Source organism: Gossypium arboreum, chromosome 13, assembly GCF_025698485.1.
Source record: "Gossypium arboreum isolate Shixiya-1 chromosome 13, ASM2569848v2, whole genome shotgun sequence".
NCBI lineage: Eukaryota > Viridiplantae > Streptophyta > Magnoliopsida > Malvales > Malvaceae > Gossypium > Gossypium arboreum.
In genome coordinates, this window is record NC_069082.1 from 120,889,168 (window position 1) to 121,020,929 (window position 131,762).

The 131,762-nt window shown below is 31.6% G+C and overlaps 8 protein-coding genes across 11 annotated transcripts; 4 read left to right on the plus strand and 4 right to left on the minus strand.

The window, feature by feature from the left end:
* Window positions 1–905: 905 nt before the first annotated feature.
* Window positions 906–4,238, plus strand: LOC108462591 (uncharacterized). Its single transcript, XM_053024604.1, has 4 exons — window positions 906–1,307; window positions 2,036–2,134; window positions 2,330–3,394; window positions 3,983–4,238. Exons 1-4 carry the CDS (start codon window positions 906–908, stop codon window positions 4,055–4,057), a joined length of 1,641 nt encoding a protein of 546 aa, XP_052880564.1. The 3' UTR covers window positions 4,058–4,238.
* Window positions 4,239–36,341: 32,103 nt separating this feature from the next.
* On the plus strand, window positions 36,342–38,483 carry LOC108462589 (uncharacterized). Its single transcript, XM_017762522.1, has 4 exons — window positions 36,342–36,907; window positions 37,361–37,394; window positions 37,499–37,564; window positions 37,743–38,483. Exons 1-4 carry the CDS (start codon window positions 36,342–36,344, stop codon window positions 38,481–38,483), a joined length of 1,407 nt encoding a protein of 468 aa, XP_017618011.1.
* A 91-nt stretch (window positions 38,484–38,574) lies between these two features.
* On the plus strand, window positions 38,575–39,671 carry LOC128286584 (uncharacterized). The gene is made up of 2 exons (XM_053023912.1): window positions 38,575–38,807; window positions 39,398–39,671. The coding sequence occupies exons 1-2, from the start codon at window positions 38,580–38,582 to the stop codon at window positions 39,581–39,583; spliced, it is 414 nt and encodes a 137-aa protein (XP_052879872.1). The 5' UTR covers window positions 38,575–38,579; the 3' UTR covers window positions 39,584–39,671.
* Window positions 39,672–50,420: 10,749 nt separating this feature from the next.
* Window positions 50,421–54,906, minus strand: LOC108464103 (uncharacterized). Its single transcript, XM_017764200.2, has 3 exons — window positions 54,435–54,906; window positions 52,216–54,147; window positions 50,421–51,092 (listed from the first exon to the last, which is right to left on the minus strand). Exons 2-3 carry the CDS (start codon window positions 53,806–53,808, stop codon window positions 50,706–50,708), a joined length of 1,980 nt encoding a protein of 659 aa, XP_017619689.1. The 5' UTR covers window positions 53,809–54,147; window positions 54,435–54,906; the 3' UTR covers window positions 50,421–50,705.
* Window positions 54,907–70,769: 15,863 nt separating this feature from the next.
* LOC108463907 (probable serine/threonine protein phosphatase 2A regulatory subunit B''delta) lies at window positions 70,770–82,328 on the minus strand. Of its 2 annotated transcripts, XM_017763901.2 has the most exons (13): window positions 81,642–82,328; window positions 80,815–81,057; window positions 80,590–80,695; window positions 80,409–80,508; window positions 79,987–80,092; window positions 79,817–79,907; window positions 74,031–74,172; window positions 73,675–73,822; window positions 73,390–73,499; window positions 72,738–72,894; window positions 71,891–72,016; window positions 71,623–71,773; window positions 70,770–71,349 (listed from the first exon to the last, which is right to left on the minus strand). In XM_017763901.2, the coding sequence occupies exons 1-12, from the start codon at window positions 81,789–81,791 to the stop codon at window positions 71,633–71,635; spliced, it is 1,620 nt and encodes a 539-aa protein (XP_017619390.1). In that variant the 5' UTR covers window positions 81,792–82,328; the 3' UTR covers window positions 70,770–71,349; window positions 71,623–71,632. The 2 variants fall into 2 exon arrangements, with proteins under 2 accessions (XP_017619390.1, XP_017619392.1); XM_017763903.2 differs by lacking the exon at window positions 81,642–82,328 and having other exon boundaries at window positions 80,590–80,721; window positions 80,815–80,893.
* Window positions 82,329–83,537: 1,209 nt separating this feature from the next.
* Window positions 83,538–87,005, minus strand: LOC108464580 (pentatricopeptide repeat-containing protein At1g08610-like). Its single transcript, XM_017764943.2, has 2 exons — window positions 86,851–87,005; window positions 83,538–85,732 (listed from the first exon to the last, which is right to left on the minus strand). Exon 2 carries the CDS (start codon window positions 85,571–85,573, stop codon window positions 83,786–83,788), a length of 1,788 nt encoding a protein of 595 aa, XP_017620432.1. The 5' UTR covers window positions 85,574–85,732; window positions 86,851–87,005; the 3' UTR covers window positions 83,538–83,785.
* Window positions 87,006–95,645: 8,640 nt separating this feature from the next.
* LOC108462588 (putative lysine-specific demethylase JMJ16) lies at window positions 95,646–102,380 on the plus strand. Of its 3 annotated transcripts, none has more exons than XM_053023866.1 (11): window positions 95,646–95,915; window positions 97,156–97,478; window positions 97,730–97,873; window positions 98,003–98,527; window positions 98,709–98,933; window positions 99,266–99,427; window positions 99,542–99,910; window positions 99,999–101,175; window positions 101,250–101,353; window positions 101,430–101,627; window positions 101,705–102,380. In XM_053023866.1, exons 2-11 carry the CDS (start codon window positions 97,170–97,172, stop codon window positions 102,026–102,028), a joined length of 3,537 nt encoding a protein of 1,178 aa, XP_052879826.1. In that variant the 5' UTR covers window positions 95,646–95,915; window positions 97,156–97,169; the 3' UTR covers window positions 102,029–102,380. The 3 variants fall into 3 exon arrangements, with proteins under 3 accessions (XP_052879826.1, XP_052879827.1, XP_052879828.1); XM_053023867.1 differs by having other exon boundaries at window positions 97,796–97,873; XM_053023868.1 differs by having other exon boundaries at window positions 95,646–95,879; window positions 97,796–97,873.
* A 13,859-nt stretch (window positions 102,381–116,239) lies between these two features.
* Window positions 116,240–118,009, minus strand: LOC108463067 (protein LIGHT-DEPENDENT SHORT HYPOCOTYLS 1-like). The gene is made up of 2 exons (XM_017763005.2): window positions 116,844–118,009; window positions 116,240–116,435 (listed from the first exon to the last, which is right to left on the minus strand). The coding sequence occupies exons 1-2, from the start codon at window positions 117,442–117,444 to the stop codon at window positions 116,422–116,424; spliced, it is 615 nt and encodes a 204-aa protein (XP_017618494.1). The 5' UTR covers window positions 117,445–118,009; the 3' UTR covers window positions 116,240–116,421.
* Between the last annotated feature and the right edge of the window lie 13,753 nt (window positions 118,010–131,762).

Below are 131,762 nucleotides of genomic sequence, written 5' to 3' on the forward strand. Positions count from 1 at the left end.
GAATAAAACCATTTTAATTTTATACTTGTGTTTGTGGATCCCGCCCATAAAATTATATGTGTACCTCTTAAGCACCAATATTAATCAATTATTGCATAATCAATTTTTGTTTTTAGGCTAAAATATGCTCTAAATTCCTATAATTTTTATAAAATTTAGAAATTAGTCCTATTTTATTTCTAATAATTTAGCACGTTTATTTTTAAATATAAAATACAAGTTTAATTGTTAACATCATTAGAAATCTTACATTAAATTTAAGTACAGTATAATGTCATTATTTTTATTACATGCCTAATAAGTAATTTTTATTTCAAAATGTCAAGCCAATGATTTAATAAAAGAATTTTAATGATGTTAATAATTAGATCTGAATTATTAAATCTAAAAATTAAAGAGACCAAAATCCTTAAAGAAGTAATGAATTAAATTCCAAGTAGTAAAAGTACACACTTTAGGCATATTTTTAAGTTGTTTTTATTGTTAAATTTATGTTCAACATTAAAGGATCTATTTTGTTCAATATAGACAAATATTAAATATAATAGTTGTTGTTTGAGTCTTAGTTCGATTGGTATGAGTATTGTTATTAATACAGTAGGACGTGAATTTAAGTGCGTTGAAACAAATTATTCTCCTATTTATTGGTTGAGGAGAGACTATAAAAAGTTCTAAACATTAAATCAATAATAATTAGATGTCGCTATTTACTTTTGATAAAATGTTTTTCTTCAAAACTAATTACAAAATATTTGCAATGTGATTAGGTTACTTAAACGTATTCATAATAATAGATGCATATATTCTTTTCCTCATTTAAGTGTTGTATACATATTCGGACCTCCTCAATCTATCTCTCTTTCTCTAATCTGTATTTGTCCATCTTTCCTTTTGTATCTGAGAGTATGAACCTTGCACCTTCCCTCCATCAACATCACTTGCTTTATGGGTATTATGAAGAACGAGAGGCACTTTGTGATCAATGCAATAAGCATATTTATGATCGGGCCTTTACTTGTGAAATCTGCAAGTTTTGGCTACATGCTGAGTGTGCTCTGCAACAATTGCCTTTTAAAATTTCACATCCTTCTCATTCTCAACACCCTCTTCGACTGATCTACAAAGATAATCATCCCTGTTGTAATGGATGTTCTGGTCTTAGTCGAAACTGGTTATACCGGTGTCAACCTTGTGATTTCAACCTTGATCTCAGTTGTGCTTCTTCAACTACTATTCCAACTCAGATAGATAAAAAGATTAACCATTTCTGCCATCACCATACATTGACGCAATTCAACTATCGTAAAGTGAGCAAATATCACCCTAGTTGTTTTTGGTGTGTGAAGCTTTTGTCAGGAGTCTGCTATGGTTGTTTACAATGTGACCCATTAAAGCTCTGCATTCATGAAAGCTGTTTGATTAATATGCCCACTGTGATCACAGAACATCCTTTCCATTCATCCCACCCGCTATACATAATCGCTTCTTCCGAATCTGTTAGATGCTTTGCTTGTACTTATTATCACAAGATGATATATTCTTGTAAAAAGTGCAGATTCCACCTTTGTGTTCATTGTACTAATCTCAAACCTAGTCTAAAACATGAGTTGCATCAGCATCATCTTACTCTTTTTCCAATATTAAAATCTCATCGCATCAACGAACCATGTAAGAAGTGCGACAATATCTGGATTTATCTTAACCCACTTGATGAAATTAAGTTTTTCTATCGATGTTTAGAATGTGATTCCAGTTTTCATTTTCGTTGTTTAATACACGAGTCTAGTGCTAAACACGAATATCATCGACATGAACTTATTCTTACTGATTTCTTTGTCGAAGACTTTTCTGACCAATATTATTGTGATATTTGTGAACAAGAAAGAGTACCACAACATCCTGTTTATTGTTGTAAAAAATGTAGATTTGTTGCTTATATTGGATGCGAACTCACCAAGGTAAGTAGTAGATAAAACCTTAACTCTCTTTTTAATTTGTGTGAATAAATTTTGATGTAATATTTCCCATATCCCAGATTAAAGATGATCATGGTTCAACTTCTAGCTTGGTGGGTGGCAAAGGTACTTCAATAGGGAAACTAATGGAGCAAGCTGAGAGAAATGCAGAATCCAAGGTTGGTTTCATTCTATTAATTCATTAATAGAGGTAAAATAAATGAAATTTATTAATAGAGGTTGCTATCAAGCTTCAATTGTTTCCCAGTTCTTAGGGTTTTGGATTACAATAAATGATTAGATTGACTATGATTTATATTATGCCACTTGGTGGGAAAATTTATTCATAACTTGTTTTTACTCTTTCAATGCAGATTGAATATTTTGATCATGAACATCCCCTATGCTTTAAGAAGGTTGTTGAACAAAATGAAAGTGCTATTTGCAAAGCTTGTTTTCTGGAAATCTCAGATGAAGCCTATGCTTGCAAAAGTTGTGAATACTACATACACAAAACATGCACCAATTTGCCCTGGGAGGTGCTACATCCTCTTCACCCCCAGCATTCTCTCAAGCTCTTGTCTGAATTTACAGAAAAGATTTTCTCATGCGACGGATGTAGAGACATTACTGAAGGGTTTGCTTACGCATGCTCTATGTGCGATTTCATGCTTGATGTGAAATGCGCTATTTTACGGGTGCCTAAAATTGAGACTCAAAGGCTAAAAGAGATGGAGGAGAGACGACCCAAGTCATGCCTTTTTAACAAAGCTCATCAATTATCCTTCTTCAATATCAAAGCAATCTTCGACGAATATTATTGCAGTTTTTGCAAAAGATATGTGAAGGGTCCGGCCTATAGTTGCAGCGATTGTGAGTACTTACTTCATGAAAGTTGTCTTGGGTTTCCACGAGAGATGAAACTCCAGTTTCATCCACTACACCCATTTCAGTCGCTTCTGGACAACAGTGTCAAAATTTGTCATGTCTGCAAAAGAGAGATCTGGTATTATATCTGCTATAGTTGTGTGCAATGTGATCTCCACCTTCATGCTTTTTGTGCTAAATCCTTGAAGCGGGTTCTGAAATCCACCTCTCACATTCATAATCTTTATTATTTTGAACCAAATATTGAGGCCGAGCGCCTTCAATACGAGATGCAAAACTGTGGAAAATGCAGAAAATTGTTACGCTCAAATCCTCTCTGTTTCTGTATGGAATGTGATACCAAGTTGCATGTTGAATGTGCTTTGCCACCTTCACTCAAATCCAAATATCACCTCCATCCTTGCACTCTTAACCCTGGTTTTATGGAAGATGATTCAGGACAAAATTACTGTGACATCTGTGAAGAAGAAAGAGATCCAGAAGATCATGTCTATTACTGCACAGAATGTCAAGGACACTTCGTTGCTCACATAAATTGCATGCTTAATTCGGTAAGTCTACCCTCGTCACTTTTTAATTTAAAATTTGCCCCTAAATTATTATTATTATTTATATAACATCTAAATTATTCATAATCTCTTAAATTTAAAATAAGAAGATAAACAAGTTAAACTCAGGTTCTCTTAAACTGACAACAATATCATTATCAAATTGTTATTATTTATTAAATAAACATGTAAATATACACAAAATTTCACACAATCATAATTTCAAATTTTATTGAAAAATAGTATTCTACCCGCTTCGAATTATTTTAATTTAGTAGCATTCTTTCTTTTTTTTTTGGTTACTGTTGACATAAAATTTTCTAGTAATCACTATGACGAATCACAGATAGTTAAATACTTTATTAAAAATATCTATTGAATTGTTTTATTTAAAACATTTTACTCCATAATCTGATTTGTTTTAATTCTTTAAATATACTCTAATTAATGAAAAAAAGGGTCATTAGAAAAGGATAATAATAGAAATCTGGGAAAGAATGAATATATTGAAGACCATTACTTTGAAATTTGCAATTTATGTTCTGTGGAAATAATAAGTTTAATGAAATCTAACACCAAATGCTTTACCAGGAAGAAGAAATTGCAGCTAGTAGAAGGATCCTCAAATATGGGATTGGACTTTCCAAGCACCTCAGGCTGGGCTGAGAGAGAGAAAGTGATCAAAGCAGCAGTGATGAATATTCAGAGGAAGATGATCAAAGCAACAGTGATGATTATTCAGAGGAAGAAAATTAGTTCTGTTATTGCGTTGGCAGATGAATAGAATAATGTCATCAAGGAAACTATTATCACTTGAATGAAATTGCGTACTTTATATTGCAATCAACTCATTTTATCCTTTATGCAGTTACTATTATTATTTATCAAATTGAGTCAGTGCACTAAAAGCAGAGGGAATCCAGCCATTGTTGAAACCTTAATTAATCTTGGTTTGCTTCCACGTTTTGGGTAGAATGCAGAGATTCAAGCACTGATGTGGGGAAGCCATTTCAATCTGACCTATCTATAATAGATTATCTTTTTGGTCTTTCATCATATTAAAATTAAATCATTATACAAATAAAATTTGCTCACCTCTACTCTAATCTTATTACATTTCACCTATCTATAATAGATTATCTTTTCAATTAAAGGGTTTAATTTAATGTTGTTTTCTATTAGACACTATATTGATTTATCAAAATATTCTATACATCTAATTAATTAAATAAGTAATAGAAATTTATTCGGGTATGGTGGCTGGCCCAAGAATAGAAGCTGTGGTTGGTGCAATGGAAATTTCAAAAAAATTAACCCAATCGATATTTTTTTGATTAACTCAAGTTTGAACATCCCTAAATGTAAGGTTGTGCAGAAAAATTAAGATATGAAATATATACTGAATGGAGATATTTAAACGATTAATGAAATACAAGTTAAAATTTATAGCTAATCAAATTAAATGATTCTATTTTTTATTTAATTTATAGTTAATTTGAAATTTATATGATGTTAAAAATAAATATTTTTATTTAAAATAGTGAGAATAATTTAAAATTTTATATAAAAATATTTGTTTTAAAAAATATCATTATTCTTTACAAATATTTATGAAAAGATTTTTAAAAATTATTAAATAACGCCCAAAATTAATAGAAAGAAAATAAAGGGTCATACCAGGGTTTTTTACTATAATAATATTTTAAAAAAAATTCCAAAATAGACTGCCTTCAAAATTATATACCAAAATGGGCTATTTCAAGTGATGGAGGGTGTTGCATAGGCGGCACCACCTCAATTTTCGACATGTACAAGTAAAAAAAAAGTTAAAAAAATAATAAAATAATGGTCGAGGGCATCCCATAGGCGGCACCGGTTGTGGTGTTGCCATAGGCGACACCAGTGGTTGGGCTACCAGGGGCGGCACCCTGCACCGATGGGACGCATCAATGCTCCCATGTTTTGTTTTCTTATGTGTTTGCAGACCTTATAATGGTCCCCAATTTGTTTCTGCTAGTGCCTGAGTGAAGGAGAAGAAGAAGAAGAAGAAGAAGAAGAAGAAGAAGAAGAAGAAGAAGAAGGAGGAGGAGGAGGAGGAGGTGACATTGGTGAGGGAAGAAAAAGAAAAAGAAAAAGAGAAGGAGAAGAAGAAGAAGAGGGAGGAAAGAAGGAAAAAAAGGTAATTTTTTTAAGGAAATAATTTTAGTTGTTAATTTAAGGAAATAAATTATTTATTTTAATTGTTATTATTATTATTATTATTATTATTATTATTATTGTTGTTGTTGTTGTTGATTGATTTTGATTTAATTTTTAAATTTATTTTTTGCAAGGTATAATTTAATTAAAAAGAGATATTAAGGTATGTTTGTATTTATTTTATTTTTTATATATATTCATAATTTATTTTTAATTTTTATTGAAGTAAAAATCCTATCTATATTATGTACAAAAAATATTTTATTATTATTTTATTTAATTTATTTGTTAAGTGTGTTTTAGGTTAATTAGATATATTTTTTATTAAATTTATTTGGCATGTTATATTTTGATTTTATTTTTTTATTTTTTATTTGATGAGGTTTTTACAAAATAGTATAAAAATATTAAAAGAATATCTTAATGAAAAATAAAATACGGGAAAGAAATAAAACACGAAAATAATAACTTTTTTTGAGGAGAGTGGTGTTGGCGGATTTTTACTAAAAAATATAAAAATAAAATGCAAAAATAGTTTATTTTAAAAATAAAATACAAAAATAAAAAAATAAGAACAAAGGGCCAAAACCAGAGTTTTTTACTAAATTAATATAAAAAACACTAAAATAATACATTTGAAACATTATATACTAAAATAATATAAAAAATAAAATACGAAAATAGGATATTTTAAAAATAAAATCTGAAAATAAAATAAATAATAAAAAAGGCCAAAATCAGAGTTTTTACTAAATTAATATAAAAATAATAAAATAATACATTTGAAATATTATGTTCTAAAACAATATAAAAATAAAATACGAAAATAGTATATTTTAAAAATAATATCCAAAAATAAAAATGGCCAAAATCAGAGTTTTTACTAAATTAATATAAAAAACTTAAATAATACATTTGAAACATTGTGTACTAAAATAATATAAAAAATAAAATACGAAAATAATATATTTTAAAAATAAAATCTGAAAATAAAATAAATAAAAAAACAAAGGGCCAAAACTAGAGTTTTTACTAAATTAATATAAAACACTAATATAATACATTTGAAACATTATGTACTAAAATAATATAAAAAATAAAATATGAAAATAGTATATTTTAAAAAATAAAATCCGAAAATAAAATAAATAATAAAAACAAAGGGCCAAAATCAGAGTTTTTACTAAATTATTATAAAAAAACTAAAATAATACATTTGAAATATTATGTACTAAAATAATATAAAAAATAAAATACAAAAATAGTATATTTTAAAAATAAAATCCAAAAAAGGGCCAAAACTAGAGTTTTTACTAAATTAATATAAAAATACTAAATTAATACATTTGAAAAATTATGTACTAAAATAATATAAAAATAAAATACGAAAATAGTATATTTTAAAAATAATATCCAAAAATAAAATAAATAATAAAAACAAAGGGCCAAAACTAAAGTTTTTACTAAATTAATATAAAAAACACTAAAATAATACATTTGAAACATTATGTACTAAAATAATATAAAAATAAAATACGAAAATAATATATTTTAAAAATAATATCTGAAAATAAAATAAATAATAAAACAAGAGCCAAAACTAGAGTTTTTACTAAATTAATATAAAAAACACTAAAATAATATATTTAAAACATTATGTACTAAAATAATATAAAAATAAAATACTAAAATAGTATATTTTAAAAATAATATCCAAAAATAAAATAAATACCAAAATATATTGAACTACATGTCGTATATTATATATATTATAATTTAAACCAAAATATTTTACTTATTATCATTTTAAAATAATAATAAAAATATTTGTATTTGAATTGGATATATTTATTTTTTAATGTAGTATGGCAAAAAATATCTTTGTCGGAAAAACTGTTTGGTATTTTTTGTAATTAAAAGCAATATATAAAATTTAGTTATTTTGATAAATATTTAAAATCCATCAAACATTGAAATTAATAACTGAAATTTATTTTGAAATTACAGGCATCGTAATGGCTTCATTGATTAAGAAAGATCCTCACGTAGCTGACACAGTTAATAATATGGTAATATACTGTTATTTGTTACTCACGGGTTCCATTAAAAAGAGATCTATGTAATTTACGGAAATAAATTATCTTATTATAACTATTTTCTGCAATTTAACATTGTCAGGGCTCGTACCGCGTATTAAGGGGCCGGGTGAATGGTTTAGGATATTCCCCGGATGCATGACTGATGCCCTACTTGGAGCTAGCTAGATTTGGGTCAGCAGCATTGATCCGGACGTTTGATTTTCGGAGCTAGCTGGATTCTTTTTCCTGGCTGTAATTGGTCATCCGGGCCGTAATAAGATCGTGTCTGTAACTCAATGACAGTCTCCGGTACGTACTCCCGTATAACGACTATCCATCTATGTAGCTTGTTATACGATGCATCTAAATCCCCATACAATTGCTCTATTGCTATCTGTTTAGCTATCCACGCCTTTCGATATGATACTCGATACTAAAACCGTGCCTGCATTTCGGCAATCAGTACCGAAACTTTAATGGTCTGCATATCCTTCACCATTGGCATGATAAACCTACAGATAGTTTTGAAATCAAGTTTTCCATGGTCTTCAGTCGTACGTGTTGATGTGCATGTGTGAGGCCCAACAAATTTACGTATCTCCCACATCTGCGATTTTTGAATAAATACAGCTCGTACCCGCCAATTGCAACCTTCCGCCGACTTCCAACACTCTCCAATATATAATGTCAGTTTAGACACTGCAACTTTGTAATCCACTGATATATTTATGCTATACCGCTTAATAGCAAATACACACTCTTCTTTACTTTCGAATCTCTGGCCTACCAATAACTCTTCATGCTCGGAATTTACGGCCAGCTGGTGAGTAGGAAGTATTTCAGGGTACTCAAAGAACTCAGCTACATGCGCCACGTTGGGGTCTATAAGTGACATGTGTGGTCCAGGATTATTATGTATCACAATACGTCACATTTGGTTCCCCACCGAAGACGCGTTAATGTTTCCATCGTCATTCACGTCTTCATCGTCAATATCATCGGGGACATCGTCCACATCGGGATCACTATCACTATCGACCTCTTCATCACAAGGATCACTACTATCATATCCATCATCACCAACCATATCAATATCGAGTGTAACATTAAGATCGATATTGATCCCACGTATAGTCGATTCGCTATCAACGTACGATATTGGAGCCACCACGCACAGTTCTTGAGCTGTATGTTCTTCACCATATGCAGTGAGATCTTCATTCTGCTCTATACTGGCTAACTCAGCAAATAAGTGAATCGGTGCATTTTTGTCACTCCCATTCCCACAGTAAAGAGCTATCATTGTCTCCACGTCTTCGTCGTCTACAAGTTCCATTTCGGTGAATTTGATAGGATCTGTCGAAACTGGAAACTTGTAGAAAAGTTTCAAGATCCTTCTCCCACAACGTATAACAATTTTTGCGTTAATCCTTCCCTTCATATCATCCAACGAGACATTTCTATTAAATCTCATTGCTATTTGTTGCCGACATTCAAATATTCAAATATTTTTACGGTTGTTGTTAAGATGATTCCATCGAAATAAACGCATATGAAAAACTGAATATCCATCTTCAATACTCAATCTGTTAAAAAAATAAACAAAATTTCTCAAAACAATTTCGAACAACAAATAAATTACTTAAATACAAAATTAATTAATCAATATGCAATTTTTTTCATTCATAAGCCCATACTTTTTCAGTTCTCATTTTGTACATGAACAATATTTATCTTTACATTTAACCACTTAAATTCAGTTCTACATTTTCTTCCATCTCCGATCTTGTATCTTCATTTGAGAAATTCTCTACAATCCAATTTAGAAATTCTTGATTCTCTTTATATTCATCTTCTACAATCCAATTTGGAAATTCCTCGGGATCTTCTGGCTCTTCAATCTTTATAACGGGTATTGAATATACAAGCTTTCTTGGTAATTTCCTAACAATTAATTTATCCATCCATGATTTGTCAAACACATTTTGCTTCCCAATTAACTTTTGTGAACCTATACTTTGCCTCGCTATTTTCCTTGTTCCATAAGAGATTATAAACTTTGCGAAGTTTATAACTAGATTCCAATAGGTTCGTGGTACCAATGTCTTCCAAAGTTCGTCTAAAATGATTTGATGCTCCTGTTCTATTAATGTCCCTCTAAGGGTTAAGTATTGCACTTTATTGTTTCTAATCATTTCATGACCCTTCCACAACACTTTTTGCATCTTTCGATTTACGGTAATAAGGTGTTGAACAATGTCTTCTTCTGGTTTCATTCTGTAATCGTGCACTTCTCTCATCATCTTATCAACTTTCTCCTTTTGTGCTAAACTTATTATCTCATCAGGCAATACCAAATATGTTGCCATTTCTAACAATATGTATAACAAAAATATTTTTAGTTGTTATCACTAATTAACAATTACTTTATAATAGTCTTACTAACATAAAAACTTTCAAATATATTTTAAATTTTTAAAACATAACATTCACAATAAACACATAATTAATCTAAACACATAACTTTCTAACATATCACAATAAACAAAATAAATTTTAAAACAAAATATAAAAGTAACACGAAACAAACTATATAATACTAACAAAATAATTTTTTCTTATCACAATTTATTTTATTTAAAAATAACAATAAAAAATTACTTTTTCTTTTATTTCTTCTCTTTTCTTTCTTTCTTCTCTTCTATTCTCCCTATCTTCTTCTATAATTTTTTTTCAATCTGTAAGAGTCGAATGGGGGGAGCGGTGGGAGATATAGTGGAAGGGTCAAGCTTGTCGAAAGGCACCACTGGTGCCGCCTATGGTAGCACCACAACCGGTGCCGCCTATGGGATGCCCTCGACCATTATTTTATTTTATTTTTTGAATTATTTTTTTTTTACCTATACATGTCAGAAAATTCAGGGTGGTGCCGCTTATGCACCACCCTCCATCACTTGAAATAGCTCATTTTGATATATAATTTTAAAGGCAGCCTATTTTAGTTTTTCTTTTTAAATATTATTATAGTAAAAAACCCGTGATACCAAATCGAATTATAATCGGCAGTCTAAAATTCTGAAAACACACCCCTAATTTCAATGGGAAAAGCTGTGCATTCCTAGCATGGTCTAAGTAGTAATAGCCCATAACTGTTAGCCCAACAATGATTTTGTGATGGGCTCCTTGAGAAAACCGTTTCACAATTAAGATATTATTTGAATTTTAAAAATAATGTAGATATTTAGAAATATAATATTTATTGTAATTTCTCAAATTCATATATTTATTAAATGTATATTTAGTAATAAATTTGAAAATTTTAAAATATATTTGGCTTTCACAAATCCATGTTTTATAGACTTTTCTAATATATTAGATTGAAGCATAACCTTTTTCTTTCATAATATATGCATTTTATTTTTACTATTTGCATTATAAATGAAATTAAAATCCATATTCGGAGCATTAATGAATTGGATATTAATTAGTCATTAACTCTGCTTCATTATCTATATATAAATTTCATAATTACTAGATTATGATATGACATTTTCCTGACGTAAGTAAAAGAAATTTATAAAAGAGAATTGATATAAAAATTAAATACGGTCTTATTTGAAATGATAAAGTTGAATTAGTGAACATCTAAATCTTATAATATGTATGTATTTTTTTTCTATATTTTATATTAAAAGGACAAAATAACCTCAAAATAATATTTGTTACTTTATAAAAATAATAAATTTTTGTAATATTACAACTAAATTGAGACATGATTGATGGATGACATAAACTCAATCAAACTAGATTTATGATGCACCCCATGATATGAGTGAAAAAATTATGTAATAAATATATTTATTGAAAATTCTCATGAAAATCAATTAATGTTTTGGTTACAACGGTAAAATCAATTATTTATCATGCATAGTGCTTCGGGTTCAAATTATATTATGATCAAATTTATATTGATTTATTATATAAAAAATAAAAACACACTCATAAAAATATTTTAATAATTTTATAATTAAATTGATGCTTGATTAACTTGTAACACCAACTTAATAAAGCACTTAAAATATATAGATAATATTGTAAATACCTCAAAATCAAAGAAATCTGTTTTTTTTTTTTTGGAAATTGAAACTTAAAATGAGGAATGTATGGATTCATGATGCTTTCAAATGTTGTAAAGTAGTTAACAAGACAAGCAAAGTCAATTATTCTTAGACGACAATCAAAGCTTAAATTATATTAAAGTAATTATCTTTTCTTTATAAGAAATAAAGAAGTCCAAATATAGATCTCCTTTTGAAACTTTTTCTTTATATATACCAATTATTTATTTCTTTACAAACACTCATGCTTTATATGAATGTCACACTTATATATATATATATATATATATATATATATAATTGTAATTACAAAGAAAAGTTGAATATCAAAATCACTGAAAGCTAGAATTTATAAATAAAGAAATGGAAGTGTGAGAAAATAAATTATATTAAAGTAATTATCATTTTTAATGAGTTTACAAGTATAAATTATAAATAATATATGTCGGTCAATTAAAATTAAAATCAACTCAATACAAAGCAACAACAAATTGAAAATTGATATATATCCAAATTAGGATCACACATTTTGAGATTTGAATGCGGAATAACTTAGAGGAAACTTATGCATGACATTTGCATATAGAGGTGTAACACCCATTATCCAATTCAATAATAGATCCGAACAAGAGATGTTACATTTAAGCACATAATGTTCTTTTGAAATCACATTCATACATTTGCTTTATAACATTTTTAATATACAATTATAGTTCATATTTACACTACCAACTCTAAGAACATGACATCTCTAAAGTTCAAAATCATATATCAAAAGAGTCTTGAAACTTTCAGCATTGATATGAACCTTGTGAAGAGGTACTTCTCGTATCTTCAGTGTAACTACCCAAAATCCGTGGGCACTAGAAAAAATATATTATCGGGCCTTTGACGTAGTGAACCAGGTTTAAAAATAATTATTAGAAATATTTATGAATTTAGTGGTGTGTTTAATTAGGTTTTAATTAGGTGAATTTAGCTTAATTTAGAGTAATTAGCAAAAAGGAATAAATTAAATAAGAGGTAAAAGTTTAAATCTAAAGCAATAGAAAGTAAAAAGGGCCAAAATGAGAAATATGCCATTAAGTAATGGTTGAGGCGGCATAATTGTATTAAAAATCTAAGATTTTATTTAGATTATATATATATACTATATAATTGATTATTATAATTATTAATTGTTATGGTTTTATATTATTAGTAGTATTATTATTAAATAAATTAAATAGTAGAGAATTGTATGTCAATAAAAATATTGGTACATTTGTAATTTAAATACTTAAATTACTTATAATGTAAGTACTTATAATTTAAGTATAAAGATATATGTTAATTAAATAATTAAATTATGATAACAAATTGAATAATGACAATTGTGATAAAATCATTGGTACATTTGTAATAAATAGATACATATGCACTTGTTATAAAATAATTTGTTTACTTAATATTAAAGTAATAGATAATTAGATTAAATTATATTATTGATAATTAAATAGTTAAATTATTAGATTTTTGTAAAAATAAAATAAATGATGACAAGTGTATGGTATTGGTGCGTACATTTGTATGTATTTGATTAATAGATATTTAAAATAAATATATTATAATATATGCTAATTAAATAAATAAAGTAAATAAAAGATAAAAGAAAAAGAAACAAACAGAATAGAAACAGAAAGCATTCGAAAACAGGGGATAAAAAGAGAAAGAAAAAGGGGAAGAAAAGAAAAAGAAAAAACTAGAGATTTGAAGTTTGAAGTTTTGATTGGTAAGTCAATTAAGTCCTTTTTAGTTAATTTTGATGTTTTAGAAGCTTTAAAGCAAGGTTTTATTGAAATTAAGTTGATATTTCAAGAGTTTGTAAGTTTTCAAGTAGGGTCTATGTTGGACAAATTATGGAATTAGGGATTAGATTGAATGAATTTTAAGTTAGAATTGAATAAGGGATTAAATTATAAAAGAAGCTATAAGTTTTATGATGCAAGGACTAAATTGAAGAAATTTTGAAATTAGGAAAATATGCTGGAAATTTAATAGTTAAGTTTGAGTTTGGACAAAATTTGAATAGAAATGAAGAGTGAATTAAATTAAGAAAGTAAGTAAGTTTAGTTAGGATTAAATTGGAATTAAAGTAAAAGTTAGATAAAAATTTCAGCAATTAAATTGTGTTGTGTTAATGATTGTGAAATTATTTTAATTGTTCGTAGCTAATATCGAGTCTAAAGCATCGGCCCAAAAAGGAAAAGAAAAGATCGTCGAGGATTAAATCTGAAGAGAATTCTGGTTTGTATCACTATAACTCAAGCTTTATAATTAATATGTGTTTAATTTAATATGTATGTGTGGTAAGTATTTTAAGGTAAGTATTTAATGAACTGATAAAATTTGTGATTGGGTATTAAAATTGAGATTGATACTGAACTGAATTATGAGATACTGACTATTGTTTTTTATACCGAATTGAACTGTGAAATTACTGAATATTGTTACGTACTGCATTGAACTGTAAAATTTCTGATGAAACGAATTACTGTATTTCTGTGAAAATTGATCAAAATAATAAATTATAATTAATATTGAATCGAAATGGAAATTGTACTGAAAAATTATTTGAATACCCTATTAACTAGTCGGACTAGTCGGATATAGTTGGCATGCCATAGGATATGGAAGAGTACGGGTTTTTGCAGGCTTACTGATCAGGCACTTATGTGCTGACTACTGTTGTAGCGACGTAAAAAATTTTAGCTTTCGGTTGGTCGCTAATTGTGGCGATTTATTAAACATTTGAAAACCAACTTTCGATTTTATTAAAAAGGGAGTCGCCACCGATCCTTTTTATAGGTGTGACCGGACACCTAATAAAATTATTTTAAAACAAAAGGAGGCCAAATTTAGGTCTCACGTGAATAGTCCAGAGAAAAATTGGGGTTCGAGTCGATTACTGTGCGAGGAAGGTATTAGCACCTCGCGACGCCCAAAATTGGTATCTCGTAAACATGTGTTGTCTAGATTTTCAAAATACGAGTTCAATGTAACATTTAGTCGAGATCCGATTAAAAGATGAGAAATTTTCAATTCTTTGGATTTTTGAGAAGGACATACCATTTTAACACGAGTCGATTGATGTTCATCCAACATAGCGATGAAATCAACGACTTTGTGTTAAACCGACATGTTGCCTTATGTATTAAAATTAATTAGAAAAAGATTCCAAAAGTAAGAATTTAAAATAAATAAATGATGTGAATAATGACATTATGAATAAAAAATTTTAACATGGGATACTAGAACATTGAATAACAATAACAATGACATTTATGAAAGAAATAAAGACAAATCATGAATAAATACAATGTGTAGTAATGTTAAATATGTATATGTATATACATAGTACAGATGAACGATACGATATGTATTAGAAAAAACATGTATTTATACACTAATAATCGTAATAAAAGATGTGTGTACACCAAATAGTACATAATATTGAAATAATATAATAAGTGGTAATAGTGAAAATAATAAGTATAATAATGAATAATATGATATACTGAAAATAATATTGATATAGAAGTATATATACATACGTATAATAAAATATGTGTACTAATATATAATAAAATATAATATATACATAGTATATAAAAGAAAATATGTATGTGGAAATGTATAAGAAATATATATATAACTAGTAATATTAAAGATATATACATAACATATACAGAACGTATACAACACGACGTTCCTTAGAAATGATAATAAAACTATTTTGTACATTACACAAATACATACACACATACATAAATATATATATAAATAATAGTATTAGAAGCATACCTTATAATATTAGATATATATATATATATATATATATAGATATATATCTATATATAATAGTATAAAAGAAAAATATGACTAATGATATTAAAATATATATAATAATATATATAAAATATAATATTAAGAACTTATATACATCACGTATGTAAAAATGCATATAATATTACAACATTTACATGATATATACATATTAGAAACAAATAACAACTAATAATAATAACCTTAGAAATATAATGAAGTATAAAACGAATATAATATAATAGTAATATTAAAATAGAGTAATTAAAATAGTACTATATATAAATGTACGAATATATACATATATAATATACATATATTATTATTAATAATGATGCTAAAACTAGAAATAATAATCATTAGTAGTAATAATACTTTGAAAATAATTAATATATTAATAAAATACTAATAATAATATTAACAATATGTAAAAAAATGAAAATAAACGAAAAGGACTAAATCACCTAAGAACGAAATTTGGGTGAATTTAAAAGAAATAAAGAAATAAAGGACCAAAACGAACACGCGTGAAAACAATGGGGACCAAAAGTGCAATATTCTCTATTACCCAAAACGCAGCGCAGCACAGAGGGGCTAGATTGATGAACGGGCAAAATTCTGGGGCCAAATTAAACGCAAGAAAAATCTGATTGCAAACACCTGAAAAAGCGGAAGGGCTGATTGCGCAAATAGCCCTTCCGCGTTTAAAAACACGCGGATCCTGGCGGGTTAGGGTCGGGTCGACCCGATCCAAGGCCTAAACGGCGCCGTTTTATTCATTAAAACCGGGGGTCCAAAACGGTGCGTTTTGACCCCCTATAAAAGTCAAAAAAAATTAAAAAATCATTTGAGTTAGGGGAGAAAGAAAAAAAGGAGAGAAAAGGGAGAGAAGGGAGAGGGGAGCCCGGAGCGATTTCCGGCCAAGGGGGAGGGCTCCGGTCCGATCGCCGGACTATTGTTTATCTTGCGTGGCCATGCCACGCATGATGGTATTTTGGAAGGTAAAAATTTTTAATTTTATTATTATTTTGTGTTATTTGTTTATTTTATTAGTTTATTAAATTTTTATGTGTATGGGTGATAAAATTAATTTTAAAACGAAATAGAAATGAAAAAGAAATAACCTTTAGTTTTTAACTTCGATTCTTCGATCTTTGCTATTTTCTTGCTTAGTGCGGTGCTATTCTCAGATATGGATATAGGCGGGATCCAAAGTTCAATATTTCTTTTTCTGTTTTTTTCTTATTGCCGCCTCCAAAAACTTATAACGGTTATTATATGGCTTTATAGCCAAATGTTCTAAAGAAGAGTACAAAAATATTGCTACGCTTCTCTGTTCTTTCTTTGTTGTGTTGTTTTTTTTTGCAGGAACAAGGTCTGTTGTCATGCGTGCGGGGTGTGGGCGTGGCGTACGAGGACTGTGGAGGTATGGGACTGTGGTAGTGGGGTATGGGCGTGGCGGGCGTCGGTGGTGACAAAGGCAAGTGGGCGCCGAATGCTAGGGGGGCTAGGGTTTGGGATTAGGTATTTTTTGTTTCTGATTTTGTGTAATGGGCTGTTAGTTTAGTGGGCTGGTAGTTTAGGTTATTGGGCTTCGGGTATATGGGTTCAGAGATATTGGGTTCTGGTTGTAAATGGGGTTTGAATTTTGGGTTGGCTGATGTATTAGTAAAAGGGCCCAAAATTGGCCTACAACAGCTGCCCCTCTTTGCTCATTGTCGTGTAACGAGAATAGAGCAAAGACACAAAGAAAGGCCAATTTTGCCCAAAGCCGCCAAGTATTGACTTCTTTGGTGCTCTTCTTGTTCAGGTAGTCTCCTTTCAGTCCGTCGCATCTTGTACCTTTGGTTCAATCCACTGTATCTTCCGACATATGCCTTGCAGCTTTGATCTTTTCTAATGTAACTTCACTTGTATGAGATTTTGGGGCTTCGATCTGCTTCACTTGTAGCTTTAGAAGAATAAGATCTACAGCTTCAAACTACTCTTCTACTGCTTCAGTTGAGATGAGATTTGTGGTCTTCTCTTCTGTAACTTTAGAGAGGCAAGATCTGATATCCTCGATTAGTTCCATTGCAACTTCAGGGAGTCAAGACTTGCAACTTGGACCCGCTCCATTGCAACTTCAGGGAGGCCACATTTGGTGTTTTCCATCAGCTTCAATCTTTAGTCTTTGCTTGGCGTGTGATCTTGAGTTCAACTCATTTCTCGCAATATGAATTGGTTCATAAAAACTAGACATTTAAAAACAACAATTGAAAATACCTCAGCAGGTAAACTGAGGCTCAACTCATTTCTCGCCATATGGGTTGATTTTTGAAACATAGAAATTAAAAGAAGAAATTAGAAGGCTCAACTCACCTCTCGCAACATGAGTTAATACTTTGAAAAGTAGATTTTGAAAAACGAAAATTAAAGGCTCAACTCACCTCTCGCAATATGAGTTGATCTTTGAAAAATTAAAAAAACAAAAATTGAAAATAGAAATTAAAAAGACTCAACTCATCTCTCTAATATGAATTGACTTTTGAAAATAGAATTTGAAAATACCTTAGCGTGCCGTAAGGCTCAACTGACCTCTCGCAATATGAGTTGATAAAAAACAGGAATTGAAAATAGAAACTAAAAAGACTCAACTCACCTCTCGCAATATGAGTCGATTTTAGATTTAATAGGAATTGAAATTAACTCAGCGTGCCCCGAGGTTCAACTCACTTCTCGCAAAAGTAGATTTTGAAAATACCTCGACATGTGAACCCAAGGCTCAACTCACATCTCGCAATATGAGTTGATTTTGAAAAAGTAGAAATTAAAAGGTTCAACCCACCTCTCGTAATATGAGTTGATTCTTGAACAACATAAATTGAAAACAGAAATTGAAAATACCTCAACAGTGACTCGAGGCTCAACTCACCTTTCGCAATATGAGCTGATTTTGAAAAAGTAGAAATTAAAAGGTTCAACCCACCTCTCGTAATATGAGTTGATTTTTGAAACATAAATTGAAATTACCTCTACGTGTCTTGAGGCTCAACTCACCTCTCGCAATATGAGTTGATGAACTAAAAAGCAGAAATTGAAAATACCTCTCGGCGTGCCTCGAGGCTCAACTCACTTCTCGCAATATCAGTTGATTTTTGAAACATAAATTGAAATTACCTCAACGTGTCTTGAGGCTCAACTCACCTCTCGCAATATGAATTGATGAACTAAAAAGTAGAAATTGAAAATACCTCAGCGTGCCCTGAGGCTCAACTCACTTCTCGCAATATGAGTTGATTTTTGAAACATAAATTGAAATTACCTCAACGTGTCTTGAGGCTCAACTCACCTCTCGCAATATGGGCTGATTTTCTTGGAAAACATGAATTAAAAAGTAGAAATTGAAAATACCTCAGCGTGCCCTGAGGCTCAACTCACTTCTCGCAATATGAGTTGATTTTTGGAAAAAACAAAATTGGAGGACAGAAATTGAACATCAAAAATATCAAAACTTGTCATTTGGTAGAATTCAAGTGTCTTTTCATTTGATTCAATGTGACTCTCATTCCAGATTTCTTGCTCTGCTGGAGTACCTGTATATGCCATGCATGATGCACATGTTTGTCTTAAATACCTTTATGCCTACATGATTATGCAAAGGCTCTTTAAGTATGTTTGTCGATGTCTTTTTCGTCTCGATTCTTGTGATGGTCGCATTCATTACTTGGCTCTTTGCCATGTACATGTCTTCAAGCTTCACGGTAATCGACGTTTCTCAGGTGTCACTCTTTTGTCCCCAATTGAACTTTGTTCCTACTTTGAGGCTCTTGCGCTTATTAAATTTTCATCCAGGTAATGCTTAACATTTCTTTTGTTTAGAGCATGTCATTTCACCATTTATCACGTAAATAAACACATAATGATATGCATGAAAATGGTCAGGCAGGGACAAAAATGATATCTCATATTCCTTTATTTCAACTGTGGCAAACAAAGAGAGTTAACTGATGAAAGTACAAAAAATGTCAAAAAGAAAGAAAGGGTCGTATTCAATGGATACAAATGCTTTAGATATTCGACACATGAACTCTTCACGTTCCTTAATCAAGAATCTTTTAGAGTATGGCTCCTTGCGTAGAAGATTTGAGCTTTCAGAGATGCTTCAAATCATCGTAGTCTCACTTGTTTGTCGATGCTTTAGAACGCCTTGCCTTGTAAACCGAATATTTGTTCCATTAGAACGCCTCTTGGGTTTTCATTCTAATCTTTTATGTTTAACCAAAGCGCCTTTTCGGTTTTCGCCTCGATCCCTTCCTCCTTTTTTTTTTTTAGATGCCCTTTTCGAGTTTTCATCTTAAGCATAATATTTCTTCACCGCATCCGAGTTCACCGGATTCGACAACTCTTTCCCATCCATCTCGGTAAGGATCAAAGCTCCTCCCGAGAATGCCTTTTTACGACGTCACGGTCCTTCCCGCTTTGGTGCCCATTTCCTCGCAGATCTTTTTGTATTGGGAGAATTTTTCAAAGACGAGTTCTCCTTCGTGGAATTCTCTTGGTCGTACCTTCTTGTCATGGGTGCGATCATTCTCTTTTGGTACATTTGCCCGTGACAAATTGCCTTTAGACGTTTTTCTTCAATGAGGTTCAACTGATCATATCTAGCTCGAATCCATTCGCTTCTTCTAACTCGATTCCATCAATACTGCAGAGAGGGATCTCAACCTCGATGGGTAGCATGACTTCCATTCCATAGACTAGAGAGAAAGGAGTTGCTCCGTAGATGTTCGTGACAGATGTGCGATATGCAAACAAAGCAAATGGAAGTTTCTCGTGCCAATCTTTATATGTCTCATCATTTTCCCAATGATCCTCTTAATGTTCTTGTTAGTCGCTTCAATGACCTGCTCATCTTTGGACGATAGGGCGAGGAATTATGATGCTTTATTTGAACCGCCGCACACTTCTTTCATCATTTTATTGTTCGATTCATGGCATTATCTGAAATGATTCTTTCAGCAAACCATACAAGCAAATGATTTCCTTTTTCAAAAACTTGCAAACTGCAGATCCTCGTCACATTGGCAAATGAAGCAGCTTCTATCCATTTTGTGAAGTAATCGATAACCACAAAAATAAATCGATGTCCATTGGATGCTTTTGGAGAAATTGGCCCTATAACATCCATGCCCCACATAGAAAAAGGCCAAGGAGAAGTCATGACGTGAAGGGCGAAGGGCTACATGAATTTTGTCGCCATAGATTTGACATTTGTGACATTTTCCGCAAAACTAATACGATCGCTTTCCATCGTCAACCAAGAGTAACCGAGTCTCATAATCTTTCGCCATCCGAAGCCGTTGGCATGTGTCCCATGATTCCTTCATGGACATCTTCAAGTATCTTTCCGCTTCGACATCATCCACGCATCTCAAAAGTATTTGATCCTTTCCCTTTATATAGGATATCCCCATCAAGAACGAATCCACGCCATTCTTCCGATTGTTCTTTTGTCGTTCTCATTTGCTTGTTCGGATAGCTTTGATTCTTGATATATTCTAAGATATCGTAGAACCATGGTCGTCCGTCGCCTCTTTCTCAATGCTACAACAAAGGTGCGGGGACCTCATATATGCTCATTTTGAGGGCATTATTTCGCTTCTTTACTTGCTTTGAACATTGAAGCCAAAGTGGCCAAGGCATCCGCCATTGGTTCTCTTCTCGTGGGAAGTAATGAAAAGTTATTTCTTTGAATTCCTTGATTAATCCACCACTAAATTGTCAGTACTTAATCAATTTTGAATCCTCACTTCCCACTCTCCACGAATTTGGTAAATCACTAGGTCGAGTCCCCGACACCTCCAAGATCTCGATGTTTCGCTCGATAGTCGCACGAAGCCCCATGATCTGAGCCTCATATTCGCGATATTATTGGTATGAAGAAGTTCACCTTGCGGTGAACGGATAATGATTCCGTCTGGTGATACCAGATTACTCCAATTCCATGCCCTAAAGCATTTGACGCACCATCAAAGCACATCTTCCATGACTTCTCTTTTGATGACTCGGATTCTATTTCGTGATACACATTAAGTCTTCGTCTGGGAAATCGAATCTTAAAGACTCATATTTCTCTGTTGTTCGAGTTGCTAAGAAGTCACTATTGCGCCCTTTTATCGACTTCGATTTACATAGGCAATGTCATATTCGAAGGAGGATCGCCATCGCGCCATTCTTCCCGATAGTGCCGGCGATTCCATCATGTATTTTATTGGGTCCACTTTGAAATTAGCCATGTCGTGTGATACAACATATATTGTCCGAGTCTCCGAGCTACCCAAACCAGAGCGCAACAATATTTCTCAATGGATTTAATATTTTACCTCATATTCAGTGAACTTTTTGCTGAGGTAGTAGATCGCTTTTTCTTTTTTTCCTGACTCGTCGTGTTGCCCCAGTATGCAACCCATTGAACTTTCGAACACAGTCAAATACAATATCAAAGGTCTTCCAGGGGTTGGCGGTACTAACACCGGAGGACTAGACAAATATTGTTTTATCTTATCAAAGGCCACCGGCATTCTTCGCTCCATTCTCCGGGTTATGTTTTGAAGAAGCCGAAAGATTGGGTCGCATTGGTTGGTAAGTTGAGCGATAAATCGGGTAATGTAGTTTAATCTCCCTAAAAATCCTCTAACTTCCTTTTGCATGCGCGGAGGTGGTAATTCTTGGATGGCTTTTATTTTATCCGGATCAACCTCAATACCTCTTTTCTCGACAATGAAGCCTAGCAACTTTCCCGAGGTAGCCCCGAATGTACATTTGGTGGATTAAGCTTTAGTGAAACTTTCTCACCTCTCGAACAACTTCTTGAGGTTCACCACATGCTCTTCTTCCCTGGATTTAGCAATCATGTCGCCGACGTAGACCTCTATTTCTTTGTGCATCATGTCATGGAATAACGTTACCATAGCCCTCGATATGTTGCCCCAAAGATTCTTTAACCCGAATGGCATCACCTTGTAGCAAAACGTTCCCCACATTGTTATGAAGGTAGTTTCTCCATATCCTCGGGGCCATCTTGATCCGATTATACCCCGAGAACCCGTCCATGAAAGAAAACAATGAATGTTTTTGTGTTGTCCACCAACGTGTCAATATGTGGCAAGGAAAATTATCTTTTGGGCTTGCTCGATTCAGTCATGGTAATCCACGCACATTCGTACTTTTCCATCTTTCTTTGGTACCGGACTATGTTAGCCACCCATTCGGATATTTGGAGGATTGTAGGAAGCCCGTCAAAGCGCTTTTGACTTCCTCTTTATCCTCAACAAGATTTCGGTCTCATCCGTCTTAATTTTTTTTTGGATGGGCTTGCATTCGCTTTAATGGGAGCTTATGGACCACTAAATCTTCATCTAGCCTGGCATGTCCTGGTATGACCATGCGAAAACATCTTTGTATTCATGAGTAAAGTGATCAAACTATGCCCGGTACTCTCAAATAGAGGTCCCAATCTTCACTTCTTGTTTCCTCTCTTCAATGCCCAAATTTACTGTTTCCACAGATTCTTCATGAGGCAGAATCTGTTTATCCTCTTGCTCCACCATTCTTAACAATTCAGGAGACGAGACATAATCTTGAGATTTTCTTGGCTTCACATTCTCCTAAGCAAAAAAGCCTTCTCAAAATCGATTTCAAGATTCAGAAACGGGCTTATTCATGTCGTCAATATCTGAGCACCTGAAAGTTGAAATGGAAAAGGAAGCTATAGGGGGACATCCAAGTATTGGAAACAACAAACAAAATGTTATGTCATGGTAATGAGGCAAATGTAAAGATAGGCTATGAAATGAGAAAATGATCATGAAATTAGTGATAACGCGAAAAATCGTGACAAAATGCATCTTCATCGATATTCATTTAAATGATAAAGAGCGAATGAAAGCTCTTACAAAAGAATTCTATTATATCTAAGGACACAATAGAAGGTTAATGTTTAGCATTACTCTGAAGACTTATAAACTACAAGAAGCTCCTCAGTAGTCCAATTGTTCAACATAAAACCAGGAGGGCAAAGGCGTATCCTCGAGACATCTTTACTTGCACCAGCTTTTTTGTCGATGACGCTTATACTGACATTCTGAAAACCCCTTTCAATTAACCCCAGCATGTTTTGTAGATCATCTTGTCCAGGGTACAACATTCCCGCAGATGTAAATGTTTTTGACAAATGAGGGTACTCTATCGGTTCCCATTCGGTTCTCGCCTAAAGTTCTTGCAATTCTTCTCTCTTGATCCTTCTTCCACTGTCTTCTTCTTTGACGCATGTCATTTGGAACCCCAAACCGTATCGGGCCTTGTGGTACATCGGCTTTAAAGCCCGACTATTCCTTGTAGATGTCTCCCTAAACCTCTTCTCGCACGAGCTCCTCTTCCTACAAATCAACTTGACACCCATTCGGTATTTTTCGACAGTTTTGGCATCGAAATTTTGTTTCCTTCAGCGATGAAAGTGGCATTGACGAATTCGAGGGATCGAAAGGAACATTCCACTGCGTCCTTGCTTACTTCCGGTATGGCGATCGGCAGAGATAGATGCGACAATGTCTTCTTCACCCGATCGTGACCAAACAGACCATCCATGATAAATTTCACCTTTTGATGGAGGGATGATGGGATCGCTCCAAATGAATGGATCCAAGGTCTTCCCAAAAGGCAATTATAAGAGGGTGTAATGTCCATGACTTGGAACTCGACCTCATAGATGTAAGGGCCCACTTCCAAAGGGATTTCGATCTTTCCCATGACTTCGCGCCGTCGTCCGTCGAATGCCCTTACCATGGAATGACAGGCCTTAAGTAGGACAAATCCATCCAGATTCGGAAAGCGTGCCAACGGTATGACGCTTAATGTTGACCCATTATCGATGAGTACGTTCGGTATTATGTAGCCCTTGCAATGAAGTCGTGATATGCGCGCTTTCACCGAGCCTCTACCATTTGGCGGTATCTCATCATCACTAAAGAGATGAAATTGTCCGATTCAGATTGTTTACCCATCTATCAAGCTTTTCGACAGATATGTTGTTGGCCACGTAAGCTTGATTTAACACCTTCAATAAAGCATTCGATGTGGCTCAATTTAACAGAGAGATAGGCGAGATTCGTCTTTGGCCGCTTGCTCAATTGTTCCACCACACTATACTCATTGTGCTTAATAAATTTCAAGAATTCTTGAGCTTCTTCCTCATTCATGTGTTTTTAGTTTCTTGCACGGTGAAATTTCTTGCTCGACCTCGACTTCGTGCATCACCGCTTTCCCTTTTTGTTTCAAGTCGCTACTTTTCTTTATCGGTTCAACTTCTTTAGAATAACACCGCCCATCGGGTAAAATGACCTACTTCCCCAATGTCTTGATTGTGGCTTCAAGCTTTTCACCTTCGTGTAACGATATTGACATCGTACTTCCAGTCTTGCTTTTATTGTCCTTATAAGGGAAAGGAGATGGTACTTCAATTATCATTTTGGTTTCACCGGCTCCTTCTTCGCGTCATAATAGATTATTAACGGTCGGTCGGCGCTTATACGGAAACCCGATGATTGATTGTCGAGGCACATATTTCTCCACCGTCGGCCTCTTTGGCTTTACAAAAGATCCCAATCTCCTTATTGTCCATCATACTTTGCAAGAACTTCAATTCCTTACAGATGAATGTTATGCTCCCTAATACCATGGAGCTTGCAAAAGCGTGACCTTTTGCATCTTCTCCTTTGGATACTCCGTTAAAACGACAGAGCAACCCTTTCTCACTTAGTATCTCCTGATTCTCTGCAAAGGTGTTCGTACTTCAGAAACCCATCTTCTATTTTGTTGTTTATCCTCCTCTCCTACTGCGCTCACATTCCCTCGGTGTGGTTTGGGAATGGATTCCCGGTCGTACTGCCAGTACCATCGAATCGCAAAATGCCCGCATCGATGAGCCCTTGAACTCTCCTTTTGAAAGCAAGACAATTCAAGAGAATGCCTCGGTTCCCGCATGGTATGCACAACTAACATTTGGATCGTACCATTTCGGGTATGGAGGTTTAAGGGGGGCCATGTAATGGGGAGATATCAATTGTTTCTCCAGAAGTTTTGGGTACAATTCCCCATATGATATAGGAATAGGGGTGAATTGCTGTCTCTCGGGATTAAGCTTTGTTGGTCTTGGTTCATTTCTGGGTTGGCTTTGAGTGGGCAGAGTGTTTTATGGAAATGTGGTGACGGGCCTTTGGTTATTCATGGCGTATACAGGGTAGGACGGATGTGATGCTTGGTAGTAAGGTGTTTGAGGTGGGTAATGGAAATTCGGGGGTGGATAATTTCGAGGTCGGGGTTGGTTAGAATACAAATTGGGAACGTAATGACTCCCAGTTCCCACCATGTGGGCTTCTGGCTCTTTCTTCCTTACGGGTGCTGCTTTTCTTAAGCCTTCTGATCCTTCCATTCTACCGCTCTTGACGGCATTCTCTATGAGTTCACCAGATATTACGATATCCGAAAAATCCTTCGTAGCACTTCCCACCAGCTTGTCATAGAACGGTGCTTTCAGAGTATTGATGAAAAGGACTGTTATCTCAGTCTTAGTCAATGGAGGCTCCACTTGGGCCGAGATATCTCTCCATCTTTGTGCATATTGTCTAAAAGATTCTGCTGGTTTCTTCTCCATCATTTGCAAGGTCATACGGTCTGGCACCATCTCCGATACATGCTTGTCTTGATCGCAAAATGTCGACGCCAAGTCCTTCCAGATCGAATCTTTTCTACTAAGTTGATTGTACCACGGAGAGTGACCTCGTTAGACTATCTTGAAAGCAATGTATGAGTAGTTTGTCCTCGTTCACATAACCAGTCATTTTTCGACAAAACATGACTAGATGCGCTTTTGGACATTTTGTCCCATCATACTTCTCAAAATCAGGCACTTTAAACTTTGGGGGCAAAATCAGATCGGGTACCAGACTGAGTTCTTTGGCACCTAGTGCGGAGAAGACTTCAGTGCCTTCTATCGCTTTGAGTCTTTCCTCTAGACTCCTATATTTTGCATCATGGTTATCCGATTTCAACTTGGCTACCTCTGCTGGGTCATCCAGGTCTGGAACTAGTGGATCAGCAGGACTAGCCCCTGGGCTTGACGCGAATATTCCTTGCCCCAAATTAGTGGGTGGAGCAGGTGGCATGGGTCGATGTTCCAAGCCGGTGGGTTCCCCTTGAGTACACCCTCTTTGTGTTGTATATGCGAATGGTGGAGTGAATCCTGGGGGATAGAGTGGATCCTGATCGTGGTGAATTCTTGATCGAGATTCTTCAATGTCAGGGCTCCGCATGGGTCCTTTCCCTTTAACTAGAGCTGACATCATCTCCATCATTTTGGCCATTTGATCTCTTTGCTCGAGTGATTCCTCTCGAGATCTCATCATTAGGTCTCTCGTCTCTTATTGTGATTTGGCCATTGCTCTTGTAATTTTTTTGAGTCCTTTCCATCCTTTTGATTCTCTCATTGAATTCACTTCCATCACTCTAGCTCGTCTTGCGCTTTTTATCGATGACGTGGTTCCATCTTGTGGTATTACAAACTGCTAATTATATATTTTGTCTTCAATGACCGAGTATGGGATATGAAATGTATGGATGAATGCATGAATGAATGTACGAATGTCAAAATGTTAGTATGTTAATTATGCAAGGAATGCAAAAAATTGGTGTTAATTTCAAGGTAGCCCCATATTTAGGCATTTCATTTATCAACATAGCCTATTACACAAAAGTTTCCATTTTTCAACGGTTACACAAATTTCCTAGCCACATTGCCTTGTTTCTTTACTTGCTCTAAAAACTCTGATATGTTCGATCTTTGGCTCGGAGGGAATTGGTAACTGAGAACTTCGGCTTCATCTGATAATTGAACAACTTGCATAGCCGCTTTGCGAATTTCATTGATCAAGAAGTCAAGTTGCATTTCTCTTTCTTTGAGAGATCCTTCATACGCGTGAATGTCCCTATCATACTGCTCACTCTTTTCTTCTAGAGCCTTCAGGAGGCTATCTAATTGTTGTTGATGAGATTGCAGCATATTTTCTAGATCTCGTGTTTTCCTTTTTAATTCTTGATGCTCGACCGACTATTTGCCAATTCTGCAATGCTATTTCATACTCGGCGTTCTTCCTTCTTAACTCTATCAAAGCGCAGCACCTTTTCCTCCTCTTTCTTTGCTTTTCCTTTCCAAAACTCCATTCCTCCCTTGATATTGCTAATTTCTTCCTTCCATTCTCATTGTCGACTTGCCCAACCCGCCATTCTTTATAGTGTTTCTTAATTTCTTATTTTCCAAATGAAGGTCCCTTAAGTCGTTTCTCACAATCTCGGCTTCTCTTTGTACCTTTTCGCTTCGGATCTTTCAACCTGAATTTCAATCTTCGTTGATAGTTTTCTTCTTGAAGGGCACTAAGGTCTCGAGACATCTTGGCCTTTTCTCGTCAATTCTTGTCTTGCTATTTCTAGCTCAGACGGCATTTCCTTCGAGAAAGGATTCGGATGGGGTGGTTTGTTGTCGAGATTTGTCGACTATTTACCCGTTGCTTCCTCCATACGTTGTAATCTTGGGTAAGGGTATCAGCATACAAGGCTAATTCCATGAAATGAATTTCCTTCCAAGACTTTGCGGTGTCTCGGACTCTCTTCATATATCCTTCACCCGCGAAAGCTTAACTTGAATCTGCTAATCCTCCAGCTATGGGAGGAATTGTCGCAAGAAAATTGCCTTTGGACCAATAGCGGAGCATATCCAACTCCTCCCCATAACCCAAGTAAAGGTACCCAATCTTGGCTTCCACATTTGTACAGCAAGTAACGTATGACGGATCCGTGGTGCTCTCCATGTTATATCCTCGGCGAAGATTCGAAAGATCGATACCCAATGATGCTCGGTGGCTTCCTTGACCATTCTTTCTTGAGGAAAGCTTCTAGCGGGAGAATGTTTTAGAAAACATATGGAATGGAGTGCGCTCTACCTTCCGTAAGTGGCTCAAAATCCAAACATTGAGCAATCACAAGATCCGATAAATCGTCCCTCCCCTTTTCTTCGACAACTACTCAGGGACCTGAAGGTCTCGGCTAGGATGGTTGGGACAGGGTTGATTCCTTGTTTTAACCTTTCGAAGAAATCAACTACTGCAACTTCGAGATGTCCGAGAACCTTTGGGAAAATAACCAAGCCATAAATGGCCAAAGCGAATAGATTTACCCTTTTTAGCATATCGGGATGGTTCAGAGTCAAATCTCGTAGGGAGGACCATGGAATGCAAATGGTTTCGTTCTTCTTCTTTATCTGTTTTTCAGCCCATGCATTGGTCATGTCTCATCGGTCTTACTAACTTTTTCTTGAAGGTCATCGGCTTAGGCTCCTTCACATATATTTTGTCGAATTGTACATTGTCGATGCGGAGTAAAGCAAGATACTCTTCTATGGTTGAGTCATGTCTTCTTGATTGAAGGTGAAACACCGATAGTCGGGTCCCGTAACCGAACCATGGCTTGAATCAACTGTTCGTCTACACGGATGGTGATCGGTGAGTTATATCTCCATACCTCTCGGTGAAAACGTCTCTAGTGTCTGAATCCCATCGATTCCAAATTCAACCAAATCCTCAAAGTTATTTTGGCGAACATTTACGTTATATGTTCGGACAAATTGGCGACACACCCTTTCACTAGACTATCCCCTTTCTCTCTCGAGTTTTAGAGACCAGTCCGAACCACGGCATTCTTCTCGGTTATTTGTGTAATTGACTCCTCCATCGAAACCCGCTTTTTGGCAACCAACCTTTAATCAACACCTTCCTAATATGATGCCTATGATGCATGATGAAAATAAAACAAACAAACTTGGTTAGTAAACACAACAAATATAATTTAAAAACAAACTAAACTACCCAATCCAATTATTTTGCATAAACAAGTGTAAATGAAAGGTAAAAGGCATTTTCCCGTGTACTTATTTTGGTGACTATAAGCGGACAGAGGTTCGGCATGGCTCTAATTGGATAGCTCGTATGGTTCATTATATGCGTCTCGGTTCTAGACAGTACTCGAATTGCTCGTACTATCATCCGCTAAGATTAGCACGAAGCCTCGGTCATAACCCATCACAAGCTCACGAGTTCAATTCGAGGATTACATTTACTTATGCCTATGCGGAGGGACAAGTTAACTCACGAAGGCATAAGTCATATGTAACCCAAAGTATTCACTAGCTTTGTGCGGAGGGACGAGTTAACTCACGAAGGCGAAGCGTTTACTTTCACTTAAACGGACGGGGCGGGTAAAGAGCTCATGTTATGCGAAAATGCAAGTGCATGGTGTGTGGGGAAAACTCATGAACCTTTACGTTTTACTTAAACCAAACCAAAATTAAAACCATAAAAATCGAAAACTAAAAAACAACCAAATAAGCAAGTTAGAAGAAACATTTACGACATGATACAAATGCATGAATTTTGAAAACGAGATTTTCGGATCACGACCAAATATTTACTTTGAACAAAGAAATTTGAAAATTTTGACAAAACGTGTTTGATTCGACTCGACTCGCAAGGCTATTTCCCCAGTGGAGTCGGCAACTGTAGCGACGTAAAAAATTTTAGCTTTCGGTTGGTCGCTAATTGTGGCGATTTATTAAACATTTGAAAACCAACTTTCGATTTTATTAAAAAGGGAGTCGCCACCGATCCTTTTTATAGGTGTGACCGGACACCTAATAAAATTATTTTAAAACAAAAAGGAGGCCAAATTTAGGTCTACGTGAATAGTCCAGAGAAAAATTGGGGTTCGGGAGTCAGTTACGCGCGAGGAAGGTATTAGCACCCTCGCGACGCCCAAAATTGGTATCTCGTAAACATGTGTTGTCTAGATTTTCAAAAATACGAGTTCAATGTAACATTTAGTCGAGATCCGATTAAAAAGATGAGAAATTTTCAATTCTTTGGATTTTTGAGAAGGACATACCATTTTAACACGAGTCGATTGATGTTCATCCAACATAGCGATGAAATCAACGACTTTGTGTTAAACCGACATGTTGCCTTATGTATTAAAATTAATTAGAAAAAGATTCCAAAAGTAAGAATTTAAAATAAATAAATGATGTGAATAATGACATTATGAATAAAAAATTTTAACATGGGATACTAGAACATTCGAATAACAATAACAATGACATTTGCGAAAGAAATAAAGACAAATCATGAATAAATACAATGTGTAGTAATGTTAAATATGTATATGTATATACATAGTACAGATGAACGTATACGATATGTATTAGAAAAAAACATGTATTTATACACTAATAATCGTAATAAAAGAGATGTGTACACCAAATAGTACATAATATTGAAATAATATAATAAGTGGTAATAGTGAAAATAATAAGTATAATAATGAATAATATGATATCTGAAAATAATATTGATATAGAAGTATATATACATACGTATAATAAAATATGTGTACTAATATATAATAAAATATAATATATACATAGTATATAAAAGAAAATATGTATGTGGAAATGTATAAGAAATATATATATAACTAGTAATATTAAAGATATATACATAACATATACAGAACGTATACAACACGACGTTCCTTAGAAATGATAATAAAACTATTTTGTACATTACACAAATACATACACACATACATAAATATATATATAAATAATAGTATTATAAGCATACCTTATAATATTAGATATATATATATATATATATATATATATAGATATATATCTATATATAATAGTATAAAAGAAAAATATGACTAATGATATTAAAATATATATAATAATATATATAAAATATAATATTAAGAACTTATATACATCACGTATGTAAAAATGCATATAATATTACAACATTTACATGATATATACATATTAGAAACAAATAACAACTAATAATAATAACCTTAGAAATATAATGAAGTATAAAAACGAATATAATATAATAGTAATATTAAAATAGAGTAATTAAAATAGTACTATATATAAATGTACGAATATATACATATATAATATACATATATTATTATTAATAATGATGCTAAAACTAGAAATAATAATCATTAGTAGTAATAATACTTTGAAAATAATTAATATATTAATAAAATACTAATAATAATATTAACAATATGTAAAAAAATGAAAATAAACGAAAAGGACTAAATCACCTAAGAACGAAATTTGGCTAATTTAAAAAGAAATAAAGAAATAAAGGACCAAAACGAACACGCGTGAAAACAATGGGGACCAAAAGCGCAATATTCTCTATTACCCAAAACGCAGCGCAGCACAGAGGGGCTAGATTGATGAACGGGCAAAATTCTGGGGCCAAATTAAACGCAAGAAAAATCTGATTGCAAACACCCGAAAAAGCGGAAGGGTGATTAAGAATAGCCCTTCTGCGTTTAAAACACGCAGATCCTGGCGGGTTAGGGTCGGGTCGACCCGATCCAAGGCCTAAACGGCGCCGTTTTATTCATTAAAACCGGGGGTCCAAAACGGTGCGTTTTGACCCCCTATAAAAGTCAAAAAAAATTTAAAAAAAATCATTTGAGTTAGGGGAGAAAGAAAAAAAGGAGAGAAAAGGGAGAGAAGGAGAGGGAGCAGGAGCGATTTCCGCCAAGGGAGGGCTCGGTCCGATCACGGACTGCTGTTTGTTGTTGGCTGGCCATGTGACGCTGTGATGGTAGGAAAGGTAAAAATTTTAATTTTTTATTATTTTGTGTTATTTGTTTATTTTATTAGTTTATTAAATTTTTATGTGTATGGGTGATAAAATTAATTTTAAAACGAAATAGAAATGAAAAAGAAATAACCTTTAGTTTTTAACTTCTGATTCTTCGATCTTTGCTATTTTCTTGCTTAGTCTGGTGCTATTCTCGTATATGGATATAGGCAGGATCCAAAGTTCAATATTTCTTTTTCTGTTTTTTTCTTATTGCCCGTCTCCAAAAACTTACAACGGTTATTATATGGCTTTATAGCCAAATGTTCTAAAGAAGAGTACAAAAAATATTGCTACTGCTCTGTTGCTGCTGTTGTGTTGTTTCTTTTTTTTGCAGGAACAAGGTCTGTTGTCATGCGTGCGGGGTGTAGGCGTGGCGTACGAGGACTGTGGAGGTATGGGACTGTGGTAGTGGGGTATGGGGCGTGGCAGACGTCGGTGGTGACAGAGGCAAGTGGGCGCCGAATGCTAGGGGGGCTAGGGTTTGGGATTAGGTATTTTTTGTTTCTGATTTTGTGTAATGGGCTGTTAGTTTAGTGGGCTGGTAGTTTAGGTTATTGGGCTTCGGGTATATGGGTTCAGAGATATTGGGTTCTGGTTGTAAATGGGGTTTGAATTTTGGGTTGGTGATGTATTAGTAAAGGGCCCAAAATTGGCCTACAACAATCATATCGTTATCACATCGATTCGACACTTTGTGTGTCGAATCATTTATCAAGTTATTATATGATTTAACACTTTGTATGTTGAATATTTATCATATCGCTACTGTTATCGACATTCGTTTAGGTACACAATATCGTTAAGGCACAATTTACCGTACTGCTGTGTTGGTTAGAATCTGTGTATCCGTCGAGTCTGAGTCAAGTTAATAGGGATAAATGAAATAAATTTACTGATAAAACTAAATTTGAGTGATATGGCATATGTGAAAGGTGAGAATTGAAATAAAGAAATAATAATGGTATATATATATATATATATATATTCAATGATAACATAAAAAGATTGAATTGTTCATTAAGTGATGATAATTGTAATGTAAAAGTATGTGTGTGATTTAATATATTTAATTATAAATTGAATTATAGTGATACCACTGTGTATATGCATACTCAACGTACGGTTGTTTCTATGCGCAGGTTGTAGAAGTCAAGTACTGAACTAGCATCCAAAGCCAGACCCGACTTCAGCAAACTTTTGGTGATGTATATTTTTTTTTGGTAATGTGCATGTACATAGGATGTGTATAAAGGTTATTATGTTTTGAATATAAATGATTAAAAATGTTAGTATTACAAGTCTAAGAATTATAATGAAAGAAGTTTATCCATTTCAATTTAATTAGTGTATTGATAAATTTAAACTGATATTATATTGATTGAATTTGATTAGAAGGTATTTAGAATAGAAAATGAGTATGTAAATGAATTGGTTGAATTGGTTATGTTTGAAGTGGATACGGTTTTAATTGTAGGAGGTTTTATGTAAAAATAAGCAGAAATGCTGTCGAAATTTATAAAAAAAAAAAAAATTCTGGAGTACTTGAATGAGTCCTGTTTCGCTTTTAATACATGTTTTAGACTTCGAGAGTTCATTATAGGGACTTAGTTATTAAATTATACTGTGAATGTTATTTTATTTGTGAATTATTCATAAGTTGTCTGATATGTCTGGTAATGCCTCGTAACCCTGTTCCAGCGACGGTTCAGAGTTAGGGGGTGTTACATTCAGTCTACTTTCTTTTACCTATATGTTTAAACGAACACGATAAACTACATAAATAGCTTAGTAATTACTTAATTGAATTCAGTAGCTTATAAATTCATTTATTTAAACATATTTTAAACTATTTAAATTAAAACAAGTAGCAACTATTTATTTTTAATATTACATACCAAGACCTCAGTAGCACTTATCATTATCAAAGAAAAAAACAAAAATCCTAACTTAAAATATCACCTTTGTATAATCCTCTTAAAATACAAGTCATTCTTTTGTGTGTGTTTATTAAGTAATTCTTTTCCTTCTTTGCAATCACTCCTAGTTGCATGATGAGATTCCTTTCCCTTGTTAATTTTTATATGGTTGATCCCATATAAAAATGGATTGATTAGACATTTAAGTGATTAAGTGATTAGAATAGGGTTTTAATCCTTATATTTTTATAAAATTCAACACTTATTCCATATATTTTAAAAGTTAAAATTAAATTTTCTTATCTTTTTTAGTTTAAAATCTTAGTCTAATCATTTTCCTCATTGATAATTCCAATTAAAATTTGTTAAAATAATATGTTTATTTTTCGTCAATTATATATCATGTTACACGCGAGCAACCTAATCAGGGCAAAGCCAAAAAAATTTATTAGGGATCGAATTAAATTGTAATTTTACTATAGTAAAATATAATTTTAAAGGATTAAATTTAAATGGAATTTTTTAAAAAATTACCTTTACTAATTTAAATTTTAAAAATTTCAAAATGCCAAAATAGAAAATTTTTCATAGGAGGCCATGACCCTGCTAACCCCCCTAGATTCGCCCCTGAACCTAATCAACATGCCAAATTGACAAATTTTGATAAAAAAATACTTGCCATTTTAATGATTGAATTAAGATTTTTAAATCAAGAACTAAATATGAAATTTTGTCAAGTTACAAAGAGTGATAGTATATATTTACCTATTTACATATGTGTAAAATTAAAGTGGTTTTATATAATTTCGTAACATTTTATACGATTAATATTTTAACAATTCAATTGTTATATTCTATGTTCATTCAGTATAGATCATGCATATCAAGTTTGATGTATATTAAAATTTCTAACAATTTTTTAGGTAAAAAAACTTTCAAATGTTGAACAAGTATTAATATATACACTTTTTATACATGACAAGTATAATTATATCGGTAAATTTAAACAGTTAGATCATTAAAATATTAATCATATAAAATGTTTCAAGAATGTGTAAAACGTTCTAATTTTATACTTGTGTATGTGGATCTCGACCCATAAAATTATATGTTTACCTCTTAAGCACCAATTTTAATCAATTATTGCATAATCAATTTTTCTTTTTGGACTAAAATATGCTCCAAATTCTTATAATTTTTATAAAATTTAGAAATTAGCCTTATTTTTATTTCTAGAAATTTAGTATGTTTATTTTTAGATATAAAATACAAGTTTAATTGTTAACACCAGAGAAATCTTCTGTTGAATTTAAGTATAATATAATGTCATTATTTTTATTACATGCCTAATAAGTAATTTTAAATTTCAAAATATCAAGCCAATGATTTAACAAAAGAATTTTACTGATGTTAATACTTAGATCTGAATTATTAAATTTAAAAATTAAGGAGACCAAAACCCTTAAAAAGTAATGGAATAAATTCCAAATGTAGTAAAAGTACACACTTCGGACATATTTTAAAGTTGTTTTTATTGTCAAATTTATGTTTGACATTAAAGGATTTATTTTGTTGAATATAGACAAATATTAAATATGGTTGTTGTTGGTTGAGTCTTAGTTCAATTGGTATAAGTATTGTTATTAATACAGTAGGATCTGGATTTAAGTGCGTTAAAACAAATTATACTCTTATTTATGAGTTAAGGAGAGACTATAAAAAATTTTAGACATTAAATCACTAATAATTTGATTTCGCTATTTACTTTTGATAAAATGTTTTTCTTCAAAACTAATTACAAAATATTTGCAATGTGATTAGGTTACTTAAACGTATTCATAATAATAGATGCGCATATATTCTTTTCCTCATTTATGTGTTGTATATATATTCGGACCTCCTCAATCTATCTCTATTTCTCTAATCTGTATTTGTCCATCTTTCCTTTTGTATCTGAGAGTATGAACCTTGCACCTTCCCTCCATCAACATCACTTGCTTTATGAGTACTATGAAGAACAAGAGGCACTTTGTGATAAATGCAATAAGCACATTTATGATCGGGCCTTTACTTGTGAAATCTGCAAGTTTTGGCTACATCCTGAGTGTGCTCTGCAACAATTGCCTCTTAAAATTTCACATCCTTCTCATTCTCAACACCCTCTTCAACTGAGCTACGACAATAAGCATTGCTGCTGTAATGGATGTTCCGGTCTTAGTCGAAACTGGTTATACCGGTGTCAACCTTGTCATTTCAACCTTGATCTCAGTTGTGCTTCTTTAACTACTATTCCAACTCAGATAGATAAAGAGATTAACCATTTCTGCCATCATCATACATTGACCCAATTCAACTATCGTAAAGTGAGCAAATATCACCATAGTTGTTTTTGGTGTGTGAAGCTTTTGTCAGGGGTCTGCTATGTTTGTTTACTATGTGATTCATTAAGGCTCTGTATTCATGAAAGCTGTTTGATTAATATGCCCACCGTGATCACAGAACATCCTTTCCATTCATCCCACCCGCTGTACATAATCACTTCTTCCAAATCTGTTAGATGCTTTGCTTGTACTTCTTATCACACGACGATATATTCTTGTAAAAAGTGCAGATTCCACCTTTGTGTTCATTGTACTAATCTTAAACCTAGTCTAAAACATGAGTTGCATCAGCATCATCTTACTCTTTTTCCAATAATAGAATCTCATGATCGCATCAACGATCCATGTGAGAAGTGCGACATCTCGATTTATCTTAACCCACTTGATGAAATTAAGCCTTTCTATCGATGTTTAGAGTGTGATTCCAGTTTTCATTTTCGTTGTTTAATACATGAGTCTAGTACTAAACACGAATATCATCGACATGAACTTATTCTTACTGATTTCTTTGTCGAAGACTTTTCTGACCAATATTATTGTGATATTTGTGAACAAGAAAGAGTACCACAATATCCTGTTTATTGTTGTAAAAAATGTAGATTTGTTGCTCATATTGGATGCGCACTCACCAAGGTAAGTAGTAGATAAAACTTTAACTCTTTTTAATTTGTGTGAATAAATTTTGATGTAATATTTCCCATATCCCAGATTAAAGATGATCATGGTTCAACTTCTAGCTTGGTGGCAAAGGTACTTCAATAGGGAAACTAATGGAGCAAGATGAGAGAAATGTAGAATCCGAGGTTGGTTTCAATCTATTAATTCATTAATAGAGGTATATTAATAGAGGTTGCTATCAAGCTTCAATTGTTTCCCAGTTCTTAGGGTTTTGGATTACAATAAATGATTAAATTGACTATGATTTATGTTATGCCACTTGGTAAAATTTATTCATAACTTATTTTTACTCTTTCAATGTAGATTGAATATTTTGATCATGAACATCCCCTATGCTTTAAGAAGGTTATTGAACAAAATGAAAGTGCTATTTGCAAAGCTTGTTTTCTGGAAATCTTAGATAAAGCCTATGCTTGTAAAAGTTGTAAATACTACATACACAAAACATGCACCAATTTGCCCTGGGAGGTGCTACATCCTCTTCACCCCCAGCATTCTCTCAAGCTCTTGTCTGAAGTTAGAGGAAAGATTTTCCCATGCGAAGGATGTAGAGACTGTACTGAAGGGTTTGCTTACGTATGCTCTATGTGCGATTTCATGCTTGATGTGAAATGTGCTCTTTTACGGGTGCCTAAAATTGAGACTCAAAGGCTAAAAGAGATGGAGGAGAGACGACCCAAGTCATGCCTTTTTAACAAAACTCATCAATTATCCTTCTTCAATATCAAAGCAGTCTTGGACGAATGTTGCAGTTTTTGCCGAAGATATTTGAAGGGTCCGATCTATGCTTGCAGCGATTGTGAGTATTTACTTCATGAAAGTTGTCTTGGGTTTCCACGAGAGATGAAACTCCAGTTTCATCCACTACACCCATTTCACTCGCTTCTCGACGACAGTGGCAAAATTTGTTATGTCTGCAAAAGAGAGACCTGGTATGGTATCTGCTATAGTTGTGTGCAATGTGATCTCCACCTTCATGCTTCTTGTGCTAATTCCTTGAAGCGGGTTCTGAGATCCACGTCTCACATTCATAATCTCTATTAGTTTGGACCAAATATTAAGGCCGAGGGCTATAAATACGAGATGCAAAAATGTGGAAAATGCAGAAGAAGGTTACGTTCCAGTCCTCTCAGTTTCTGTATGGAATGTGATACCAAGTTGCATATTGTTGAATGTGCTTTGCCACCTTCACTCAAATCCAAATATCACCTCCATCCTTGCACTCTTAAGCCTGGTTTTATGGAAGATGATTCAGGACAAAATTACTGTAACATTTGTGAAGAAGAAAGAGATCCAAAAGATCATGTCTATTATTGCACAGAATGTCAAGGACACTTTGTTGCTCACATAAATTGCATGCTTAATTCGGTAAGTCTACCCTTGTCATTTTTTAATTTAAAACTTGCCCTAAATTATTATTATTTTTTATATAATATCTAGAAATATTAATAATCTCTCTTAAATTTTAAATAAAAAAGATAAATGTGTTTTAAAGCACTCGAACTTTAATCCGAGAACAATATCACTATAAAATTGATATTATTTCTGAAATAAACATGTAAATATACACAAAATTTCACACAATTATAATTTCAAAATTTATTGAAAAAATAGTATTCTACCCACTTAGAATTATTTTAATTTAGTAGCATTCTCTTTTTGTTACTTTTGACATGCAAAATCCTAGTAATCACTATGATGGGTCACAGATAGTTAAATACTTTATTAAAAATGTTATTAAATTATTTTATTTAAAACATTTTACTCCATTAAGCTGATTTGTTTTAATTCTTTCAATATACTCTAATTAATGAAAAATAAAAACCGTCATTAGAAAAGGATAATAATAGAAATATGGGAATGAGTGAATATATTGAAGACCATTACTTTAAAATTTGTAATTTATTTTCTGTGAAAGTAATAAGTTTAGTGAAATCTAACACCAAATGCTTTACCAGGAAGAAGAAATTGCAGCAGAAGGATCCTCAAATATGGCATTGGACTTTCCAAGCACCTCAGGCTGGGCTGAGAGGGAGAGAGTGTCCACTGATGAATCGGAGGAAGATGATCAAAGCAACAGTGAGGATTATTCAGAGGAAGATGATCAAAGCAACAGTGATGATTATTCAGAGGAAGAAAATTAGTTCTGTTATTGCGTTGGCAGATGAATAGAATAATGTCATCAAGGAAACTGTTATCACTTGAATGAAATTGCATACTTTATATTGCAAATGTGCTATCAACTCATTTTATCCTTTATGCAGTTACTATTATTATTGATCAAATTGAGTCAGTGCACTAAAAGCAGAGGGAATCCAGCCATTGTTGAAACCTTAATTAATCTTGGTTTGCTTCCACGTTTTGGGTAGAATGCAGAGATTCAAGCACTAATGTGGGGAAGCCATTTCAATCTGACCTATCTATAATAGATTATCTTTTTGGTTTTTCATCTTATTAAAATTAAATCATTATGCAAATAAAATTTGCTCACCTCTACTCTAATCTTATTACATTTCACCTATCTATGATAGATTATCTTTTCAATTAAGGGTTTAATTTAATGTTGTTTTCTATTAGAGACTACATTGATTTATCAAAATATTCTATAGAGATTTTTTGACCATCTAATTAATGAAGTAAGTAATAGAAATTTAATCGGGAATGGTGTCTGGCCCAAGAATACAAGCTGTGGTTGGTGCAATCCAATCGAAATTTTTCGATTAAATCGGTCGATTAATTAAATTAATCGAAATTTATATATTTTATTTTTATTTATTAAAAAAATATAAAACATATATAAAAATATAAATTGATAATATTCATTTGACCGAATTATCCAAATTAAAATTACATATAATTTGTATTATTAATTATTAATAACCAAATTTTTAAAATTATTAATTTATATGCACTTATTTTAAGTGCATATAAATTATAGATAATATTGTAAATACCTCAAAATCAAAGAAATCTCTTATTTTATTTTTAGAAGTTGAAACTTAAAATTGAGCAATGTATGGATTCATGATACTTCCAAATGTTGTAAAGTAGTTAACAAAATGAAAGTGCTATTTGCAAAGCTTGTTTTCTGGGAATCTCAGATGAAGCCTATGCTTGTAAAAGTTGTGAATACTACATACACAAAACATGCACCAATTTGCCCTGGGAGGTGCTACATCCTCTTCACCCCCAGCATTCTCTCAAGCTCTTGTCTGAAGTTAGAGGAAAGATTTTCTTATGCGATGGATGTGCGGTTTCATGCTTGATGTGAAATGTGCTCTTTTACAGGTGCCTAAAATTGAGACTCAAAGGCTAAAAGAGATGGAGGAGAGACGACCCAGTTCATGCCTTTTTAACAAAGCCCATCAATTATCCTTCTTCAATATCAAAGCAGTCTTGGACGAATGTTGCAGTTTTTGCCAAAGAGATGTGAAGGGTCCGACCTATAGTTGCAGCGATTGTGGTTTTGTACTTCATGAAAGTTGTCTTGGGTTTCCATCAGAGATGAAACTCCAGTTTCATCCACTACACCCATTTCACTCGCTTCTCGACAACATTACCAAAATTTGTCATGTCTGCAAAAGAGAGATCTGGTATGGTATCTGCTATAGTTGTGTGCAATGTGATCTCCACCTTCATGCTTCTTGTGCTAAATCCTTGAAGCGGGTTCTAAATTCCACATCTCACATTCATGATCTCTATTATTTTGGACCAAATATTATGGCCGAAGGCTTTAGATTCAAGAAGCAAAAATGTGGAAAATGCAGAAAAATGTTTCCTACCAATCCTCTCCGTTTTTGTATAGAATGTGATACCAAGTTGAATTTTGAATATGCTTTGCCACCTTCACTGAAATCCAAATATCACCTCCATCCTTGCACTCTTAAGCCTGGTTTTATGGAAGATGATAACAAAATTACATTGACATTTGCGAAGAAGAAAGAGATCCAGAAGATCATGTATAATAATTCAACAGAATGTCAAGGACATTTTGTTGCTCACATAAATTGCATGCTTAATTCTGTTGGGGTTTTGACCCACAAAGGAAGAAAACATAAGCAAGTAATCTAGATGAAGTAAAGTTAAACTTCAATACTTGAATAAGCAACATGCCATATACATAAGTAATCCGGATAACATATGTTGGATTTTGAGTAAAACAAAGAAGAAGAAAAGAAAACGGACGCCAAAAATTTGAACAAGATAAAAACTAAATTTGATCTCCAAAAATCTGATTTTTCATTAGCTTGAGATGCATTCATTTTACAAAGAAATATGGTAGTCACCTAATGTTTAACTGCTCCCACTAATACATGACTTAAGCCTAGCTAAAATTAGACACAAAATGTAGTTGACATATCAGCCTTTACATCACATTCAAATCTTCAACAAATCCTACAGCTTTAAAAGTCAAATTACAAAGGAACTAAATCAAGTTATAAATAAACAAAATAAACAAAATGCTGTTGCTCCTCTAGTTCAGCTTGGATGCTGGTCTACATGTTGGTTTCCTGTTGTATTGCAGGCCAAAGTTTAACACTCCTCCTTGGACTGTATGCAACAAACACCAATCCTTCTTCTCAAAGCATCAAATTGTGTGGTACCTAGTGACTTTGTTAGAATATCAACTAACTGATTTTCTGAGCTGCAATAAATTAGATTTACTTCCCTCTATTGTTCAGCCTCTCGAACAAAATGAAATTTAACCTTGAAATGTTTAGTTTTGCTATGAAAAACTGAATTTTTGGCTATGGCAACTGCTAACTGATTATTAACTTTAATTTCAGTAGCTCCAATCTATTCTTCATTTAAATCACATAACAACTTCCTAAGCCAAATGACTTCATTAACAGCTGCAGTAGCTGCAATGTATTCTGCTTCAGTTGTCGATTGTGCAACAGTTTGTTGCTTCTTTGAGCTCCAACAAAAGACACCTGAGCCAAGAGTAAAAAAATAGCCAGAAGTACTCTTCATGTCATCAATGGACCCTGCCCAATCACTGTCAGAATAACCAATCAATTTCAGCTATTTTGCCTTCTCATACTTTACTCCAAAAATTCAAAGTCCCCTTCACATATCTGAGAACTCTCTTTGCTGCTTTAAAATGGATAACATCACAGCAATGCATGAATCTGGACAGCAAGCTAACAGCATATATAATATCAGGCTTAGTAGCTGTTAAGTAAAGTAAACAACCTACCAAGCTTCAATATTCCTTCTCATCAACTCTTTCATGACTGCTATTGCTTGTTAATTTCTCACCTTGAGCCACAGGTGTGCTGACAGTTTTGCAATTGGACATACAAAACTTGTTTAAGGTCTTCTGTGAAAAAGCATGCTGACTTTTGAAGATGGCATGGTCTGATTGATTCACTTCCATGCCAAGAAAATATGTCATTTCCCCTAAGTCAGTTATCTCAAAAATATTCTGCATTTGCATTTTGAACCCATCAACTAGCTCTTCCTTGCTTCCAGTTACAAGTAAGTCATCCACATAAAGTGAGACAATTAAAAGAGTTTTATGTTCTGACTTCTTCACATAGTGTAGGTTCACTAACACTTTTCTCAAACCCGACCCTAGACAGGTGTGTATTAACCCTGTCATACCAGGCCCTTGGTGCCTGCTTCAGACCATAAAAGGCCTTTTTTAGCATGTAGACTTTGTCCTCTTCATCAAGAACCTCGAAACCCTCTAGTTGTTCAATGAAAATTTCTTCCTTGAGGAAGCCATTCAGAAAAGCAGACTTGACATCCAGCTAGTGTATTCTCCAACCCTTTTGAGCTACTAAGGCAAACAAAAGCTTTATTGTGTCTAACCTTGCAGCAGGAGTAAAGGTCTCTATATCACCCCCTAATCCTATCCCGTAGTTTGAACAGGATTAAGGAGTATTAACAGTCACTACGGTTCAGTTACGATTATAAAAAAAATATAATTCAGTTTATAAAATATGTCTTGTTGCTCCTTTAATGGCCTTTAAAACTTAAAGTGAATGTTAGAACCAAACTAAGATTCAATTGGAAGCTTATAACATTTTTTGTACAATTCTTAAAATTTCCTTTCATGAAAAGTACCACACGCCCGTTAGCCTAGGAGACACACCCGTGTCTCTATGACATGCCCCTGTAGTTACCCCGTATGACTCACACGACTTGGACACGCCCGTGTTCTTTACCCGTGTACAACATTGACTTATTACTCATAAACAAACTAGTTTCACATGGTCAAGTCACACGCTCGTGTGGTATTATTTTCAATTCAAACCTAGTGCAGTTTTCACACAGCCAAACACATGTCGGTATACAATGGCAGTGTGCCTCACGCGGTCTGATCATACGCCCATGTGACACGCCGTGTGGACTCAAAATGAACCTTATAGTTTAAGTTTACCAACCCTGCAAACCTTGAATAACAAGCAATTTAAAATACAATTTTTCAACCAATCCAAAACATGATTAAACATATCTAATACACACTATAACCACCAGTACAACAATTTATCATATGTATTTTATTAACCATTAAACAAAGAAACTTCAAAATTTATACTTAGATTCCATTTAAATAAGTTCAAAATGGACTATGTTATAACATACACTTTACACTTATTAACTACCCATTATCATTCTTCATTAACATCAATAATATTCAAAATAACATCAAAGACAACCTAGGTACATGCCATTCTTCAGGATAAGATACATCACCAAGTATTTGAGTTCTGAAGTTGGCTTAGATGCTGAGACGTTAGTCACTTTGTACCTAGCCTGCGCACGAAAACAAACCGTACGTTGAGTATACACTCATTGGTATTTCTATAAACCAATACTTAACATGCATTAAAACATAACCATAAATTCTAACAATAAGAACATTATAAATTTTCATTTAATTATCCTTATATTATAGTAACATTTATCAATAAAATCATATTCAGTAAGAAAATACAGTTTCAATCAGTATCTTTCAGCATTCAGTATAGTAATTTACCCCTATTAACATAACTCGAACCTGGACAGATAAGCGGATCCAACCCACACACTAGAATAGTATACAGTGTTTCATCAGCCGAAGCCGAAATACACCGTAATAGTAATAAAGAATAAAGAATAAAGAATAAAAGATGGCGGTACGAGTACCTCATCGGAACGAATCCAAAACAGAAATAGTACTTGACACTTATAGTGCCTCATCGACACAAACTCGGAATATCCCTGAACACTTCTACTCCTATGGCATGCAAACTATATCCGACTAGCCCGACACTGTCAATAGGGTTTTCATTTCACTTTCAAATTTTCGTATAACAGTTATTACATTTCAAATTTAACAATACTTACCTTTAATTTACTTACCATACATAATAAAGTAATACATACAACATTTAATTTAAAAGCTCAGTTTATAGAAATACAAACCATAGTTCTCAAGTTTATTCGTTATCTTCGCTCACTTTCTCTTTTCCCTTTTTTGATGACGTTTCCGGTGCTACGTTAGCTACGGAAAAGTTAACATTTAAAATCATCAATACATATCATTTAATAACACACTTTTCTATTTTCCATGTAACTTTTACATAAATTCCAATTTAGTCCTTCCACCATAACCATTCTTTCTCTTCAAATAAATCACATATTTTCATTTAATACCTACTTTAAACAAGTTTCAGCTCTTAATATTCAATGTAAAACATTAATTCTGAATTTCTTTCAATTTAGTCCTCAAACATAAAACTTATATCTCTTTTTACAATTCAATCATTCTCTCACTTCTAACTTGAATTTCTATCACTTTATCTTATGGTTTAATCAATTGTTCAACTTAATTAACATCTAAAAATTCAATAACTTTCTAAATTTCAACATAATTCAAGTAGAGCTTTGTTCTAAGATTCCAAAAACATCAAAATTACAAGAAAATGACTAAATTGACTTACCAATTAAGCTTCAAACCTCAAAACCTTATTTTTCCTTTCTTTTTCTTTCTTTCTTTCTTTCCCTGTTCTATTTCGCCCCTCTTTCTTTATTCTATTTCTTTTATTTACTTTAATTATTATATTATATTATATTATTATATTTTAGTAATTATTATTATTTACTTATAATATAAGTAAACATATACTAATACTACACATGTATGTATTATACTTTATACACATGTAATTAATTTTTACCACACATTTGTCACTTAAGGTTTATTTACTAATTTGGTTCTTTGACTTTTATTTATTCTTCAATTCAACTTTTACCCTTATATTCAATCTAGTCCTTTCACTAAATTAGCTTTAATTCAAGCTAATCCACTTAACCAAAGTCTAATTAACTACACTACTAGCTTCGTAAATATTTCTAATAAATATTTACGAATTCATTTTGCGAAAATAATGACCCGAAAATTAATTTTTCTATACTCGTAAACTTTGGGTCGCTACAGTCTCAATGAAGCCAATCCCATATTGTTGGCTATATCCCTTCACCACAAATCTTGCCTTGTGTTTGTTTAAAGAGCCATCATCATTTTATTTGACTCTAAACACACACTTTACACCAATAACTTTCTTCTGTTCTGGTCTTTCAACTAATTCCCAAGTGTCATTCTTGTGTATCATCTCCATTTTAACTTCCATGGCCCTTTTCGAACAATCTTCTTTGGAAGCTTCATCAAAATTTGAAGGCTCAACTATTGTAACATCACATCTTTGATAAATGTCTGCAATAGTTCTTGTACCTCTTACAGGTTCATCAACAAAATTAACATCAACTGGCTCTTCTTCAGCTGGCTTTAGATTGTTATCTAGCTGATCTTTTTTACTCAAGCTTGCATTTGTCCCATTCCAATTCCATACTCTTTCTTCATCAAACTTCACATCTCTGCTCACCATGATCTTCTTTGTTAAAGGATCAAACACCCTATAAGCTTTCTTGGTGCTACTATAACCAAAAAGATCCCTGGCACAGATCTTTTTTCTAGTTTGGTTCTCTTCTCTATTGGTATGAGAGTATAACAGACACAGCCAAACACTTTTAGGTGTGACACCGTTGGTTTGAGATCATGCAAGCTTCAAAAGGAGTCTTTTCTTTAACTGCATTGGTTGGCAGCTTGTTGAGCAGGTACATTAAGGTGTTCACTGCTTCAGCCCAAAATTTGCTTGGCAATTTGCTTTCAAATAGTAAGCATCTAGCCATGTCGAGTACTGTCCTATTCTTTCTTTCACAAACTCCATTTTGCTAAGGAGTATAGACTGTTGTTAACTGATGATGAATTCCAACTTGCTCACACAGCTTCTGGAACTTATCTGACAAGTACTCAGCACCATTATCTAATCTTAAAGCTTTGATCTTGCAACCTGATTGGTTTTCAGCTAAGGCTTTGAATTTGCTGAATGCCTCAAACACTTCAGACTTTTGCTTCAAAAAATAGACTCAGTAGAATCTATTGAAATCATCTATGAACAGCACAAAATATCTGCTGTCATTCAAAGAAGAAGTCTTCGTTGGTCCACATATATTAGTATGGACCAATTCGAGTTTGCCTTAAGCTCTTCATGCCTTATCAACTAGAAAAGGCAATCTTGCCTGCTTCCCAAGCTGGCAAATTTCACAAACATTGTCACTAACTTCAACTTTGGACATGTCTTCAACCAAATTCAATTTTGTAGCAAACCAAGTGATCTATAACTGACATGGCCTAACCTCTTGTGCCATAAACTAGTTGTGCCAGTGGCACTAGTATATGCCTTCATTTTCAACTAATTCATGCTCAACACAAAACATCTTTCAGTCATAGCCACTGTAACCAGTTCTTGACCAGATGACTCAATAATACATGAGTTATTCTTGAAAACAAGTGAATAAGCCTTTTCAATTAACTGTCCAACACTAAACAGGTTTTGATCTATGTCAGGCACAAAAAGTACATCTGAGATTACTTTGTTACCTAAGTATGTGTTGATCACTACATTCCCTCTGCCTCTGGCCTCAATGAGATTGTCATTTCCAATTCTGACTTTAGAAGTAAACCTTCTATCAAGATTCTTGAACAACCTTTCATCTGAAGCTATATGGTGAGAGCAACCACTGTCAATTAACTAGTTCTTGTTAATTTTGCTTGAGGTTGCATAACAAGATGCAGAGAAAACATGCTCCTCCTGAGCTTGTACATCTTCAGCAGCTTGAGCTTGGTTTTGCTGCTGAGTTTGTGCCATTCATTTGTTCTTGCACACCTTCTCAACATGACCAAACTGTTTATAACTCCTGCACTAGATATTTGGTCTGTAACAGCAGTACTTCTCCAAATGTGTATTTATTTTGCAGTGAATGCATGATGGAAATTTCTTCTTTCCAGCATCGCTCTTTGGTTTCTCTTTTTTATCAAGCCATAGTTTCTTCCCTTTGTAGCTCTAACTTGAGCTTTCTTTGGCTTTAGCTTGGAAAGTCTCCTCTGGATGCTCCTCCAACCTGTTGGCCCTTCTTTGCTCAAGTGCATATAGGGAATTTACCAACTCAGACAATGAGATGGTTGATAAGTCCCTCAAGTCCTCCAATGAAGAGATTTTTAGCTCAAATTTTTCAAGGAGAGTTGTAATAACCTTTTCAACAACCCTGCTATCACTAAAATCATCACCAATGAGCCTAATGTTGTTGACTATGGCCATTATCCTATCAGAGTACTGCTTGATGGTTTATGATTCTCTCATCTTCAAGTTCTCAAAATTCTTTCTAAGGTTGATAAGTTGCTGCTGCCTTGTCTTGTCTAACCCCATGAACTCCTCCTTTAGCTTTTCCCATGCTTGCTTTGGTGAGTCACAAGCCATTATCTGAGTGAAGATCACATCAGATACACCATTTTGCAAGCAAGACATTGCTTTGTCCTTCTTGGCACACTCTTCACTATGCTGTTGAATTTGTGCAATGGTGGGATTGGCCCTCAATGGAGCTGGTTCAATGTCATTCTTGACCACATTCCAAAGGTCATGTGCTTGCAGGTAAGTTTTCATCGTCACTACCCAAATGTGGTAGTTTTCACCAGCAAACATAGGTGATGGTGGTGGTGGTGTAAAACTCATCTTATAGCAGCAAAAACAACAACTTCAACTTCTTTCTCTTTAAGTTTTCTCCATAAAAAAGATACCAACAACAGAGGCGCTCAAAGATGACAGGCTCTGATTACCATTTGTTGGGGTTTTGACTCACAAAGGAAGAAAACAGAAGCATGTAATCCTAATGAAGTAAAGTTAAACTTCAATACTTAAATAAGCAACATGTCATATACATAAGTAATCTGGATAACATATGTTGGATTTTGAGTAAAACAAAGAAGAAGAAAAGAAAACGGATGCCAAAAATTTGAACAAGAGAAAAACTGAATTTGATCTCCAAAAATCTGATTTTTCATTAGCTTGAGATGCGTTCATATTACAAAGAAATATGGCAGTTACCTAATATTTAACTGCTCCTACTAATACATGACTTAAGCCTGGCTAGAATTAGACACAAAATGTAGCTGACATATCAGCCTTTACATCCTTTACATCACATTCAAATCTTCAACAAATCCTACTAACTTTAAAAGTCAAATTACAAATGAACTAAATCAAGTTACAAATAAACAAAATAAACAAAATGCTGTTGCTCTTCTGGTCTAGCTTTGATGCTGGTCTGCATGCTAGTTTCCTGTTGCATTGCAGGCCAAAGTTTAACAAATTCGGTAAGTCTACCCTTGTCACTTTTTAATTTAAAACTTGCCCCTAAATTGTTATTATTTATATATTATCTAGAACCATTCATAATTCCTCTCGAACTTTAAATAAGAAGATAAACACGTTTTAACGCGCTCGAACTCACGTTCTCTTGAACAAAGAATAATGCCACTACCAAATTGTTATTATTTCTTAAATAAACATGTAAATATATACAAAATTTCACACACAATCATAATTTCAAATTTTGTTGAAAAAAATAGTACTCTACCCACTTAGAATTATTTTAATTTAGTAGCATTCTCTTTTCTTTTCTTTTCTTTTCTTTTTTTTTTTTTTGTTACTTTTGACATACAAAATCCTAGTAATCACTATGATGGATAACATATAGTTAAATACTTTATTAAAAAGTTTATTAAATTGTTTTATTTAAAACATTTTACTCCATTAAGCTGATTTGTTTTAATTCTTTAAATATACTCTAATTCATGAAAAATAAAAATAAAAATCCGTCATTAGAAAAGGATAATAATAGAAATATGGGAATGAGTGAATATATTGAAGACCACTACTTTAAAATTTGCAATTTATTTTCTGTGAAAGTAATAAGTTTAATGAAATCTAACACCAAATGCTTTACCAGGAAGAAGAAATTGCAGCGGAAGGATCCTCAAATATGGCATTGGGCTTTCCAAGCACCTTAGGCTGGGCTGAGAGAGAGAGTGTGTCCATTGATGAATAGGAGGAAGATGATCAAATTAGCATTGATGAATATTCAGAGTAGAATAATTTCATCAAGGAAGCTATTATCACTTGAATGAAATTGCATACTTTATATACATGCATATTATATTTAGTGCATGCTTGAATAGCTGTTGCAAATTTGCTATCAACTCATTTTCCTCTTGATGCAGTTATTGATGAAATTGAGTCAGTGCACTAGAAGCAGAGAATTTAGTTTCCAGGATGGGAATCCAACCATTGTTGAAATATCAATTAATCTTGGTTTACTTCAACGTTTTGGGTAAAATGCAGAGATTCAAGCACTAATGTGGGGAAACCATTTCAATCTGACCTATCTATAATAGATCATCTTTTTGGTTATTCATCATATTAAGATAAAATAATTATGCAAATAAAATTTCCTCACCTCTACTCTAATCTCGTTACATTGGCCATTGCCTACACCACAAATCTGGAGGGAAACGAAGCAAAGGGAAACTTGAATTGTGGAGAACTAACAATGACATGAAAAATAATAAAAATCACATAACAAAAGGAAAAGTAAATGAAAAACTTGATGATCAATGACTTAGATACAAAGATTTTTTATGTCCAAGAAAATTTAGAATTTGAAACAAGCTATTTAAAGAAATCAAATGGGCAGATCTTGCCCCTCTCCAATTCCACATCACATAACAATACAACAACACAAGAAGACAAGGCTCTTCATAATCATTCTGCACATCAAATTCCCAAAATGCAATTCGGGAATGGGTACAGGGAGGTGCCTTACCTTTTTCTCCATCAGATGCCATTGAAGGGGTGAAATAAAATGGACCGTGTAAAATTACTCTTCCACCTCTTCATTCACCTGCTGGCCTCCGTCCCCACCTTCGGCCGCTGCTGTCTGCCTTTTGTGCTTCTTGCTTTTTGCTTTTTTGGCTTTTATACGGCGTTTTTTCTCATTGGCATCGACCCAAGTATAGTGGGAGGGTATGTGGAAAGGATCAACCTCATCCTTATACCGATGACTCTCGCCATCACTTGGCTGGCCTCCACGTGTCCCTCTCATCCATGAAATCCATGATGTTGATCCCTCTGGCTCTTTTGACTTGGAATCCTGGAAATGGGCTGGGCTGGAAAGAGGTGTTGAGAATTCCTCCACAGGTTGAAGCTCCTCAAATTTCGTGAAAGTGACAAGGACCCGAATAGTTGGGACAATCGGGATGGCAACCTGAAACAGGAAAAATGAGATCAATGTTAATAAAGATATTTTGCAGCAAGTTGGCTGATAAAAGAAAAGTTCAGAAAGCATGAATCAGTGGTGGGAGGAATGTTTTATGGTATTAATATTATCGCTCATAAAATCACTAATTTCTATAGTACTTGAACATTCAAATGAAGATCTTATGCCAGTGCTGAAAGTGAGACAAACAGAAACTGACAACAAGAAAATGAGAAGTATTTTTGCTGCCTTACCATCCAACAAGGTGACCTCCTAAACTAGAAATACAAAAAAAGACATGCAAATAGTACCCAAAACCCCATGCTTTGTCACGTCCAAATCATATATATGTAATTTACCATAAATTTTCAAGGCAGATTCTAGCAACACGGCAAACCTAAGTATAGATTTAAAAAGTGGGTTACCCTTCAGATAGTCATATATCCAACATAACTTAAACTTCCAAAGCTTAAACATTATTCACCTTCACATTCAAGGTTAGTTTATAGTTCCAACTTCCAAGCATCCAGTCATCCTCAAATATAAAACGCAGAGAGACTCTCTTAATACCCTATTTTAAACCCAAAGCTTCACCTAGTAACTTGTGCTAGGGACTGCCAACATCAGCACAAATTCATTTCGATGGTGGCAGGAATGTTGTAAATCCAACAGAAATAAAGAGGGTCATAGTGCATGTTCCCCTCACAAGTAAACATTAATTTCTTCACCACCCAAGCAAAAAACCCATCTCAGCTTCTATCATCATGAAAAAAGGAATAAAGTCACTAACAATACAGATTCAGGTGGGCAACAGCCACACTACTCCTAAGATTTCCAACCAGATGGACATATCAAACCATTATTATTCCTTTTCCATTTTAAGACATGACTAGGACTCTTAGTCAACCATGAAACCTCAATTCAACTTTAGTATTCTTTATTATCACTTTCTGTTCCAACCATGAAAAGCACAAATAATTTTTTTTAAGAAGCAAAAAATTGTTTTGACATAATAATAATAATAATAATAATAATAATAATAATAATAATAATAATAATAATAGAATGCTTTATGCATACAATTAAAAACTAAACTGGATTATAATTACTTAAAGTATATATCTTAAATTACCTTGACTGGAAATGTACCCAATGGCAGTTTAGTTGTCAAAAGCTCTCTTAGTCTTCTTATAGCCTTGACCTTGTTGGCTAATATGTCAAGTAAAGGCAAGAGTTCCTCTGTCTTTAAAGGGAAATCAGGTGTTAACCACAAAACAGGTCTTAAGCCCTTTTTGTACTCACTCTCATGTTTAGCATCACTAGGGGCCCCCTTCTTCTTCTTCTTTTTGCTGCCTTTGTCTTTACTCTTCTTGCCGTCCACAGCATCTTCCTTTGAAATTTCTGAAGATGATTTGTGGCTATCAACATGTCTCTGATTGCTACCTTCAGGGGCCAATTTTGAGAACTTCTTCAAAATCTTTGAATCCTCAGGATCATCACTATTCTTTGAACCTTTCTTATTCCAGCCAAACCAACCCTTCTTATCCTTAGCAACACCATTTGATTCACAATTTTCATAGGAAGCTCCCGAACCATTTTCTTTGCACTCAATGACACCATGCTCATCATCATCACAAAGACCATCTGAATTTCCCGAACAAAGTGCCGAATCCAGCTGCATCCGTTCCTCAGCTGTTAATACATCATCATACTCATCATTATCACCACCATTTGCCATCCTTTCTTCATCATCCACAGAAAAAAGCTCTTCATCAGTCATTGCACCAGGAACACTTCTAGACTTCACACTCACTGTCACATGAAGCATATCATAAACTTTAGCCTTCCAGTTCCCAACCATCTCACTTCTCTCTTGTCGCCTCCAATTCAAATGAGGAACAAGCTCAGCCTGAGTAACATCGATACCAGGCCTATACATGTTAGTTTGAGACATCAATGCTACTTCATGAGCAACTTCTGATTCTGTTGGTTGTTGACCAGCCCCCTCCAGAGCATTTGTAACTTCTTTTTCCTTGTGAGATAGAACAACCAAAGAGCCTGGAGGAAGAGAAAGATTCTCATCCTCAGAAGTGTAGCCTTCCCCTAGAAACAGAAATGTCTGGTCTGACCTTTGAATACGGAACCCATCAAATCCAGCAAGTGTCATATCGGCACGGAGATTTGAACCTCGCTTCCAAATGCGGTAAGTGTCCGATGGTGCAATGCGACCAATAAATGGAATGACAGAACTTTCAAAATGAAAAGTAATCTCCATGTAGAAGTCACGGATACGAGATGCTGAGGCAACAATCCTGGGAAGCCTACGACACCATTTTGCCCAGGCAAGTGGCTGGTAATGTCGTGCAATGATCATAGCAATTGCTTCTTCCCTTGTGCATACCGCTTCTTGCAAAGCACTCCATCCATGCTCATTTTGAAGACTCCAGTCAGCTCCAGCCGCCATCAAAATCTCTGCCGAGATCGGATCTCGAAACCGCACTGCTAAATGCAGCGGAGTTTCCCTACCTGGGACATCACGACGGTCTATGACAGCTGAGACAGCATCAGCCTGGAGCTCAGCCTCAAGAGATTCAGCTTCAGTATTAACCTCGCCAGCCTTGGCAAGCCGAGGGAGAGTCAAGATAATGCGCCTAAGCCCAGCATGGTCTCGTCGGGCAACGGCTAAATGGGCAGGACTATGGGCATACTTGGAAAAATCCTCCATTGTACTATACTCTTTCAGTTTCTATCCCTAAGCTATGATTACCTCCATCTTTAATAACCCTAACCCTAAAAACATAAAAATTAACAAAACACCTCCATCTCAAATTTCCCAAAAAAATATCTTTTAAGAGATTCCTTTTTCTCCCCCAAGGTTTCAAAAACTGCTAAGTTTAGGGCTTTTAAGCTTCACTATCCAACTTCAAAACTAACTACTGCGGAATCAAATCGAAGCTACTGACAACATCAGCAATCTTTAACTTCTTAGCCATTGCCCAAAATCCTTTCATTTTGCTATCCTTATTTCCATTTGGACGAGTTAAAGCTTCCACAGAGATGAAATCTGTAAATGTAACCCCCAAAATAATGATCTCCGATAAGTAAAATTTTACATAAAACAATGAAAAGTTTGCGCTTTCCTTCCAACAATAAACAATTGTTAAATTTAAAAAAAATGAAATCAACGTTTTCACTATTTTAAAATAATTTATTTCAATTTTTTTCCAAAACAATACTACAATATTCATTCGTTTTTCCTTTCTTCTCCAATTATTTTCGTTCATTCTCTAAGCAGACAAACAACAAAATAAACACAATTAAAAAAAAACAAAAAGAAAGACAAAAACAAACCTGAGGAAGCAGAAGCAGGATCCAAACAAAGATACGCAAGCCAACCCGATCGATTAGGTCTTTCTTTCTCTTTCAATTTTCACTTAAAAAGACAGTTAAAAGTTGGAAATTTAAAGAGCGAGAGAGGGGGGGGTTAAATCGAACGGTTAATGTCAATTTCAAGATACCCGATCCGACGGGTCACGATCTTAATCTTTGAAACAGTGAATCGCATCCACACCATGAGTCGACTCAGCCTTCCTCCCAACTCGTTACTTGACTCGGATCTCTCTTCTCTCTCTTTGAATGAAGTATCTTCTCTCTCTAGAAATGTAATCAGTTTGGTTTTCTATCTATCCATCTCTTGCATTCATCTCTGCAAATTTTCAGGTCGACCGACTTTAACTATTTTCTCCTCTCATTTTTTCCTTTTTTTTTCCACTAGCTGTTTTGAAACGTTAAATGCCCCTCGTTTTGGTGCAGAATTACCAGCTCTACCATCGACAGCAGTAATTCTATTAAAAGAAACTTGTCATTTTGGGTAAAATTTCATAGCAGTCCTTGTATTATATTTCAGATTACATTTTAATTTATTTATTTAAAAATAATAAATTAATTCTTAAATTAATTCTTATACATAGATAAATGAGCAAAATAGACTTTTGGTATTTATTTTGACCATATGTATATAAGGCATAATAACAAACTTAGCTCTTAATTTTTATATTTTTATTCAAATTGACCTTAATTTTTTATTTGAAGTAATTTGACTCTAATTTTGTGTTACTGACATGATACTATTATATCCTATACATCATACTAGTAAATAATTTAAAATTTATAAAAATTCAAAAATTATAATTCCAAAACTTTCGAAAATGCACATCAAATTTTTAAAAAAAATAAACATAAAAACTTTTCCTAAATTCAAAAAGAATTATAAGAAAATTCTAAATTTGAGATAAAATATTTTAAGAATTTTTAATTTTTTGAATGCAAAAGAATTTTAAAATTTCAAAAAAATTATAAAAGATATTAAAATTAAAATTAATTACACAAAGTGGATTATCCACATGACTTCGTTGTTGGTTGCCTGCATGACCTCATAATTGGTCAGATTTGGACAGTTATGTGGTTTGATCGATGATGATGTTGATGATATACTCTTGTTAGTGTTGCAATGTCTTTAGACATCAATTATTAATTTGAAAGTAAATCTCAAGCACTCTACCAATATTCACCAAGCTTGAAAGCACAAAAAAATTAATAATATACAAAATTAATTAAAGCCTCAAAAACGCTGTGCAAGCGATGAAGCTATGGTGGCAACTGCAGCGGCAGCACTTAAAACCACCGGCACTTTCCAATGACAATCTTCCTTCACAGTGATGGTAACTCATGGATCAGATCATCTGTCTAGGCTTGAAAATCCATCTAAATATAAGAAAGTTAATATAAGAGAGTTAGGACAAAATAAACCAATTATTAAAACAATTATTCAAAACTCTTTAATCTTCCAAGTTAGTTAGCCATATTAACTAATTCAGTTAATAAGAGATGAATTTTAGTTTCTATTGGTTAAATTTTTATCATTATGAAATATATCAATTTTAAGTATTTAAATGAATAACGAAGCAAGTTTTAATTGTACAAAATCATAGCGTAAAGGGTTTGAGTGTGCTAAAGCGCATTATCGTTCTATTTATGGGTTAGGGAAGAGCTATGGATAATTCTAAATATTATGTAAAAAATAATAGATATAATAAAAAAACTATAATGAGATTGATCGAAAAAAGTTAACTATAGCTAGAAATACTTTCATGTCAATAATAGAGCCAATTTGCTTTACGTATAAGAATAAGGGGCAAATTGAATACATGTACAAAGGTCAAGGCTAATTTTTTTATTGTGCCTTACATATAAAAGGTCAAAAATAAACATTTGAAAGAGACTATTTTACTATTTCATTATTCTTTTTGTTCAAAATTATACAACTTCTTTTTGTACTTCAAATTTTTTTATTTTCACTTTAGTAGCTAAAATTACACCCAATGATACAATTCAATCCAAAGTCGCTAAAAAAAAGGCTTTATATGATACAATTCAACCCAAAGTAGTTAAAATGTTGAGTGGAAAGTGAAAATTTTGAAGAAGACAATATGCTTCGTTTTAAAAGGCAATGAAGTGAAAATATCGTTGGGGGGTCAGATGATAAGTTCCATCCGTATTAGAGGTGCACATAAGTCGGGTCGGGTCTAAGTATTTTATTAATATATTTTATATTTGTCTAAGCCCAGCTTGATCTGACCCGAAATTTAGATTTAAAATTTTACTCAAATCTGTCCATATTTATAAAAGACTAACTTAAGCCTATTTTAAACCCGCCAATATTAATTTTAATTTTTTTTAAAATATTTATTTTATTTTAATATTTAATAATTTTATACACTTTTTTATTTATTGAAATTTTTTATATAGTCATCTTAACATTATTTTAATATTTACATTAGAATAATATTATATATTTAGTATAATTTTTTTAATGTGTTTTAAATTACATAATATATTAAAATAACATAATATAAAGTATTATAAGCTTAAAACAGGTCAGACCGGGCCGAGCTCGAGCCGAGAATGTTCAAGCTCGAGCCCTACCTATATTTTAAACGGGCCTAAGTTTTTTGCCCAAGCCCATTTTCTGAGTCTAATATTTTTATCAAAACCCTCTCAAATTTCAGGCGAGCCTTCGGACTTGGGTGGGTAGTTAAGCCCATGAACAAATCCAATTTTTACAGATTAATTTTTATATAAAATTTTAAAAAAATTAGAGTAAATTACATAAATGATCACTCGACAATTAATTTCTTGTTAAGTCATCTAAATATTAAAAAATTTCTTGTTAGATCACTCAATTTTAAAATATTACAAAATGATTACTCAAGTTATCATTTTTATTTTTCTAGTCCAAAACCATTAAAACACTAATAGTTTGCTGACATGGCTGTTAAGTTAATGACTTGTAATTCTTACTATTTATTATTTTACACACAATTTTTACAAAACTGCACCGTTTATGAGCAGGGTAAATAAAAGAGATTTGATTAGGTTTAAAATTTGAGTTTTCATAATTAAATTTGATTAAGTTTAAAACTATTCTCCATCATCTTTTGGGATTTCTTTGTTGCTGCCGCCGCCATTGCCGGCCATCACCTAAGCTTCCTCCAGCAAATCCTCCAACAACCCGTCGTCGCTGATTTGGTTCAAATGGAAATTCGTTTTCAACAGGTTAAAATAACCCAAAGTCCAGATGAGGATGAGGATGATGATGATGAAATGACGTCCTCAATGATGAAGCAAGATCAAGTGTGACTCGATTTGAATAGTGCTGCATTGCCGAAAACGGTAACGTAAAGCTCAAGCCGGTAGTATCAAGATGATTGTTATTGTAATTATTGCTTTGAGTTCCATCATGCTTGAATCGCTTGTTGCTATGGAAGACATCGTTGTCGGTGGCGGTGTTAATGCTTGTGGTGATGTCCAGGCTGAATTCGAGCTTAGGAGAGGCGACGGCAGCGTTGTTACAGCCAGTACAGGCTCAGCTCCTAATTTAAATAATGTATTTTTAAATTCGAGATAAATTAATATAATACGAGTAAACCTTATATTAAAGATAATCTTGATCACTAAAATTAATATAAAAATAAAATAATTTAAATGTTAAATTTATATTAAATATTGTAATTATTTAAGTATTAATTATTTTATCACTTATTAAATTAAACTAAAAATGTTATAAATTTTATAAAGGAAATTAAATTAAAAGAAACTTTGAAAAACTTTGGAGGCCAAACACAAATTTATTTTATTTTTAAGCATTAATTAAAAGATGAAAATAAAAGCTTTTAAAACTTAAAACGGGGGCTGAAATGAAATTTTATAAAATTGAAGGGCCAGGCCCCTGCCATCCCCTTAAATTCTCTCTTTGTTATGGCTGAATGTGGATTGTAAAGGAAGTTTCGTGGTGGTGGCCTGTGAGAGATGTGTAAAAAAAAATTATCTAAACCTTCATTTCCGTCCACTGTTTTTGCTTGCCTTCTTTTCTTCAACTTTTCCCCTTTCTCTACAATGGCAGAATAATGAAAGAAGATCAAGTTGAAGCTTCAACCTCCTAGGGTTTTAAGGCACCCAAAGCAGTAAGTTTTGGGTTTAAAATTAGTTTTTTTTTTAATTTATGTAAATTCTAAAATGACATGAATATCATATGTAAAAATTATTGGTAAAATTACCTATCATTAACTTAACAGTCATATTAATAAATCGTTAGTATTTTAATAGTTTTAAACTAAAACAGTCATATTAATAAATCAATAATTGAGTGATTATTTATATAATTTACTTAAAATTTAAATTATTATAAAATATACAAACACTAATGTAAAACATTTCTAAATTTAAAATAAATAAATAAAATCGTATGTGATTCTATTGCAATTGCATCACAATAAATATGCTTGGATTCTAATTTTACTTTTGAAATTTTCATTTTAAAATTTTTAATTTTACAAAATATTTTTAAAATAAACTAAAATCTTAACTCAATTCATGACAACTATATTTCTTTTTCCTTTTATCTAAAAAGATTATGGTCAAATTTATCTTTAATCCTTTTACTTTTTGAGACGATATAAGAATAATTTAATTTTAATTTCTATATTTCACTCAATTTTAAAATTGATAATCTATACTTTAATTTTGACATAATTTGACACTTCAATTTTTATAATGCCATTAGTTAGCCTAAATACATTATTTTGATTAAAATGTTAATGTAAATTTTAGGAATATTAACACCGTTAAAATTCTCCATTAAATTCAAGTCTATTGCAGTGTTTTTTTTTTATTATATGGATGATAAGTGAGTATATTTTAATTTCAAAATGTCATGCTAGTTAATTTAACAAAAGAATTATAACAGTATTAATAAATAGACCTAAATTTATAAATTCAAAAGTAGAAAGAATAAATTCCTAAAAATAAAAAGCATGAAGATTAAATTCAAATATACGAAAACTATAAAAACTTTGAAGATATTATAAACTTTAATTTTTTACTCTATAATTTAATTAGTAAATAAATAATTAACCCAACACCAAACATACACAAACGCGACTGACACCTTACTAATTTATTTGAAAGGAAGTGATGAACACCTTCCACTTTAGTTCTTATATTGAAAAAAAAAAAAAAAGGAAAAGAAATTCCCATGTTAAAAAGTATTATTTCTCCCATAATCAGTGCCTTAATTTGAGTGGTGATGAGTTCGTTCACCAAAAGATTTGGGTTAAATTATGCTACTAGTTCATGTACTTTGTGAAAGTTGTGGATTTAAATTTTATATATTAATTTGGTTATTTTTAGTTTTCATATATTTTTTAAAATTTAAAATTTTAGGTATCACCAAACGATAATTGTTAAATTCATTGAGTTCTGTTATTTCCAAAATTTGATGTGCGAAACATATTATCATTTGTGTAAGCCATATAAGCTTGTTATTTCTATATATTACTCCCTAAAAATCCATGTCGAAACCATTCTCTTGAAAACGGGGATCAACTTTGTTTGAAAGTGAAAATTAAAACGGGAGTCGCCACCAATCTTTTATCAGGTGTGATCGGATCACCTTTGTTTTAATAAATCAATTTTAGTTTACTAAAACAGGGCCTATGGTCTACGAAACTTGAGAGGATGAGTTCGAGAGTCGGTTACGTGCGAGGAAGGATTAGCACCCTCGACACGCCCAAAAAATTGGTACCGAATTGATTAGCTATTGTCTTAATGTCGAAAATTAAAAATCGGGAAGGGACTTGAAATACGATCTTTTCTATTAATACTGATTTTAAAATTCTTGAATTAGCTTAAATCGATTTGTTTAAAGATTTCCTTATCTCGAGATGTCGGAGTATCACATCCCCTAAGTTAAGACACAATACCATGAATTCCCGAGCACAAGGTCGTCTTTTAATTTAAATTGAAAATCCGTGTATTTCAAAACTCAAAAGGATATTTAGCTATTTAAAACCAACAAGAGAACGGAAACCCCGTAAGTTAAGGCACAATTCTTCGATGTTCCAAAATGCGAAACATTGCCTTATTTATTAAAATTAATTAAAATATGAGAAAAAAATTCCTAAAGTGAGAAATTAAAAATAAATAAACGACGCAAAAAATGATATCATTAATGAAAAATATTAACATGGAATATTAGAATATTAGAATAACAATAACAATGATATTTACAAAAAAAAGAAAATAAAACAAATCATGTACTAATAATAAAATAGGAAAAATGATATATTTGGTAATAATAATATAAAATAATAATATGTACATAAAATACATATATATATATATATATGTGTGCATATAATAAAAGTATGTAATAATAATAATATCTACAATAAAAGAAAATATTAGGAAACGTACATAAAATATATATACATAAAAAAATTTACAACAATAATATAAAATAATGATATGTACAAAATATATATATATATATATATATATATATATATGTACATAAAATATACACTAATGTAATAATAATTATAATAATACTAGCAATAGTAATAATTAGTAATAATAATATATACACAATATGGTATTTAAAATATATATATATATGTATATATATATATTTAAGAATATATACATAAGATGATATAAAATACATACATGGAATAGTATAAGAAATATATAACTAATTGCATTAGAAAATATATACATAATATATATAAAATACATATAATATATATACGTATTAGAAATGATAAAAATTATTAACACACTACATAAGTAAATAAAATATAATAATAATACTAAAATAATTAATTTAAATAGTAAAATAACTAAAAAGGATTAAATTGAACTAAAAACAAAATATTTGGGGCAAAATTGAAATAAAAATAAAAGGAAAGGACTATATTGAACACGCGCGGAAACAGTGGGGGGCCAAAATAGAAAATATTCCTTCCCATTAAAACTCAGCACATCAGCGGGGACTAAATTGAAAATCGCGACAAATTTCGAGGCCAAATTAAAAAAACGAATAATGACTTAATTGCAAAGCAATAAAGAGCGGAAGGGCTAAAAGCGAATTAGCCATTCCTTTTAAAAAAAACACGCGGATCCTAGGCGAGTCGGGTCGGGTCGAACCGGTCCAAGTCAAAACGACGTCGTTTTGGGGTTTAATGGGCAACCCCTAAATTACGTCGTTCTGGGGGCTATAAAAAGCCCTTTTTCTTCAAAAAAAATTCATTCTTGCACTTGAAAAGGAAAAAAAAAAGAGAGAGGGAGAGGGGTGAGGTGATTTCTGGCCACAAGACCGGTCACCATTCGATCACCGGACCGCCGGCGGCAGATACCGTCGGCCACCGTGGACGGTGACCAGAAAAGGTAAAAAAAAATTGTTTTTTTTTTTAAATAATATATATATGTATATGTATATAAAAAGAAAGAAAAAAAACAAAAAGAAAGAAAAAAGATTCGAAAGAAAAGAAAAAAGAAAAAAAAAGATGCAAACCTTTTTATTGATTTTCTTTTGTATTCAAAATTTGGAGAGATTTTTGTGTCTTTTTTTTTTCAATCTTCTAAAAACCCCCTCCTTACATGATTTTTGAATGGCTTTTTATAGTTATCTTTTACATCATTTTCTATTATTTCTTTTTCTATTTCTTTTGTAGGTGATGGTGGCAGACAATGGATATAAAAAATGGGAGGAAAATGGGGCAAGTGGGAAAGTGGCTAGGTGGCTAGGGTTTCTTCCTTTCTTTTTTTGGTGGAAAATGTTTAGTACTAGTGGGCTAGGTTTAGGGTTTGTGAATTGGGTATGTAATGGACCATTGGGTTTGGGCTGTTTAACTATTGGGTTATTTGTAAATGGACTGGGCCAAAATTGGCCTATAACAATCCAGTTAGTGGATTAATGATTGTCATTTGCGTCATTGTTAGAATTTTAAATTTTGAAAAGTATAGAGACTTAGAATGATCCAATTAGATAATATGGACCAAAACTACAATTGCATTCGTAGTACAAGACTAGTAATTGAATTTAACCAAATGAATTTAACTGCTACTGTTTGGGTCAGGACTAAAATTTAAAAAGTTGGAAAGTTTAAGGGCTAAAATTGATCAATTCGAAAAGCACAATAACTGAAATTGATCAAAATAAAGTACAGAGACTTAATAGTCCACCACTTTTGCAAAGTACAAGGACTAATAGCTTAATTTAACCAAAGGTTTGGAAAGACTTTATTCTACCTAACTTTTTATTATTAGATAATATATTTGATAGGTCTTTGAATCTTTTCTCAAATAATGCTTTTAAACTTTATGTCATACTCAAATAGAACTCTCAATATAAATCAACATTTCATTTGAAATAAGGACCAATTTAAATACAAATCAAAATATATCAATTTATTTGAGTAAATATAAAAGCATAAGGGCTCGGTTTAGTCTAATAAAATTCAATTCAATTCAAAATATATGATTAAATTTTTTTATCCAAATTCAATGCTTTTATGTTTGTTCATGTAAACTTTTTTTTTTTTGAATTACAAGAAAAAGGTAAAGCTTAAAATAATAAACACGATTAGCACGACTTAAACTCAAATCACACCTAAAACGGTGAATACCCTAATTATCAAGCCACCACCATCATATTCTTTTCTCATGTAAATTTTATCTCCATAAATGATTGGTTTTGATCTTTACTCAAATATTTGATTTACGGTTTTATAATGCCTTTAATTAAAAGCATGTAATTTTCATATACATTTATGCTTTCTTAAGTTATATCTATACTATTCTAATATGCTTAATTAAGTTGGTGTTATAGTATCATTAATTAACTTTATTTCAATTCGGTTGTAGAATTATTAAAATTTGTTTCTTTTACAAAATAATAAATTTTATTTTGAGAGTAATTTTTGTTCTTTTATATTTTCGTTAATTTAATTTTATATCAATCTTTTATAATTTTATTATATTTTTTACGCACATAATACATGAGTGTGTCATCTTCAGATATAACCTGAATTGAGTCATATTAGTTGCGTTGATGTTAGGGCTTTACTCTTCTATTGTAATTATAAAAATTGCATTAATGATGGAAGTTTTTATGAAAATGTATTGATGTTTATCCATCTATGGAGCAGTTAAAAAGTCTTTATATTTATTAATTTATAAAATGTTTATTAACTAAGTAAATTATTTTTTATGCAGAACTAAGTAAATTATTAAAAGAGTATAGAATTACCCATAAAAAATAAATGATATTCTGTTTTTAATTAAAATTTTATGTTATAATATTTATAAGAAGGTTTATTTTACATAAAAATATTTAGAGATATTTGATATCATATCTAACATAAATAAATTTTGTATTTTATTTTACGGGATTTATTATTATATTTCAAGTAAAGTGTGTAATCTAATTTTTCAATATTTTAATTAACATTTTATAATGTATATCAAACATTGTAATCATACATATTCGTAGCAATCACATTAATTAAATTTTATTAAAATATTAGCATGAAAAAAACTAAACACCACATAATAATAAAACATCTTTGTTAAGCACTTTTATATATAATTTCTTTCAACCTATATTTAGAAAAATAATTAAAAAATAGTGAGAGTTATTAGATAGGAAATAGATTTGGTTTTGTTTGATATTGAGATTAAAAAACACTTTCCCACCTAAGTCATGATTTTCAAAATTTAAAAATAAAAATAAACAAATAACTTTATAAACGCAAGGCAAAAATTTTAATTTTTTGACTTTTGAAAAAGTATTTTCAAGAAAATTATATTTTATCTCTCATTAATTTTTTATTTTACAATATTATGTCTACAATGGACATTTTATCTTTTCAAAAAGTAAATTTTAACGGTAATGGTAAATATTATCAAAATTTCCAAAATTGAACAATTTCATTATAAACTTTGATCATATTTGTTCTTTTTGAGATAATATTTAAAACTACTCATAGTCCCTCCTCAACCCATAAATAGGAAGACAACTCAAACCCACATCTTCCTGCATTGACAACAATGCTTATACCAATCGAATTAAGACTCAATCGACTAAAAATAATTTTTAAAAACACATTTTTCAACCTCAATAATAAACTTACCACATAAAATTTATTATTATTATTTTAAACTAATCTAGCTCACCAATAATCCTATCCAATGAGTAGCTAATGGCATGTCCTGTGGAGCTTTGGACAAGAAACTTTGTAATTTAGGTGGTAAGGTGACTTGATTTTTATTTATTAATTAAAACTATTTTAATTTATATTTTTCTAAAATATTCATTTTAAAATAAATAAATAAATTAGTAATTTTTAAAAGTCGAAAATGAATCGAAACATGAAAAATTATATTGAGACATAAACACAGAAATCAAAGGAATTAGCGTTAAATTGCTCACCAAAAGACCCAAATTTGGATGGATTTACATTAGTGGAAATTCATAGTAACTATTAGTTCATGTAATGAAATAAGTTTTAGGCCTTTTTTTCTCCTCAAAGAAAAAAAGAACACAATCATTATTATAAGTTTGTTGTGTCTTTTCTTTAGGAAAAAAACCTAACCAAAAAATGATTATCCATATCATAAATGCAACAATCTCTAGACAATAGTAAATTATAAGTACTCCATCTAACTTTGACTTATTGCAAAAGTTAAAATAAATTATTTGGAATCATCAATAATCAAATCACTCAATGCTTCAAGCTTCATCCAACATTATCATCATGTTTCTTTAATGGGTAATATATAACTTGTTGATCTGTATTTTGTTGGTTCTTAAGTTTGTATTCTGGTGATCAGGTTCATCCTTTCATATTAATATCATTAATTTGTATTGTAGTGATATTTCTAGCTAATCTGATAGTGCTACGTGACAACTTCTCGATGTGTCACGTGACGAACGTAAATAAAAATATAAAAATATAAATTATATTTGCCACATGACACATTGAGAGGTTACCACATGACACCATTAGATTTGCTAAAAATGGCACGTCAGCACAAACTAACGGTGTTAGTGTGGGATGATCAACTTGATTTACAGAATACAAGTTTAGGGACCAACTAGGTACAAATGAACCAGTTTAGGGGCCAAATTATATATTATCCCTTCCTTAAACAGTGAAAGATTTGAAGGAGAGAAAAAAATGTTTTTGTACTTTTGAATTGGATAATATATCATTTGGTACTTATATTTTAGCTTCAATATTCAATTTGGTATCTAAAGTTTTTTTTTTTAGTTCCAACTCGGTACCTAAGTTTGGCTTTAATGCTCAATTTGGTACCCAAACCAAATAACATCACGTGGCTTAATAAATATTTAACATGTGTGCTCTAATAAAAAAAAACATAAGTACTAAATTGAGATAAAAAAAAAACTCAAGTACCAAATTGAACATTGAAGTCAAATTTAGGAAGTTGTATGGGACAAAGAAAAACTCTAGTATCAGCTTGAAAAGAAATTAGGTACGAAGTTAGACATAAAGGCTAAACTCAAGTACTAAATTGAGACAAAAAAAAAACTTAGATATCAAATAAAATATTAAAGTCAAATATATGTACTAAATAGTGTATTAGCCCTTTTGAAATCAAAATCACCCAATAATAAGGGTATTTCCTCTCTCAAAGTTGCAATAATATTTGATTTACCATCAAAATAGCATTTATTCTACCATAATAAGCGGAGAGTGATTTTCGATTAAAACCCAAAAAATTGATTAAAAAGATGAAATCGATTTAGGAGATTTGACTAGTTTTTTTAGCTATGGGTTTTGTTGATTATTTTAGTCACTTATTAATTTTTTAATTTTTAAATTGATTCCGTCGAAAAATCAATTTAATTTAACATATATTTTAATTATTTAAAATATATTTTTAATTAATAATATATATCATGCTTAAGGGTCTAAAAGTTCTTAAAAATTTTTTTTTAAAAAGAAGCAATTAAGCCTTTTTTTTAACACTCAATCGAGCACTTGAACTTTTAAGATACATAAAAAGGCTCTCAAGCTTTTTAAAAAAAGCAATTAAGCTTTTTTTTTCACTCAATTGGGTACTTGAACTTTCAAAATGCATAAAAAGACCCTCAAAATTTTTCAAAAAAGCAATTAAGCCCCTACTCTTATTAAAAATTAGAAAAATAATTATAAAAATAATTTTTGATAAATTATTAAATTTTAATAAAACTTAAAATTTAAAAATTCTTTAAAAATTATTTAAAAATTATAAAAATTATAAAATGCATCAAAAGTCCCTTTGATAATTAACTTTAACTGTTGATCGTTAAAGTTAACGACCCCTAGTTTTTTTTCAATTAAAGTCATTATGTGTCACAACATAGCATTACATGTGGCGAAAATGATAAAAAATAAAATAAATAAAAGTTATAGAAAAATTATAAAATGATTCTTTTGGTACTATAATTTTTATAATTTTTTCTGAAATTTATATTTCTTTACATTTTGTATAATTTTCTTACGACTTTATAACATTTTATAATTTTTATATTTCTATATGTTTTATAATATTTTATAAAATTTTATATTTTTTACAATTTTTCCTAATTTTTCCCTAATTTTTAATATTTGAAATTTCTTATTAAAACTTAATAATATCTATAACTATTATTGATTTTAATCTTTTATAAAAAAATTCTAATTTTACTAAAAATAGGGACTTAATTGCTTTTTTTAAAAAAAACGATGTTTTTGATGCATTTTAAAAGTTCAAGTACCCAAATGAATGTAATAAAAAAAAGGGGTTTAATTGCTATTTTTTGAAAATTTTTGAGGGCTTTTGCACCTTAAAGCCAATGTATTATTCAATCTAATAACTAAAGTTGGTTAAGTTGATTAACCGATCGACCTTCAATCGATTTAATCATGACAATTTTTTAACTCTAATTTGATTAGATCAATATTCATAACTTATGATTAGTTAAATTAATTTAATAATAAAAAACTGATTGAACCGATGGAAATAATGGAATGTTGTCCTAATCCATAGTAATTAAACCTGAACAAATATGGTAAGAAGATAATGGATGATAAAACCAATCTAGTTCTCAGTTTAAAAATAATTAAGTAAAAACCATAAAAGTTAGATATTTAGAAAATCCGATAGCATCCACTATGTCTGTAAAGTCCCAATTCACCCAAATTAGATCGAACAGATGCATCCATTTTGTAAACTTTTAGGGTTTCTTTCTTTTTCTTTTTTTTTTATTTGGACCACAGAAATGAAGATCCATATACTAGGGTTTTTTACCAAAAAATATAAAAAATAAAATAAAATATCAAAATAAGTTGTTTCAAAAATTAAGTACCAAAATGGTACATTTGTCTTAGTGGAGGGTGGTGCATAGGCGGCACCACCCTGGATTTCTGACCCAAAACAGTAAAAAAAATAAAAAAATAATGATTTAAAAGATTTAGGGACATGTTATGTAATTTTTTTATTTTTAAATGGCTGCTGAAAAAAAAGGGCAAGGGTACCGCCTCGCAGTGTGGCGACACCAAACTTTAATTTGGATAATTTCATTTTAAGCCCTCATTATTTATTGTATTCTTTTTATTTCTCTTCAACTCACTATATTGTGTTTAAATAAACCATTAATTTTAATAATGCATACTTTATACTGAGATAAAGTATATATTAATGATTCACTAATATGATTATATATATATAGATATTTAGGCATGTATCACATTACAAAAACAAAAATTTAAATACTTATACCTAATAAAACATGTATCTCATTACAATAATAGTTATTTTCCAAATAACATATTGTTTTATAATTTTATTTCTTATTTAATATTTTAATTTAATTTTAATAATGCATACTTTATCCGGATGAAGTATGTATTAATGATTCACTAATATCATTCTATATATATATATTTACGCATGTATCACATTACAAAAACAAAAATTTAAATACTTATACCTAATAAAACATGTATCTCATTACAATAATAGTTATTTTTCAAATAACATATTATTTTTCAAAAATAAGTTAATGATTTGTTTAAACACAATATAATGAGTTGAAGGGGAATAAAAAGAAAATAAAAAATAAAGAGGGCTTAAAATAAAATTATCCAAATCTAAATTTTGGTGCCGCCACACTGAGGGGCACCCTTGCCCTTCCTTTTCAGCAGCCATTCAAAAATAAAAAATTTGCATAACAAATTCCTAAACCTTTTAAATCATTATTTTTTTATTTTTTTACTGTTTTGGGTCAGAAATTCAGGGTGGTGCCGCCTATGCACCACCCTCCACCAAAACAAATATACCATTTTGGTACTTAATTTTTGAAACAACCTATTTTGGTATTTTATTTTATTTTTTATATGTTTTTTTAGTAAAAAACCCCATATACTAGCTAGCAAGAGTTCTGAGCTCAAAATGTTTGGGTATATATATAATATTTTGATTTGGGGGTGCTTTCTTTTTTGCTTAACAGACATGCTTTTGCCCTTAAAATCTGTATTTGGTCCCCCCATGCGAGCTCTGATTTCTCACCAAATCCTCTATAATTTTGTTCCTTTGCTTTTCTGTTTATTTTATCAATAGTTTTTATTTATTTTTTATATCATATTTGTATTGTGTTTGGTTTTACCATTTAAAAACACCCTTAATTTTAGCCATCGCCCAAGAACCAGACAGTTCTCATTTCCTGGCTAGCAAGTTTGGGGTGTTACTCAAAACTCATACCAAATTCATATTCCACACATTTATGAGATATAACGGTTTACATATATACACAAAATTTAAAAGAAATTGAATACTATGTATAAGATATGCACAAATTCAAATCCAAAAACCTATAACAATGTTCCAGTCCAAGGTCAGTTTCACAATAGTATGGCCATGGGTGATGAAACAATGGTGTGCCGTGAGGTCTGTTACTTAGGGTACACTACAGTGGCAACTGTCACCATTGATAATTATGAATAAGTTACAAGGGGCTGATATGATGGCAACTCAGCTTCTACTTCTACTTTATATGATGCAAATCCCGGAATTTAATCTATATTTTTTATTAATTAATAAATTTGTTTCACAATTTATAAAAATAAAATTTTTATGATCTATGATTATCTCTATTAACAATATCATTTATAAGATTCGAACTTAAACTCTCTACCTAGAAATGCAATAATACATTTAACCTTTGTCGGTACTCCTAAATCTAATATTATTAAATACATTTGGATACAAATGTAGACAATGTCACTTGGTTTGGCTTAGAGTTACAAAGTTTTCAAATATGAACACATTAGACTTTTGGTGAAGGCTGATGATTTGATTTGATGGTTTTTTGTAATCAAATTTGTGGGATTTTATTGTTGGAGGGGTTTTAGACAAAACCTAACTCATTCTATTTCAATCATTTTTTTAAGTCATCATTCGACAAATGAAGACATCTCACATGCAAATTGTTTGACCTAATTTGAAAATTCTTATTAGTCATTTTCGTTCATATATTTCTTTCTCTTTTTTTTTTTTTGTTCTTGTAGTTTAGGTGGACAATTTATGCCCACATGTAGATTTATGTTGTCAAAATAGATTTTATAGAATTACTTTTATGCTTTTATTAATTAGAAAATAATATAGGCATGATATATTAAAATCTTTTATAAAAAAATTATTAACATGTAATATAACACAAATACATTACAAATACACATCTTCAAATCCAACCTTCACATAATACCAAAAATAAAAATACCCCCAAGTTCTTATAGCAAATCAATTATCACAATGTTGAGACCAATACTACTTTGTTAAACCACATTAAATTGTACTGCTAAGTTGAAATCTAGTTTATAGATGAATACGATTAATCAACCCTTCAAATAATAGTAAAGATTTTAAAAATCAAAATTTTTAGAATCAAACTAGTGATTGAACTGACCAAGTTACCAATTCATCGATCTGATTGATTCATCCGGTTCAATTAAGAAAATCATTAAAAAATTCATAAAAGATAAAAAAAATGTTGACAAATAAAAAATTCAGATTCAACCAATCCATACCGGTTCCTGAATCAACCAATCTGATGCCTCTTCGAATTGATGCCCCAACCAATTCCCAATCCAACCGGTCCGGATCAAAAACCATGCTAAAAATGTGTTAGCTTATTAATTTTATTTGTTATTGCCTATTCTAATTAAAAAAATGGATTTATTCTAAAAGGAAGTTACAAGTTCAATAACTTGTGATAGCACTTCAATACTAATTCTCCTGTACCAAAAAGCTTCAATACTACTTCCTATCTTTTTATATCATAACAAGCACGGAATTTTCGAATTCACAGATAAATAAGTCAGTTACTTAACCTATGTTCACAATAGCACAGCTGAGCTAACTGATAGAGTCCTAAATTAAAATGAAAAGGGTAAAACAACTAAAATTGAATTGCTAGACGACCTTTATCCAAACCAAAATTGCTACGCTCAATTATAACATTCCAAGTATGAAACAAAGCAACCGGAACTTAACTGAGGACTAGACGGACTTAGATTGTATCTTAGAATTTGAGAATGGAAAGGGTAATTAATAATGTGCTGAGCTTCTTTAAATCTGGATTTTAATCAATTACCTCCCTGCATAAACTCGTTGATGGTGGGAGTGCTTTAGATAAAGTCAGCCTCCAATTGCGTGATTCATCCTGTTAGCTGAACCTGAAAATCCGTCAATGGTGCTTCAAGGGTACATCCTACGTTCCTCCAATGAGACTAGATGTAGCTTCCTCGTCGATTCAAGGCAACATTTCTCTTTCTGGTGCCCAGCATAGAAGAAGTGTGTTGAGCTCTTCTCTGAGCACCTGTACAGAAAATTAATTCACAACAAAAATAAGTATTGATATCAGAAATTAATAGACATTTATTCTTGAGTCTGGATGAAATTTCAGGTTGCTGGATTATAAATGGTTTCCTTTACTTTTAGCTTTATTCTTTGATCTCATGCATCTACAAATGCCTAGCATGCAATCCATTACTAGAACCGGAAAACAATTAGCGTATATTCTTTTACACACACAACATAGAGCCAGATCAATAAATATTATAAAAGCAGGGGAAGAACTGACCAAGCTTACCCTATTCAACTTAGAAGGGAGCCTCAAGTGATTCATCCCAAACTTCTGCACTTCCATTGGAGGCATCTTCAACATCATCTTCCATTGAAAGCCTAATATATTCTCGATGTGCAAAACGGTCCCATTCTGTCAATGTAGGATTCTCACGCTCCTGTTTTATTCCAAAACTTGCATACAAGTGAGATGATATACAGTTCATCTTTTTGGGTAATGAATATACAGTTCATTTTCAAAGTAAATAAATGATGAAAGTGTCTGACACAGTTACCTGACGAATGAGGAATGGATCGCGAGTTTCAAAAGCCATGAATTTGTTAAGATTGAAAAGGATATTGAAAACACTTCCAGATAGTTTAGAACCTTTCAGGTCACGCAACATGATATAACTCTCATCCTGCAAACAAGAAATTTCAATTGTCAAACATGTAAAATAGTCAGTCTTCACTAGCAGTGTATATGAAACAAGCACTCAATGGAAACTCAGCTACTAAACCAGCATATAGTAAAAAGGCAGTTCTAGGTGTAATTCACTCAGCGTTAAATAGCACAAAATGATCTAATTCTAAAGCAGCAATGCCATGAATAACATGCTTCAAGAGGAAAATGAAAACAGACAAACTGACCTCTGGACAATTGTACGCAACAGTTTACCATTGAAGGTGAAAAGTGCTCTTGAAAAATGCCGTGAAAAAGTGCTTTCGAAAAATTCAATGGTGTTTACCATTGCAGTCTATAAGTGCTTTTGGGAAGATAAAAAGTCTATTTTGGACATGATGTTGTAAAGTGGAAGATTTAATGAGGGGATAAAAACTAATTTTATTGAAAAGCACTTTTCTAAAAGCCAAAAGCTAAAAATTTTGGCTTTTTGACTTGGCTTAAAATCCCAGCTTAAAATCAAGGTTTGGTTTGAAAAGCTGCTTGTTTTCCAAATTTTTCGGTTTGAGAACATGGCACTTTTCAACCTAAATGGTAAACACAACCTAAGTTTGAAATTATAAGGGGAACTTAGGAAATACAAGTACTATGATTCATTTCCAGGAACACACTGCCATATGTGCCATATTATTATTAAGCAGTCAAGGAGATGAAAAGGGAGTAATGATAAAAAGGCAAACCTGCGGTTTAATCATGTCAATCATCTGACACAAGATGTCCTCAAAGAGCACAGGCTCCTGTGCCATGCATTCCATTCGGTGCAACTGCTCCTCATAAAAGAATTGCATTTCATTACGAGTTAGAACTCCATTGCCATCCAAATCTATGCACTTGAACCTATAAAAGTAAGAAAATGTGCTAATTACTGACTAGTAATAGTATAGTTCCCATCCTGCCAAACTATGTTTGAGTATTCCGCAAGAGAGAACAAAGGCACAAAAATGAGATTTAAAATATGATAAGATTGGGAAAACGAGCCAAGAAAAGAAGTTACTCAGAAATCCAATCTTAATGTGATCATTCATAACCTCCACCACCTCAAAACACAATGCTATTTCTCAACCTCTGATACCCAGGGCAGAAAATATTAAGGCAAATATTTCTAAAGCTACTAATGAATCATTTACAAATATTTCTAAAGCTACTAACAAAACATTTACAAAATTTGTTCTTTTGACAGATCTTTCTGAATTTTTGGGTGAGAAGTGCAGAAAAGCTATTTCAAATTTTTTGGGTGACTTTTTCAAACAAGTGAGCTCCTATGAAGTAGAGGCATAATAAATTCAAGACTATGATATTCTTATGTCTATAAAGAAAGAGCACAAAAGATACCAATACTCAAGACTAGGCTCAGATGACTTGTCCTCCTCTGCAAGGATGAAGTAAACAAAATCTTCATAACCCATCTTTCCTTCAGCCTTACTGGTAAACTTTCTTGGGACCTAAGATGATATGGAAGTTCAATATTTGTAAATAAATAAACAAATCAATGAAACAGAAAAAAAAAAAAATAGAAGAGGATGGTCGAACAGACAAAGTTCAATTAATAAAGAACTTCTTTGTGCAGGTAGAATGTGGTTTGGACCAAGGAACAAAAATATCATGAGACTCACAAACCTGAGAAAATATTCTATCGACAATTCGGTAGGTAAGCGCATGGTTACCATATCTGATAAGGTTCTCCTTGTCAATCAAGAAATCATGATCTGTATCCAGCTCCCAAAACTTGCAGTATATTACATAAAAATGTTCATACGAAAAGTACCTGCACATATGATGATAATTGTTTTGAAAGAGGAGGAAAAGATTATTTGGTATCAGACAGGATGTATTAAGCATGCATCAAAATGTAGAAGAGATGCATGTATCAAAATGCAATTATATAAACTTACTCATGAGCTTGTGGAATTTGAAAGAAAAATGAAAGCCAGTTTATACTCAATGCATTGAAGGAGATTCAGTCAAATCCCTACCTCAAAACTTTATTAATGTCCTCTTCCTCATCACAATGTAGCATGGCATCAATCAAGTTCCCACGTTTCAATTCTCTAAGAGTGAGGTGACCAGTCCCAGATCTATTTATGTAGTAATATATTCTGTATATAACAGTTTCAGCTGGCAATGTGAAACAAAAGTTGTATTAATATTTGGAAGCACTAGAGACAAGCTAGACTATCAAACAATTGAAAAACACAGGTAGAAGTTTATACTGATGTTTAAGCAGTAATAAGCACCATATAGAATGGGACCCTAACATGTTAAGACAGATTATCAATAAGCTGTAATGCATAAATTGGTGTAAGATATTTTATTTTCCTTCAGTAGCAAAAGTATACACAAATATTCCCACTTCAACCTCTCTCATACTTAATCAATTTGTCAACAATAAGTCTTCTAATATGTTCAGATGGACATAAGATTACTGCACAATTCATATTAAACTAAAAAGATATGTCTGCTTATAAGAATTTCTTGTGTGAATTCATCATCCTAAAAATAGGAATTTTAGAAAATGGAAGCTAAGCCATTGAAACCAGATACTAAAATGAGAGCTACATCACAATCATTCTTACTAAAGACAACCAACAAACAAAACAAGAATGTCAATTCTGTTTTCTATGCGCCTATTCTTTCTGTTTGAGATATGTCCAAATTCTTGCACTTGCTGTTAATCAAAGGATAATTTTGCAGTCTTGCTTTATTAATATGCGATCATCATTTCATTCATAATTTTTAACATAGCATTATACATTATCTGTAGGAATATTCTGTAAATATTTTAGGAATATTTTGTAAATATTTTTTTTATTAAAATCCCTTATTTTAAGGGATCATATCTCCTATTTAGTATCTTTCCTAACTTAGAGTTTCCTAAAGTAGTGTCATAGGTTGTATATAAAAACTCGATTTATGTTCTATTTAGTATAAAAATACTCTGATTTCTACATGGTATCAGCTTAGGTTACGATTTCTTTTCAACCTAGACCATGTCCAAACTCCTTCTCCTACTTGGAGATTACTTCAAATCCAGAAAATTTTTCTAGTTCGATGCTCCATCAGATTAAATGCAGTTCGACTATCACCGCCATCGATTGAATGGCAACAATTTTCTTGAATGGTCCCAATCGGTTAAGATTTTTCTCTTGGGCAGAGAAAGATTGGACTACGTTCTTGGTGAAATCAAGAAGCCTCTTGTGGTGATGCTGGTTTTGCTAAGTGGATGCGTGACAATGGTCGAGTTATGACTTGGCTCCTTCATTCCATGACCCCGAGTATAAGTAGAAACTTTCTTCTTTACACCACAGCCGCTGAAATTTGGAGTGCAGTCCGCAAAACCTACTCTAGCACGGATAACATTGTTGAATTATATCATGTTGAAGATCAAGCAGCCACTCTTAAACAAGGAACCATGCCTGTTACTCTCTACTACAATACCCTTCTTGCTCTTTGGCAACAATTAGATTTGTATGCACATTATGATTGGGTAGATCCAAGAGATCTTGCTCTTTATCAGCAAATTGTTACTCAACGAAGACTTTTCAATTTCTCCAAGGCTTAAATAAGAACACGGACGAGGTTCGGCGAGGTCTGGCTATTTCTCCTCTTCCCTCCCTTCGAGAGGCTTTCTATGGTCAAGAAGGAAGAAAGCCGAAGGTGTGTGATGTTGTCGATGAACCATCTTCCACTTCGAAAGATCGCCTTCTTGACCGTCAATCATCTCCCTCTTCCAAGCGGGAGACCTTGGTGTGATCATTGCAAAAAGCCCGGCCACTCTAAGGAGAAGTGTTGGAAGCTTCATGGTAAGCCTCAGGACTGGAAGTCCAAGCACTCTCAAGATAATAAATCAAGCCTTGTTGCCACCTCTGTCACTAGTTTCACTAAAGAACAGATTGCTGAACTTCAAAAACTATTTGGAAAGTTTCAAGGGTCATGTGAAGGTAATCTGGTCATAAAAGATCCAGAAGGTAACCTTTCTTCTACTGCATTTTTCTCCTCCCAGTTGACTCCTAATTGGATCCTCGATTCTGGTGCTACGGATCATATGACTGGTAACAAGGCATTGTTTCACAATTTTTTCCATACCTTTGGTAAAGTGTCAAAGCGGTGATGGTACCTTGTGCAAAATAGAGGACATGGCATCGTTATTCTCAATGAACAGATTGCACTTAAAATGTTCTCTTTGTACCAAATCGGCGTGCAATCTCATCTCTGTTAGTAAATTGTCCACAGACTTGCCTTTGCTCTGTAATTTTTAATGATCGTGATTGTACTTTGCGAGCCTTGAACTCGAAGAAGATGATTGGTAAGGCCACTTGCATAATGGTCTTTACATCCTCCCTACCTCTCCTAAAATCGGGATCTCCAAGTCATTTACCGCTTTAGGAAAAGTTGATCTTGTTATGTTATGGCACTTTCGTTTAGGCCATCCTAGTTTCCAATACCTTGCAAAATTGTTTCTGCTCTATTCATTAATAAAAGGCCTAATTCTTTTCTTGCAAAGTTTGCTCTCTTGCCAAACATACTAAATCATCTTATTTTCCTTCTACATACAAGCCTTCTTACCCTTTTGCTTTGATCCATAGTGATATTTGGGGCCCTTCTCGGGTGAAGAATGCTGATAATTGTAAGTGGTTTATCACTTTTATTGATGATCATGATGGGATAACTTGGACTTATTTGCTGAAAGATAAATCTGAAAGCTGCTAGTGTTTTGTGCAATTTTATAACATGGTTCTCACTCAATTTGGGTCTAAAATCCAGCTCTTTAAATCGATAATGGCGGTGAATTTTTGCTAGGTCTTTAGGTGATTTTTTAAGGAAAAAGGCATAGTTCAGATTAGTTCTTGTGTTGGAACCCACAAAGACAAAAGCGGCATTGCCGAAAGAAAAAATAGGCACCTTCTTGAAGTTACTCGTTCTCTTCTATTTACCACTAATGTTCCTAAATATTTGTGGGGGGAAGCCTTATTAACTGCCACATATTTAATCAACCGGATGCCTAGTAAGGTTTTAAAATTTCAAACGCCTCAATCTATATTTTTGCAGCACTTTCCTCATTTTAAGCCTATCTCCTCCATTCGCCACTTAAAATTTTTGGCTGCTTGTTTTTATCCAAAATATTGCTCCTAATAAGTCCAAGTTAGATCCTAAGTCTTTAAAATGTGTATTGGTTGGGTATTCTTCACTTAAGAAGGGTTATAAATGCTATCATCCTCCTTCTAAACGATTTTTCACCACTATGGATATAACATTTAATGAGCAGATTCCTATTTCACTCAGCTGAAATTGGGAAACATGGAGTGATTTTCAGCCACAACAGTATCTCCTCCTAATCTTCATTCTCAACCTTGAATTGCCATTTTGTTCGCCATTACTGCAGATGTCACTGTGAATGCTCCCATTGATTCTCCTGTAGTACCTATGACTAATTCACCTACACCCACTTTAAACACTCTTCCGAAAATACACCTACTCCAATTGACGGTCTTCAAAAACACCACCACCCAAACAACTTCGTGTCTACACAAGAAAAGAAGACATATCCACGAGACTGTTTTGCAATCGATTCTTGCCGAGAATTGGATTTGGGTCCGATTGCGAAATGGAAGAAGAAATCGAGAAGTCCACTACTCTAGATGACTTTCCTATTGCTATTAGAAAAGGGGTTAGGCAGTGCACCAAGCATCCTATTGAAAAATTTCTTGGTTATAATTCATTGATGCCGTCTTTTCAAGCATTTACAGCAACTTTGGATAAAAACGAGTTCCCACAAGCATAATGAAGCTCTAAAGGATCCAAAATGGAGAAGGGTCATTGAAGAGGAAATTTGTGCACTAGAGAAAAATGCTACTTGGACCATTACGGACCTTCCTCAAGGAAAAAAGGCTGTCATTTGTAAATGGATCTTTGCTGTAAAGTATAACTCCAATGGCGGTATCCAACGATACAAAGTTAGACTAGTGGCGGAGGTTTCACGCAAACATATGGGATAGACTTCACGAAACTTTTGCACTGTGGCAAAGCTTAACACTATTCGAGTACTCTAAGTTTGGCTGTAAATTGCGATTGGAAATTACACCAACTTGATGTAAAAACGCATTTCTTAATGGCAAGCTTGAGGAAGAAGTCTATATGCAATTGCCACGGCTCAAAGTCTATTGAAGGTAGCAACAAGGTTTGCAAGCTCAACAAGTCTCTATCTGGGTTAAAACAATCACCCGAGCTTGGTTCGAGAGGTTCACTAAAGTCATTCTTCAAAATGGCTACAAGCGATCCCTTGCCGATCATACGCTTTTCATCAAGGTAACTTCTACAAATAAGAAAGCTATCCTAATTGTGTATGTGGATGACATCATTCTTCTTGGAGATGATGAGGAAGAGATTAGCAATTTGAAGAAGTTGTTAAGCAGGAATTGAAACCAAGGACTTGGGAAAGCTAAGGTATTTCCTAGGAATGGAGGTGGCAAGATCAAAGAAGGACTTGTGATCAACCAGAGAAAGTATGTACTTGATTTACTCAAAGAAACTGGTTTTCTTGGTCGTAGTTTACTGATACACCAATGGAGGCAAACTTGAGATTCAATAAAGAAGATGAGTCCTTAGTAGACAGAGAGAAATTTCAAAGGTTAGTTGGGAAACTAATCTACTTATCCTTGACAAGGCCGGATATAGCTTTTCCCGTAAATGTGATAAGTCAACACATGACTAATCCTCTTGAAGAGCATATGGCGTGACAAATAGAATTCTCAAGTACTTGAAGAAAACTCAGACACGGCTTAATGTTTAAGAAGACACAAGATGAATCTGTTAAGATTTTTACAGACTCTAGTTGGGTGGAGATCTCACCGAAAGAAGATCCACTAGTGGGTCTTGCACTTTTGTTTGGGGTAACCTTACAACTTGAGAAGTAAGAAACAATCTGTTGTTTCAAGAAGTAGTCTTGAAGTGAATTTAGAGCACTAGCTTTGGGGATATCTGAAGGAATTTGGCTACTTAAATTACTAAAAGAACTTGGCACAAATCGGAGGATCACTTTGAAGTTTTGTGTGATAATCAATCGCCATTCAGATTGCCAAGAACCCAGTTCAACATGACCGAACAAAGCATGTTGAAATTGATAGGCATTTTATTGTCGATCAAGTCAACAAAAAGACAGACCACTCTTTCTTACATTCCTTCGAAGGACAGATTGCAGACATTCTTACCAAGGCTTTGCCAAAACACGTGTTCAATAAATTCCTATTCAAGCCGGGATTATACAATGTATATTCTCCACTTGAGGGGAGTGTAGGAATATTCGTAAATATTTTAGGAATATTTTGTAGATATTTTTTATTAAAATCCCTTATTTTAAGGGATCATATCTCCTATTTAGTATCTTTCCTAACTTAGAGTTTCCTAAAGTAGTGTCATAGGTTGTATATAAAAACTCTGATTTATGTTCTATTTAGTATAAAAAATACTCTGATTTCTACATTATCAAACATATAATAGACAGAGCTACCTCATCAAAGAAACAAGTCAAACGGCGTTCATAGAAATTCACATGAAAATAGATGCATTTACAGGATTCACAAGGTCAAATCTTAGTGGTTGCAGCACCTAATGAAGGAATCAGTCCGGAAACAACTCAATATCTGTGTAAAATGCCTTTGATATTGTAAAAGGAGGGGGTATAAAAGTGAAAAAGCCTAGCATCTAAAATATCCAATTGCAGTGAGAGAACAGTAAAAAGGAATCAAACAGATGAAAAACAAACCATATCTTTCCTGAAACTCAGGTGTACTCTGTAAGAACTCCAACCCAGGATGAGTTGCCAATAGTTCTTGAAGTAAAGGTTTGAAGTCATCCTGACAAATTGAGAAGTATAGAAGTTAAGTTTGAACAAGGACTGTTAGATATTGACAAATATTGCAGTTGATTTAAGACCTGAACAAGGTAATTGAGATATGGTTGTTTTAGTAATGTATAAATTTGAGTTGCTACATCCTTCGTCAACAAGTTTCCATTGACCCAATAATCAACAAATGCATCTCTGCAAGCAGTTTAGAGTAAAACTCAGAAAAAGCTACCATCTAAAATGAACTAAATCACATCATAGCTGACAAGCAACTACAAGGAGAAACAGTAACAGATTAGGAGTCGGAGTCGGAGTCGGAGTCGGATCCTAAACTAGAAAGTTAAATTTATAACACATAGTTCTCCAACAAAGACGAGCATAGTTGAGCACCTAACCACAGAAAAGAAACCCAAACATAAAACTCTCATAGTTTTCTAAGAAATATCCTAGTCTCAAAAAAATATTATGGATCTAAGATACAAATATAAATTCCATGAACAAGAAAGCATACCTTGTGACCAAACCAGTGCTATTAACATCAATTTTTTTGAAAAGTGATGGGGAGAAAAATGAAGGCAGTTTGCAAACTTCCTTGGTCACTAGTTTGAATTCTGAAAATTATAGAAAGTAAAACACGACTATCAAATGAGTTCAAGAAATATCTGTCGAAGGAAAGCACGCATGTTTCTTACCTTGCAGTTGTAGTCCCTCCGGGTGGCCAGCAAAGAACTGACTGATTCGAGACATATATTGTTCTTTTAGATCATTTGGAGGTGGATGGCCATTTTTGAAGTAAAACTGGAGGCAATTTCAAGTCATCGCAACTTCATGATAGAAAGGTAAGGATAGCACATAAAACACAACTAAGGACAGCAATAGAGAAAGAAAATATCATATCAATTAAAAAAGATCCAAACCTGAGGTATAAACTCTTTCACAGGCTCGCTAACTACTTTCAGGGGAGAACCCAAGTTTGAAAGACCAGCCCTTTGTTTTGTTATACGAGGCGAACCAGATGTACTTCTTGGTGAAAGGGGAGGAGCACTGCCAGCAGGAAACATGGAAGGTAACGAATTGCTTGAGGGAGAGCCTCCACCGGAAGTGTTTGCAGAAACATTCAAGGGATTACCAGCCTTTGCATCATTAACCAATGATGTTACCTAACAAAATAACAAGAATTAAACACCGGAGCACTCATATGCTTAGAGGAATATTTTAATAAGTTACACTACTTCCATATTCTCTGCTTCAAGGACACTAATAGGAGAAAAATCCATATTTAAGAACAAAACAACATCATTTAATCAATCAAGATCATACAACACCTATTATGGGGTATTGTTATAATCATTAAGCCACCAAGTTAAATCTATTTGCAAAGAAAACTAAGCAGTTAATGTAAGGATAACACTACTTAACAATAGGATGTCACAATATTCTTTTCGCATTGATTTAATCCATTAAAATATCTTAATAATGCGGAATTCAGGTACATATACACATAATGAACAAACTGAAACATGTAATAAGCTCAAAGTAATGCTTCATGAAATATAATTTAATTATCATAAAAAAATAATTTTTTACATAAAAATTTTAAAATTTACCATCAAATAACCAAGCCATTTTGACTAGAACAATGTTGAGGCAACAACAATCAATCATTTTCAATTAAAGTGTCAAAACGGAAAGAATTCAAATCAAACACAACGAAGATTCGAAATTAGAAAAACGAAAAGTATACCAGCTTGTTAGCTTCAGGAAGCGAAAGCCACTGTTCGAAAAGCTTTTGAGTGAATTCAGGATAGGATTTGAGAGCTAAAGGAGACATCTCCTGGAGATGCAATAGCTCCGCATCCAAACACGTTATATCTCCAACAACAACTGCCTCCATTTCCTTTTCTTTGCATAACCAAAACGCAGCTCAAACAAAGTTCTTCCGCACAGATCAAATGAAAAATCAGCTTCCAAATAAATTAATCTTCTTTTAAAAAACACACCAGATTTAAGGTAAGAATTTAATTTTAGTAATTAATTAAAAAAATGAAAAGAGAAACTTCGATTGGGAACTGAGAAAGCGTTGGACACCCTAGATCTTCATGAAAATCAAGAATCGGGACTACATAAGATTTCTTCGTTATCGCTTTTTTTTCCTTGGACGTTAGGAAGAGAGTGTTTGGGAGGAGAGAAAGCGATAGAAAGTGAGATTACAAACTTTTTCTATTTTTTATTTTGAGAGAAAGAGACAAAAAATCGATGCGATTCAAGTGGGAGATTAGCTAAGAAATTGCAGAGATTTGAGTAACATTTAGAAAATAATAATAATAATAATAAAATAAATGAAAGAAAAAAAATTTTCCTCGATAAATTAAGAATTGTAAATTCTTTTCTACGTCACGTGTCAAGATTATGCTTCCCATATTTTATTTATAACTTCATTATAATATTTTATGGATCTAAATATATTTAGACAGGTAAATAAAGTCAAAATGTCGAACTATTTCTCTAACCAAAAAGTCAAAAGGCTTTTTGTAAGATAGAAAGTGCCTGGGAAGTCCTTATACTTCGGAATAAATTGCATTTCCGTCACTCTACTGAAAAAATTGGTAAAATTAGTTTTTCTGTTAAATTTTCTGTTAAATGATAATGTGGATATTAATTTAAATAGTTCTGAACTATAAGTAAGAAATTATTTTGATTCTTTTTTAAAAATTAACCGTAATTTTAAAAATCTTTAAAATTAAATATAAATTATTAAAATTGTATTAAAAATAGTGTGGTGGCTAATTATATAGCTTCAAAAAGTTAGAAGCCTCTTTGTGATTAGATGAATTAATTATTAACTTCCTTAGTTATTCTTGATTCATAGAAGCTTCATGGCTAACTCCCAGGTGAGATTGAGGCTGCATTAGCAAGAAAAGCTCTCAGTATAGTAGGACTCAGGCCTGTGTAGTATCCTCTAAGTCCAGACGTTTGGTAGTTATTATTTTGAATAATGTGGTTTGATATTAATCATATGATCTAAAACTAGATTGTATATTAAATACGGTAAAAATGTTTTAATTATAATTTAAAAATTTATTATAATATTTGAATTGTTAAATAAATTAATATATTTTAATTATTTTAATAATTTGAATAATAAATATCACTTTATACTAATTATAATAATTAAAACAGATTATTTAAAAATAATTAAAATTATGCATGAAAAAGCACATATAAAGCATATGACATTAGAAGCTAATAACAATAGAAGTGGTATTTGATACAGATAGATTCATAAATTCATGTCCAATTTCTTTTATATATTTATTTTTCAATAGTTTATTTTTCCTATTAAACACCAACTTTTCTTGTGAAATTACCAAAACTTTTTCATAATATATAGGAAAATATTTGGTATATAATTAATAGAATTTTTAGACCCCACAAGTAGAGTTAAAATTTGACAAGTATCCTATAAATGTATAATACAAAAAAGGTGACACGTAATAATTTTTAAAGATGCTTCGAAATAAATAAAACCAATACCAATGTATTAAATAGTAATTGTATATTAAAAATATAAAAGATAGATTTATCAAATCCAAAAATGCTTTAAAAATTTTGAAATTATTACTAAATAGGCATCAAACAATTTTAAAAACTATCACGAATTTACTAAATTTTTTACATTATTTTTGAAATCCTAATTTTGAAAGGCTATTGTTGGACACATATCTAACACTCATTCCGATTCTGGGATTTAAACTAAAAGCAGTCCACTAAAACAACAATACAAGCCAATAGGAGATCATGTAAGCGAGCAACTTAAACAGAAGGGCATTGGAAAAAACTCTTAAGCCAATAGCTCTGGCTATCAAAATCCATAGAATCTAGCTCTTTTTAACTCAATTGTTTCCCTTCTCTGGAAACATTCCATTCCCTCAACTTTTGATGCAGCTTGTTAGCTTCTTCTTTCATTCCAGCATCTGCTATACCTTTGATTACAGTCGAATAAATCGTATCGTCGGGTTTACTCCGACTCGAGACCATCATTTCCAGCACTTGTATCGCCAAATCTACCTTACCGTCTTTACACAACCCATGTATCACCACTTTATAACCACTAGCTCCGACCCTGTGTTTCTGCTCCGCCATCACCTTCAGTATCCCTACAGCTCTCTCTACTTGATTGGACCTGCAAAATCCCCAAACTAAGCAACGATGAGTTATGTCGTCAGGACTGATCCCTTCCTCTGACATCCGATTATATAATTCCATTGCTTTCTCCATATCACCAGTTCTAGTAAATCCGTCGATCACAGTGTTATAAGTTATCAAACCTGGGGAACAGCTGCTCCCACTTAAAAATTGAAGTAATTGAAGAGCCTCTTCTGCCATTCCTTCTTTAGAAAGAGCGCCAAGCAGCGTATTGTAAGTAACAATGTCCGGGGAACAGTTTTGAGAAACCATTTGATCGAAGAATTTGATGGCACGGTCCAAAAGTCCATATTTACACAAACCATTGATCAATATATTGTAAGTAACCACGGTTGGAGGATGCAAAGTTTCCTTCATGATTACAAGTATCTCATCAACTTCATTCCAATAACCGTGATTACAGAGAGAATGGATAAGGGTATTGTATGTTACGGCATTCGGCTCCATGCCATGAGATATAATACTGTAAACGACTAAAGCAGCATCCTCGTGTTTTCCCTGTTTACAAGATAAATTAACCAGTGAATTGTAAGTAACGATGTCGGGATAGCAACCTTCTATTGCCATATCATGCAATACTTCCATTGCCCGAGCAATTCCACAATGCCTGCAGACTAGCTCAATGAGAATGGTATAGGTGATTAGATATGGGGGACATCCCTTCCTCAATTGATCCTTCCAAAACCCAACGGCCTGATCAAAAATACCATGATCAAACATGCTGCGTATTATTGTATTGTACGTAATCACATCCGGTGGGCAACCACTCAAGCTCATGTCTTCCAAAAGGTCAATAGCAGATCGCATCCGTCCTCTCTTACAAAGACCACGAACCATCATATTATACGTAATATTATCAGGGATCCCACCAGACATTATCATAATCTGAAGAACTCTGCTGGCTTTATCGAGTTCGCCTACTTTTACAAAGCCCCTTATTAAGTTTATGCAAGAAGGGAAATGTGGAATTTGATTCTGACGTGCCATAATTTCTATCAACCGTGATGCATCATTTAGTTTTCCATTGCTACAGAACCGTTGAAGAATATCATTGTTTGTTTCCTCATCATTTCTAACAAAACGTCCATCTAAAGCAGCCATCAAAGAATTCGGAACCTTTTTCAAATTTATTTGCTCTTTGAATTTTCCCTTAACACTCACATTCTGATCTTCTGAACCCCAGCATTCATCCTGATCAAATTCATCTTTGTCAATACAAACACTTCTCTGCAGTCCTTGGCACACTAACGATACCACCTCTCTTTCTGAACCATTATCGACCTTCCACGGCAAGCAAGAGTGAATTGTGCTACTAAAATTGACCGAACATGTTAAATTAGAAGTAGGTATGTTTACAATCGAGCACTTCAGAGAGCTACAACCTGTTCCAGGTTGTTTCAAACCCCACTGCAAACAATGAGAACGGCAAATCTCAACCGAATGGTTGTGAAGAGTAACTGTGTATCCCATCTTCCTCTATCCAATCAATCAAACTCAACTCAGATCAATTCCAGGCAGAAACAAACAAATCCTTAAGTCCTTATTTCATGGTTTCTGGCCAAAATTCAAATTCCAGGCAAGTAATGCTCCTACTTTCTGCACCCGTCAAATGGAGAACAAGCATCAAACCTGTAAAACAAGAAACGGGAAACATTAAAACCATGAGCCCTAATACCAAAAATAGAACCCCATAAATTGTATAAATACATACATGAACAATAAGAATCAACAAAATATGATTAGATAATGCAAAACCCTAAATCCTAAATCCTAAACTGCCATGCCCTTAAGCTAAACCAGTTTCACTCTGCAGCAAAAGAAAAAAAAAAAAAAGTAATGAAATGACATGGATAGGTAGGTAGTGTCAACATTGCATATAACATGAAACAATATGAACATCCAATCAAGAAAACTTAAACATGGTATGAAATATGAACCTCCAAGCACCCTCATGAGGAACTAATAAAAAGTTGAACATACTCATTTCGGAGGCATACTTTCATCTCTACTCACATCCAAATTCTTAAAATATTGATGCTTCGTTTGGTTATTAGTGTAATAAGAAGAGGAAAAAGCTTATTCATTACACATGTATTATAATAGTTAGAGATAAAATAAACAATAGTTAGAATAAATTTAATCTTAAAATTAGAAAGATAAGTAAAAACACTCATAAACAAAATAAGACCCCTTCAAAATAAGCGAAAAATTCTCCTTTTTGCTAAAAATAAGTCATGAGAATGATTAAATATTAACAATTAAATTAGTTTATTGCTAACCCATATACTAAAATATACCAAACATAGCATGAATGTACCAATATCAAATACAAATTCCAAAAAGATTTTTCAATGAAAAAAAAAACCCCAAGGTTCCAAGTTATGGAATCATCCAAAATCGCCATATTTACTCATTTTAAGGCATATCTGCTAAGGAACAGAAGAAGAAGAAAAAAAAAAACAAAAGTAGTGCACTGTTGAATTACAGAATATAGAGAAGCAAAGAAGATGTCTCTTTAAAATACTAAATCAAGAACCTAATTTACATAATTTAAAAACCATAAAAAATTTACATTAGATAGATTCACATAAGAAAAACAAATCCAAAAGCTTCAAATTTCAACAACCCATTTCCTTTCATTCAATAAATTGACCGTTTCACCTTCACAGCACTGAAAACAAAGGAATAAAAATATATATACTTACATGAACCAACCCGAATAAAAAAAGGTGTAATGAAAGCCTTACCTGGATACAAATTCAAAGCCTAAACTTTAAGAAGGAATTGACGAAGAAAAACTCTAGTAACGTTGTTTGTTTATAGACATGGAAAAGGCAACGGGTTCATTTGGTTTAGTTCTGTTGATGAGGTTGGAGGAGTCACGTCAATTAACTAGGGTTCAGTTAGTGACGAAATTACGTTTAAGTACTTCGCCAATTTACACTTTAACAAACCCATCAAATAATTTATTTATTTTTGCTTACTGGGTTGGGTCGAAATTTAATTTTGTATTCGTTTAGCTTACGGGTGTGTAAAATTTATTTCGATTTAAAAAATTCGATAAAAATTTTAAATTTTAAATTAAATAATTTGAGTTAATCGAGTTATTCGGATAAGCTAGAATAAAAATTCAAAATTTTTAATTTAACTCAAATATAAATTACAAAATTTGAGTTATTTGAAAGTCTAAATAAGGAAAGGCAAAACTATTTCGTTTTGACAAGTGTTTACCTTTTCTAAAGTTAAAAAGTCAAAACCATTAAGTTAAAAGGTAAAATCATTATATTGTTGATGTAGTTAAATAATATTGTACATCACATTTTAGTTAAATAATTGGTCCATGTAATCGCAACAATAATAGGATTCGTTAACTCCACTTGACTCGGAATTTTTTGACTCGATTCCATTTGATTTGGAAATTTTTCAAATTGAGTTCAGTTGCTAAAATAGGATTCGTCAACTCGACTAACTCGAATTTTCTTGACTCTATTTGATTCAATCTAATGCTTACCCCTAGTGTAGCTAATGTTTGAGATTCATTGGAATTAAGGTTGTGTTTGATTTTATAGTAAGATTACAAGATTACGAGAATGTAAGATTATGAGTGAAATATGAAATTGCTTTGTTTGGTTCATAATGTAAAATTAAGGTGTTTGGTTGATGGAATTTAAGATTATTTAAGAGCACAATTTACTCAATTGTCTTTATTATAGAATTTTTTTGACCAATTTAGTTCTTTTAATGGTCTTTAGTCAATTTTCATAAAATTATGATAAATTATTACAATTCTTACTTTTATTGCAATCTATATACTAATAAGTAAAGGGTAAACTACAAAATAGTCACTTTTATTTGTTTCATGTTACATTTTAGTCATTTATGTTTGAAATGTTACGTTTTAGTCACTTATGTTATTATTTTGTTACAAAGTGATCACTCTTTCGTTAAGTTCCGTTATCTCCTTAACTGTAATCCTACGTGGCAGTCCAACTAGATTTTAAGTGCCAACTTTGATTTCCTAATGGGATGAGAATAGATTTTTTATTAAATAAATTTAATTAATTAAAAATTTTAAACCCTAAATCTTAGTTAAAAAACCATTCATCTCCCCTTTTTTTTGTTTTCTTTTTCAATGACTAAAAAAGCTATTATCATCAAAAAAATTTATTCACGTACGAAAATAAAATAGGATTCAATGGAGGGTTCAGGTATGTCTTCTTCACCGACAAACTTATGTTCTAAAACTTAAAATGAAGTGGTTGTCGAAAAATAAGAATATGGTAATCATTTTTGTTCCTAATCATTGTATTTTCCAATTCTTCACATTCTTGAATAATTAGTTTCTCAATCCGATTTTTTCTAATCTGAATCGGCTTGTTTGTTCACAATCCCTTTGTTTTAGCAAATAAATGTACTTAATTTTAATTAAATACAAAGTATATATGCTGAAATGAAATATATGAATTAATATATGCTAATGCCGAATTTGTATAAGCATGGTAACTATGTTCATGCATTCGTTTCGACTGAGTTATAACATTTGAAAGTCCGTACAAACTATATGGAATATCTGGAATTTTTGATATATGAATTGTTTATGAGACAACTTTATAATAGTGATATTCGGGCTTTGAGCCTAACAATCCTTGTGCTGGTGAATTAAATCGGGCTTATGCCTAGCAGGCTTATTGCTGGTGTATAAAATCAGACTTTGAGTCTAGCAGGCCTTGTGCCGGTGTGACATTCAGGCTTAGGCCTAGCAGGCTTTATGCTGGTGAATTATTATAAGTTTATGCCTAAAAGACCTTATGCTGATGTGGTAATCGAATACATTAAACGAGCTAAATGATCAGGTATGAGTTAGCTTGTTGTTTCCTTGAAAATAAGGTAAGCTGATTATTTGTTATGTGATACAAATATATGTATGATGTTATTTTGAATTTGTGAGTAATTGTGAAGTATATTTTGCCATAAGTTAACTGTAATTATATGGTATTAAGGTTTAATACATGAGTATATGTAAACAAGTGTTTAAAGATTCGACTTTATGCATTGATATTATGATTTTAATAGTGTATGATACTTTGGTATAGACATATGTATATTTGGCTACATGATAAGTATAATTATGAGATATTAAAGTTTGATTCAAGAATATATGTTTATGGGTGTGTAACATCCCGAATTAGGGCCTAGTCGAAACAATAGTTTCAAGATCACAAATCTGACCTAATAAAATTTATTTTTATTATATTTTTATGGTATACGATTTCATGGAATGATTTCATGAAAATTTCGTTCGAAAATTTCGACGTTTGGGCACTCAATTTGGTTAAAAGGACTAAATTGTAAAAAGTGTAAAAGTTGAGTTCTACATGTTAGAGGTGTCTAATTGTTATGAAATTTTAAATTTGAGGTCCTTAAATTTAATTAGAGCATTATTTAATTGTTGGACAAAAATAGACATGAAATGGGTGTAATAAAATATTTTTAAGTTAGGGGTATTTTGGCAAACTAATAATTAAAAGAATTAAAAAGCCAAAATAGCCAAAATTTGGTCATCTTCTCCATATACCAGCCGAAACCCCCATGGAATCCATGGTTAGGGTTTGGTTCAAGCTTCCAAGCTCATTTGTAAGTGATCTCGAGCCCCGTTTTTAAAGTTCTTTACATTTTTGAAATCCCGGTAACATGTTCTAGCTATTTTTACCATTATTTTGAGCTAGGGTTTATGTTTAAAAATCTACCCATGAATGAAATGCTTGTATTTTGATGTCTAATGGTAGATAATGAGTGTTGGGTGTTTAATAAACAACTTTTACTAAGCGGTTTTCGATGAAAATGTCCTAAAGGACCGTTTTGTAAAAGTTGTAAAATTGGTCATAAATGGGTGATTTAGTGGAAATTGGGGGCTTTCATAGTTATGAAAAATGATCGGGATGTCATAAAACATAATAAAATAGGATGAATTTTAATTTTCGAGCATTGGGGAAAAAGTGCAAATATGTAAAAGTTTAGGGGTCAAAATGAAAATTTGTAAAAATTTGATTTTTGGACCCCCTATGAATAAGGTGACTAATTATTAGACTAAATGTGATATTATAGATCAAGGAAAACAAGATTCGGACTTAGAACGAGGTTGAACAAGGTTAAGCACAAACTCGAAATAAATAGACGTACTCGAAACCGAGGTAAGTTCATATGTCAGTAATAATGCAATGATATTATTATTGTTCATACTTGAACTTAAATTGATGTGTTAACATTGTGTGGTGGATATTTATTTAGTTTATATGAAGATTATATATTGTAACAAATGCCAAATTATAATTATGTGTAATACCATGTTTATCTTATGGACTAATGCCTAAATAAACATGGAAATGTGTTGAATTGGATGTACATGGCATGAGCGGCTATGCATAATGAGATACTTGATGAAAAGAGAAAAATCTCGGTTGAATAAAAAGGGAAATTCGATGGATAAACCATGGCTTGCATGACTTGAGATCTTGCATGTGTTGCAAAAAAGGATTTAGCCCAGACGGGTAGTCTGTTGATCTCAAATATAGAAAGGATCTAGCCCGGACGGGTGTTCCTTGAATGATCAAGCCTCTCGAAGAATATGTATGCATTATGGATTTAGCCGGGACTGGTAATTCGATTGGGGTCTGAATTTAGCTTGGACTGGTAATTTAGATCCGAGCTCATTGAGAGTGCTTGTCGTTAAAAGGGATTTAGCCTAAACTGGTAATCCTGACATCACTCCATGAGTTTATATTACGGGGGATTTAGCCTGGACTGGTAATCCTGCCGTAAGATGTGAGGTTCGCGGGAGTGCGCATATGAAATAATCACTTGTATAAATTGACGGTGAATGGGATATCCATCGAGATTTCGAGAAATTCAACGAGATTAATATGAGAAATTAAATAAAAGGTTCTTGCCATGATACATAATGTATGTTATATGATAATATTATGATGCATATGAGATATCATGTTTGGATGAGTGCAGTGCTAAATGATAGCACAGATAAGTACTTGAAACCCATGAACATGTATTTGACATGTGAAATGAAATGGACTTATGACGATGGTGCAAATGAATGAATGATATTTATGAGAATAATTTCTATGACAAATTTGTGATGGTTATTATCTTGTTGCACTAAGACAGATTTGGTATAGCAGCATTGGTCTGAATTTGAAAATCCACTAAAAATAGTGGAAATTGAGTAGAAGCTAAATGAATTAAGAAATTCAAGCTTAATGAGTCTAGTTTCACATAAAGGAAACGGTGTAAGCAAAATAATTCTATATCATGAGATATTTGAATTCTTGTGAGACAGAGTCGGAGTGATTCCAGACTCCCCTGTCTCAACTTTGGAAAATCACTAGAAATTGTAAAAAAATAATTATGAGTTAAAATTTATATGACTAAAATCCTTAATGATTCTACTTTCAGAAGAAAGAGACGAGAACATTATCCGAGCCTCTTACTATGAGATAAATAAATTTTAGTGAAGAAAGGTTGAAGCTATCAAACAACGAAATAGGGGAGACTTTGAATAATAAACTGTACTTATTGGTTAGACCAAAATTTTTTAAAATATTATGATAAGAAGAATATGAGTCTAGTTTCTAGGAAAATTAACAAATATTAATTTGGAGTTCCGTAGCTCGAGATATAAATAATTTATCGACTATGACTCGAGTAGATAGCTTGACCAGAATATGAATAAAAGTATAATTATAGTTGTTTTACCTAAGGAAACATGTTATTATAATGCTTATTATTTTCATATGGGCTTACTAAGTGTAAAGCTTACTCCCCCTTTCCATTTTTTTTTTAGTTTTTACAGGTCAGCTCGGGGTTGGAGATAGTCGGAGGCAGCATCACACTATCGAGCCTTTACCCTTGGAGTATTGACATGTATATGTTAAACGTGTTCAAGTGAGTGGCATGTATAGGGACTTAGTTTTTCTATGATTGATGTCATTGTGATTAGCCAAATGTATTGGCTTATAATGATTTGTTGTATGTAGCCATGAGATGTGGCTTATAATGATTTTGGCTTGGAAGCCTATTCATCCATGATATGTGTAAATGTCTTATAATGTGTGTATGTGATTATGCTTGCTCTCTATGTATAAGAAGTATATGGCATATGTACATGGTGAATGCCTTAGGACCATTTGAGGTGGTCATGGCTATGGAATAAATGTGTGATATAGTAATAAGTTGTTAGTGCCCTGAACATGGATGTTTAATTTATAAGATAGAAAACATAGTATAATGGTATAAGGAGTAGAAAGGGGTGACTTAAGGCTTGGAAAATAGCCTATTAGGGTCCATATGGTTGGACACATGGGCGTGTGTCTAGGCCGTGTGTGACACATAGTTCCCTCCCATGGGTGTGTGCTATGGCCGTGTGTCCCCTGCATTTAAAATTTTGAGTTAGTATAGGACACGGGTAGGTCACACGGACGTGTCCCATAGCCGTGTCCCAAAGTCAGTATTGAACACAGACAGGCAGCATGGGCGTGTGCCATGGCCGTGTTTAAAAGTCAGTGTTGCCCATGGGCTAAGGGCATGGGCTTGCCCCAAGCCATACGGGCGTGTGGCACTCCAAGCTAGAAACTTATTAAGTTGCCCAAAGTTTACCAAAAGTTTTCAGTTTTGTCCCGAACCATCTTAATGTAGGTTATAGGCTTCGATGGCTTGTATAAGGGACGATAGCATATGTTCTAAAAGTTTTAATTTTGGGCGAAATTTGGTCACCTGGTTTTATATGTTTATGAATGTTTAAGTCTGGTAATGCCTCGAGCCCTGTCCCGGTGTTGGATACGGGTGAGGGGTGTTACAGGGTGTGTATATATTTGATCATATAATAGTACTATGGTTTTGAAATTGAATGTTACCTTGATAATAGGTACAGTACATTCGTCCAAAGGTTACGTATACTGATATCATATTGAGACTTGTGTGCAAACTTATATAAATGATTATGTACGGCCTTAATGATATAAAGTAAGAATAATTATGAAATGATCCATGAATATATGTATATGAGTTTATGTATATTCGGTTAATTATTGATATTGTGGCTTTGGGAATTTGAATGATTTATTAATCTTAATTGTATGGATATTTGGCAAAATAAAAGTATATGTATTATATGAAATTATAAGTTTGAAGTTAAACGTGATTATGATAGTATAAATTGGTTTAGTAATTGAATTGTTATTGTCATTGAGTTATTTATTTGCTTATAGCTTACTAAGCTCTCAAAGCTTATTTTGTGTGTTTTTCTTATGTTTATAGATTTTCAGAGATCTGCTCAGGTTGGAAGTCGATGGAGACGACATCACACTAACCGGTTATCATTTCAGTAAATAATATTTTGAGACTCGGTTATGTGGCATGTATAGGCTAATCTTGGAGTTAATTATTTTGAATGAGTATGTATTTAAAGCCATGCGAAAATGGCTTGCTTATTATGCTTAAGTTGGTTTTACATGTTCTTAATTAAAATGTTTAATGAGTTTGGTTCTGGTAGTCATTTTAATAGTTAACTTATTTTGGAAATATGAAATGTGGTATAATTAGAGCGATGGATGATGGTATATTAACTTAACAGGTTCGGTGGCTAGGTGCTAAGTAATGAATATGTTTTATGATTGTTTTGGTATGGGTTCAAATGGTAAATGATAGTAATGATTAAGTATGTTTTGGGTTAGTTTAAATGGATAGTTAAAAATGTCAAGTTGTTGCTAATATCAATATAGGTATACATTCATGTGTGGTTGTAAATTCGAATATGATATATAATTCAATTTGATATGCTTATGATATTGATAATGGTGAGATCAAAATAAAGATTAGTTAATAGGATAAAATATGAAGTTTAGATATATTAATATAGATATGAATTAGATGCACACTGGAGTGTTATTTATGTTCAAGTGCTAAGTATGGCTTTTATTTTTAGGATGAATTGTGCACTTGTATAAATGCATCATTAGTATGTTCGGTCATGTTACAATGTATTTAAGTTTCATATGCGATTGCATAATAATTTGTGTAATATGATTCAATTGGTTTTATTATGAGCTTGTGCAGAAGTTAGCAAATGATATGTTTGATATACGATTAATGAGATAGAAATTGGCATATATTCGAAGTATGAAGTGTAATGATATATAATGGAATATGATTTAATTATGAAAATGGTATTAATGTGATGGATATAGGGAATTGAATATTGGAATTATTAAATATGTGAACATGTCTTTGATATATACAAGTTTGGTTCGAATTTTAGTAAATATGGAACATGATCAGTTGGGTTTTGCTATATGTTCGAACTGAATTAGTTGGAATTTTTGAAATGTGCTTATTTGCGATACATGTTCAGTAAGGTATGATTATTTCTGAATTGGAATTATAACTCATGTATTCGAATTTATAATAAGTGAATTGTGGATATTTGAATTTGATAAATTTTAAATGTTTATTAATTCTTTGGTGTATGAAAGGTGAGGAATGATTGTGCTGAACTGTGTTTTATACAGTAATGCCTCATAACCCTAATCCGGTAACGGATACGGGTTAGGGGTGTTACAAATACAAAGGATCATAAAATCAACCCATATATATATATATAAGGTAAGTAGATCACATAAGGATCCTTGAAAAATAACCTTACTTGCTTTAATCTCTTCTTCAATAATAAGCACAAGATTTTCTGCACAAAATCCTCAAAAAGATTCAAGCATACAACTAAAATATTTTGACTAACAAATAAGACAAGTTATAAGTTTGAACAGTACCAAACACCAATGGGCATTGCTCCTTAGCACTCCTCATTAATTGTCTCAACAATACCCACAGGTGTCAAGTCTACACATTAAAAGATTCACATTTCAATAAAGAATTATTAGTGTTATGATAAAAAAGAAGAAGAGAAAAACAAATTTTAATAGCTTTAAAGTTATACGTGTTTTAAGGCTTTGAGACTTTGAATGTCCAAGTTCAAGTTTCACCATGCGCAATTACAATGCGTGGTTTCTCTTCCAATTTTATTTTGGGTTTGAATCTCATTATATGTGGATTATGTTTGAATTTATTCCTATTTTCAATCCAATAATACTTTGAGTTAACTTAATTCTACTTATAATTACTCAAATATATATTTATCAACTTTACTATATACAAATATGATAAATAATTTAATTTATATGATTTAATTATGATTAATTATAAAATGATATATTTATAACATATTTCCAATTGCTCGAAGAAAAAATCTAAATTTTATATTATTTTTATAAATTAAATTCGAAATCGAGTGGAATGAAATGCTTATTTTTCATCAATTAAAATATATTTTTTCACTTTTTCACTTTTAATGATTTTTCTTTTTCAAATGTATTAATTGGATTTTCAGGGTAAACTTGAAGAATACCAAAATTTAGAAAAATTTTGTTATTTTATAATAATAAAAATAGTAATAATTTTTCATGTTGAATTTGAAGTTTCTTTCTTTTCCTTGTTGTGCAATTTGGGGTTTTAAGGTTACGGTTAGGTTAAGATATGCTTGAAATCAGATTCAACATTTAATTTTTTTCCACTTTAGAATTGTTATTTTAATTTTTAGCGGTTTCAAACTTGGAAATATATTTATTTTTGAAGATGGAAAGATATTTATTTATTTATTAAATTCAGCTTATAAATCTGGTGTAGTCAGAAGGAATTTTCAGAGCAGCTTTAGGTGAAGTCAAATTACAGAAAAACTTTTGATGAACAAGTAAACTCAATTTTTTTTCTCCCTTTTAATTTATGTGTTTTTTTTCTTTCCTGATGATTGATTTTGTTCTGAAAATTTTCTTGATCAAAATTTTTTATAGTGATTTTTTAGGGTATAGGTTTATTTAATCTAACTTATTTATGGTGAGAATAATACATGAATTTTTATTTAGGTATCAAATTAACAAAAGATCTAAAAAAAAATGTGTCGATGAATTTGATGTCCAATGTTGCATTTAGCTTTGTAAATGTTAAAATCAATTGTTCTTGTGGATGAATATATCTGATCCTAGAAATGATAGAGCTGGATTATTAATATAAGGGATCATGATTTTTAAGGTTATGAAATTACTTGGATTATTCATCCAATAAAAGAAAAACACTATCATAACTTTAGGGTTTTCTTTTCGATGTTTAAAATTATCTATAATTTTATCCCAATTTTTAATTAGGAGGATAAACATGCTTGAGCGTGTTTGAACTCACCTCTTCCTGTACTGACAATAATATCGATACCAATCAAATGGAGACTCAGCTGGTAAGTTTAGGTATTGAATTAACTCAATCGAGAATGTGAGAATATTATGTTTTGAACTCACTTCTTCTTGCACCGACAATATATGTCGATATTAATCTAATTGAGACTCGATCGGTAAATTAAAGGTTTTAAATTAATTCAATCGGAAATGTGAGAACATTAGTTTTGTTAATTCAACTAATTAGGCTATATGAGTAATTTGGGAAAGAGTTCTATTAAATTACATGGCGAATCACATTTTTGGCTGAATGGTAAATTTGTGTGGGCTTCAAGTTGATTGGCATAAGACGCAGGATTCGACTCTGTGTTTATAGACTTTTTTCTCCTTTCCCGATATAATGTATTGTTCACATGTACTAATGATTAGAAATGGTTGGAAGTTTTAGGATCTCCAAAATGCTTTAGAATTGATCCTCCTCAATGCTAAAAGCATGAATCTGTAACATTATTACAATTTCGACATTTATGCTAATCTTATAAGGATTTAATGCTTTATTTTGAATGGAAATGAAGTTATTTATTTATTTTTTAATTGCTTTCCTATTTCTGTGTAGATAAAATATTATTTTTACAATACTTCAGACAAATAGGTACCTTACATTAGGTTGTTTAGCTTTTAAGGTGGATCTCTTTTGTATTAATTTGTTATCTATTCCTTGTACAAAATGTAGTTTTTTGAATTGTCATCCATTGTCTTGTGTAGTAATACGGATAGGGATGGAACTTGTGAGAGTTTGTCTTAAAGAAGAGAATGATGATATTTCATCAGTTCCACCAGGTTTCGAGCCTCGTGCATCGTTTACCTTAAAGAGTGAGGCACAGGATACTAAAAGACATGAGCGTGATAATTTGATCTGTTGTTCAGCCTCTGCTAGTGCAATTCTAGTTGAAAAGGAAACTGGGTTGGCCAATGATGAAAGTTCAAAGATTACAAGGTCAATGTCTATGAGGCGTCGACCTTGGATAAACTATGGTCAATATGATAGCAGTTCAGAGGATGAACCCGATCATGGAAAGCTCAATCAAGTTAGTTTCTTCTTTCCTTGTTAAGTTGTTTGTTTATTATTCTATAGCTGCAACATCTTATATGCATGAAATGACTTAGAAGTCCCTTATAGTTAAGTTTTTTTTGCTAGGATTTATTTTGTATTGTAGAGTTACGTAATTCAATGACTACAAAGCAGATGGACTATGCATTCTAGAATGCATAATTGATATGATGTTTTACTTTATTAACCATTGTCTTCAAATATTACATCTGAAAAATTTACATGAAGTGGAACAAGAGAATAGGACAAGCAAGCAAAGTTTCCGATAATGAAGTGGAACAAGTGTTGAAACAGGTAACTGCAAGATGGCGTCCAGAAGAGGCATGTAGGCCAGATATTGAGGATGTACCTGTGTTCTACCCAACAGACGAGGTACTTAATGTTGCTTACAATATTTTGAGTTGTTTAATTTTCTTAATTTGTCGTGCCATGCTTTTTACTTTTGCTTGTAAAATCTAGAGTTCTACTTAGAATTGAACTGGTTTCATTTTGTTTCTCCAGGAGTTTGAAGATACTTTGAAGTATATAGCCAGCATACGACCAAGAGCAGAACAATATGGAATCTGTCGCATTGTTCCTCCATCTTCTTGGAAGCCTTCTTGTCCTCTTAAAGAAAAGAATATGTGGGAAAATTCTAGATTTGCTACTCGTGTGCAGAGGGTTGATAAGCTTCAGAATCGTGATCCGATGAGAAAAATGTCAGAAGCCAATAACAATATCAGAAGGAAAAGGAGAAGATGCATGAGAATGGCTATAGACTGTGGGTCTGATAGTGGAAGCATCTCAGGGTCTGATGCTGGACTTTGTGAACTGGAGGGGTTTGGTTTTGAAGTTGGCCCTGAGTTTACTCTGGATAAATTTCAGACATATGCAGATAATTTCAAGACCCAATACTTTAGGTTGAAGGAAAATGATGTAAATATGGAAGGTAAAATGGCCATTCTTCAAGATCAGCATGAGCCTTCAATTCAGAATATTGAGGGTGAATACTGGAGGATAGTGGAGAAAGCGACTGAGGAAATAGAGGTACAACTTGCAAGTTTAGGAAAAATAAATTGACTACTCCTCTCTTTGATTGATTTACTTCTGCATGGTTAACATAGCCGTGGGAGCTGCGTTTTTCATCTGCCCTATTGTTTCTTTCCATTTTAAAAGTTCACAGTTGCAAATATGTGTACCTAATTCTTATGCTCTATTTCTTTTTAAGGTCTTATATGGGGCTGATCTGGAAACTGGAGTTTTTGGTAGTGGATTCCCTAAGAAGCTAAATCAAGCTGGACTTGCTTCTGATGAAAAATACATAAAATCAGGCTGGAACTTAAACAATTTTCCCAGGCTTTCTGGATCTGTCCTCTCGTATGAAAGCAGTGATATTTCTGGGGTTCTGGTTCCTTGGTTGTATGTAGGAATGTGCTTTTCTTCCTTTTGTTGGGTAAGACTTCTAGGTCTATAAACCTCCCAATATGCTTTGAATATATATATCATGTGCATGTAATATCGCATCATAAGAACATTTAAGAAGTTGGTATGTCTTAAAGTGATCAGATCCAGGTTGAAATATAGTGCTGATGTGAAAATGTGCATGCATTTGTTCGCCTATCAATGGTTCTTTTGAACTTGCATGTTTGATGTTTCATTTAAGGCCATTACTTATACATGCAACACTTCTATTTTAGGCAGTTGTTTACAATCAAAGGATGACTTGAGGAGGCTAAGAATTACTAATTCATTTTGCTTTCATTTGTTTTATATGGATGCGACCAGCATGTTGAAGATCACCACCTATACTCGTTGAATTACATGCATTTTGGTGCTCCAAAAATTTGGTATGGTGTCCCAGGAAAGGATGCTTCTAAATTGGAGAAGGCTATGAGAAAGCATTTGCCTGACCTTTTCGATGAACAACCTGACCTGCTTCACAAACTGGTGAGCTAAAAGTTCTATAACATGGTTCAGAAAATCTTTGTCCCAGGTCTGTTAAATTACTGTAATATTACCGCATGATACTAATTATGCTCTGAATATCATTCTTTCACACAGGTCACTCAGTTGTCCCCTTCCATACTAAAATCTGAAGGGGTACCTGTCCATCGATGTGTTCAGAATGCGGAAGAGTTTGTTCTGACTTTCCCTAGAGCATTTCATGCAGGGTTCAACTCAGGTTTCAATTGTGCGGAGGCAGTAAATGTAGGTCCTGTTGATTGGTTGCCCCATGGACAGATTGCTATCGAGCTATACCGTGAACAAGGAAGAAAAACTTCCATCTCGCATGACAAACTATTGCTTGGAGCAGCAAGGGAAGCAGTCAAAGCTCACTGGGAGCTCAATTTCGTGAAAAACTATACTTCTGATAACATGAGATGGAGAGATGTGTGTGGAAAGAATGGAGTCTTATCTAAAACTCTCAAGGTAATTATCATGCCCGTGATTTATCTAAAAGTATACGCATACTTGGCTCAAAATCTTTATGATAATATTTATCTTGTCCTGTTCACAGGCACGTGTTGAGATGGAGCGTTTAGCAAGGGAATTTCTTTGCAGTTCCTCTCAGCCTGTGAAAATGGACAGAAACTTCGATGCTACTAGCGAAAGAGAATGTTGTATATGTTTTTTTGATTTGCACCTCTCTGCAGCGGGTTGTCGCTGTTCCCCTGATAGATATGCATGCCTCAATCATGCAAAGCACCTCTGCTCATGTGCTAGGGATGCCAAATTTTTCCTCTTACGTTACGAAATAAATGAATTAAATATCCTTGTTGAGGCATTGGAAGGAAAACTAAGTGCAATCTATAGGTGGGCAAGACTAGACCTTGGAATGGCTCTGAGTTCATACGCCTCCAAAGACAATATAATGGAAGGAAAACCTAAAGAGGTGCAGTCAAAACCATCAGTCGATTCCTTCAAAGATATGCCAGGAGAAGAAATGTTGAAAGAGAAGCCTTTGATTTTAACTCTGATATCTAATCCGATGTTATCACACCAAAGAAATGAAGTATCAGTGGCTTCGTTACCATCAAATGATCCGAACTCTAAGTTGAAGAAAGAGGATTTAATTCTTTTTGGTTCAGACTTAAGCATGCATGGAGGCCAAACTACCATGGAAAGTGAAGTGAAAAAGCCTGTAGCTCCAGTGGGTGATAATATTAATCTTCTTAGCTATGATGAACCAAAGAAACCAGTTTTAGAAAGACCAAAAGAACATTTTGTTGCTAAGCAGTCAGAAGCCTCAACAAGATGTACTGAAAACTTGAGTCCATATACTTGCAAGAATGAGCCTATAACTGATGCCAGTTCCCCTGATTTACAAAGGAATGGTTGTTCATTTCACTATTTACAAGAGAAAGTGGAGCATACTGGAAATAGCATCACATTGCTAGGATCTAATGACCCGGAAAGCAACCATCAGGAACTGCTACTGTTGGGCAGTGAAAAAGCCAACAAGGAGAAACATGAGAATGCAGGAGCTATTGCCTCTTTAAGTTCAGTTGATAATGCAAGAAGTAATGTAGGAGGTCCAACTTGCTCAGAAAATAATCTAGACAGAAATTTCCGGCAGAAAGGTCCTCGAATTGCCAAGGTAGTGCGTAGAATCAACTGTAATGTTGAGCCTCTGAAGTTCGGAGTTGTGCTCCCTCGGAAGTTATGGTGTAACAGCCAGGCCATTTTCCCTAAAGGTAAGTTGTATTCTGAGTCTTTTAAGGCTGATGCATATCAGTATATATTAACTCCTTTATTCTAATTAATGCAGGATTTAAGAGCCGCGTTAGGTATATAAGTGTTTTAGATCCAACAAATATGGCATACTATGTCTCAGAAATTCTGGATGCTGGGAGGGATGGACCTTTGTTCATGGTAATTTAAATTATTTGTCTTTGATGTTCATCATGTTTATGCTTGTATATCAACTATTTTTTTAATTGAATTTCAGGTGTCTGTGGAGCATTGTCCCAATGAAGTATTCATTCATGTTTCAGCTACCAGATGCTGGGAGATGGTGAGGGAGCAAGTGAATCAAGAGATCACAAAGCAGCACAGACTAGGAAGAACCAACCTCCCACCATTGCAGCCTCCCGGAAGCCTTGATGGCTTTGAAATGTTTGGTTTCTCATCACCAGAAATTGTGCAGGTAAATCAGTTAGTATAATATGTTCAAAGTGATTCTTTCTGATGAAGTAAACTCATATTTCATATGGTTTAATCTAGGCTATTGAGGCAATGGATCTAAATCGAGTTTGTATGGAGTATTGGGACTGTCGGCCTTACTCACGGCCTCAAGTGCAGATTCCACAACATTTTCAGCCTCCTGGTAATGGTGGGAACTTAGAAACAACATCTGGGGAACAAAATGCAGGGGCTTATAAGAATAACTGCTTGCCTGATGGAGTTGACGCACTACTCGGAAGACTATTCAAGAAAGCCAACTCAGCAGAATTACATTTACTTTATAGTATTTTAAGTGATAAAAGACCACCCATGGGTATAGACCTCGTAGCTCGACTCCTTAACGAAGAGATTCACAGTCGTTGATGATTGAAATTCTTTGGTCATGCAGATTCTTACATACCAACATCCTGTTTTCATGCAACTTGCCTGCAATTACACCTTTTGATTCAATCCGTCATTTTGTTTTTTTTTTTTTTTTTTAATTGGAGAAGATTGAAGACAGTAGGTTAGTTATTTTACTGTCGGATTTTTTGAATGCGGATCGCTACTCCGATTGGTTTCCGGCCCTGAGCTGAGAGGGACATTGGTAGTTTAGTTTCATACCATTCTCATTAAAAAAACAGAGCTTATTATTTATTATAATTAAATTTTATCTATTTTCTTTGAACAATCTCATTATTAATTTTAATAATATCTTAATTTTTTTTTTACATAATGGCTTGAACTAAGCATAATCTCTCCGGACCCAATAAAAGGATATTACGTTACAATAAAATTATCCCAAACGTTAGTGGGAAGATTATAGGAGAAATTAAATGGTGAGGGGGGATTCCTGTAAACATTCCAGGAAAAGAAAAGAAAATTGCGAAGACTGGAAAAGATGGGGTCAAAGATATGTAATCTGACAACTAAGTAGCTATGTTGTTTTAGAGCCCAGACTGCAACCAACCAGTTTTGTCGATCGTGATAGACTCGTGGATGGGCCATGGTGGGTGATAAAAGCTGTCTTTTCTGCCATCTTGCCTCTCTCATTTTCGTTGCCCACATTGTTTGAGATTGTGAGGTAAATTGAATCCATAATATTTTTTATAAAGAGACTAAAAAATTTCTACAATATTGACGCTAAACCTTCAGTATTTTCAATTGCATTCCCTTTGGTAGCAATTATTCTTTTTATTTTCAATATTTCTTGATTAATCTTTTTAAAAAAAATAGATTGCACCTTTTCTTGTGATAATTTAATTTTATGCCAGATTAATTAATTAATTTTAGATACTGATTTTGTATAAAATCATTAATATCTTGATTAGATAATTAAATTTAGCAATTAATTAATACAAATTATTGATAAATTAGGATTGATTATCTTTATAATCTCGAGTTTCTTAAATGTTGATTAGAAATTATGTTAGTTTGATTATTGTGAATCTTGTACTTGTGTTTATTTTGTGTTTGATCTATTACATTCTCAAGACATCAAAAACACTTTAAGTGGTTTTATTTTTGTAAAGAAATTCTATTTTTATCACTTAAACATCCATAACAAATTTTGAATTTTTTCAAATGATAAAATGGTATGAATAAATATCAAAATTTTAAATTAATATAAAATTTGTAGTTAAAATTGACTAAAACCAAAATCTTGACAGTGAAAAACCTAATTGAAGCCCAAATTATGGGTTAAAATATTAAACTTAGGTGAATTATTATTGGTTTAATACTAGTGTGCATATTTTCACTGCCTCAAATAGCACAATTTGTTGGGTTAAAGTCCACGGCTGTGCCATATGCCCCCAGCTAGAAAAAGTAATTAGGCACACTACAACAAAGTCCCAAAAGCAAGCACCAACAACTACTATAGACATATCGAATGGAAGATGGAAGAAATATAGACAAACCTTCAAAGCAAGGCCTCAACCACTACAACTCAGATTTGACCCCAAAATTCCATCGTGGTGGCAGACGTCACCTGACAAACACATAAAACTAGAAGCTTGGTAAAAAAAAACAGTTCCGCAAAGAACCTAAAGAGGGAAAAGGAGAAACAATTCCATCAAAAGCGTGGGAAGGCCCCCCTTATGTAGAAAGGGGATCCAAACCACTCTAACCCGGAGATAGGAGGTTGAAGAAAATGATGATGGTGGTTGGACCCCTATTTGAGTTGTTATTCTTAAGTCGATAAATATTCTCTAAACTAAGTTTTTATGATTAAACGAAAGATTAGTTGGACTGTGAACCAAATATTATAATATCAATATTAATTATATAAATAAAAATATTTTCTTGCACCATATTATAGGGTATGATATCATTTGAGAGAATGATGTTGTTATTCTAAAATATATATTTTCATATTAATAACATCACTTTAGTATAACATAAAAAAATAAAGTTGGATCAGATTAGCATGTTGCATATTTCATAATTTCAATTATAGATGGAATTAAAATGATATATACTAAACTTGATTTAATTATACAAATTCAAATTTAGATGATGATAAACTCGACCAAAGACCGATAGATAATGATAATGAGCATATACTAAACATTAAAAAGAGAAAACCCAACAAATATAAACTAGAACAATTAAAAAAATTGCATATGAGGTTTTGTTTTCTTGCTATTTTTTTATCTGTAATCGTATTATTAACTACCTTTTAGACTAACATAATGCATATGATAATTTAATTTTAATTTTTGTTACTTGTTTAGAATTATTTTTATCATACTAATAATTTTTATAGTAATTAATATTTCTTTATATTATCAATTATGTAATTACAATGTGTAATATATCAAACATAACATAAAGACTTATAATGAAATTATACTCTATCAGTTAAATACATCTAGAAAATTATAATTTTTATATTTTTAAAAATATAATTATTATTTTAATAATTACATTTTCTTTCAATTACGTGTAAGCATACTTATAGAAAGTTTTAGAGTTTTGGAAATAACTCACATCACTAGCTCAAAAACATGGTCGGAAGGCAAAGACAGACAGCATTGACAGAAACTGCAAGAATTTTACAACAGAAAAGAACAGTTTCGAATGAAAAATAAATAAATGGATACTGTAATAAAACTTGAAATATTCTATAATGTTCTCAAAGGTTTTGGCCTTCCGTATGAAAACAAGCAAAATTAAGACGAACCCCACCATGTTTAAAATTTGACGTCACTTCACACCATTGACAGACCTGCTATGCTAATTTAAATGCTACAAGATGCTTCAATTTTGGATTTTCGATGAATAGTGTCATTATTTTCTACTTAAAAATCTAAGTTGAATAATTGTGATTAGGGTATCCTTGAATAATTTTTTTTTCTAAATCTATATCGAATCAATCTCAAAGCTTAGTTTATTATTTAAAATAATATTCATATACTTTATAATTAAATTTAAATAAAAATATGTTTTTAATAATTTCCTTTTTTGCTTTTGAAGAGTGTTTTATTTTGATATTTTGTTCTCTTATATTTTGGATTTTGGTACTTTTAGTTGTTTCTTGTAGAGTTAAACTTTGATCGTATAGCGGAGTGTTATTCATCGAACTTAAATGATTAGTTGTACCGAATTAATTAAATTATTGAATGAATTTATTCATTAAACTAAATTCCATAAAGATGGGATTGTTAGACTCAAATTGCTGGTGTCTTGATCTTCTTTCTCTCCTTGCTTGTCTAGTATTATTGTATTGTTTTACTCCTTGTTATAACAACAAACACAATATCAATATTGTAACAAAGGTAAATTGAATTATTCTCAAAAAATTTTAATTTTTATCGAGACTCCCCTTACACAAAATTCTTGGCTTCATCCTTAAAGTCTGGAAAAATGTTGAATTGTTGGTCGAGTTATAAAGTCAATTGTAACTAAAGTACACAAATGGAGTTAAGATCCAATCCTAAATCTGCATACTATTATAATTTCAATAACATGAGAGGTAATTTAAGACCAAGTCTAACTTCAATCTCATTCACGCTCATTGTAAACTCACTCTCATACAACTATAATAAAAGAACTCTTTCACTAAAACCTTCCCCAATAAAAGCCTAATCTAAACTACTAATACATTATTACCAAATTGCTAATGAAAACATAAAACAACTCTCTAACATTTGTAGATTTTGTAAATAAAATAAGTATGATTAGAATTAACCATTGTAATTTTACCTAAATTAAACTTCTTATTATAGATAATGCAAATATTTTACAAAAACCACTAGTCTCAATAATCAATTAATTCAGCATCAACAGGAAATATTTTAAATTTGTATACAATTTTACTTTGAGTAAAATAATGTCTGACTTAATACAGCAATCATTGGTATAATTTATCAAAAATATATATTTTTTAAAAAAGTGAAAATCTCTATATTCTATAGAATCTCGTTTTGTCAAAGTTGGTATGGGTTATGCACATATTTCAATCAACATCAATAATGCACCTCCGTTGTTTAATTTATCCATAATAATTTTAACAATTAAATGTATCAACTTTCAACTATCAACAGTAACCATTAAAAATAATAGGTTCTAATCACAATAAGAGTATTTAATTTTAAAAAAAATTATATAATTAACATATTAATTATAAATTATTTTATTCAATGAAAATGTTACTATAACAATTTTAAATCTAAAATAATAATATAAAAAAATATTTAATTTTAACAAAGGGTGTTTCAAGTTTAAGTTTTATCATGCACATTTATTCCATTTGTTTGTGTATTTAATAGTTTTATTCTTACTTTTAGAATAAAAATAATTTAATTTTAGTCATAATTATACAAATATATTAATTATAATTATAATTATATTTGTACATTAAATTAATTAAGCCTAATGATAGTTATACATATTACTTATAATTGTGTACCTATTATTTTGTCTAGATAACTTTTATTCCATGTATGACATTTACTTTGTCCAAAAATAGCTTCTATTTTTAATCAATTTCTTTTATCATTATTTTTTTAAAAAGCGATAATTAATAAATTGTTAAATAGTGATATTAATTTTTAATTAATAAAAACTTTTAACAAGAAAATTAAATAAATATTTATTTTAATCAAATAAATAAATCGGATTTGAGGAGGAGAAATAGGGCTTCTCTTTTAATCAAAGTAAAAAAAGAAAAAAATGAAGAAAAATACATTTTAATTATTAAAAATGTTATTTGTTACTGTTTAAAGGTTAATTTGACCAAAATAATAAAAAAGAATGGTAAATTGTTATAAATAATAATATTATCGGAAAAATATAATAGATAAAATGTAACAAAACAGACTAAATATTAATTTTAAATATAGTTGAAATGTTCCTTGAAGAATATATCAAATAATTGGAGAATTTGACTTGTCAGTTACTATTATTATTATTTAGTTTTGATTTAAGTAAAATAAATTAAAGACATGGAAAATTAGAGTAAGTTTGACAAAACATCACACTACCAAGGGAATGTAAAATTACCTAAAGAATAGGTAGAATTGAGATTACTAAGGTGTTTGATTAATTGAATGTAAGATTATCCTTAGTTATAGGATTATCGAATATAAGAATACTTAGCGCATTATCGAGTATGCTAGATTATTTTATTTGGTTAATTTGACTAAAATGTAAGTTTTGATATTTAGTTAACGGAATATAAGATTATTTTAAAACATAATTTTACTAAATTATCCTTAATTACAAGTAAGGATAAATAATGTTATTAAACTATATTGAGAAGGAAAGGTAACTATGAAAATATAGAAAAAACTAAGATAATAATATATAAAATGTAAATTTTTCTTAACTAATAAATCATTATAATTAATAAGGAAAAACACTCGCTAAAAATAGTAATTAATTAAAAGTTAAGGCAATACAATCGACCATACATAATACAATAGACAAATATTAAAATTTCTCAATTAGGCTATGATCATGTTATCATTCACTCTGATAGCTTGGAAGTTGTTAAAGGCATCCTCAGAAGTTATTCAACAATCGCTAACTCCGCATTAATTAGGCGAATCCATAATATTATGTTTCAGGAAAAACAATAGTTTCTGCAATATATCCCGCGGGAATAGAATCAGGTTGCGGATTGTTTAGCCAAACAAGCTTTGATTGAGAAAGGAAACATGCAAGTCTTCGATGCCCCACCAGAGATGGTTCGCATTTTAATTGATAGGAATAAGCTTTCAGGCGGTTCTTTTGATTAATTGATATTCTTGTAATTTTTTTACTTTTTTTCTCACCAAAAAAAAATTTCTCAATTAATAATTAAATTTATCGTTATCATATGAGATTTGCTTGTAAAGAAAATGTGTTTATATCTTAAATACAAATAAATTCTATCCTCACCTAGAGGCAAATCTAGGGAGTTGGTAGGGGTCTCGACCCCCTTAAAATGAAAAAAGTATTATTTACGCCCTTTAGAAATTTTTAAAATTTTAAATTAGTAAAGTTAAAATTGTATTTTACCCTCCCCTGAAATTATAAAAATTTGACTTAATCCTTTAAAAATTATAAAAATATAGACTATTAAAATTAAAAATTCATTTCAATCGACCTAAAAAATTTTCTGGCTTATACTGTCCTCATCTATTCAAAATTGTATTTTATGATTAAAAGCAAAATATTTTAAGAAATTGCATCAATTACAATATGCAAAATGAATTAGTTATTAAATTTTAATTTGGTGATTTTTTTTAAAAAAAGGAAAATATTAAAATAAGTAAATCAACATTTCACAAATAAAGAAATGAGTTGCAAAAACTTGAATCCAAATTTAAAATTTAACTTAAAAATAATTATTGTATATATTAGTTAATGGGATAAACCTTAAAAATAATTACTTTGTTTATATTAATTGAGGAGATAAATCTATAATTAAGGGTAAAATGATAAAAGCTGAAAGGATAATTTTGGCATAAAAGTAACATTATTCAGAAATTTTACATTTATTAAGGATGAAGTGGTAATGAAATTACGCTTATATTTTGGAATCTTGATACTATTGGAAAATTGTAATATTATCATCTCAAAGTTAAAAAATACAAATAGAGGAAATGTTATTCTATAATTTTATCTAACTCACATTCTTTGAACCAAATGCTTATGAACCCTCTGTTAGAATCTCATATTACTCTCGATTATGTTATATCCTTAAATAGAGTCGAGCCTTTAAAAATTAAAATATAGCACAATAAAATTTCGACCTCACACTCAACCACAACTTGCAAAACCTTAATTCTAGATAAATGATATTTTTCTAATTTTCAAACCATTTCCGACATGAATTTAATCAAACAACTTTAAACATAATATAGATTGTCGTAACCATTTTTTTGAAAAAAAAACGGGAATCGACTTGGATTTTGAAAATAAAAGAACGGGAGTCGCCACCGATCCTTTTTGACGAGGTGTGATCGGGTCACCTCATAAAAGCGGTTGTTTTTAATAAATATTTTGATTTATTTAAACAACAATTTTGGTCTACGCAAATCAAGAAAACAGGTTCGGGAGTCGGTTACGCTCGAGGAAGGATTAGCACTCTCGATACGCCCAAAATTGGTACCTAGTTGATTAATTAGTGTCTTAGTGTCGAAAATTAAAAAACTTGAAATAATTTTAAAATACGATCCTTCTTTATAAAAAGCTCAAGTGTTAAAGACCTTCTTGTCTCAAAATATGAAATGTCACACCCAGTAAGTTAGGACACGACATCTTGAATTTTCGAGAGCGAGCTTGCCTTTTATGGAATCTGTGTATTTTATTAAAAGGGTATTCGATTATTTAGAATAAACGAGAGAAGTCGAAACCCAGTAAGTTAGGGCACGTTTTCTCGAATTTTCAAACACCGAATATTGCCTTTATTTCGAAACAAAATTCTTATTTCGAGATGACAAAATATCATACACTTCGCATCTTCGAGAATAAGCATTTTTCAAAACTCGTATAGTAATTTGAAAGAGTATTCCGTTATTTAGGTTAAATGAGAAAAAATCGAAACCCAGTAAGTTAGAGCACAATTATCTCAAATTACCTAATACCGGAAATCGCTTTTATGAAAGAATTATTTTAATACATTGAGTAAAAAACGTGATTTATAATAAAACATAAATGCTATGGTATTAATATGTATAATGACATAATGATAGATGTAATAGCGTCAAAAGAAAACAATTATAAAAGATGAAACAATAGTGAAGCTTAGAAATATGAAAATGTAAACACATACGTGAGGAAAATGAAATAATCGAACACACAAGCAAATAAATAAATAAACGAATGTAAAAAAAATGGTAAAATAAAATGACAATGGTAATGATAATAATGATAAAAAGTATATACATATATGTATTTAGGTACATACATAATAATGAAGTAATAAGAAATATATGTAAAAATATATACATACATAATAATAGTATAATATTAAAGGATACGTATCGTAGTATATAAAAATGTATACGTAATAAAATTATATAGTATGTATATGTTAGTAATAATAATTATGATGACACAAATAATGAATGATTCAAGGTTTGAAAGAATTTACAAAGGTATAAATAAATAGATGACTTAAACGATAATAATGAGAATAACGATATATATAAGTGATACAAATGCGCTAAAATACGTATGTATATATATTTTAAATTAGTTAGTATAAAAACAATCGCGTATAGGTAATTACATATAAAAGGGTTATAATAATAAAAGTAATAGTGATAACAATGAAAGGTATAATAGTAATTATATTAAAAATGCAAAAATAATGATAATAATAAAACATTACATAAATATATGGGAAAATAAATATATGATAATATCGAATATATATACATAACATGTACGTGTAATACAAACAAAATATACACATAATATATTAAACATACACATGACACAAGTAATATACATGATAGAACATAATATGATATTCACAATATATAAAAACTATAACAAAATGATATACATGATATAATATTAATTTACATGGGCATAATATGAAGTATATTATACAAATATATATTAAAGGTATGTATATGTGGCACAAATGTATTAACAAGACAATAAGATCAAAAACTAATAATAATAATGTATACTGTATATATATATTGAAGATATAAATAAACATATATTGATATTAGTAGTAGATATGATGGAGGTAGAAGTAGATATAAAAGTATATATAATGTGGTATTAATATGTGTATAATATAGTATTTAAGTGTATATATGTAAGAAATATATATATATATACATAGTGTTAGAGATATATTATATATATAGTGCTTGAAGTATATACATGAGATAGTAAAAATACATAACTAGCAACGATAAAATATAATATACACATATATGTGTAAAAATATAATATATTAAAAAGGGTATATATACTTGTATAAAATATAATATGGGTGAAGATAGATATAACAATACTATGATATAAAAGCATATATATGATATTGAAAGACGTATATGTATATTAGGAATGATAATAATGAATATATGTAGATATAGTAATACATAATATAGTTAAAATATATATATACATATATGTTGAAAATAAATATATGGTGATATTACAGTATGTGCATAATATATATATTTAGATATCATATGTAATGTATAAAAGAATATATCTAATATTACAAAGGAGAAATATACATAACATATATACGTATACCTATAAAAATCTAGTCATAATGTTAACATACATGTGTATTAATAAGAATATTAATAATAAAACCATTAATAATATTTTAACATATATACATATAAGTATTAAAATACAACAGTAATAAAATATAATATTATAATAAAAATACAACAATAATAAAATATAATATTGTAAATAATATTAAAATTAAATTAGAATAATATGGAAAAGTGAAAGAGAAGGGACGAAATCGAATTAAAAACAGAATTTTGAGCCGAATTTAAAAATCACCAAAGGGGAAGGAGACTGGTTCGAACACGCGAACAAACAGGAGGGACCGAAGGAGAAATAGTCCATTTTTATCAAACGACGCTGTTCAGAGGTCTATCCTTCAAGCAGTCAAGGGATTAAATTGAAACAGAATTAAAATTACGGGACCAAATTAAAGAACATGAAAAGACCTGATTAAAACCAAAAAGATTGCGGAAGGACTGCATGCGCAATTGTCCCAAATGTCAAAAACACGCGGATCCTTCTGTGGAGCGGGTCGGGTTTCGGGTCGGCGCTTGAAACGGCGCCGTTTTTGTGTTTAAAATGGCCGGGCAAAACGGTGCGTTTTGCCGGCCTATATAACCCAATTTTTATTTTTTTTCATTTCTCCTCTCCTCTAAAAAAAACTCCTAAAATCCTCCCTCTCTCGATGCCTGCCAAATTTAAACCGGTGAAGTCAAAGGCGGTCACCGCCGTCCGCCGCCGTCTTATTGCCGTCGCTCCGACCACCGTACACGGTGGCTGGAAATCGCCCGTGGGTAGTTTTTTTTTCTCTTTTTTTTTATATCTTTTATTTATTTATGTTTTTAATATATGTATGTAAGTGAGAAAAAAAATAGCTCCGAAAACAAAACGAGAGTAAAGTAAAAAAATCACCTTAGACTTTGGTATTTTCGGTTCTCCGATTTCTGATATCGGGCTATTTCTTGCTTTTTGATGTTACTAGAGTCTCTATTTTTTGCTTGTACCGAATATTGTTTGCTTTTTTATTTCTAAAAGAATCCGAAAAAAATTCCTCCCCCATACATGGTTCTCTGATTTGGCTTTAAATAGCCACTACATTTCTTTTTTAATATTTGTCTATTCTGCTTTTTGAATGTTGCAGGCGCAAGTGGGGCGGTGGTACAGTGGTGGTGCTTGCAGACGTCGGTGGTGGAGCAGAGGGGAGCATGTGCTGACGGCTAGGGTTTCTTGAAGGAGTTTAGGCTAGTAGGCTAGGGTTAGGTGGGGCTTGGGCTTAGTTGGGCTGAATTGGGGGTTGATTTGTAATTGGGTTTAGTGGGTTTTGGGTATTGGGCCCAAATTGGGCTTGTACATAGATGAAAAAATTTGTCAAATCAAGACTCAAAATTATGATTAGAGTTATCGTTTAATACCTAGATTATATGGATTTAAACCTTGTAATCTCCATTTAGCACTGTAATTTATATCAAATAAAATATATATGTACAATAATATACAATATTATAATGTAAACAATAAAAATATATTATCTATGTTTTAAATTTTTTATAAATTTATTAAATATTAAATTAAAAGTAACATTTAAAATTGACATATGTAGACTTAAAATAAACTTAGATTATTTATTCACAAATATGGACAAATTTAATTTGAGAGACGTATTTTAATCGACCAAGTTTAAGCAAATACTGAATTGTAATAATACTATATATAAACTCAGCTCAAACTTAATTTGACTTTATTTGTAATCTTTATTACTCGTAATAAATTAAAGATCTAAAAGATTCAGTATATTATAAGAATAATATTAAATTAATTCATTTATTATTGAAAGAATTAATTTAATCCTTATACTATTGAAAAATCAAATAAATTTAAATTATAATAATATTAATATTTATGGTATAAAAATATTTTAAAAATTACTACTAAAAGTAATAATAACAAATTAAATAATTAATAGAACTATAAAAGGTTTCACTCCCTAAATGGCAAAAGTAGGCGACAGCCTGAGAAGGGAAGAAAAGAAACCGAAAGAACAAAATTTTAGAAAAAGGCTCTCATGTCGTACGGACACAGCGGCCGTATATCGAACGGATTATGCAAAACCACGTGGCAAAAATCGGACAGCTGAAACCGTGAACACGACACACGAGGCAAAATTTACTGTCGTGTGTTCCCGACAAGCTGTACAATTGTCCACGTGGGAGCACGCGGCTTGGTAGGGACCACATCGTAGACGCACGTGTCAAGTTCTGCACTATTGACCGTAGATTGCGGGATATTTCGTACGGACACTCTTTTTCTTTTGTTTATAGGGGATCGTGCCTTGTGCGTCCAAGGTAGCCTTTGCAAATGTTGTCTTCCTTTTCAAACTAAAATAATAATTTTTGGTATTCCTTTTATTATATTAATATATTAACAATAGTGTTTTTATTATTGTTTAATACATGATTATTACACTTCCCTTGGTTTTCGCCGCAACAAATAGGATTGGTAAGCTTTCAATCATGAACATTATCCACAAATATATATATTTTTATATTATTTCTCAAAATTTATATTTAACAAAAATTAAACTTTAAATATCGAATTAAAATATTCATTTTATGTACCACCTTTATTAAAAATGTCCATAATATATATTTTAATTTATTTCTCAAAACTAATATTTAACGCGATTAAATTTTAGATATTATTTTTATTATACAATATTAAGAAAAGGAAAGATGATAGAATTTGTATCATCCAAAACATAATTTTAATTTTTGCTCCAATCATATTTAGGTGAACCTAAAATTTTCAATGTAATCAATAAAATTTAAATTTGTTAAATAACACATTAAGTTTTATACAACTAAATTTAAAATAAAAAATTTTAAAAAATAGAATGTTGTCGTAAAACTTTTAAAACTAAAAATTGAAAAAGAAAGGTGAATGATTAAACTTTTGTAAAAGTTTTAAATACCTCAAAACTAATATTTTTAAAGCAATTTTTTTACAATATTCATTTTTCTTAATTTTTTATTTTAAATTATATCACATAAGATTTGTCGTATCATTTAATGAGATAAATTAATGTTTCTAGTAGCGAAAAGACTTAATTGACATGACTTCGATAGTTTGGAGATATAATTAGAATGATTTGAAATTTAAGGACTAATTTAAAATGAATATCATAATTTGACAATGTTTGATGCAATTAACTCTTAAAACATGATACCATATAAATATATACAAACACATAATAAGAATTAGGGGTGAGCAAAATCCAAATTGTTTAAAAGTACTCGATCAAAATTTTAAATTTTGAATTAAATAGTTCAAGTTATTCGGATCAACTCGAATAAAAAATCAAATTTTTCGGTTTAACTCGAATGAAAATCTGAATAAGGAAAGGCAAAACTACGTCGTTTAGATAAATATTTACCTTTTCTAAAGTTAAAAGTTAAAATTAAGTTGTTTTGATAAATATTTACTTATTAAATTAAAAGACAAAATTATTATATTATTTATGTAATTAAATAATATTGTACTTTGTCTACTAGTTAAATAATCAGTCCATGTAAATTGAACATTGAGTATAAATAATATGATTCGTTAACTCATCTCGACTTGACTCGATTCGTAAAAATTTCAAATTGAGTTCAATTGCTAAAATGGGATTCGCCAACTCGATTAACTCAAAACTCGATTCGACTCGACTTAATTGAATCTTCACCGTTAATAAGAATATATTATTATTTAAAATTCTACATATAATACGAATTATTAACGCATTAAAATTTATATAAATATAAATACGAAATACCTTAAACACAGAATATTCCAAAAGTATTTATATATATATGCCTAGCAACTTATAAATTGGCAGGATGCTCCTATCGTAAGATTTAACCCATTGCTGCAATATTCAAGGCTGAGTCAAAATACCCAAAACACGCACACACTTTCATTGATATTCTTAAATGTGTAATTCAATGCAAAAGCGACTTGAATCATGCTTTACTCTTTCTTGTATATAATTTAAACTTTGGGTTATTGTATATATAGATCTGCAAAAACAATGTAAAGGTAGCTTCATAAAACAAAAATCCAAAGGAAATTCTTGTATGACCCCGACACAGTTTCTGTAAAGGCACTGTCGAATTCTGTGCTGCACTGAAACTCCGCAATGTATATGACTACTCATGTTGGGACATCCACGTATGTATGCCTATATGAAGCAGTTTTTTATATATATATATATAGGTTGAAAGCCAAGAAATTAGCCAGTTTTCTTGGTCGGTGCAGTGCAGTAAGGATTCTGTATGTTCATTTCGAGGACTATTTTCTTCAAAACAAAAATAAAACCCCATGAAAATGGTTTATTGGAACTCATTACTCAAATACATACAAATATGGCTTCTTTATAGTTACAGTTCCAATGCTCAATATATATCCAAAAATAAATATATGGAAACTACATTCTTTATAGTTACAGTCCATTAGATTTTGTGTTTCAAACTTTGTGACTAACATAAAATATATTTCTGTAAATATATAAAAAATGAACAAATTCAAATGCATGCACCAATACTTGTTAATAATAATATTATTAATATTTATAGCATGTCTGGGTGTATTTTTCAGATGTCGTCATTCACTAATATTAGAAAAGATGGATCTAGGTTTTGTCCTTTTTGCGATAAAAAAAAAATGTGTTTTTTTACTATATTATATCTATAATAACCTTAATAAACCGACCTTGCTTGACTTCCAATGCCTTGTCTTTCGATATAAACTCCTTGTTTTTTTCTTTCTTAAAAATTTGGGTAAATTCTATAGGTATTGTTTAATTAAGCAAAAATGGTTGGTTGATGACAGAAAGAGAGGATATAAATAGATTTCACGTTTATATATTAAAGCAACATAGATATCATTACATTAATATATATAATATTGTGTATAACATTATCAAATAAGCCATGGAAATATAAAAAGTAGAAAAAAATTACCTTATACAATCAAAACCCATAAAAACCTTATCATCCAGACAATATGTTGATTGCAAATTGACCCTATGCTTCTTCCAATTATATAGTACTCCCTGTAAAAAGGGAAAAAGAAATGTATCCATTAGCATCAATGTGATTAAAAAATTCCCAAGAAAAATCAAGCATACCAAAACTAGAAAGCCTATATATGTACACAATAATCAGAAATATATGAATTGACCAGAAATATAGACCATCATTTTCTTTTTGGTACTATTCTTTCCCAATTACCTCTGCTTCCTAGTAACTGATCATCCCTGTCACTACCATTCAAAACTGTCCCCTAAAAGAGCAATTTGAAGGGTACCCACTTAACATGGCACAGTCCCAAACAAGGAAAAAGTAAACAACATAAAATTTTATTAAGTTCTAATAAAGATTCCTATACAAAGAAATGGGGAAAAAATTAGAAGTAATATATAATCAAAGAGAGTTTAAGTTTCAGGTGTTTAGTTACTTACTTGCAGCAGTTGCATCGGCAAGTATTGGTGGTGCTGGTGGTGGAGGTGGTTGTTGTGGTGCTGGTGGTGGTGCCATCTTTTGCTTAGGCCTCTTTCTTTTCTTCTCATAGCTGACACCTCTAGCTTTGGCCTGGAAATCCCTGACTTCCCTTAAGAAAATCCTCACAGCTCGAGCTCCAAAAGGGTTCCCTTCTGGTCTGCCCCCATGTTCTTCATAAGCAGCTCGGAGTCGACCAATGAGTGCATCGAGGCTACCCCAGGCTTGTCTCAGAGGGCATGGGCAGGGAGCCGGTGGGTTTGGGAGGCCAAAGAAAGGACATGTCTGGTTATGAACCTTGGTCTTCCCAAATTGATCTAGGTACCTAAGAAACTCCAGAACATGAGCGCCACTACACATTGAAAGCGACAATGGAGGCCTATGGTTTCTCAGGTACTGACAGAAAGTGTTCCAATCCCTGCGCTTCTGGTTCTCATACCGACTCGGAGTGGGTGGAGTTGCAGTGCTAGAAGCAGGCGTTGCAGTGATGTTTGCTATGGGGTTTGAGCCTACAATCGGACTCGGAAAGTTATTTGGATTGCTTTGTGGGGAAACCAAGTCCATTATTTTGCTGATGATGTCCTCAATCTTTTAGGGTTTCACTTGTTTCTTCTAAATAACCCGATCAGGATTACCTCACAGAACCTAGATAGATAATTAAGGAGGGAGAACAGTTTCAAAGCCTTTTTTTCGAACTTCAGGTATATGGGTGACGATGATAGCTCAAGCAATGATGAAATGCAAGATTCTGCATGGCTTCCATAACAGATAACTGAATAAAATAACAAAGAGATTGAAAGAAAGAAACAATCAAACTAGAGAGACACCGAAAAAGGGTTGTATTTGTTTCTCCATTTAGAGAAGGAACATATTGATAATAATATTTAGCAAATTGTTTCAGATGGACGAGACTGCAACAATTTGAGGGTAGGAAAAAAGGGCTAAAGGAGCAAAGAAAAAGAAGAGATCAGAGATGAAATTATGAGCAAAAAGGAGAAGCAAACTGGAGTTTAAAACACTATTGATAAAGTAAGAGAGAGATGAAGTGAAACAAAAAACAAGGGAAAGAGAGAATATAATGCTATAGACCAATGGGTCAAAGAGAAATGGAGGAGGGTTCAGTAAGTGAAACCCCAATGGTTAATAAGTAGTTGTATATAACATAAGGTAAAATTAATTAATTAAATAATTAAAAGGAAATTGTTTTGCCAAAAATAGGACAAGTTGGCAGTGAAGGCAGAGGTGATAGTGACTTAGGGCTGTACCCCAATTTTTCCACTTTTATTTCTTCTCTTTGAAACTCTCTCCCCTTTGTTGAGCTGCTGTAAAATACTAAATTACTAAAAAATGTCGTTTTTTAAAAATTATCCACTTAAGCTATTTTTAAAAATTACCCAATATTGTTTTTTTCTATTTTTACAAAAAATGCTATTTTAATTTATATTTAATAATCCAACCTCTTTATTTTTTTAACCAAATTTTAACATTTTTGTAATTTTTATATTATAGCGTGTTTGAGGTGTCATCTATCAATTTTCCTATTTTTTAAATTATTATTTTTATATTTTTGATAAATCTAGAAATATATATATATATATACATTATGAGAATATTGAGATTTGAATCCAAAATATCATACTTTACTGTTTCAACTAAAATTATATTTGGTTTAATAAAAATTCTTTATAAAATTGTATAGTTTTTCACTCATTTTGTAAGTGTCGTATAGTATTATATATTATTAGAGATTTAATATTTATGTAATATAAAACCTAATATCATAATTAGAAATTGAATAAAATTGAACTGAGTTGAATTAGAGTCTTGAATGTTAAAAGTCTAACTTTGATCTATATTTTAAACAATCTTATTTTTTTTGTGTAAATTTATTTTTCAAACTTAAGGCTTTTATCCAAACTCTTCCAAATTTTTGACAAGATTTCATGCTTTTATCCAAACGGAAGGGTTTAATCTACACATAAAAAGATTTTCTATTTCTAACTTTTTGATGTATTATATAGAATTAACATAACTCCTATATATTTAACCCTTAAATTGGAGGATAAACGTATTTCAACGTATTCAAATCTACGTCCTTTTATATTAACAATAATGTTGATGTCAGCCGAGCTAAAACTCAATCGACTTTTCCATCTCTAACTTTTTGATGATCCATGTGTAAGTATTATATTTTAGTATTTTAACATACTATATACCTAAATTATTATAAAGTTCTCAATGAAGGTGCTATTTGATAAACTGGAAATTAAGTGCGGAAAAATTAAGTATTGAAAATTTAAGTGGTGAATTTAAGTTATATTTTTTAATATATATTAAAATTAATTATGAAATATAATTAAATTTTTGATAAATATAAATTTTAAATTATAAAAATTTATATTTTACATTTTTCTTTAATTTTTAAACTTTTCATCTTATTCTAAACAAAAAATCAAAATTTAAACGTCAAGATTTTATAGAATAGTATAATATTAAAATAAATTAAATTAAATTAAATTAATTAAAAATATTCTCCATTAAGTGACAGGTGGCTTTTTTTATTTATTATTTTCACATTTCTTTGTAAAAAAACATTCTATCTAATTGTTTTAATTTTATATTATCAAACATGTGTAAAAATTAAATTAAATTATTAAATATTTTAATGATTTATGAAGCACTAAAAATCCACAAAATTACTTTTGAATTCCAAAAACCAAAGAAGAAATGATGGGTAAGTTGACAATGTTGTATGGCATAGGAACCTTCACAGCACTTGCCCAAATCCCTCTCAATTTGTTTACCTTTATTATTCATGATTTCCCCCTTGAAGGCTTGTAGGATAAGCCCTTGGATTTTCATAATACAATGATATCTCATGTTGTCCTCCAAAGGAAATTTAATCTTTAGATCAATGTTGTATCTTTTGTTTGGAGCATTGACATTGATCTTTCAAGGTAAGCTTAAAACTATTTTAACCCCAAAATTTGTCCATTTCACTTCTAGGTAAAATTGATAAAGTCTTTCGTCAATGAAAATATGATGAATGGGGCTGATTTTGCTTTAACTTGTTGTTCTTATGTGCAGAAGGAGGTGAATTTATGGGAAACTTGGGGAATACATTCAATTTGGTTTGCCCATTTCACTAAAATTAAACAAAACTGATTCAAAGCATTTAAAATCAGCAAACCCAATTTCCCCATTCCACAAATAATAACAACATCAACATAACACGAGAAATATATACAAAATTTTCATTACTTAAATTAATTCGAGAGATGTTTCACGTAATTAAAAAGCTAACTTTCAATACATCTATCGACATATGAATCGAATTGTGAATTGAATAACAAAATTGAAATTTAAAGAATTTTACTAATCCACCAAAAATGTTTGTCATATTCTCGAAAATGATAGATTATCTTAGAACAGTTTGGATTTATGTTGGGCTGTTTGTTTTGTCTTTCTTTTAATGTAATTTTATTGTTTTAGGCTCTGCCTCTCTTAAATGAAAAAAACAATAATAATAAAGTATAAATGCACCATTATAGTAAATACCTTTTTTATATTTACATTTGAATAATATTTTTTGTCTTTTTCCGTTATTCATTTTATTTTTAGTAATTTTTTTACTCCTTATATTTATTATATTTTTCACTTTTATCTATTTAATATATATATATATATATATATACATATATAAAGAAATAGCTAATACTTCATATTAGTTATTGATTTTTTTGCACAAACTTAATTGTAAAAGTAGAAATAATTAAAAATGAAAATAAAAAAATCTTAATTAAGTAATGTGAAAAGAAGATTAATTTTATAAAATTTAATGTAAATGAAAATATTTTAATAAATTATTTATCAAAAATATAACTTAGATTAGTATATAAGTTATATAAGTTATTTTTGTATTTAGATATAAAATAATATTTTTAAAGAATTAATATTCTAATTAATTATAACTTAAAATTACTTTAAGATATAACTTATTATTTATTTTATTAGTATTTATTAATAAAAAAAAACAAGGCGAGGAAAAATAAATCTAAGACACTAACATCTGTCACAATCAGTTGGTATCATGTATTATAATCAGTTGGCGACATGTGTTATCGACTTTTAAAGGAGAAGTGAATTTTAAGGACCAAATTAAAATTTGACTTATAGTTTAGGGACATATGGTGAATTAACCTTTCAATTTATTCTTTTACACAGTATTTAAGGGTAAACTACACAGATAGTTATCCAATTATCAAAATTTTTATTTTAGGTACGAAATAAAAATTTTGTAATTTAAACTTTCATATTATATAATTTGATTATTTTGATTATTCTCATTATAAAATAAACAAAATAATTTTTTGTTAAATAATAATATTATTTTAAAATTGCACGTTTGGTGTCTTTGTTTCATCATGTTCATCATCAACATCCATCATTACCAAAGCAGTAAAATCCTATAAAAATTCACTAAAAATTGAATCCTTTTTTCTTCTTCTAAATTTTTAGTGAATTTTTCTAGGATTTTACTGTTTTGGTAATGATGGATGGTGATGATGAACATGATGATGATGAAACAAAGAAACTAAAGGTGTAATTTTAAAATAATATTATTATTTAACAGATTTTTTTTGAATTTTAATGGAAGTGATTAAAATGATCAAACTGTGACGTGGATGTTTAAATTGTAAATTTTTTATTTTGGTGCTTAAAATGAAAAAAATATAATTGAGTGACTATCTATATAATTTACCTTTATGTTAATGATTTTCTTTAAAATTCACAAATCTAAAATATGGGATAAATTACATTTTAGATCACTTAATTAGCATTAATTTTCACAGATAAAAATCAGTTCCTTTTAAGAAAATATCAAACTGCAAACTTAGTCATTTACATATGGTATAAATTATTTTATAGTCACTCAACTTTTGAAAAAATATATTATATGGTCCCTAATGTTAACAATTCATTATGTTATAATTACTGAATTATTGACTAGCGTTAACGGTGTAATAACAAAATAATATTATTTTTAGATATTAAAACTTTGTTGTTATATAAGTACATTTTATACTAATAAATATAATATAAAAATTATGATATAATTATATTTTAACAATTAGACACGTATTTATATTTAAAAATTTTATAATTATAATAAAATGTATATTATAATAATTACAATAGCATTATTCAATTATTGGAAGAAGTACGAACAGTGGCCAAATGTTATTAGCCCTACCTTAAAAAACAGTAGCCATGATGGTAATAAGCAGTTAGAGAATGAGGGGTTGTTAAAAATAGAAAACAAATAGTTCCCACTTAGAGTAAGAAACCAACACATTTGGAATCTCAATAACAATCCAGCAAACAGAGGCTAACACACACTCTCAACGCCCAATTCCATAGTTGTTGGAACTTGGAACCAAGGAGCTAGTTATAGGTGGGCAGGTATATATATATATATAATTCAATGTTGTGAAGGAAAGGAATCTAACTCCACTCTTCCCTCAGCTTTGTTTGTTCCTTTCTTAGGGTTTTTAAGGGTAATTGATGAGCATTTATATTTTATATATATTTAAGGGTAATTGATGAGCTGGTATATGTTGCGAAGAAAATGAATTATAAATTTAAGAGTTAAAATGTAATTTTATTATGTACTTTTAAGTTGTATTTAAAAATTAAAAAAAAAGACATGCGACAAAATTTTAATTTTATTTATGGAGTTTAAATTTTTACTATTTGTATAAAAAATCATTTTATCTCTACAAAAGTTACATTAAGATTTAAAGATTGAGCATTTAAGTTCAAATCTCATCGTACATAATTATAATGTATAAGGTTTAAATTTCAATATGCATATTTGTCTTAGACGAGTTTTATTAATTATTTATGGTTATTTATTTGTATTGATTTGGTTCTGCTTTATATTTGTTTCAACATATATTTGTAATAATAAATCTTTCAAAATTTTTATATAAAATATTAATATATATTTTTAAAAATTAAAATTTCTTATTAGGAAAATGAAAAAAATTATTTATTCTGTTGATTAAAATTTATAATTATTTTTATAAGTTAATAATTAGATTGAAATGAGTTTATACTAGCTCAATTCTAATATACTTTTATGATGATCGAGCCAAATTTATATCCACAGTAAAAGCTAATATTTTATTCAAAGATAATCATTAAAAAGTTATTCCTTCAATTTGAGAATGAAATTATTGATAAAAAAAAAAAAAGCCCATCAAATGGTTTGATTTATGTGAAAGTAGATGGCATCTTACCATTGGATTTTATACTTTTTCCTTTTCTGTTTGATCATAAAGAATGACTTGACTTTTGGATTAAAATTAATTCACTTAAAACTGACATGACCCTTTAAAAAATATGTATTCGATTTAATTTTATTGTATAAATTAATATATTAATTGACCATTATCAAAAGAAAAGTTTTCTATATATAAAATAATAGTTTACGATGCTATAATTTATTGCAAATAATTTATAAACTTATTGCATTAAAAAAAATTAACAAGTTAAATAACATACAATCATGTTAAATTTTGTCGAAAGTTTTTTTTTTCTAATTTTAAAACTCAAAATATCATTTGTCGTAACCATTTTTTGAAAAAAACGGGAATCGACTTGAATTTTGAAAATAAAAGAACGGGAGTCGCCACCAATCCTTTTTGACGAGGTGTGATCGGGTCACCTCATAAAAGTGGTTGTTTTTAATAAATAGTTTGGTTTATTTAAACAACAATTTTGGTCTACGAGAATCAAGAAAATAGGTTCGGGAGTCGGTTACGCACGAGGAAGGATTAGCATCCTCGATACGCCCAAAATTGGTACCTAGTTGATTAATTAGTGTCTTAGTGTCGAAAATTAAAAAAAATTTGAAAGAATTTTAAAATACGATCCTTCTTTATAAAAAGCTCAAGTGTTAAAGACCCTCTCGTCTCAAAATATAAAATGTCACACCCAGTAAGTTAGGACACGACATCTTAAATTTTCGAGAGCGAGCTTGCCTTTTATGAAATCTGTGTATTTTATTAAAAGGGTATTCGATTATTTAGAATAACGAGAGAAGTCGAAACCCAGTAAGTTAGGGTACGTTTTCTCGAATTCTCAAACACCGAATATTGCCTTTATTTCTAAACAAAATTCTTATTTCGAGATGACAAAATATCATACCCGGTAAGTTAGGGCACAACACTTCACATCTTCGAGAATAAGCATTTTTCAAAACTCGTATAATGATTTAAAAAGAATATATTCCGTTATTTAGGTTAAATGAGAAAAGTCGAAACCCAGTAAGTTAGGGCACGATTATCTCGAATTGCCTAATATAGGATATTACTTTTATGAAAGAATTGTTTGAATATATTGAGTGACAAAATATAACGTGATTTATAAAGGCAAATTTTGGTATTAATAATAATGTATAATAATGAACGTGACGATAACAAAAATAATAATGTGAGCAATTATATAAAAATGAAATGATAGCAGGTCTAGTAATGTGTAAATATAAACAAATGCATGAAGAAAATAAAACCCTCGAATACATGAAATAATAAAGATGCATAAAACATGACAAAAGAAAAATGGCGATGATGACGAAAATAATAATAATAGCAATAGTATAAAACGATAATAATACATATGGTATTAAAATATATATAATAATAGAAACGAAAAATATATATGATATATTAAAATATGCGGGATATATATGAAATGAGCACATAATAGTTATAAAATATACATAATAGAATGTACAAACGATACGATATTTACAGTATATACGTACATATGCAATAAAGTATATATTAATAGAATAATAATAACCATGTAAGTGATAAAAATAATAATGGTAATAATATTTAAAATATATGTACATGAATAATAGTAAAAGGTATGTATATATATAATAACCATGTAAGTGATAAAAATAATAATGGTAATAATATTTAAAATATATGTACATGAATAATAATAAAAGGTATGTATATATATAATAGTAATAATGGTAATTAGAATAATAATAGTAATGATAGTATCAAGTAATAGTAATAATAATAATATAATAATAATAATAATAATAATAATAATAATGAGGATAAAAATAATAACAATAATATATCAAGCAACAAATAATAATGATAATAGTAATAATAAAGAAATGGGATTAAATTATGAAGAAACAAAAGTTCGAGTATAGATTTTAAAATAAAAATAGCGAAATGCAGATTGGAGGGCTAAAATGAATCGCAAGCAGAAATATAGGGGCCACATAGGAAATTAACCTATACTCATAAATGGCACCGTTCGGGTACTTGGCCATTTGAGTGGTCTAGGGACCAAATTGTAACAAAAACAAAAGAAGCGATCAAATTTAGAAATATCAAAGAAACGAGATAGGACCAGATGGAAACCAGCCTCAAAAGCGGAGGGACTGAGAGCGCAAATAGACCCTTAGTCCCAAAACACGCGGATCCTTGGCACAAGCGGGTCGGGTCCTCGGGTCTGGCATGAAACGACGCCGTTTTGGGGATGGAATGTTTGCCCCAAACGACGTCGTACCAGAGAAACTATAAAGGCCAATTTTTTGCTGAAATTTCATTCTTCTGAGTTAAAAGGAAAAAAAAGAAAAAAAAAGAGAGAGATTTCTCTCTGCAAGTGACGAGGGTTCTGGCCTCAGGTCCGACCACTGCCCACCGTAGGCCCCGCCGCTCCGGCCACCCTACACGGTGGCCGAAAATCGTCCCAGGTAACTTTTTCCCCTCTTTTTTTATATTGCTATTTTTATTTACAATACATGTATATGTGCGAATGAAAGGGTGTGAAAATAGAAAAGGAAAATAAAAGAAAAATAAATCGAAGGAAAAATGAAATCACCTTTGTTTTTTCGATTTTTTGATTCAATGTTTTCGTTTCTTTCTTTAACGTTTTGCTCTTTGATTGGATATTCTATGCCTTTGACTACGACTCTTGTTTGTTGAAATCAAAAAATTCCCCCATTTTTTGATTGACTTTATATATATATAGCCATTACATGTTTTTCTCTTTTAATATTTTGTCTATCCTCCTATTGTTGTCGCAGGCAAATGGTAGTGGAGCAGAGGCGGTGGTGGAGGTGCCACTAGCACTGAGGCAGTGGTTGGGGTCAGAAGACCCTAGGTGCGGCGCACCTAGGGTTTGAAATTCCTGTTGTTTTGCTCTAAAGGTTTGGGCTACATTATTTTGGGCCTATTGGGCTTGGGTTGTAATGGGTTTTGGGTAGGTTTGAGTTGGGTCCCAAAATTGGGCTTGTACATCATTAATCAGGCATTTCAAGCAAAATCACGTAACTAAAAATTCAAGAGGGACTAAATACTATATCCGATTTATCTCGTACACTTGTTTCTATACGCTTCATTCTCATTCAAATAATCAAATAAGTCTGCGTGAATAATTAGAGATAGAACCTAAACTCGTAATAGGGTGCTTGTAACAAAGCTACCTTCGCTAAGTGGTAAATTACTTTATTAGCCTTCTCTTTAATCCAATTAATGGTAAAACTTGATTACAAAAACATAAAATCTTGGAGCAATGATCCGAAATTCGACAAGTCATTACGATTTTCTTTGAGCGCATTAATCATAATCTGGCAGTCCGACTTAATAATTAGATCATCCATATTATGCCTACAAAGCCATTTCAATGCCTCACGATTAGCACTTATCTCAGGTATATGAGGATTCCTTGTCACATCAAAGTGATCGATAACCCTCTCACCAACTGGTCATCATGGTCTTGAACTATCGCAACAAAACCCGACCATCAATTTTCTTGAAAAACAATGGCATCTACATTACATTTTAGTTCTCTAGCTACCAGGCACCTCCAACCGACTGCCGCTATGTCAGTCGACGTCGTGGTTACATGACCACTGTTATAAACATTTTGCGCAGCTTCCCATTGCAGTAAAAAATTATTCGCCACTTTATTAACATCATCAACCAACGAACACAACTATCATTTACAATACAGTGCTTATCAATAAGTCGCATCTCGGTTGGGACATAATTCTTCATACATCGCCATATAAAATCTTGAGTTAACCGAATAATATCCATCATTAGTCCAGTGCCAAATTATTTGGTCTACTAAAAATACCTATTAGAACCTGATACATTCTCTTTACATCATAAGGAGGGAAATTTCCCTTAACAAGCATCGACTCTCAATTGGTAGCATCATTATTCAATAGATCTCTTACTGCACATTCCTCCATGCTAGAAAATGGAATCAAATCAATATAAAAATTTTTATAGTCTACTAAACACGACTCATGGAACACTCTTATTGACTCACCATCTCTCAATCGCCATCCAAATATTTTCAAAACAAGTTGCTTAGTAGCAAAAGTACTCGTCTACACAAAAGAGGGATTATTACCAATGTCCCCATCTAAAAATCCACATCGTGGAAAATATCTAGCTTTGAAAACCCGACTTGGAAGAGACTCTGGCTACAAAACAAACCTTGCAGCTTGCTTACCAAGCATCGCCAAATTGAAGTAGTGAAGATTGTGAAATGCCAAACCCTCAAACTTCTTTGGAACATAGAGTTTATCCTATGAGAACTAATGAATTTTTCTGCCTGCATTCCCACTTGTACCCCACCAAAAAGAATTCATCGTTCTTTGTAATGTAACACAAGTGCTAACAAGAAGCAAGAAAACACTCATGTAGAAAATTGGTAGTGCTTATATTGGATCTAGTGCCCTAAGCGTAATATATTTGTTTGTAAAGTTGTAATTTTTTTCGAACAGATTGGTTAATAAAACAAATTCATCGATTACATTAATATACTTTATATAACTATCCTCATATGGTTTTTCACGCAAAGCAAAATAGAAGCAAATGTTGCTAACTGGTTGCCTAATGTTCAAACTAATACTAAATGGTATTACATGATTAGATCGTAATACGAAAAGACTGCTTGTATTAGCAGACGAACCTAAACATGTCCTTAGTCTAATAAAAAATGAGTAAACTGATTAAAAGACTAATATGTCATCTATCAAGTTCAATTGGGGAGATGTTTTGTCTTGGGTATCGGAGCAGATGACTCCTAGAAGATAAAGACATATATGTGACTGGCTAGATTGACATTACATCGGATTGAACTTAAGAAGAATAGACCCTAAATTCTTTTATGGATTTATTCACTCCTGACATTCATAGTGTGGCCTACCTAAATCCAGAGTGGATGACGAAGTATGCATGCGTGACTCATATACTTTGATATAAGTAAAAGTTTGAGTTCAAATAGATAAGGAATTGAAAACTGGTGCATTGGGTATATAACTTCCACAGTATGTAACATCATTCACAATAGTGGAATTCATAGACCGAGACATGGGTAAATGATATCCTTTCATTGGCATTACATGGTTGATAAAAAGTAAACGTGACCACGGGTAGTTTGATGAATGACTTGATTACTATTTGATAGCGATTTTTCATGAATGAAGATATAATAGTTACCATTAGATAAAATAGAATCATATTGGGAGCATGGATAATATTCCAAAAAGATTAATAACACACTTATGATAAGGTCAATGGACGAGCACTGATCAAGTTGCTTTCGTAATGATATGTCGTTAGGAAAAGCTCAGTTACGATACTATAGTGGAATGACTTCGTGACTAAATGAGTATATAATTAATAGGAGAAAAAGTTGAACTTAATTATAAATCATTTGAGCTTTAATTGCATATGTCTATCCGCTGGCTCCTTGAAACTAGAAATGAATTGCATGTTGAATCAAATGAACAAAAAATGAATAGAAATGGAGAAATGGGAAACATTTGAAATGAATATGGTTTTTTTTTCCAAAATGAAAATTAAAATGGAGAAATAGAATCATTTGGAAATGAATGTGGTTTTCTCCAAAATGAAAATGAGTATGAAAAATGAAAATGACCTAGAAACGAATTTATGTTTTTTGAATTAAATGAAGTTCGAAAAGAAAGATAAATCATTTGGTCATAGTAAACCGTTGAATATAAAAATATTAAATATATTTTTTCATAGATTTTTTTTTTGTGGTTAAGTCATCATGATTTTAATGGAATTAGAATTAGGTTGAGAAGATTATTTAATTGAAAATATATTAAGATGTTTCTTTTAGGATATAAAAAACAAATATCAGGGTGGATTGAATTAAAAAAGCCCGAGAAGTACTTATAATTGAACTCGATATAGGAAAGACCCAAAAGCCACTCATGTTAAAGGGATGGAAGGCAAACCCTAGTACTATTAACTACGGTTGTCGCCCCTTATACTCCTAGTTAGATTAGGAGTTCATTTTTCTAGTTGAAATAAACCTCTACAATTCAACAAGGGTCCTACCTCTTTTTTTCTATTAAACAAATGACACCGGTAGAGCTATTTACACAACTTCAAGATCTTGTTACTTTGCTCGATAATAGAGAGAATTTATTCTCAACTATTAAATCTATTTTCTGAATAACAAATTTTTTCGGTTTCTATTTGGGAATAGATTTTCATTTTCACACTAAAGAAAAGAAAACCTTTCTAGTTTTGTGTTTTGATTTGAGTCGTTCGAGCTCAAACTCGAAGCAGTTTGTGGTATGGGAATAGTAGAGAAAGCCATTTGGTTGAAAGCTAGAAACAACAAGGATTCGTCTAGTCGAAAACATAGGTGTGAATTCAATAATTGGTTTATTGCTATAAATATCACAAACTAGCTTCGTTTTCAAAATTTTTATTTTCCGCTTTGCAAGAAAACCTTTTTCAAACCGAATTTTCTCCAAGAACTTGAGCTACTGTCTTAACAACCATGTCTTTACTCAGTTTAGATAAAAGACGATTTAATTAACCATGAATAAGCTTACTAAGTCAATTCCAAAGAAAAGAGAAAGCATGTTTCTTATTACTCCTAATGAGAGATGGCAATCCCAAATAACAAACATGATTTAGTGGTGTTACGACACCTAATAATGATTGCACTGCTACTCTATCTTAAAGCTTCGTATTAACATTGAACATAATTCCTGACTTCAAAAAATTAATTGCCTGACACAAAGCCAGTCTATACATCTCAAGAATATTCATGACCGTCAAACATTCAAACAGTGAAGCCCGAAAAACAAATTAGAAATTGTGGTCAACAAAAAAGAGATGCGAGATCATAGGGCTCTCTCAACAAACTAAAATACCATGAACTTCACCGCACTCTTCAGTCAATTGAATCAAAAAATCCAACACTTCAGTACATATGAAAAGACAGGGAAAAATTGGATCACATTGACGTTTTAGCATTTTCAAAGTATAGAAGGTGAGGTTCAGTGGGGTGTCAGGTTAAGAAAATTACAGAATTTTAGGAAATAGATTAAATAGGAATTTTAGAGTAAACATATAGAAAGTAACTAGAGTTGATAGAAATTAGAAATAATTTCGGGATAGGAAAATTTGATTTGAAGTAATGACTAAATTGTAGGAAAATGAAAAATAGTGGGGCAAAAGAATAAAAATTAAAAAGTTAAGTTAGTAACATAAGAGTAGATGGAAAACAAGGAATGATTAAGAAGAAATTTTACCAAATAAAATGTGATTCATAAATGAGAATTGTAAAGATGATAAAGGTCAAAATGGTAATTAGTAAAACAATATATTTATAGATAATGATTGGGCTAAAGTGTAATGATGAGAGGATAAAGGACTACATAGCAAATTAACCATTTTGAAGTTAAAAATCATGAGATATTTTTAATGAAGTGTGCAGAAATTGAAAGAAAAGATGAAAGCTCTCTTCTTTCTCAAACAAGCCAACATCTCCTACCTACTCTCTCCATCTCCATCTTTTAATCTTATTCCAACGAAGTCCTTTTCATCATTTTTGAGTCCTTAAAGCTTGTTTCTTCATTTTTGTTTCTTGATTTCTAAATCAAATCAAGAGTAAAGCAAAGTAGTTGCTTTAGCTTCATGAAAAAAGAGTTGATAATTACTTGAAAGGAGAGAGAAAGTCAGGGGTTAGTTTGTACTAATAAGGCCTTAAGGTAAGAGATGAAAAGTTTTCATGATGTTCATGTAATTTTTTATTATTTTAGCATAAATATGTTATATGTAACACCCCTAACCCGCATCCGTCGTCAGAACAGGGTTATAAAGCATTACCGATATTTACAGATCAAACAGACAGAAATTTCAAACGTTTCATTACATATCAATATTCATAATAAAACCAATCAAAATCATATATGTTGTCCCTTATACGAGCCCTCAATACCCAAAATATGTATTAGAAACAAGTCAAGACTAATTCAGAAACTCAGAGAATTTTTCTGAAAAAGTAGAAACGTTTCAAAGCTGTAGGGGGTCACACTGTCGTGTGACTCACATGGTCAGGACACATGCCCGTGTCATAGGTCGTTTGGGCATTCAAAATAGGGACACACTAGTGTGTCTCAGCCTGTGTCCTTACTCGTGTAACTCTCTGACTTGGGTCACACGGCCAAGTCACACGCCCATGTGCTATGCCGTGTGAGTATATTGATTTGTATTCTTAAAAAGATACAGGGGACAGACGACCATGTCACTTGGCCGTGTGTCACACATAGCTAAGCCACACGTTAGTGTCTCTACCCATGTGAACGAAAATAGGCCATTTTCAAAGCCACATTTCTCACCCAATTTGACACCAACCTAGACTCAACATATTGCACATCAACAAGCCATAACAAGACATTCAAAACAAACTAAAATAAAGTCTTGAACATGTATTATTACTACATACAACCAATACGCCTTTAGGCACTTTAAATGACAACTTAAGAACTTGTCAAC

Bases quoted from the DNA above. Each gene is read 5' to 3' on its own strand.
- LOC108462591 (XM_053024604.1), top strand. From the start codon at position 906: ATGAACCTTGCACCTTCCCTCCATCAACATCACTTGCTTTATGGGTAT. The intron at 1,308-2,035 runs GTGAGCAAATAT...CCCATATCCCAG, and splicing joins CGCAATTCAACTATCGTAAA to ATTAAAGATGATCATGGTTC. The intron at 2,135-2,329 runs GTTGGTTTCATT...CTTTCAATGCAG, and splicing joins AGAGAAATGCAGAATCCAAG to ATTGAATATTTTGATCATGA.
- LOC108464103 (XM_017764200.2), bottom strand. From the start codon at position 53,808: ATGGAGGATTTTTCCAAGTATGCCCATAGTCCTGCCCATTTAGCCGTT. The intron at 51,093-52,215 runs GTAATTTAAGAT...TTCCTGTTTCAG, and splicing joins TGGGTACATTTCCAGTCAAG to GTTGCCATCCCGATTGTCCC.
- LOC108463907 (XM_017763901.2), bottom strand. From the start codon at position 81,791: ATGGAGGCAGTTGTTGTTGGAGATATAACGTGTTTGGATGCGGAGCTA. The intron at 80,509-80,589 runs GTAAGAAACATG...TATAATTTTCAG, and splicing joins GGAGGGACTACAACTGCAAG to AATTCAAACTAGTGACCAAG. The intron at 71,774-71,890 runs GTAACTGTGTCA...GGAATAAAACAG, and splicing joins ATCCATTCCTCATTCGTCAG to GAGCGTGAGAATCCTACATT.
- LOC108462589 (XM_017762522.1), top strand. From the start codon at position 36,342: ATGAACCTTGCACCTTCCCTCCATCAACATCACTTGCTTTATGAGTAC. The intron at 37,395-37,498 runs GTAAGTAGTAGA...TTCAACTTCTAG, and splicing joins TTGGATGCGCACTCACCAAG to CTTGGTGGCAAAGGTACTTC. The intron at 37,565-37,742 runs GTTGGTTTCAAT...CTTTCAATGTAG, and splicing joins AGAGAAATGTAGAATCCGAG to ATTGAATATTTTGATCATGA.
- LOC108463067 (XM_017763005.2), bottom strand. From the start codon at position 117,444: ATGGACTTGGTTTCCCCACAAAGCAATCCAAATAACTTTCCGAGTCCG.
- LOC108464580 (XM_017764943.2), bottom strand. From the start codon at position 85,573: ATGGGATACACAGTTACTCTTCACAACCATTCGGTTGAGATTTGCCGT.
- LOC128286584 (XM_053023912.1), top strand. From the start codon at position 38,580: ATGGAATGTGATACCAAGTTGCATATTGTTGAATGTGCTTTGCCACCT. The intron at 38,808-39,397 runs GTAAGTCTACCC...ATGCTTTACCAG, and splicing joins TAAATTGCATGCTTAATTCG to GAAGAAGAAATTGCAGCAGA.
- LOC108462588 (XM_053023866.1), top strand. From the start codon at position 97,170: ATGGAACTTGTGAGAGTTTGTCTTAAAGAAGAGAATGATGATATTTCA. The intron at 97,479-97,729 runs GTTAGTTTCTTC...ATTTACATGAAG, and splicing joins ATCATGGAAAGCTCAATCAA to TGGAACAAGAGAATAGGACA. The intron at 99,428-99,541 runs GTGAGCTAAAAG...TCTTTCACACAG, and splicing joins CTGACCTGCTTCACAAACTG to GTCACTCAGTTGTCCCCTTC.